Genomic DNA, 121,896 nt, shown 5'->3' on the forward strand with positions numbered 1-121,896 from the left:
CGTGACAAATATTCCAGGTACGAGTGAATTTACCCACAAGTACAGTTACTCATCTTGGAGGCGAGTCGACCTTACTGAGTGTGTACTATCTGGTTTTAACCGACAAACTACACAACCCCTTCTCATAACAAAGCTGACTCCGAGTCTTTTTTTTCACTGGAATTTGATGTTTCATCCGATGGGACTCAAAGACACACCGTCCTTTAGGCATTATACATTTATGATAGGAGATTTCGAGTTTATCTTTGTTTATCAATTTTCACAACTGACGGACAAACTGATTTGAAGATAACGAACAGTGATTATTCTCAAAAGTCCATATACATATTACAATATAAATTGTAAGCAGCGCCAACGAACTTACAGGTACACATCACATCTTTATCGAGATTTAGAAAAGATAACAATTCTAAAATCTTTTATAACTATTCCCTAATGCCTTTATAAATATATAGCAGTTCGTTGAAAAAAGATTAATAAAATATCTAAGAGAATATTTACAAATTGATAGATTTAATATTATTAATTTGAGGTTCTCTCCAAAGCTCCTTGCTTAGTTTGATAACGGGGCTGGTGGCAGTCGGAGACAATAACATGCCCAGGAAGATATTTTAATCTATATCAGTGATAAAGCTTGGCCAAACAAGGCTTACTAAAAACCATGTCTTCATACCTTCGGACTCTTGACATGGGAAACTCCTACATAAAAAGACAATTCCTATCTATTTTGTACATGCAACAGGGACTTGGTAAACAATTCATGGCGAATTCGAATTGATATTTTTAAATTTAGATTCTACTTAATCCTGACAACACTTGACTTGGGTGTAATGCAAACCTCCATCAATTTCCTGCCGAGTTGAACAATTTATTACCTGTGATATCAATGACGTGTTCATCTGATTTTGTTAGAAGTCCCAGGAATTCGAGAGATCGCCAAACCACGATGTTTTTGGTTTATTTGACAATTTTGTTTATTTCCTTTGGTCAAATCAAGGTGGGTATACTAGTTGATTGGCAAATAATTTTTTTTCTTATGGTCAAGATCGAGTAAATGAAATGAGCCTACAGATTTCTCAAATTTGAGAATTTAATTCCTTTAATGATGCTTTATAAAAATTATAGCTTGGTTGAATAAGGTGTATCGGGGCATAGCTTGTAAGTAAACAATACGAAAAATCATACTTTAAACTGTCGTTTTCATTGAACAATTAAGAAAATGCGACATGAATATTGGAGGATTTTTCTTCCATATCAGACGAATGAAAGGCATCCGTATTTCCCACAGTCTCTTAAGAAACGGTAATTTGTATGTTCTTAGCCACTTCTTAAAAATAATTTCAAATTGAATGCCGTGAAAATACTTTATTTTCTAGGGCCTATATTATTCTATTAGAGCAGTAAAGTACGGGAAAAAAAATTAAATTGATTATAAGGTCATAATAGATCTAGCACCAAAAAGACAGTCTCAGGTCATTTACTATATCTTGACCTTAACCGTGTTTCTTTTCTTTTTCAAATATTTCATTCTCACTCTCAATTATTCTTAACATTCATGACAATAACAATAAGGTAGTTTAAAATTTAATATGTTTGTTATTCTTGTTTGATGAAATATATTTTATCTCCAGCATCCCATTGTCATCACTATATTATGAGGAGATAAATATAATTACAGGCTGTGTCACAGTGTCAACCAACTGTACCATCATGCAACTGCACTTTTTCAGAGGAAAGCGTGTTTGACACGAGATCAGAAATCATGGCGGCATCCGTTGGAGCAATGTCTCCACTTCTTCTAACCGGAATCGGCTTTGCAATTTGGAAATACATCCAAAGCAAAGCTCAAGACATTCCATTTGAGCGAGCACCATCAGACATCTCTGATGATTATTACGAACAGAAGCGCGGATCAAAGGGAAGGGTTAGTCCGTTAGGGTCAGATTATAACTACGCCCGCCGTGGATCAACACCACTTTCTATTTCGGACACAGACAACGAATACTACATCTCCGAAACTCCCACCTCGGAAACACCATTGTCAGACATGAATCAAGACGAAAAATGGAGGGTACCCACCAAAGCGCAACCGCCATCAAACAATGGCCGCGTAGTTGTCGCTCCAGCCAAATCTGACTCTCTCAATGGATGGATGTTCTGAAAAAAAATTGTGACGTGTTGTTGGAATTCTTTCTTGAAGCATAATGAAAATTAATACAAATAATTATATGCTTTGTTTCCAAGTATTTAAATGAAATCAAAACATGTGAAAGTTAAATATGTGACTCTTCATTTTGACAACCCCCTTAAAGTCATATATGGCGTATTTTTGATAAGTTTTGACTAGCTAAAATTAAAAATGTCTTCCTATTTGTTTTATTTCTTTATATAAAGATAGGAATTCCTGTAAATTACACAATTTGAATCAATTGCGTTTCATAGATATTAGAAATTTAAAAAAATGATTTATTAACCGACTCCGCATTTAAATATCAGATACAGTTTTAAGTCAATTTAACTATAGAAACGTGGGGTTATTCAAGTTCAAAATCTGTGAAAATTTTAATTTGAACGTAAATAACAAATATCTTGTTCATTTACATTCAATCTCGTATTTTGGTTTTTAGCTCAGATACGCCATATATAGCTTGAAATTCAATCGTAAAATACGTATTAGAGATTTAAAAATAACATAAACCATAAATTCTATGTCAGTATTTCGTTTTCTTGCCATATGTTATATTGTGTTATATTTTGGTTTTAGTGTTTTCATAATTATATGTATTTAATAAATTTTATTTGTTCACAGATATGGCACCATAATTTGGAATCTTAATTGAATTGATTTACGAGCTTTCATGGCTTGATAGAATTAGATATTAAAGAGTCATAAAAACCCCTAGAATCTGGTATGATTAAAATAAATCATTTTTTCCCACTAATCCACTTCAGCAAATATTACGTTTTCTTACAAAACTGATTAAAGAAATTCGAGTAAGTATAACACCTTGACTCTTGATTGTTATTTATCATCGATTTACAATATTTTGTTGCATGTGAAATATATATATATATATTTCTTGAATGTGAAAGTAGGAATGAAAGAAGAATCAAATTGTTGTACTAATTTATTTCTTATTTTCTTTTTAAATTAATATAGAATAAATTAACACAGTAAATGAACATTTGTTGCTTATTCAATTTAGAAAAATGAAATAAGTTATGTAACAATAAACAACGAAAAAATAAATAAAACATGTCAATGGATAAAAAATAAATCAATTTTTCGTATTTATGCCTGATTGTGAAATATATCTGTCCTCTCAAGATATTGGTTATCGATATCTCAGAATAAAATTACTTAAAGTGAGTGATAAGGTCAGGAGATTCACGTGTATTTCGATAAAGAAAAAATACTTGGCTTTCCTAAATATTTCTTCTAGACCAAATTAGTGACATTCAATTTAAAAGCTCAGATTTCACAAGATCAAGTGAATTAAAATGCAATTTTGCGAGTTCGGTGATTGAAGAAGGTATATAAAAACATTTCAAACATTAAATAAGCAGATGGATTATAATGACATATTTCTTTCTTAATCATCGGAAATGTAATTTTTTTTAACACACTTCAACCCTATTTTTAATTTAAAGTACATTGTCAAAACACGCAAAATTACGACCGGTACCTAATTACTTCAACAATTGCTTCAATCGTGTGATATCTTTAAACTATAGTTCTGATATCCAGCGTATAACATGATTGATTGAGATCAGTTACATTTTTCAATAAAAATTTCTATACTACTACAAAATAATTATGGACTCGATTTTTTTTTATTTTGCTTCAATACTAGTAAATAGGGAGAGAATTGTAATTTGTTTTGAATATATAAACATTGTACCTGACTGAAATTTTCAAATCGGAACCGACATCATATTACAAGTTTAACTTTGTTCTTCAAAAAATCTTAAAGAGTCAGCCAGTGGATTTTTTCTTTATGATAATGCTTTAAAGCATTAGCAAACTGTAATTTTGTTGGAGAACAATGTTTTCAGCATTTATTTGTGTAGTGGATTTGCCCACTTTGACAGTTACGCCTTGATAGTTATTCCGCATGGGAGTGGAAGTTTGGGGTGCAAATGATCCAATGCATTTAGATTCTTGGAATTTGTTGGCAACTTAAGCTCAAAAACACGCAAAGTATTTATGTTAACATTCACATAGCATAATTCCATAAAAGGTCAGTAGCCGATCTTATAGATGGATCTATTTTGTGAAGAGAGATTTCCCCAATTTATTTATTCAATTTTCAAAACTTTACATCCCATTTACACTACCTTTGCTTTAGTACGTAACATCCTAAGAAGACCTGTGGTCAATTTTAAGACTTTCTATTCAGTTTAATTTTGATGACCTCTTTCTCTACTTTATCATAAGTCCCTAAAGCCTGGAACCCCCTCCCCTCCCCCGGAACCACCCGCTAATTTTGTATTACTTATATTTGTAAAAAAAAAAAATAAAAAAAAAAAAAAAAAAGGTATGAATTCTAGTACATGAAATAAAGCGAAATCTAAAAAATGTTCGATAAAGTCTCTTTCTATACTCCTCATCAACATATAAACAGTAGTGAAGAAGAATTTCATCAGTACTGTGAAACAATATATTTTAGACATGGTGTTTATCAATTGTTGATACTTAAAAACTCTAAAGAACTTTTAGAATAATTGAAATCGCAAAATTTAGCCAAAGCTATAGCATCAAAGCATATGACTTTTCAGCACTTTATATAATCATTCCTCACGAAAACTTAAAAACCGGGCTATTTGACGTCATCATGTTAGACAACTGCTTCTTTAATAAGAATGAGTCGCAAATTACTTAATTTGTCATTGGTCATCTACAAACTTACTTTACTAAAAAATAGGAAAGGTACCCGTAAGTTGATATTAAAAAGATGCTTGAGTTCTTCATAGACAATATCTTAGTCTTTAGAGACCAGGTCTTCCAACAATCTGTTAGAATTCCTTTGGATATTAATTGTGCTCCGTTATTAGCAAATCTGTGCTCTTAATTTTTCATGAAGCAGAATTTATTTTAAAAAACGTCTATATGAAAAAAAGTTTTTTGCTGCAGCCTTCAATTCGACATTTAGGTATATCGATGAAGTTTTATAAATTATTAATAATGATCATTATCATTCATACATTAATTCGATGTATTCCATTTAACTTAAAATAAAAGACGCCATATCATATGCATGCAGATTGTATGTTTCAATGTCTCCTATTTTGGTTTGTAGCCAGGAAACATTTGAAAAATATCTAACAGAATTAAGTCTTTAGGATTATCACAGGAAACTTAACGACCCATTACCGGTTTTGTTTATCTTGTATTTAATATTAAAGCCTGTCCGAAATAGTCCAGAGAACGCAAGTAGACTTTTCTGTATGAAGATGTCACAAATTGATTTTTCCGTACAGGCCTAGCTTTCTGGGGGACCTTGCTGTTATTAGTAACATGTATCTGACAATATATATCCAGGATTAGAAAATTGATCTAAGGCACAACGTCGTTAGGACAGGAGAATTCGTAATGAACATTAATTATTTTGTATATACTTTAACAATTGAACTGGCAGTTGGGTGCTATGATCAGATAAATTAATATACATGGAAATGTTTATCTGACCCAACTGATGAAAGATTGGGTACTTTATCATGATGTTATGCAATTCAAAGTGAGCTTAAGTAACTAAATTAAATTTAACGGATTTCGTTATTTATAATCTACCTTTGTGTCCATGACTTAAAGCTGTATTTGTAAATTTCTGTTGATGTATTTTAAGAAAAAAATTCGGATTGAATTATCATTAAATGCTCTGTGGAATCTATGCATGGGTTGGTAAAAGACACAGTTGCTTTACGTAGTGTTTAGTAAAGTTTTAATTTCAAAAGAAAGAAAAGATAGACAGCTTCAACGTCATTGAGCTTAAGACATGGGGAGAATTTTCATTGAAATTGATTGTTCATATCCCTAAATCACTGTGTCAATAGCTTAAAGTTGAAAATCAACAAGCGATTGTTTTAAATCCATCTAATCTAAAGAATGTATCTAGCTACTCCAACAAAGCCAAATAATTTCTTAATAAAATTGTAACTAATTGAAAATAAGTGAAGTACATTTATAGAGTTTTGTACCTTAGAATGTGTAAAGAAATTGGCTGCATGCCAAAGTATCTAAAATAACTTCTAATCCTGAGCTGGCCATAGTATTGGAAGATCGAGTTCAGGATGACATCACACTTGTATTTTCTGTGTTGTATTTTATTTACTGGATGTTATCGAAATGTCGAGGCAGTAAGTAGCAACATCTTGAAAAATTATTTAATAACATTTAATGAACATTTTTATAGATATTTTAATAAGAATTTTCTCCTTTAAAATAATTTTTTTGTCAATCTATGCTGTTTATAGATTAAACATAAATTCAGAGATAGTATATAGTGTCTTTTGTGCCAAATTTCAATCAAATAATGAAATAATATTTGATTTGAATAAAATATAGAAATAAGACACAAACGCAACAAGATATATGCTTCCAAATTGAAAACAACTCTCATTTTCATTGTGCAAACTACACCTTTGACTTGTTCTTTTAAAATTAGGAGGAACACGCTGCAATTCCTGATTTTTTAATTTGAAAATCTTAGCTTAGCCATGTTGATTGTTTGATTAAAGCTATATATGGCGTATCTAAAAAATCAAAATTCGAGATTGAGTGTAGATATATATGATATATGTTATTTATGTTCAATTAAAATTTTCACGATTTTGAACTTAGATTACCTCAAGTTTCTATATGTGGTTAAATTTACTTTAAACGTTGTCTGTTGTTTAAATGTGGAGTCAGTAAATAAATCGGTTATTATTTTAAATTTTTAATATCTTTGAAATGCGATGGATTTAGATTGTGTAATTTGTAGGAAAGTCCTCTTTATATAAAGTAACAAAACAAATAGAAAGATCTTTTTAATTTTGGTTATATATACTAGTATCACTTTAAGTGTTACTGAATAAGACAATTCTAGACATCACAGGGAAAATCAAATGTTTGTGCAAAATTATACCAGAGTATTGCAATGTCTTCTGAGTCAAAGGATTATTCAAAGCGTAAATACGTGCAATAGTTCATGAAAAATAGTCCAAACAATCTTGTGTTTTTTATTTAGTCCTGTGAGGTACCTATGTGCACATGTTTAATAGACGGAGAGCAAGTTCAAGTGGAACAAAATCTTGAAGGGAACGAAGCATTGGCGGGAACTGTTGGTGCATTAAGTTCACTGCTTGTAACCGGAAGTGCACTTGGGTTGTATGTTCTTTACCAGAAACGATGTAAGTCGCCCGAGATTTCGAGGCAGGTGTCAGATTTATCCAATAATAAGCCACCTCCTTCAGGACGAAAAGGAATGTCCCCACCACCGCCCTATCGACCGGATACCTCTGCTTCCAGAAACATATACCGGGCTGGAATGAAAGACCCCACAAGTCATCGCGTGGGGAACCGCAGCGCCACACAGCACCTGTACGATAGGATGTCAGACTGGAATTAGACATTGCATCGATTCTTTCAAAGTCGTTGATAAGAAAATAAAATATGATTTGGTATTGATGTTTCATTATTGTAAATTTTTGAATTTTCTTGGCAGTATCTGTTGAACATTTTCTTGGTTCATAATCTATATGGATGTGAATTGAAGTCTGTAAAATGGCCTGCATTCAATTAGAATTTTAAGATAAATTTTATTTTATTTTATTTTTTTTTTTTTTTTTTTTTTTTTTTTTTTTTTGCTTAACTTATGAAATATGAGCTATATAGAACAGAACATGGGGAATAAGGTAGAATTAAGAAACGCTCCACTTCTTTGATAGTAACAGTAAAATGTAATTTTTAAACAAAGTTCCAAGATACATATCTCATTTTGATTAGTTGTTTTCGAAAAATCAGAATGTTTTTTACCACTACACAAGATGAATATATGATGAAATACGTTTTAAAATTTTGTCACCCAATTCTTTGAAAATAAAAAATGAAAGAGGTACATGTATTAAAAAGAATACTTATTGCGAATACCTTTATGCATCAGATCTTTTATGTTTTAAAAAATCATAAATGTATTTACAATATTTGCAATCGCGCAAAAGTCTAATCGCAGAATCTGGCACCTTGGCAAAATAACCCAATCCAAATTTTAATTCATTCAAATGTTTCAATACATTATCATTTACTAAAGATACTACATCTATACTATTACAGCTGAAATGAAAAAAATATTTCAGCGTTTACAACCAGGCTAGTATGGTGTAGATTTATCCCTATTTGAATGATATTTATCATTATCCAGTAATCATTTAAAGCGACAAAGCATTAATATGTGTTTATGAATGAAATATTTATGAGTTAGACATATTTATATGTATATTTATCAAGCATACACAACCTTGAGAAAACAACTAAGAATACGTAAAAATTGCATAATATGAAGAAATGTTAATACAAAATTCCTCTATTCATTATTATGAATTACCATCTTTTCGTGATTCAAACTGTAAATATCATATCAAAGGACAAAGATTCCAAGTTAAGATCCGCATGAAATTGTATTTGAAATGAATTTGACAAGAATCCGGTTGATCTTTGACCAAAAAACCCAAGAGGTTCATCTGCATGTCAAAGCAAATATAGTGGATGATTATTTCGCAAAGATTGTACACCTAAAAAATTATGTGTTTGGGTTATGAATGTGAAAAAATCATCTTCCTATAGAGATATACTTCTGTATATAGTTTACGCAGCATTTACAATCCATTTTGCGGGTATCACGGAACATACTAGTAACCTTCACACGTATGGTTCTGCCACTGATTCGTGTAATAAGCAACATGCGTAAGTTAGATGTTCACATTTGCAGCTGAATCATTTGATGCGGGCATAATTTACAATTATCTTTTAACCAGAAAATAAAAAAGAGTGTTATGTATTTATCATGACCAACTTGAGTTTCAAGTTATATGATGATCGAACAAAGGTTTTTTCAAAGATATTCAGATAACATTGGATAGCTTAATCAAAACGTCAATATAAAATCAGGTGATCTTTGAATTTGTTCTAAAAATCAATCAAGAGATCCATTTTTAGGTCACCAGAGTTACCTATTGCTATCTGTTTTCGTCCATCGTCATGCACTGTTCGTCAATTGTAAACTTTTGAATATTTTCAGCTTCTTTTAAACCGATTTCAACCAAATTGGCATATAGCATCTATGGGTGAAAGGAAACAAAAAATCTGAATTTCATGGTCCCTGCAGTCGGGCCTGAGGGATGGGGGCTAAAACCACCAAAATTAGTGCTATCTTTAAAAATCTTCTTTACTCTTAGACATCAAGCATTCAAATAGGTGGCATGAATGTAATAAACATGGAACCCTTTACCAAAACTATGAAATTCATGGCCCCAGTCCCAGGGCTTTTGGAGTTAAGGTGAGTTTCTATTGATCATACAGTGATAAATTCTTCTAAAGAAACTTCTCTTCCCTTGTATATTTAGCAGTCAGACGAAGTGCATGGTAATAGGTAGGTGTCTCTTCCAAAATAGTGAAATTCATAGCTCCTGGGTCAGAAGTTCTGGTGTTAGGAAATGCATGATTTCTTTGAAAATCTTCTTTACCCCTGGGTATCTAACAGATGAATTAAGTGCATGGTGATAATAAACAAGGATTTTTCTTCCAAAATTAATGTCCCCTTGTTCAGGCCTTCTGGTGTTAGGGCGGGGCTCTATTGATTATATAATGGAAAGCATTTTTTTGAAAAAAATGTTGTTTTTTTTCTATCCCTTTGAATGTAGCAGTTAAATTAAATCTAAGGTTTAGTGAACAAGGATGCCTTTCAAAAGTTGTGAAATTCAGAGGGTCTGGGTAAGAGCTGGACTCTATTGATTGTATTGTGAAAATGCATTAATTCATTGAAAAAACTCTCTCTGCATATAGGAGGAAAACAGAGTACAATAATTATTAAAGTTGAAATGAGTAAGGGTTTTTACCAGATTTGAAAAATTCTGGACCACTGGGTTAAGCGTTCTGGTGCTGGACAGTGCTCTATAAATCTGTACATCACTGAGAGAAGTTCTTCCTCTTTGCTATTCATTTATGATAATTAATTTAATATGATGAACAAGTAATTGATAGGTTAGTTGAACAAAAGAATTATAGAGAAATTTTATATTACATAGTACAAAAGGTACTTTCATATTTTTTATGGTGATTTAGACTTGTACATAATGGATAAATACAAACTAGGTGAAAACACCGTGTCATTGTACATTAAGTTTTCTTCAAAGACCAAGAGGGTTTATATGGGAGGGAATGTGATGAGTTATCCATATGTGTTTAAGTATTTATGTGTTAATTGTTTAGCCTACATGGAGACAGTGACAAATAGCAGTTTTACTAGCACTGCCAAGTACAGGCAGGTAAATAGAACAATTTTACGATTTGTTACTGGGTACAAGATTAACCATTTTGTTGATCCCTGTTATTCATATTTATTTTTGTTTAGTTTTTTTGCTTGTTGATATAATATGATTTTATGGAATTCATTACCTCATCATTTTCAGAGTAAAGAAATAAAAAGTCGTACAACTCCCGGTTAGGGTTAAACTATACGATAAAACCAGAGACTTCAGAATGAGAAGCTCGGAAGTCTCTGGTTTTATATAACACTTTAAGCCTAACAGGAAGTTATTGTATTCCCATCTAAAGTCTTAAAATGTGGCGAGACAATTTTCGGGACATAAATGAGTTGTTTACAATAAATAGGCTAGACTAAGGACGTCTGGAATTAAATATTTGAAAAGAAAAAAAGTCTCTAGAGGCATGTCTTATTAAAGTAGGTAAATGATTATATAAATATTTATTGATCATTTTTTTAAAATTTTATTTTTTTAAATATATATATTTAGTGACTTATTTTTGATTTTTAGAAATAATGATGTGATGATAACATTTCAACTAATATGAAAAAAGTATGAAAGGTACTGATGCTTTTGAAATCTTCCCCCAATCAATCTACATGTATATTAATGAAAATGAGAAAACACAAATAATTGTTTTAATCAAAGGTGTGCTAACCACAGGTTCTTATTGCAAACAAGATCATTGTAAAGATAATAGAATTTGCGAAATGTTGACTGCAAACGACATTGCTAAAACTCTAATAACATCAACTTATTTGTCAGTAGCCTGCCTTGGTTTAGAAATTGTTCGTAGGCAAAACATCTACTGCGTATCGAATCAACATGGAGACATATTATAGACAACATATGCAGGTTATTATGGTATATAGCTACATTAATAAGACAAATTGAAAAAAAAGAAAAGTTGAAGTCATCACGTTTATTTAAAATTAAGTTTCTCTCATAAAATATCTAAATATGAAGCAGTTGTGTTTGACTCTATAACGCCTTTTATTTCAAGTTCAGTGGGATATATCCAATCAATGTATGAATGAAAATGATCATTGCACGAATAATAAAACGTCATTAATATACCGGTGTCTAAATGTAGAATTGAAGGCTCATCATAATATTTCGTCTTTACATGTAGAAGTTTTTGAAGAAATTCAGTCAATATTGCTTCATAAGAATACAAAAAACAGGCAGACTCTGTTAATAACCAACCATCCCATAAGAATTTCAATCTATTATTGGAAATAGTACATATACGCAGGTATTGTCATTGAAAAACTCAATCATCTTTTGAATATCAACTTCAGAGTACTTATGTGTAGATTAAGAATGGTGTTTAACAAAATAAATCTGCAGAGGACCAAGACAAGGGTAGTAAAAGTTGCGAGTTCCATGCCATTTAAAAGAGCATGGTTTTTTAATGGTTCCTTGAAGTTTTGAAGTATCTACAGCTGATTAACATCACTTATCGAGTACGTTGTTAAACATTACTGCCGATATTTCCCCTGCAGAGTTGTTAATATTTTCATAAGGAGTACGGATTGAGGCTTGGTAGAACATTTACTAGATCTTACTATGTATCTGTTTCTTTCATGGTATTTATAAAGTTATGGAATCCTGTACATGTAAATAGGTCTGGTTATCCAATTTGGTTGGTGAAAATATTGAAAAAATTAAAATTGAAATAATTATGATTTCAAAAAGGAACTATGGGTAAATGTTATATCACCACTTGTTATATTAAATCAATTTTTTTTATTAAATGTAATTATAAAAGTGAACTTTATAAACAAAGAAAATATTGTTACATGATTTGGCAACTGGGACAGGTACATACTGATTATGTATTCTTTATATAATTCTTCTTTTGAATCAATGAAGACAGAAAGATAGATGTTCGCATTTTGCCACTTAACCTTTAATTCGAAATTTCAACATCTCATACCTTTGTCCATTCTGACAAAGGGTCTTCCGGTAAGTCTTATTTTGTTTGTTTGTTTATTGTTCAACGTCCCTCTCGAGAATTTTTCACTCATATGGAAACGCCACCACTTGCCGGTGGAGAGCTGCAAATTTTGACCTATACTCGGCACTCAGAGCCATTGAGCAGTGAGAGATCTTTTTCGTGCCAACAAATACTGCGACACGGGACCTCAGTTTATACGGTCTCATCCGAAGGAGCGGTCTCCACGTCCCACAGTGGGATTCGAACCCGCAACGTAAGGATCAACTCCATACTCCGCGACTCTAGCCAGTAAGTCTTAAAATGTGAGAGAAAACCATAATAGAAGAGAAGCCTGAATCAACAAGCTGTTAATACGGAAGCGTAAAGGTCTCTACACCTGTTGTGATATAATTTGCATATTGTCTTATATTTTATTGTTATATCAACATATAAAGTGTTATATAACTCCTTATTTATACGTCACATATTTTGAATTGTATTTACTTGTAGATGTTTTTACATAATTTAAGGCATTTTCTTTTATTTAATTGATTTTATTGCTTTAAGTATTATCAACTTAAAACAATTTTAAGTAATTGATCAAAGCAAGATATTTCATCATATCAATTAGTAATGTCGATTTGTAAAATGAAATATATGGAGATAACGAACAGTATTCAAGCTCAAAAGTCCATTTAGCAATACAAAATAGGAGCAGAGCAAACACGGACCTCCAAAACATCAGAGGTAGGATCAGGTGCCATGGAGGAGTGAGCATCCCCTGCCGACCGGTCACACCCGCCGTGTGCTCCTTGTCATGATCGGGAAATAACGGAAAAATCCGTCGACAATTCAGTGTGTAAATAATGGCCTAACAATTAGTATGAAAAACATCAGTCAGCATTTGACTCAATGATAAATTGTATTTGCTGACAAGGTCATTGTATCGACCATAGAACTTACGAAATGATGACTTTAAACGAGACAGCTGATATTCTTGTTTCATCAACTTGTTTGTCAATAATTTACCTCGTTTTAGAAATTGTTCATACGTAGAGCATGCTCTTGCGTATCGAATCAACTGAGAGATATATACCCCGTATGCAGGTGATGAAGGTATACTGCTGCATAAGTAAGGGAAGTTGACGATTGAAAACTAAATATATAGTTATACCGATATAAATATATGAATATTTCCGAGAAAGATGTGAGAAGTTAGGGAGAGACATCAGCTGTTAGATCATTGGCATAGTCATAGGAGGCTACTGTCCCCATCACCACTTTTGAAGAATGGGAGAGACAGTGGTATCTTTGTGCCCCTCCTCCAGCTTTTATTTTTACCTGAGTATAGTATAGATCCGATAATATATCCCGAAAATTAAGAAGAATACTCGCAGTTGGATAATTATTTTTTTTCTTGTCAAATATTTTATATGGCTGACCCCCATCCGTTCCACCTTTTAACTTTGTGACTAGGCTTATGCAGATTAGCTGCAATGAAGCACAAATTATTTTACATTGTTTTAAATAATTAAAAGTTAGATCTGATGTGCTGATAGTTAAATTTTATCTGATATACATTCTTTCATGATTAACTGCTTATATTTTTTTTGAGTTCGTTGGGGGGGGGGGGTGTCAAGATTGTGGAGGTTCACGTCTATGTGGCAGATCCTATGTTTACCACAGAGTGATAAAACATCAAATATTTACAGAGACAGTGTCACTTTTATAATATTGTTTTTTCGCTTCATCCACGAATAGGACTAGTACTAAATGTATTTATGAATTGAACATTGAAACAATTGGGGGGGGGGGGGGGGGCAAGTGTCATTAATTATTTTAGTCCCCGCAATATTAATTATGCATACTTTGTAAGCACATAATTTTTATTTCAAAGAAAAATAAATGATTTTTTATTAATAAGAAAAAATAATAAATTATTACTAGACTTGCATACACATTTCACTTCTTATTAATTAGAATGATGTAAATTGATATTTGTTTGGATGGGGATAATCTAAATGATCATGCCCCTCTCATCCCCATCTTCTTCAATACGTTTTTCTTTATAATTTGACACTTTACACATGGCATATTGTGCATGTGCCGTCAATAAATCTGAGTGATATGACGTTTCATTAGAATTCCCGCGCCCGCGAAGTTAGTTGGAGAACAATAGTTTCAAAATTTTCCCCTAGAAATACTAGCATAATTATATCAATTTAACTATTATGCATATTTTTTTATTGTTGTGTGGCGAGCTAACTACATAGATATCTTTAATTCTCATGCTTAAATCAATATTTTTCAAATCAATATTTTATATAAGTCGATATACCTTCAGCAATAAAAACCATCATACAGAAAAGACGCTTTAAATTATGTTAAAATACCCACATACAATACAACATATGTTTTACGGTGTGACCTATGGCATGTCAAACGTTGCAATATTCGATCTTTTCCATTTGCATTGTATAATTTTCCATTTGTATTGTATAATTTTTATTTGTATTCTATGATTTTCTATTTGCATTGTATAATTTTTCATTTGTATTGTATAATTTTTATTTGTATTGTATAATTTTTCATTTGTATTGTATAATTTTTCATTTGTATTGTATAATTTTTATTTGTATTGTATAATTTTTCATTTGTATTGTATAATTTTTCATTTATATTGTATAATTTTTATTTGTATTGTATAATTTTTCATTTGTATTGTATAATTTTTCATATGTATTGTATAATTTTTATTTGTATTGTATAATTTTTCATTTGTATTGTATAATTTTTCATTTGTTTTGTATAATTTTTATTTGTATTCTATAATTTTTCATTTTCATTGTATAATTTCTTATTTGTATTGTAAAATTTCTTATTTGTATGCGATAATTTTTCATTTGTATTGTATCCACGGATTGTTTATTTGTTTCGTTACGAAGGATTTTATTGGTCAAGTTTCAGCCTGTATCGGGTTGAAGATGTTCCGGGTGCTCAAACAAATTGGGCTCATATCACAGGCACTTGTTTCATATACGGGACACCCCTACTTATTTTTACCACTGTGGTAAAAATAATAAGTAGGGGGTGCCCCGTATAGGAAACAAGTGCCTGCGGCTCATATGTATTTGCGTGAATGTTAGACGGTCATTGGATTCTAAAAGGAAGCGCTGGCAGATGGCAAATAATCTGTCCTAATAGAATGTTGACTGAGAAAATAAATAAATTAACCTTGAGTAGTGGTACCTACCACCCCCATCCCCCCCCCCCCCCCAAGAAACTGGGTTTTCGGTTTTGGTCGTCCCTTAGCATGCACGCAAATAGAGGAGCCGAGATTGTGTTTCTAGGGAGTGCGCGATCGGAATTGTTGGAAGGGTACTAGACTAAGTTTGTGTTGGGCACCTGAAACCTTTGTACAGGCTAGTGACCAATGACATCCTTCGTAACGAAATAAATAAACAATCCTCGGATACAATACAAATGAAAAATTATCGCATACAAATAAGAAATCATACAATACAAATAAGAAATTATACAATGCAAATGGAAAATATAGAATACAAATGAAAAATTATACAATACAAATAATTTTTTTACAATACAAATGGAAAATATAGAATACAAATAAACGTTATACAGTCCAATTGGAAAATTATAGAATCCAAATGGAAAAATATAGAACACAAATAAAAATTATACGATACAAATGGAAAATTATACAATACAAATGAAAAATTATACAATACAAATAAAAATTATACAATACAAATGGAAAGTTATACAATACAAATGGAAAAGATCGGATATTGCAACGTTTGACATGCCATAGTGACCGTTGGGGCGAGCGCAGTTGTACCATCAAAAACCTATACACAGCTCACACTTGTAACGTTGATGGATCCACCTCTTCAAACTTCAAAGCGCACGAGACACAGTCTAGACTGTGACGTCACATGACGTCGGAATTTACGGACACAGCCGAACTTCTGACTACAGGGTCTTTTGCAATCATAAATGAAATACGTTGTACAGTAGATGTAATTATTTTTTGTTTCTTTTAAGCTCGATCTATGCAAGGAATTAAAAGTAAACGTATCTCTTGGAAAGGAACAATTATTCTTGGTCTTTTGTATGTTTTGTAATAATTTCGCATGGAACCCTGGTAGCGAAGAAATTCTGGGAATGTTGCACCAGAAAATTTGCTTGACGTATGTACATTCGGAGTGGACGTGTATGTACAGATTTCATTCCGAATTTGCTCTGTTCTTACACGTTAGTCTTTTGAGCTCGCTGCGCTCGTTATAAATGAAAATAAGTCATAACAGATTATATGTTGATAGGACAATAAAATGTAAGATAAAATGTAGAGACCTTTACGCTTCTGTAATAACTCTGACTTATGTATCAAGTTTAATCCAAGAAGGGTTAAACGTAACTATCAGACTATTAGATAGAACATGTTGGTAGTAACTGTCTGCCTGACCTGATTAAAAAAAAATAAAAAATCTACACACAACGTAACGATAATTTTTCAAATTAATATTCGTTGTAGCAAATTATCTCGTAATACCGAATACGTTATTTTAGGAATGACTCTAATTCTTGGCCAAATTATTCGAGTATAACCTGGTTTGGGTCAGGGACCGCGAAGCGGATTATAAAACAGCGTAAACTGACCCAAACCAGGTTATACTCGAATAATTTGGCTAAGAATTAGAGTCATTCCTTATAATTTAATTTTAAAATCATTAAATAACTATAATGGATGTAAAATTTCGTTGCTTTTTAAATAGTTCAAATTTGCCGCTCAATAATACAACCGTAGTAACGGAAGTGATGGGAAGCGAGGGGAGGTAAAAACTGATACATAGGCCTAGGAACCTTGTTATTTGTTTAGATGTGGTAAGATCGAATTATTGTTTGAAGTTAAAGGTACATTTATTAAATCTGGAATTTTCCATGAATCCCGAGGACTGGAAATGAGAGGATTGTATGGATACAGATGATTCAGCTGGTTGTCGGGGGGGGGGGTCCCATACCAAACCAGGTTATACAGAAATAATTTGTGTTCCTTTTTGGAAATTAACCAATCAGAGGCTAGAATACAAAAAAAATTAAATTATTTCGTTATAACAAGTTAGTTATTTTATTATTTCATCTTAAGAGTTGATATCTCTTAGGAAAGCATACATCTACTAGTATGGGAAATAAACGCATGGAGTAGATAAAATGTTTTTGTAATGTGCACAATAAAGAGTTTAAGGTACAACACCATATTAATTTATTGTCTTATACATTTGATTAGTGTTCTTTATTGAAAAGATCAAAGTCAAAAATATGCTTGTTCAAGAATTTTTCAACACAGTGATAGTCATGCAACTAATGTATTAATGTGTTTGCCTAATAGTTGCTTTACTGGTTATGATAACAAGAGGGCTCAAGAATTTTTCATAATTAAACTTTAATGCGAAATGAATTCTCAGCCATTTATCATTTGTCCAAGTTAATTTCGACTGATGATAATTATTGATTAAAACTGCCATTTTCATTCCTAAATTGCTGTTAACGAGATAAATAACCGTTATAATGAGATAATTAAAGTTATAAGGAGGAGATAATTATCACGTTATAACGGAATAACTTTATCCTTACATCAAGATTAAGATATCTAACTCGTTATAACAAGAAAACTAACTCATTATAATAGCTAACTCGTTATAACTAGTGAATTTTTTTTTATTTTCTCAAAACGAAGTCTACCAAGCTTTCGTATTGTTAAACGTATTTTTTTAAATTTGAAATTTAGGATATTTTAGGTGATTATCATATTGATTTAAATCTTAAAATTTTCATGGAGTTATAAACTGACATTTTTCAGCTCAACTTTGAAATTCCAAAATACCAGATTATTTTACGTTTTGAACTTTGGAATTTTGAGCTGAAATATCAAGTCCAAACAGCCCCGTATTACATTACGCCTAAACCACATAGCATTTCTCCCCGGGGAGTAGTAGAGGGGGTAGTAGTAGGGGAGAAATAGACACTGTATAAAGTTTTCAAAACCATTAAAAATTCTAAAAATCTTAGTTATATTAGAAATTCCAATTGTAAAGTCTTATACAAATCATCAGATCATTTCATCAGATACAGTAATATAGAGGGAAATGTGATATTGGAAAGAGGTAATTTTATTTTGTTTTTAATGCGTTTGAAATCAGTCAGTAGCATTTTACTTGGCAAAGTGATTTAAGAATGAGGTTATGATTTTTAATAGGTACATACATATACCACAACAAAACACTAATTTAACTCTGTTCTAAGAGAGCTGTTGTCTCTGTCATCTGTATATAAATGGAGATAGGATTGTTAGATCTAGATTTCTGCTCAATGACCTTGTATGGTACTGACTTTCACAGTTAGATTGGAGGTGATAAGATCAATATTTTTTGACTTTCTCGTGTAAGTTCTCGATGGATCACAAATTCTTGACGAAGTCCTTGGCTTTGTTTATTTTCGTCCATTGGCTAAAAGGTATAGTAAAGCCTATCTAAGTAGTAGTTTTATGTTGAACTATAGTATTCAGGAAGCAACGACCGACCTAAATTTCTTTTAAAATGATACAACGAAATAGGGAGATAACGAGCAGAAATCAAACTCAAAAGTCAATGAATCAATACAAATCGGGAGTAGGGCAAACACGGACCTTTTAAACCATCAGAGCTGGGACTAGGTGCCAAGGAGGAGTAAGCATCCCCTTCGACCGGTCGCAACCGCCGTGTGCTCCTTGTCACGTTCGCGCATACCTTTCAGTTTGTAGATAATGGCCTAACAATTAGTATGAAAAAACGACTTAATGATAGATTGTATTTGCTGACAATGTCATTTAATCGACCATAGAACTTACGAAATGATGACTTTAAACGAGACTGTTGATATCATTGTTTCACCAGTTTGTTTTTTAATAGTTTGCCTTGTTTTAGAAATTGTTCGTAAGTCGCACAGTCATTTTGTGATAACTGCTGACAAGCCAAAGGCAAAGAACAATTGCACTATAAGTCAGAGTAAAACTAGGCATTACATTGTTTATCACATGTGCGGACCTAAAGTGGTTCGGGGTTTTCGGAGTTAAATACTTCTGAATAAAAGTAATGAAAAGAGCTTTACTGTCCCTGGGAAACACGGATCCCTCGTAAAATGGAAAGAGGAGTAATGTATCAGAAGAAAATAGACTTAGGAAAGTGTCTTATCCTGCACCCCCCCCTTCTATAAAATAGGTTTTGCAGGTTTGAGAAAGTTGACAAGTTTCTTTTTCTTGTCAACAAATTTCTGAGTATGACATTTGTTAGACATTCAGATGTATAGACGACCTTTTATCAATTAACAATAGTTACTTCTCGAGTTCAATAGTTGCTCCTCGGATAATCCTCAGGGATATTAAACATATGTCATATGTGTAGTCTTCAGATTTCCTGTTTTGGTGTAAAACCAATAGTTCTTATAAAAAATTGAAAGAATGTAAAGTTTCTATTAGAGATATATTTGAAGATTCCTTTTCTGATCCCATGTCTTCTATTTCAAAATGTTCTGTGAAAAACTGTACTGTAGCATTGTAAATGTGATGAGACTTTTTAGCCATACACAGAGACGCAAGTGTTATACATGTAGTCATTGCCATCGGTCTCAAATAAACCTTTTATACACGATGTCTTTTTTGAATCATTACTACCTTATGTAAATCGAGAGTGAAGTCTTCATCATATTCGAACTTTACTCTTCCCTTTGAAATTTTTAAATATCTACTTGAAAAGGTGAAGGAAATTCATTATTTGGATTCCTCGACATCAGAATATAGGCTCGGATCTGTGGTTATGGATATTGAAAGCATATAGGCGTTTTAAACCGCCACGTTTTACAGAAGAATATACAGTTAAAACAATCCATTTTCCCTTAAACTTCAATATGCCAACAAAGGAATTGACGCTGTTAATATAAGTAATACTCTTAATCACAAAAGGGTCCAATCTTGTATTCCACCATATTTTAAGTTGAAGAGTACATGTAGACCTTGTATTTCTTAGAAATATACATCGACTATTGCTTCCAAACTTTTGAATTACAAAACTTAAAAGAGATATCTAACATCTGAAACGTAATCCTCCAACGTGTTCATGTTCTTTTTTACCCTAAAACTATAGTCCTGCTAGACACGTTATTACTGATGACGTAAAAAGAGTTAATATTGAGGACCTTAAATCACTTATTTTAAAAGGGCCAAAGTTTAGGGAACCCGGATCTTTCAACTGGCGTCATGATTTCATAAATATTATGAATTCTGTGGAAGATAACGCCAGGCAATGGGCCAGACAAGAAAAAGAAGACCTTGACACTTTGTCAGAATGGATTAAATGTATCAGATGCATGTTAAATCTCGCATTAAGCGATTGAGGGGCAATATGAAAATATGTATGCTTCTGAGTTTAATAATTTAGAAGTGAAAAAGGAATTAGATAAATTACACGATCCGTATGTACTGGCCCCAGCTGACAAAGCAAGAAACAACATCATCTTTATTTGTAAGGCTCATTATTTTAACTGTATTTTAGAGGAACTGGGATTTAATTCTACAAGTGGTAATCCAGCTTATACCTGTGAGCCCCTTTCTAAGGAGAAATTCTTCAAAATCATATGTCAGTTTTGAATATTTATAATATTCCCAACAACCAATATTGAATTACCTTATCTATAAATCCTTACAAACAAAAACACATAGAGGGTTCCAGTAAATATTCCACTAAGCCTCATTCTTTACTCCTCACTAAAATATTAATAGCAGTGAAGGAGAAACTTCAGGAGTACTGTGCAACAATATATTTGAGAAGTGGTGTAAATCAATGTGGATGCTTAAAAATTCCAAGGAACTTTTAGAAAATTTGAAATCACAGAATTTTACCAAATTCAATAATATCAAAACTTAGGACTTTTTAACTCTTTTTACAATATCATTCTCGACGATAAATTAAAGTCCAGTCTTTTTGACATCATTGACAACTGCCTTTTTAAATAACAATGGAACTCGTAAAATTACTTACCTTGTCATTGCTCATATGCAGAATTATTTTGTTAAAAACATTCTGATTGCACACAGAAGTACTCTGAAGTTGATATTAAAAAGACGTTTGAGTTTCTGATTGACAATATCTATGTAGTTTTTAGAGACCAGGTCTTTGAACAATCTGTTGAAATTCCAATGGGAATCAATTGTGTTCTGATATTAGCAGACTTTTTTTATTCATATGAAGCAGAATTTATTCAAAATCTATACATGAGAAGAAGAAAACACTTCCTGTGGCCTTCAACTCGACATTTAGATATATCGACGACGTATTATCAATTGACAATAATTATTTCCATTCACATGTTGACACGATATAACCCAGTGAACTTGAAATAAAGATACTACAGTGTCTGATACATCTGTTTCAAATTTGAATATTTTACTAGAAAAAGAAATTGATTGTATTTATTAAAAATTAATTGTAACCTAACAAAAAGCTATATGATAAAGGTGATGACTTTAACTTTTTAATCGTCAACTTCCCTTACTTATGCAGCAATATATGTATACGAGGTATATATCTCTCAGATGATTCAATACTCAAGAGCATGCTCTACGTATGAACAATTTCTAAACAAGGTAAGTTATTGACAAACAGGTTAATGTAACAAGAATATCAACAGTCTCGTTTAAAGTCATCATTTCGCAAGTTCTATGGTCGATACAATGACCTTGTCAGCAAATACAATCTATCATTAAGTCAAATGCTGACTAACGTTTTTCATACTAATTGTTAGGCCATTATTTATATACTGAATTTTTGACGGATTTTTCCGTTACTTCCCGATCATGACAAGGAGCACACGGCGGGTGTGACTGGTAGGCAGGTTATGCTCACTCATCCATGGCTCCTGATCCAACCTCTGATGTTTCAGAGGTCCGTGTTTGCTCTGCTCCTGATTTGTATTGTTTAAATGGACTTTTGAGCTTGAATACTGTTCGTTATCTTCATATATTTCATTAGTTCCACGATAGAGCGCTCTCTCCGTGATCGGAAGGCCTCGACTGACCTATATCGATAAAAAAAGGAGCAACTGTTCCTTCGCCAAATGCTCGGCACTTTGAAGTGAAAGTTGCGGGTCCTTCGGATGAGACCTTAAAAACCGAGGCCCTGTATCACGGTAGGCGTTGGCACGATAAAAAACCCTCACTGCTCAATGGCCCTGAGTGCCGAGTAAAGTCTAAATTTGAAGCCCTTCACCGGTATATGGTGACGTCTCTATATTAGTGAAAAATTCTCGAACATGGCGTAAAACTACATACAATCAATCAATCAAGCATTAATTTCATTCATATGTCGACTCGATTTATCTAAGTGAGCTACAGAGTCTGCCACATCTGTTTTATATTTGGATGTTTTACTGACTATAGCTAGTCGACAACTGACAAACGTAAGCTTTTACATTGTCAACTTTCCTTATTTATGTAGTAATAATATTCCTCTATATATCATGCATATGGTGTTTACGCATACCAACTTATTATACCCAAGGGCATACCTTGAGTACGATCAATTTTGAACCGAGGAGGGCTACTGACAAATAAGTTGATGTTATCTGGATTTCAACAACCTCGTTAAACGTCGGCATTTGGTAAATTCTATGGTCGCTAAAATGACCTTTTTAATACAGATAATCTATCATAGGGTCGTATTTTGACTGTTTCATACCAATTGTAAGGTATTTGATTTTATACGAAAATTGACTACGAAATGTCCCGTCTACCTGATCATTACATAAGGCGAGTGTGACCGGTTGACAGGGGATACACTCTCCTCTAGGCATCTAATCCCACCCCGGGAATTTCGGGGGGGTCCGTGTTTTATGTCAACCTGGTGCTTGAAAATCAAGTGCAGGATCTAACTTCTCCCCCTCAAATATAGTATATAAATAAAATTAACACCCCCTAAATTTTAATGAATCTGGTAATATAAATACAGGAATTTTACATACAGGCCTTCAGAGAAAATGGCAGTTTTTTATATTCTTTGGTATTTTAATTTTTCTGTTTCCTTCAATTGTGTATAAAATACGTAGTGTAAAAAAATTGTGCTGTCATTGCAAGATCACTTCTAATTTCATATCATGCTAATAAGCATAGGAACCTTAGGCTAAATTAAGGGAAAATCTATTTCTTTAGAAATGTAATTATCTATGTTTTGGGGGTACGAATGTCAATTCTTACAAGACCGTTTCTACGTCTACAAAAAAAAAAAAAAAAAAAAAAAAAAAAAAAAAAAAAGAATCATATTTAGATGCATGAAATGAAAATTTTTGCATGAAAAAGTTTCGAGCTTTCAATTGCAAGATTTATTTCGAGACTTTTGAATTGAATAATGTTTTCAATAATTAGCGTTCCTGGATGTGGAGGGGATGTCCTTAAGTACATAAAATATTGTATATTTGATATGCACGTTATTCTATGTTTCATTGATGGTAGAGTCACTGCTCAAAAAAATTATACAGATGGATCCTTAGTGGGTAAAAGTATTGATTAATAGCCGTGGTTTTCTTAAGAAATAAAGGAGATAATATTAAGTGGATGTAAATATATATTTGTTAAAACTGGAAATATGACAGTACAAGATAAACACACATCTATGCTAATGCAATGAATATTTTTCAGAATGCTCTGCAGAGTGGGGACATTGGGGACACTGCAGTGAAACCTGTGGTGAAGGTATTCGGGAAAGACATATGCATGAATGTTCTCATACAGAGGAAGGGCATCATCATCACCCTGACCATTCCCATCACGAAAACTCATGTGTGGAATCTCAGAAATGTTACACGCATGATTGTCCAGGTAGAAACAATAGCCATTATAATGTAGCACTCTGATAAAACGATGTATTGTATGAGGAAATAGGTATGGTGTACGGTTGTCTTTGTTTGTTGGTACGTTTGAACAAAGCTAGTCAATAAACAACACTTTTTTTTACTCAAAAATATATACATTTGTGGTATCTCTCTATTATATAAACATGCAGAGAGCAAAACAAACTTAACACCTATATAAAGGTCAGAGGTTATTACGTGATCTAATTACACGGCGCAATAACATCTACACATAAAATGACCTGCCCTACTTAGCATGCTTTTCATCGATTCTTGTACAAACAAAATACGATACGCACATTTTTACAAAGAGAATAAACAACTACATGCTGAAGTGTTATGTCGGCTGCATAGTCTCAAAGTCTTTCCTTATTTTTTCCTGTAAACTTTAGTTTAAAGCCATATATCATGGCATATTTATGATAAGTTCATATAACCAAAATTTAAAAGATCTTTCTATTTGTTTTATTACTTTATTTAAAGATAGGACTTTTCTGTAAATTACACAATTTAATTCAATCGCGTATAAAAGATATCAAAATATCAAAATTTAAAACAGTAACCAATTTATATCCCAATCCACAAAACAACAAAGATTTGAATAATTCCGCCTTAATTTGATCGCGTGACGTATTTAGGGAGAACAACTCCGAACAGATCTGAGCTCAATATATTCCAATCAAAATACACTATTTTCTTTCTCAAAATCAGTGAAAATTTGAATTTGTGTCACTTTCTTCACGTCATATAACTGCTATGACGTCACAGCTGATAAAATTATTCAATGCTTTGACGTCTGCAGATATTAACCTTATTTAGTACACGGAGATTTACAATTTTAATCATTCCTAAATTGTTCTACTTTATGGTGATAAAGGGGCCTGGACACAGTTGCATTGTTTACAATTTTAAATTTCAATTTTATTAAAAAATAACTTAAGTTTAATGAATTGAACTCTCATGAATTCAAACTGACAACGACATTCTTCATAACATCACGTTAAGCATTTGTGTAAACAGGGCACGAACTCTTTACGTTTTACCGGGTGTGTTCAATTTGTTTACTCTGCACACATCACTGAGCACGGACTGACAATACTGGTGAGTTGGTTTTGCTTTCTCACATTTCTACTCTTGATTTTTCTAGATTATAGTTTTGATATTTTTTTCATTAATATACATGTACAACAAAATTTCTGCTTTTTAAAATAATTATAGATAAAGTTTACTTCGTGAAAGTGCAAGAGTATGTGTTAATCAAACATCCCTAAATACGTAGTTTTAATAATTTCTAGATAGAAGAAGTTTCTAAACAAGCTTTTATGACATATCGGTCCGAAATCCTCTAGCAACAGCCTCAAGTCATAATATAATACCGAAAATTTTAGGAAATATTAACTTCAAATCTATGTCCAAGCCCATTAAAACCCATAATAATAAAAACAATTTTTTTCGATGAAAGTGGAATTAAAGTAGGTGTCTCTTTCTCTAAAGAGTTGTTTCTTTTCCTTCTGAAATTGTAGTCGACGGAGGCTGGAGTAGCTGGGATCATTGGGGCCGCTGTTCTGAGACGTGTGGTCATGGAACGATGACAAGAAAAAGACTTTGTACAAATCCTGCGCCTACGCATCGTGGTGCAAGCTGTGTTGGTATATCAACAGAATCCAAGACATGTAGAAGTCATCACTCCTGTCCAAGTAAAAAGCATCTCTCTTTCTTTTTCAACATGCATAAAGTGTCCATGAATACTATCTTCCTTCCATGTTGCAAATAATATTTCAGGATACCAATATCATAATAAAGCAGCACATCAACAGCGACAAGTTTATATTAATCTTGAAAAAATTAAGGAAAAACTACACTTTATTGATTTTAGTCAAAGGAGGGTGGAGTCATTGGGAACCCTTTAGTCCGTGCTCTGTAACGTGTGGACATGAAATGGTAACAAGGACAAAACCGTGTTCAAGTCCAGCACCTGTATTGATGGTGCTAACAAGCTAAATCAAAGACAAAAAATCGTATTTCGCAATTCGAATGACATAAAAAAAAACCTCAAATCCGGTACCGTTACCAGCCTTAACAAAAAGTAGCACTTCCATTTCTGATATACGTATGTTAACTGTGGATCAATTTAAAATCAGAAGATATTCAACTATTGAACCGATTTCAATACTTTGCTTTGAAACACATACAAAATTTAGTTACAACCCGTTCGATACGTGCAAAAAATTGTTTGGACTGTATCACATCTCTAGAGAATGGAATAAACGCAAGCCCTGAGTTTATTTAATAAATTGTTTAATAAACTGTGTAACCTTAATTAGATTGGATAAATTATCAGAACATGTTTTCTTGTTCAGACTTATGACTATAACGCACGAAGGAAAACAAGACACCGATTTTGTATGAGGTATTTGGTAAATCTTGTTGAAATACAATCTTTTGAACTACCTACAGATATTTCTAAACGAAGCAAGGTTTTCTGGAAAATATGTCTGGAAGAACATTGAACGCCTACCAATTCATCAATATCAAAACATCTAGGAAAATCAAAACCGAACTGACAGAGACATTGTTATGTTTGAAGATTTATACAGCAGCATAGCTCTAGCAAGAAAATTTAAATTCGACTTTTCCTTTGATGAAACCAGACTGCAAAATTATGGACTGTTACACTTCAATTATCCCAACAAACTTGTGCTCCCTGTGGGAAAAAATATAGTAATCCTTTCCAACATTCCATCAACCACTGAGTATTTCAGGATATTTTTTTTCACGAAGTGAACAAATGTTCATTTATATGTAGAATTGACATATGTGTAATTTTGATCTGTATTTCACGTAAAAAGACAAAAGTGACCAAAAAGAATCCATTTGCCCAAGTTTATCTGGAAGCCTGTGCCTTTTTGGCTACCTCTCAAAGATGTTTTTCTCATGTATTACTGATCTTGTAAATAAGTTTGTGTGTGTTTATCTTTTCTTTTTCTTATTTTTTTAATTTTATATCTTTACATCCCTACCATAACATGAAGTAAATTGTAGTTGTAAAATCTCTTAAAAGAGAAAATGAAGATGGAATGGAACGTAAACAATGAATGTTTATACGGGGATAAACGGTTGCAATCATTGCTGAAAAAATTTAAAAACTCTTTTTCGAAGAAACTGTATTTTTTCTGCAATGTTGCAACGAAAAATAAAAATAAAAATCAAAGAAAGCATTTTATTGTTTGAAGTAAATTTGATTCTCTATTTCTTCACAATGAATGCCTTAATTCTACGTGAAAAATATATATAAGAATTATTCAGTTCCAGTTGTAAAAGCCTATTTGATTGCCTGGAAAAGATTATATAGGTTTTTATTGTGTAGTTTACGCGCATTAAACTTGGCTTTATGTTAGAAATTATAAATTTTAATGTCATTTTTGAGTAGTCTAAATCGTCTAATTATCTCTTTATGGTAGAAAATTACATCTTGAAAAGTAAATTTAAAAGATACTCATGTAATACTCGTATAATCTGGGGTAGAACACGCATCACTGCCTCAATCAAGATTCCACATGTAAAATTTGGGTAGCTTTAAAATCTATTCCTTTAACGAATTAATCTTATTAATGTTGTAAACAGACCCCATATTTATTGATTATTTTGATTAAAATGGAACCATAGCATGTGTTACTTTGTCAGTGTCATTTTCCTTTTGCATGGATGAGTGAATTTGTTTTGTTTTGATTGTAGTCGACGGAGGCTGGAGTAGCTGGGACCTTTGGAGCCGCTGTTCTGAGACGTGTGGTCATGGAACGATGACAAGAAAAAGACTTTGTACAAATCCTGCGCCTGCGCATCGTGGTGCAAGCTGTGTTGGAATATCAACTGAATCCAAGACATGTAGAAGTCATCATTCCTGTCCAAGTAAGAAGTATTTCCCTTTATTTCTTACCTGCTTCTCAACATGAATAAGGTGTTTGTGAATACAAACGTCCTTCTCTGTGGGAAATAATATTTCAAGATATCATAACAGAGAAAAGTTTATATTAATCTTGAAAAATTAAAGGAAAAACTACACTTTATTGATTTTAGTCAATGGAGGTTGGAGTCACTGGGGACCCTTTAGTCCGTGCTCTGTGACGTGTGGTCATGGAAAGGTAACAAGGACAAGAACGTGTTCAAGTCCAGCACCTGCATTTGGTGGTGCTAATTGTGTCGGTATATCTACCGATTCACATCGGTGCCAACATCGTCTTTACTGCCCAGGTAAGTAGTCTCTAAGCTCTTTAAGGTCTCGGTGTCTTTGAACCCAACATTAAGCTATAGCAAATGTATCATTTTTTTAAAAATAATGACGTCCTTGGTACAATAACGAAAAAATTTCTTGTCGTTGCTGTTGTTAACCTTATAAAGGTTATTGTCTGGAGCTTGCCTGATCTGAACCATTCATATAACAAAGAAGACAGAAACACAAAATCCTTTAAAATTATCAAGGTTCAATGAACATTTCATATAATTTATTATGGATACACAGTTTATGCCGAATAAATTTCTATAATCCAACCCTTGCCTTTAATTCTTTTCAAATATTACTGTATTTATTTTAAAAAAGTATGATTTTTTAAAACCTTTTATCGAAACGCAGTGTAAGTTTTAATCATAAGAAATTTACAAATTTTCACTTAACTATCAAACAATTTCTTAAAATATTACCATTGTTGATTAAATTATGATCTACCTCACTCCAGACAGACAGATGACTTTTGCCTCCTCCCCTTCGACGATTTAATCTGTAGCTGTCAATATGTATATTTGAAGTACAGAGAAAATCATAATACAATCACTATAAATGTCCCCGTAGAATTTTGACCCCTTGTAGATTTTATTAGGGATAAATTTTTCTTTTTGGATAAAAAAAAACAGAATGAAAAATCAAGAGGCCCATGGATCAAAATTATCACCTGAGATAAATTGATTGATTGTATGTTGTTAAACGTTCCATTCGAGATTTTTTTATTCAAATAGAGACGTCACCTATGCTGGCGAAGGGCTTCAAAATTAGACCTATACTCAGGACCATTGAGCTGTGAGGGTTCTTTATCGTGCCAACCAACTATAGTTAACTATAGCAAATCAAAGTTTTCACTATAAAAAAATCAAGTTCCAAAGTTTTCACTGTAGTAAAACAAAGTTTCAAATTTTTTATTACAGTAAATCTAAGTTTTTACTATAGTAAATCAAAGTTTCTCAGTTTTTACTTTGATACTTTAGTTAACTATAGTAAACTCTAGTTAACTATAGCTTACTTTATTTTTTTTTGTTAGGGTAAGTCCGAGAAATTTTGAAATACTATATGTTATCGCTTCCTTTGATAAATTTTACTTGCAGTCAGTTTTGCTATATTCATTGCTACTTCCTCTCTGTTTTGATTAATTATGTACAAAGAGACTGAACATTTCACTGTATAGAGTAAATGCAGTATATGTATTGTCTTGGGAGCAGTTGTTATTTCATAAATAATATGAATAACTGTTATCACCTATTTAAAATGGGTATATATTTGAATTGGTAATATCACCTTTTCGAATTGGTGATATCACATATTTAATTTGAATATGTGATATCACCTATTCGAATAGGTTATATCACCAATTCAAATCAAATAGGTTATATCACCTATTGGATAAGATGATATCACATATTAAAAAGCTGAATAGGTAATATCACTTATTCGAAGAGGTGATATTATAATCATAATGCATAATGATCATTATTGGCATTTTTCCATGATCCTCCGGTCATTTTTTACGGGGTCCATTATTCGTCTTTACACCGGTACAGTAACCGTACACACGGTAAGGCTTCCCTTATAAGTCATGCAACTTAAGTTCTAGCCTTACCATGCGACATGTACGTTTTTTAAGCCTTACAAGTCTGACTTATGAATAGAGCACTGCTCTAATTCTTATCAATACCTAGTTGACCTTTTATTCTTAGCCAATGAACACATTCACAAACGTGTCAATTTTTTTGTCACCAAACCATACACGTGGAAAGATTGAAGTGAACACAAAGTATTCCTCTTTTGAGGAAGTGTGAATGCATTGGGTGGTAAAAAATTAAAACACCCTAGTAATATATCCTCTATTTTAATGACTGAATGCACTGTTTAGGGCTGAAAGAAAAAAAAGACACGTGGAATTTATGGAAATGTTGTTTATAATCTTGTAAGTCTTGCCTTAGCGTGTGAACATTAGAGCCGTACCATCGTTCAGAATGGAACTGAGAGATAATGCTATTTAAACATTAGTTTTATAAGAGGGTTATGACCGATACACAATGTGATGATATCATTTTTATTTTTTTTTTAAAATATTTTCAAGCACATTTACAATGAACTGAGAATGGTGAAGATAACGAACAGTGATCAATCTCAAAAAATCTACAAACAATACAAATTTGTGAACAGGGCATAAAACAGGGACCCCTGGGAATTCCAGAGTTGGCATCATTTACCAAGGAGGAGTAAGCATCCGCTGTTGGCCGGTCAAATCCACCGTGAGCCTTATGTATTGATCAGGTAGACGGAGCATTCCTTAGTCAATTTAAGTATAAAAGAATGGCCTAACAATTGGTAACACATCAAGCCATCAGGCAAAACACGACTCAATGATAGATTATATTTGTTACTAGGTCAATATAACGACTCTAGAATTTACGAAATGCTTGCTTTAAACGAGGTTTTTGAAAATCCCTGTAACATCAACTTATCCGTCAGTATGCTGCCTCGGTTGAAGAACTGATCGTACTCGGCATGCTTTGGAGTATCGAATAAGTTCGGAGACGTAATCAACATTTGCAGGTGATAGTGGTAAATAACTACACAAATAAGGAAAGTTGACGATGGAAAAGCTGAAGTCATATCTAGTTTGTCATACAATTTAGTTGTTAGTTTGGCCTTATTGTTTAAAGTCACTAAAACATCCAAATAGTAAACAGATTCAGTAAGCAGACTCTCCATGTAAATGTTTTAACAACATAACTGTCTAAAGTATAGAAATATTAATACAGAAAGCACATAGAAACTCACATACAAGGCGGTGTAGCACGCTGTTCCTGCAATTCTAGGAGACATGTTCAACAGGTCGAGAGTTCAACTCAAGGTTGGGGCGGCAGTGGGTCTCCTTGAATTGTAAAAATTGACGTTTACCAGACTCTGCTAAGTCTATTAAGTCTTGTTAAATTAAATTTTAATGTTCTTATTTTTATGCTTAATATAATAGATATAAGGGTAATCTAATTAATTTGTGATGAAATGCAATTTTTTTCACGAGTATAAAATCATCCTTCAAATGTAATTGCATTTATTGCTCATAGTTGACGGAGACTGGAGTCATTGGGAAAGTTGGAGCTATTGCTCTGTAACGTGTGGTCTCGGAACAATGACAAGACAAAGAACTTGTACGCGCCCTGCGCCTATGCATGGTGGCAGTTACTGTGTTGGTATATCCACGGAATCCCACGATTGTCAAATTCGTCAGTTTTGTCCAGGTAAATATTGAAGACTTAAAACTGAGAGTAATCGGAAAATTTGATTCTCTATGTCACATGGCATCATATGGCAGCTCATGGCGAAGGTTAAGTTTCTCAAATGCACGTCTAACGCCAAGGTCAAGAAATCAAAAATGTTGGTACTCAAAAAAAAGTCTTTTCACATGGAATCCTCCCTGTAAAATATAAAAGCCCAGCGCTGATCTTTCAGAAGTTATGGCCAAGGTAAAAGTATTTCAAAAGTAAGTTAAATTCAAGGGCAAAGGGTAAAAATTATTAGTACCAAGGAAAGGTCTTTTCATAAGAAATACACCTGTAAAATATGAAAGCCCTAGCACCAGCCGTGCAAAAGTTATGGCGAAGGTTAAGATTTTCAAAAGTAGGTCAAGTTCAAAGTTCAAGCTAAAAAGGTCAAAGTTGATACGCAAGGAAATACCTTGTCACAAGGAATGCACCTGTGAAATATGAGAGCCCTAGCACTAACCGTTAAAAAGTTTTGGCCAAGGTTAAAATTTTTCAAAAGTAGGTCAAGCTCAAAGATCAAAGGGTCAAAATTGTTGGTACCCAAGGTAAGGTCTTGTCACAAGAAAAATAGAAGTATAATATGTAAGCCCTAGCTGCAACCATTCAAAACTTATAGGCAAAGTTAAAATGTTTTTTTTTTAAATTGGGTCAAACTACAAACGCTCAAAAATATTTGTACTCAAGGGGAGGACATCACAAGGACACACAAGTAAAGTATCAAAGCCCTAGCATCCACCGTTCAAAAGTTATGGACAATGTTAAAGTGGGGTAAATTTTTGCAAAAGTAGGTTAAACTCGTCAAGAGATCAAATATGTCGGTAACACCCCCCCCCCCCCAATAAGACATGTGAAATACGAAAGCCATAGCTCCAATATGGGCAAGGTTAATGTTTTTGCAGACAAACATACAGACAGACGGACAGACAGAGCAAAATCTATATGCTCCCGAATCTTCGATTACGGGTCATAAAAATACTGCTCTTCTTGTTAGAGTTATTGTTTTTTTTTTAAGTTTAATTTTGCTTTTTTAAAAATAATTCTAAGTGATCATGTAATTTTTCTTTATGTAGTTATATCTGAAATTGCAAAATTAATTTAAAATCATCTTTATCTTCTACGTGTATTTTTATTAAGTGGTTGTTATAAAGTCGAAATTCCACCCCTTGAACTAGATGAAACTATAGCGAATATTTTTATGAGCATTTATTTGGATTGCAGTCAATGGTGGATGGAGCAACTGGAGCCCCTTTAGCTACTGTTCCAATACTTGTGGGGTAGGAATAAAGTACAGAACCAGAACGTGTACAAGTCCTAGACCTCTCCACGGAGGCGCAGATTGTGTTGGCCTGTCGTCCGAGTCCCATTCCTGTAGACATCATCGTCGCTGTCCAGGTGAAAAAGAAATTGCTGAATCACTGAATTAGAAAGGGAAAAAGTGTATATGTCTAATTCATGTTTCTAGCTGCATTATGCAATTGTTATTCAACTGAACATGTTTCAAGAGATCTCGAGTTAGAACTTTATTGATGAAAAGACATATACTGTGTAAAAAAAATATTTTGGCATTTTGAAGGAATTTGAACCTTGGGGATTGAAGTGAAGTTAAATGTATAATTACATGTATGATGTAAACGTAAAGTAAATGAATGAGCCGAATACGACATTGATATAGCACTGTGTCGTAATATGATTGAAAATAATAATTAAGTTTTATTAAATGAAGTTGACGGCCAATGGAGTTCCTGGGGTCAATACAGTACATGCACTATGACTTGTGGATATGGTGAAAAAATACGATACAGATCATGTTCAAATCCAGCGCCATTACATGGCGGAAAGACGTGTTATGGGAATAGTTTAGAGACGAGCTCATGTATCATTGCACCATGTCCTGGTAAGTTTATCAGTCAAACCATATTGTTCCTTTCTACCTGAAAGATAATTGCTTCAATATTTCAAGACTAACAAAAAACACCGTATAGAAAGACAAAAGGATATTAAGATGATTTTATCGGGTATATATACGTTACGTCAATAATACTGGAATGTCTTTTATGCATGAAAATGTTTCCTGAAACAAATTAAAGGCATTTTAAAAATGTATTTGTAGTACACGACCAAAAGACCACGGTCAATGTCCTCGTAACTGATCTTTCTTATGAATAATTAAACATTCATTTAAAACTGCAGATATGCTTAAGGACATTTACTGCAACCAAAAAATGGATGCATGGATAGATACATGTGTATATTTCTGGGCTTAATTTGGTTGTAAATGATTCTTATATTAAATTCTGTACGATTTTAGTTTTTTTTTATTTTCTAATGATGTTCTAAATTCTCACCTTTTAGTCGTTCCCCTTTACAATTTTTAATCACTTGACAGAACATTCTCGAGAAATCTTGAATAAATATTAAATTTAAAAATGTGCCTTAACATTCATATTATATTAAAAAAAATAGTATAAATTTTCATGATTTTTTTTTAATAAAGTTTGTTTGTAGCAATTAACCTTAATAGATTTGTATTCCTAACCATAACTAAAAATTTTTAAAGTTGATGGCCAGTGGAGTCAGTGGAGTTTGTTTAGTCAGTGTAGCACTACATGTGGAAAAGGAACGCAGCAACGTCACAGAACATGTTCTAACCCAGCGCCATCTAACGGAGGAAAGACATGTGTTGGAGACGATAAAGAGACTGGAGGTTGTGAAATCCAACCCTGTCCAGGTAATACATGATAAAAGTCTGTGTTTTAAACATCGAATTATTTTTTAAGTTAGAAAGATAGAGTAGGTACAGATAACGAACAGTGATCGATCTCAAAAAAACCTACAAACAATATAAATCTGTAAACAGAGCATGAAATACGGACCCCTGACATTTCTAGAGGTCGGACCAGATGCCGGGGAGGAGTGAGCGAATTCCGCCGACGGGCCACACCCGCCTTGAGCCCTATTTATTGATCAGGTAGTCAGATTTAGTACAAAAACAAAAACCCAACAATTGATATGGAATATGTAAGTCAAAATACAAGCTAATGATTAGTTGTATATCATGACAAGGTCATTATACAGACCATAGAATTTACGAAATGCTGAGTTAAAGCCAGGCTATCGGAATCCCTATAACATCAACTAATTTGTCAGAACCCTGCTTCTGTTTAAAAATTTGATCGTACTCTTGAATATGGAATTGGTTGGGAGAAATAAACACCATATAACGGAATATTCCTACGTAAATATGGAAAGTTGACGATGGAAAAGCTAATGTAATATCCTATTGAAGAGAGTTTAGTTTTTAGTTGACCCTTATGGACTGCTTAACAATAATATATGTAAGGAAGATTGAATAAGACTCAAGTTTCAAAACTCTTATTGTGGTATCAATCCCTGTAGAATTAGATTTTTTTTACCATATGATTAATCGTACAAGAATTAAGTTTTCCTCTTGATATTTTCATATTTTTATCATATATGAGGTAGTTGCGTCAACACACAATTTTTATGTAACATGTGATCTGATGTTCATGACCAATTTCTTCTTTACTGAACCTTCTTTGATAAAATTTGTTTGAAATTTTAGATAAAAATCTGTATATAAATAACATATCATAATTCTGAAACTACACTTATCAATGTTAAAGTTGATGGCCAGTGGAGTCAGTGGAGTTTTTTTAGTCAGTGTAGCACTACATGCGGAAAAGGAACTCAACAACGTCACAGAACATGTTCTAACCCCGCGCCAACTAACAGAGGGAAGACATGTGTTGGAGACGATAAAGAAACTGGAGGATGTGAAATCCAACCCTGTCCAGGTAATACATTATAAAAGTCTGTACTTTCGTTTTGAGAATAGAAGGTTAAAGTAGGTGAAGATATCAAACAGTGATCGATCTCAATATGAAAATCTCAATTTTTCCTCTTGATATTTTCATATTTTTATCATATATGAGGTAGTTGCGTCAACACACAATTTTTATGTAACATATGAGCTGATGTTCATGACCATTTTTCTAAATACTGAACTTTTCTATTTAAATTTTGTTTGAAATTTTAGATGCAAATCTGTATATAAATGACATATCACAAGTCTTAAACTAAACTTATACATGAAAATGTTAAAGTTGATGGCCAGTGGAGTCAGTGGAGTTTGTTTAGTCAGTGTAGCACTACATGCGGAAAAGGAACTCAACAACGTCACAGAACATGTTCTAACCCAGCGCCAACTAACAGAGGGAAGACATGTGTTGGAGACGATAAAGAGACTGGAGGTTGTGAAATCCAACCCTGTCCAGGTAATACATGATAAAAGTCTATGCTTTCGGTTTGAGGTTAGAAAGGTAAAGTAGGTGAAGATAACGAACAGTGATCGATCTCAAAAAACCTACAAACAATACAAATCTGTGAACAGGGCATGAAACACGGACCCCTGGAAATTCCAGAGGTTGGATTATATGCTTAGTAGAAAAGAGCATCTCCTGTTGATCGGTCACATCCACCGTGATCCCTATGTATTAATCAGAAAAATGAAATAATCGTAGTCAGATAAAGTACAAAAACAAAGGTCTCTGAATTAGTATGAAATATCCCTAGTTAACTATAGTGATAACTTTGACACTATGAAAACTTTGATTTACTATAGTGATAACTTTGACACTATGAAAACTTTGATTTACTATAGTGATAACTTTGACACTTTGATTTACTATAGTGATAACTATGAAAACTTTGATTAACTATAGTGATCACTATGAAAACTTTGGTTTACTATGGTGAAAACTATGATTTACTATAATAACTTTGAAAACTTTGATTTACTATAGTGATAGCTATGACACTATAGTGATCACTTTGAGAACTTTGATTTACTATAGTGATCACTATGAAACTATAGTGATCACTTTGAAAACTTTGATTTACTATAGTGATAACTTGGACACTTTGATTTTCTATAGTTAACTATAGTACACTATAGTTAACTATAGTAAATTTTGACAAAATACAAACCAATGATGAGTTGTATATGATGACAAAGTCATCATAACAATTGTAGAATTAACAAAATACTGCCTTTAAACGAGGCTGTTGAACCACTGTAACATCAACTTATTTTTCAGAAGCCTGCCTCTGTTTAAAAATTGATCGTACTCTTGAGTATGAATTTGTTGGGAGAAATAAGCACCATATGTTGTCGATAAGGGAATATTCCTAAATAAATAAGGAAAGTTGACGATGGAAAACCCGATATAATTTCCTATGGAAGAGAGTTTAGTTGTTAAGTGACCCTTTATTGTTTTACTATAATGTAAGAAAGATTGAATAAGAGCCAAGTTCCAAAACTCTAGTTGTGTCTTCAATCCCTGTAGAGTTAGATCTTTTCACCATCAAAGTGATTTTGGTTAAATGTTTTTAATTAAAAGTATAATTAATATCTGTGCTTATTAATTGACAATATTAATTAGATTACTGTCAACCGGCATTTTTTTCGATGCTGCAAACCCTCATCATTGCGAAAATCACTAAACATATTCGCCATTTACCTCAAATTGAGTTTTTTTTAATATAGAAAAAAACATAAAGTCTGTTCAAATTGTTATACGATTTATCGTACAAGAATTAAGTTTTCTCCCTTATAATTTCATATTTCTATTATATACATCTATAAGGTAGCTGCGTCAACACACTAAAAATGTATGTCATGCACATCTGATTTGATGTCCATGGCCATTTTTCTAAATACTGAACTTTCTTATTTAAATTTTGCATGAAATTTTAGATTCAAATCTGTATATAAATGACATATCACAAGTCTTAAACTAAACTTATCAATGTTAAAGTTGATGGCCAGTGGAGTCAGTGGAGTTTGTTTAGTCAGTGTAGCACTACATGCGGAAAAGGAACTCAACAACGTCACAGAACATGTTCTAACCCAGCGCCATCTAACAGAGGGAAGACATGTGTTGGAGACGATAAAGAGACTGGAAGTTGTGAAATCCAACCCTGCCCAGGTAATACATGATAAAAGTTTGTACTTTCGTTTTGAGGTTAGAAAGATAAAGTAGGTGCAGATAACGAAAGTGATCGATCTCAAAAAACCTACATACAATACAAATCTGTGAACAGGGCATGAAACACGATCCCTGGAAATTCCAGAGGTTGGATTGTATGCTTAGTAGAAAAGAGCATCTCCTGTTGATCGGTCACATTCGCCATGAGCCCTATGTATTAATCAGAAAAATGAAATAATCGTAGTCAGATAAAGTACAAAAACAAGTTCGAAATATGTCAGACGAAACACAAAATATGAGCCAATGATGAGTTGTCGTATATGATGACAAAGTCATTATAACTACCGTTGAATTAACAAAATGCTGCATTCAAACGAGGCTGTCGGAATCCTTGTAACATCAACTTATTTGTCAGAAGCCTGCCTCTGTTTAAAAATTGATCGTACTCTTGAGTTAGTTAGGAGAAATGAACACCATATGCAGGTGATAGCGGGTTTTTACTCCATCAATTGGGAAAGTTGGCGATGGAAGAGCTGATGTAATCTCCTATGGAAGAGAGTTTAGTTGTTAGTTGACCCTTATGGATTGATCAGCTATAATGTAAGAGAGATTGAAGAAGAGACAAGTTCCAAAACTCTAGTTGTGTCTTCAATCCCTGTAGAGTTAGATCTTTTCACCATCAAAGTGATTTAAGGGGAAATGTTCTTAATTAAAAGTATAATTAATATCTGTGCTTGTTAAGTGATTAATATTAATTAGAATACTGTCAACCGTCATTTTTTTCGATGCTGCAAACCCTCATCATTGCAAAAATCATTAAACATATTCGCCAAATTTCCCTCAAATTGAGTTTTTTTTAATATAGAAAAAAACATAAAGTCTGTTCAAAGTTTTATATGATTTATCGTACAAGAATTAAGTTTTCTCCCTGATAATTTCATATTTTTATCATATACATGTATAAGGTAGTTGCGTCAACACACTAAAAATTTATGTCACATGTGATCTGATGTTCATGGCCATTTTCTTCGATACTGAAATTTCTTATTTAAAATTTGTTTTAAATGTAAGATGCAACTCTTTATATAAATCACATAATAATTCTTAAATTAAACTTATACATGGAATTGTTAAAGTTAATGGCCAGTGGAGTCAGTGGAGTTTGTTTAGTCAGTGTAGCACTACATGCGGAAGAGGAACTCAACAACGTCACAGAACATGTTCTAACCCAGCGCCATCTAACGGAGGGAAGACATGTGTTGGAGACGATAAAGAGACTGGAAGTTGTGAAATCCAACCCTGTCCAGGTAATACATGATAAAAATCGTTCCATAAAGAAAGTGAATATTAGGCATTTTATTTTAAGCTAAGGTAATTATTCAATGTCAATCAACACTTTGGTTTTATAATTATATCAGAATGTTAACATTTAAACATTCCTCAAAGCAAAAACTAAATAGATTTCTATTAATGTTACCTGGAAATCACAAGTCAAACTGTATACTATTGTAACGTGTACTGTAAACTAGGTTTTGGTTGCATGAAAGAAAGTATTCATGAATCACTCATCATACAGGTATTAGCTTCAAACAATGAATATTTGGTCCGTATTTTTGTTGTTACATCAATAAAGTATTTATACAAGTATATTTAAAAAAAAATGTTAACTGTTAGAAAAAATCTGGATGAAAACGTGCTTTTCAAAACTTATTTTGAATTTTCTTAGATTGATAACTAGGCAGTTATGAATTAAATATGTATATAACAAACAGTGATATATGATATGAATGTGATATGATATGAATGTGATATGATATGAATGTGATATGATATGAATGTGATATGATATGAATGTGATATGATATGAATGTGATATGATATGAATGTGATATGAATATAACAAACAGTAATCAAGCTCAAAAACCCATTAAAAAATATGTAAATTATGAGCAGAGCATACATGGACCTTTAAAAACATCAGAGGTTGGATTAAGTGCCATGGAGGAGAAAGATTCCTATGTCGACCGGTTATACTTGTTCCTTGTTATGATCGGGTAAACGGGAAAGCCCGTAGACAATTCAGTGTAAGAATAATGATCTAACAATTTTTATTAAGATCGTCAGTCAACATTCGACTCATCGATTGATTGTATTTGCTATAAAGATCTTGAAATCTTGAAAAATATTGGCCTTAAAAGAGACTGCTGTTATCCTTATATTATTAACTTATTTGTCAACAGTTTGCCTTGTTTTAGTAAGAGTTCCTATGTAGAACATGATCATGCTTATCAAATCAACTGCGAAACATGAACTCCATATGCAGGTGACGGTGGTATATTGCTTTATAAATAAGAGAAGTTGACGCTAGAAAAGATTTATTTAAGTTTTATTTTTCACGTTTATCAAAAGTTTAATTGTCAGTTTGCCATCAATGTCTTCAGTACAATATTCAAATCTGAAACAGATGTGTCAGGCGCCGTGAAGTCTTTTGAGTTTAAAGGGATATAGCAATCCAACGTAGGAATGTAAATGAATACTGTTAATTGATGAAGCGTCGTCGATATTTCTAAATGTCAATTTGAAGGCCACAACAAGAGATGTCTTCTTTTCATGTAGAAGATAAATATTACCATAGGTTGATTTGCACAAAATGTTTTTATAAGCCACTGATGAAAAATTCAATAATTTACGATTTCGAGAAATAAATTTAAAAAGTAATTAAATCTGAACGATTTTGACGGTTGATTACTTGTAAGTTTGTAATTCTGTATGCGTTTCAGTAACGACAATAAGTTGGGTAACTCCTAATCATGGTTTCCACCTGGTGACGATATGAAAGCGGAAAGGCAGAAGTGAGTACGTGTAAAAATTGAATACAAATAACAGAAGTACAAAAACTTGTTTTTAACATTAGGGATACTTTCATTCATGATACTATAGTACTACATTAGAACAATCCACATTATTCTTCTGATAAAAATTGCTATTTCTCATTAAATTTACATACTTCGTGTTTCGTTTTGCAAAAATTGTCGCACAAACAACAACAGATTTGCACCATGAAAGCATAAAATCGTTTTTTTTTTATTGATTACAATATCATAAAACTTTTCTTTTCAGAGAAAAGGATAATCAATGAATGGAAATGAATGCTGTTAATAATCTTTATGAAAAGGAGAATAAAGGCCTTATATAACATTTTCAATGTTGTTCCTGTAAAAAAAATTTCTCAGATATTATAAAAAATATCATAAACAAAGATAATATGAAATACGTTTGTGGCAATAAAAAGAATATTATATAGTCTATGAATAGTCCCTATATAATCTATACAAACGCAAACAGTTCATAATAATACATATTCACTTGATTTGAAGCCCCATTCACCAGAGGGTCAGTGCGCGTGCAGCATCATTGTGACGTCACAATCAATATTTTGAACAACGTTGAAAACAATGGTTACAACGGTCGGAGCCAGCTGTATATCTGAGCAGGAAATGTTGTTAGACAAGTCTATCGCAGGATCATTTTCCAAACATTTCGATGTCTTACACACAGCGAAAGGAAAGCTATAGTTATGTTATAAGTTGTAATCTTTACATTTTTAAAAAAAAATTGTTTACGACAGACGTTAGGTTAATGAAAATGCAAACGTCATGCAGCCTTCAATGTCTTATTCATACAAATCCTGACTATATAATAAAACAATTATGGACTCTTTTGGCGGTGAATATGATTTGTTATTCACCAGAAAAATATTAATATTGATGGAGGTGAAGCGAATTTTTCTGGTGAATAACAAACCATATTCACCACCAAAAGAGTCCATAATAGTTGTATATTATATTTTTTGGCTCATTATATCGCTAAACTTGTACTGAAACGTAGCTTTCCATTTCACCGAAACGCCACTACTTCCCTCAACTGAGGACTACTTCTAAAATCAGAGTTACTTTCTGGGACTACTCCCTCATTAATATTCATTAATAAATATATACATTTGTGATATCTCTCTATTATATAAACATGCAGAGAGCAAATATCTTCATACCTGTATGAAGTTTTTCGAAGGTCATAGGTCATTAAGTGACCTAATCACACAGCGCAGTAATATCTACATAAAAAGACTTACATGGCATGTTTTTCATGCACAAAAATGTACAAAATACGCAAGTAAAATAATAATCATTTTATTTACAATGTAAACGAGTATTTAATACAGTTATTGATCGATTTTACATACAGAATAGAAAACTACATGTTATAAGTTTCATGTCTGAGCTGCATAGTCTCAACGTTTACCCTTATTTTTCTCGTAGACCTCTGAATGCTATAATTTTTTTTCATTAAACTTTACTCACAATAAATCTGAAAATCTGTTGAAAAACATCAATGTAATGCAATCACGCCACAAACAGCTGACAAACACTGCACTTCGGAAGTTCGGTAGGCACACCTCCATCATCGAGATCGTTGTGACGTTGTCTTAACAATCTCAGCTGTCGCCAGTGTCTCCATGTCAACATCATAAATTAATAAATATGCCTGACTGAAATCGTAGATTTTATGTTTTTGATCAAAGTTTGTACTTGATTTCAAGTTATCTGGTTCGGATTAGTGTCTCCATCCATCCCTTTACACCCGAATTCCTCCAACTTTTTATTATCAAACATCGGACGTGTTTCTTGTGTTTTTTTAACATCGAATATGGGTTCTCATGAATAAAAAATTCCCAGACACCAATATGCTCACTATAATTGATCACAAGTACCCTTCAAAACAGAATCCTTTGCCAGATGAATTTGAAGTGTAACCGCTTTTCAAGCCGATTTACACCTAGCGTAATTTGTCAAAATCTACGACGTACAGTTAGTGCAATATTTATATTCGATAACATTCGATTGTCCGTCTCAAATGTATATATAAGTAATAAATAACAAGTTTAAAAACTTCAATGGGAATTGAAGTGGGTTGGTACGTTATCAAATCTTCCGAGAAGGCCTTCGGCCTTCACAGGATTTGATCACGTGACCGACCCACTTCAATTCCCATTGAAGTTTTTAAACTTGTTATTTATTTCTTAATTTAAACCGATTAAAATGCTCAGTGAGGGAGTGTTCAAGGAATCTCGAGTCTGTGACGTAATGTTATTAGCAATGTAATTATGACGTCAAAATATTTCGACATGCAATGTCAAAATAATACTGGAATTACTTAAGAAATGAATTTTATTTTTGAAGATTCATGAGGACATGGACTACGACGCTTCACGCCGGTATATTTCATGAAGCGCGTTAGCGCTTCATGATAAATATGCCGGCGTAAAGGGTTGTAGTTCATGTACCTCATGAATCTTCAAAAATTAAATTCATTTTTATATTTAAATTATTTTTCTGATGATTTGCAACAATTAACGCCATTCCTTTGTCATGTTAAAAGCAAAACAGTTTGCACTATAGTTTTGACGTCAAGTGCGGTATTCTGACGTAACAATGGAGATATTCATGCCCATTCATGGTAGTTCATGAGAAAATGAACTGTACTCTATTTTGTAAAGAATCATAGGGGAATTTTATTGGAAATGTAAATATAGCAAAATGACGAGCATTTAAATATCTGAGAAAGTATTTTTATTTTTTTTTTTTTTATTTTTACTTATTTGTTTTTTATTTTCCTCAATATTGATGTATCACATATCAAACAAAATGTTCATGTATTTGTGTTCATTTGAATGCCTTAATATTTTCTATAAAAAAAAAATGTTTGTTTATAAATCTCTTTTGATTGTTTAGGTATAATCAAACAATTATGCAATGATACTCGGGAAATAGCAAACCTATGGTTCCCCTCGGTAGGAAACTATTTGCCTCGGGGAACCATAAATTTTCTATTTCACTCATACCCGTTCCATAATTGTATATTATAATATTAAATTTATACACTAGAATTTGGTCAGAAACTTGGTAAACTTAGTGTTTCAATGATTCTGACCAGGAATGATAAGTTCGCTGAATTATTACATTGGAACCTGAACTAGAACGGAGCAAGGTCATCTTGTTTTTTCACTGAAAAATTGAACAAGGATGGAAAACATGGTTCAAAACAGAAACATAGGAATAACTCACTTGTATTTGAATGGACAAAGAGAAAGCAAGAACGTATTAATAATTATTAACACTGGATGATGAATGGGAACTAAGTGACCCCGTATTGGAATGGTCAAAGAGAAAGCAAGAACGTATCAAAGAAATTGGAGCAAGGAAGGAAGAACTCTATGACTTGTATCATTACATTTGAAACAGATACAGAGTATTCAATAATCTGTTATCAAAAGACAAAGGATTCTCTGTGTATTGTATTATTTCCCGCTCCGGATCAAGAACAACTCACTCTATCACCTGCGTTATCAAACTGAAACCGGATCAGGAACAGAGTTCTGTATGACCTGTTTTATGACACAACAACTGGATCAAGATTACAGTTCTCAATGCCCAGAGTGACTGACTTGAATAAAACAAAACCCACCTGCGTAAATACAGGTGGAAAATCTTATCACAATGAACTTGATTCTACAGACAAGGCTTTTAATTCAAATTCTATTACATCTTTCAGGTAAAAATACTTTTATTGGCTTGCTCCATTAAATATTACTGCCAAAATAGTTTCTAATTAATTATATACTAAAATGTGTTTTTCATTCCACAGTCATAGAATATATTTTCGGAGCCTTATCGGAAAGATTTCTCGAACAGGCAATAGGTATGACACTCTTATGGTACACAAGTACAAGTAAGAAAGACGGATTTTTATCAGGATAATTCTACAGTGCAATTGGCAGTGAATCCGAAAAATACCTAAACCTTTATGTCTTTAACATGTAGAATGTCATGATAAGCTTGGTCGCGACTGTTTCAAATACAGAGATGACCAGTGTGTTGGGAAGTACAGTATGTGGGCGAGGGAGCACTGTGCACTTAGGTGTGGATACTGCCCACGTTAGTACATATAGTTCTATTACAAGATTTAAGCGTCGAAAAATTTGAGCATGGTAGTACTTTAAACCAATTAAACCAGAATAATTTGTTGTTTATTATTTTATTTAATCCTAATAAAAATTTTTACTATAGTTAACGATAGTTTACTATCGTTAACTATAGTTTACTATAGTATCCAAGTTTGGACTAAAGTAAATCGAAGGTTTTTCCTAAAGTTATTTTACTATAGATTTCAAATTGTTATATTTTATATATTCTTCAATTCAAACAAGCATTTAAAAAAAAAGATTTAAATGGTTATATTACTAGTACTTGAATATTCACCTTATATTTCCACATTTTACATCATTGATATTTAACTTAAGAGATTTCGAGCTTCGAAATCTCAAAAAAGTTTTAGAGTAAAGTTTCATAGAAAATCAGTGTATCAAAGTATTAACTGCAGTTAACTTTAGTATATTTTTGTAAAGGAAAGTATAGTATTAATTTCACCTGGTCTTAAACTTATTTGTTTTTTTTTAAAGAAAAATTACCATGTGTCGATCAAATAACATACTGTGACGAATATGAGGAGAGATTTTGCAGTGATGAGAAGTACGGGGAATATATGAGGGAAAAGTGTAGAAGGACCTGTGATTTATGCAGAGGTAGGTCTAATCAACTATGTTAATGATAGTATGATATGATGAAACACAATAATACCAATACAGAAAAAAACTAATGAAATACCAGCAAGTAACAGACTATTATTGTGTTTACAATAAAGGGATTGTCTTGGGAAATCACTGTTCCTGAAACTCTGTAGTACCCGAAAATGTCAGAATGTTTTACAATTTTTAGGCTGGTTTTTTTTTTATATTTCTATATTTTTCAGTTCCAACAGAGTACTTAACATCATCAGCAACTGTGTCTACAACTGACAGTTCGTAAATTAATTCATTTTAAAATAATAAGATAAACTATGTATCTACAGAATGTGTTAGATGTAAATTGGAACAGCAGATACAGAATATACAACTTTTTTCCAAATTTAGTAAAAATATATATGAAACACATATGGCTAAAAACGTATTTTATCCTCCCTCTGAAAAAAATAATGACGATGTTGCTATAACTCATTTCCTGTACAATTGAGTTTCGAGCTGGTGTTTTGACCACGCCCCCTCTGGATCTTGTTGGTACTACGAGGACGCTCAGTGTACAGGAATTTACGAGTCATGGGCCAGGAAATACTGCCCACACCGCTGTGGTTATTGTCCTGGTAACTACAAGGGCTGATCCTAAAAGTAATGTCACAACTGCAAAACTTTATATTATTCTTGGACCCTGTATCTCTATCTCTTTTCACTGATATATATATATATATATATATATATATATATATATATATATATATATATATATATATATATATATATATATGTCAACAGAGGCGAAGCCGAGGTTGACAATGGTTTTCGAAAGGTGGAAATTTTCAATGTTATACTCAACTACATGCAATATTTATTATATTAAACCGAATTTTTTTTTACAAATACATATTATAGTGAAACTTGCGCGAATGAATTCTGTGCAGACAATATTTTTTGGAATATCACCCGTCGTCAAGCTATGTTAACTGTTGCTATGTTCGAGGGCGTGGCTTCATTATTCAGCGGGTAACAGTGTTTTTTTTAACAAATGTTTCTCGACGAATCAGATTCAACTACCGGTAATTTACATGAAAGTATAATTAGAAATTCGCCTTGTCCCTTCCAAAAGGTTAAAAAGACATGAAAGAACAAAGCAAATAAAAACAAAACATCTAGCACTACAACTGCGCTACTAAATCCTATTTATATACACTTTTACATTTTGAATTTTTAGAGTTCGCTTTGAGATTTTTATCAAATTTTCTAAACTGTTCTACTTAATTTCCATATTCATTTTGCCGTTCAATTTCTTCTGTACTAAACTGAAAGTTTTGTCTCGCGGCATTTGACGAAACCTAATCTAGTGTTTATCTCTCTGTCATAAGTCGCCCGTGTGGTGCAGTGGTTAAAGCCTTTGTTCTAAAATCGCGGAGTAAGGAGATGATCCTTACGTCGCATTTTCGAATCCCACTGCGGAATGTGGAGACCGGTCCTTTGGAAGATAAAGGAAGGTCCCATGTCGCAGCAGGTGCTAGCACGAAAAAGATCCCTTAATACTCAAAGGCCTTAAGTGCGAGTACAGGTCTCGATTTACAGCCCTCCACGAACAAGTGGTGGCGTCCTGAGCAAACAAACAAACATAATTTAAAAAGTATTACTTATAAAAATGAATTGTGTGGCAACAGTCAAGACGAATAGAAGTATAAGTATTTAAAAAGATATATTTATGACTTTCATTTACTAGAATTATTATAGCGGTTCTGTGTTTACTTTTGGATCCACCCTTGTATATCAATTACTTTTTAAATGAGAGTTCATCTGTTATAAATACTGAAAATATCAAATTATGAAATTAGAATTCCATGAAATGATTTTGAATCATATCAAGATTTACTGTCCAAAGCTTGTCTTTTATCAGTATGTTTAGATTTGATTTAAAGTTACATTTTCCCTTCAAAAGTTGATTTCAAAGACAACAATCATTTCTTGTATATGTCCTGGAATAAACTATACAAACTAGATGTAGGAGCTGTTTGAGATTAATTTTTTACAAATCAAGACTACAATACTAACATTTTTTTTTCTCTCTGCATAATGCATAATGACACGAATCAAAAAATCTTCTGTCACCTCGATAGGTTCATTGCCTCCCTGTGAAGACATCATTTCCTACTGTGGATCCTTCGGCCAGTCTCTATGTACTGACTCGACCTATGCAGCTTATATGAGACAGAATTGCAGGAAGACGTGCAACCTCTGTTCATGTAAGGATACGAAATAGTTCATACTCTAGTGTTCCTTTTGTTTAGAACAACTTAATTTCTTCACTTGCTTGGAGAACTCTTTGCAATTATTAATAATGATAGGATATTAAAAGTTTTTTTTAAAAAAATGGAAAAAAAAAAGTAATGATGTGGATTTTTTAGATTAACTTAAATCTTAAATCTATTTTTTAGATCCAGGAGAAAAACTGACACCGAATAGTTTTCTTACCACTTCTGCCTCACCCATTGTCATTACGGACGGGAAAATCCCACCAACTCTCCGTCAATCATAATCAATACACAATTTACCTATACAAGTTATTGTTAGGGAATATTGAAATCATAACATTTGATAATTTACATGGCATTGCATTTTTTTAACATGCTACGATAATTGCAACAAACTAATTTGGTTCACAATGTGCCTTATGTATTATTTGTAAGACATGGTTGTAAAGTAAACTTTTTATTGTGTTGTCCATTATAAAGTTTTTTTTAAAAGTCTTTTTGTTATAAAAAAGAATGAACAGTTTTTCAGTCTTATTGGATGGTTAAAACAAACAGAATTGAAAGTATCGGTTTGAATGTGTCCATGAGGGAATATACAATTATGTTAAAACATTTTATAATAATAATACAAAAAAATTAAGAATAAAATTTTTTATTTAAAGAAAGGTACCAAATTAGTGCTACCACTTTTCTTCCAAAGACCTTTGAATTAAATATTTTCTTGTAGATCTAAATCCAAAACACAATCTCAGCAGAGCATACACTTCATTCCGTATTTTGAATCCAAGCATAATACATGTTTATTTTCATAAAATAATTTTACGCAGTTTAACCACTCAACATCACAAGTTGCCGTTAATATATCACTCAAAACGTAAATTAACAAGAGGCCCAGGGGCCACATCGCTCACCTGAGCACTCTGGCTAGGAAAAAGCATAAATCAGTTCAGTCTTGAAAAGTTTAAATATAAAAGTGGTTGAGGGGGGGGGGTGATTTGAACTAACTGGAATCTATACTTCGTAGGGATGCTTTTGAATTAATATGACCTCAAAAACCAGCAATAATTGTATAATATAATAAAATATATTCAAGAGGCCCATGGGCCACATTGCTCAATAAAACAAATTACACTGTACATGTTTTGAAAATTAAAAATAAATTGCTTTGAATTAATTCCGGACCTCTACTAAAAATGTTCGGTTTGTTTGGTGTAAACTGGTGGGGGTAAATGTAAAAGGGAAAATTGTCGCAATTCAGGATCTCTTAGTGTTTTGAAATGTTTTAGAACTGTTTATTGGATCATAGGAATAATAATCAATAATATAGGCAAAAATTACAAAAGTTGAAGTTATTTAAAAATGTTTGAGTGGATTAACTGTAAAGATAACATTATTTGGAGAGAATAGTCATTTTTTTCAAAATCAGGAATTAGATCTAGTTAATGTTCGTTCTGGTGAAGTCATTTAGTTTTTTAAAACCATAAGGGCGGAATGATTTCAGTCTATGGATCCAGAACTTTTCTTTGCTTTTCTCTGAGCATCTGTCAACCTTGGGTTATGGCCAATAAACACGACTATCACGTCCTTCCATTTGTAACCATCAAGGTTTAAATGTTCCCCTACTGGTTCATTGATATGAAATACGGAGAACAGTATTTTAGCCCAAAGTCCATTTAAACATTACAAATCGAGAGCAGAGCAAACACGGACCTTGCAACACTATCAAAGGTGGGATCCAGTGCCATGAAGGAGTGAGCATCCCCTGCCGACCGGTCAACCTGCCCTGTGCTCCTTGTCATAATCTGGAAAACGATAGTAATGGCCTAACAATAAGTATGAAAAACGTCAATCAGTATTTGACTTAATGATAGGTTGTATTGCTAACAAGGTCATTGTATCGACCTTAAAACTTTCAAAATGATGACTTCAAACGAAATTATTGATACCCTTGTATCATCAATTTGTTTGTCAGTAGTTTTCCTCATTTTAGAAATTGTTCATACGCAGAACATGCTCTTGCGTATCGAATCAACTGGGAGACAAAAACCCCATACGCAGGTGATAAGGATGCATTGCTACATAAATAAGGAAAGTTGGCGATTGAAAAATTGAATCATCACGTTTATCTTAAAATTTGTTATTAGGGTACTACTAAAGTCTTTTTCTAGTAAAATATCCAAATATGAAACATATGTGTCTGACTCTGTGGTATCTTTTATTTCAAGCTCACTGGGATATATCGAGTCGATATATGCATGAAAGTAACTACAGTTGCGTAATAATACGTCGTCGATATATCTAAATGTTGAGCTAAAGGCCACAGCAAGTGTTTTCTTCTCATGTAGAAGTTATAGAATACATTCTGCTTTATATGAATACAAAAATAGGTCGGTTTATAAGGGGGCGCAATTAATACCCATATGAATTTCAACAGATTGTTGGAAGAACTGATCTCAAAAACTACATAAATATTGTGAATCAGAAACCCAAGCATCTTTTTAAAATCAACTCCAGAGTCCTTGTGTGTACAATCAGAATGTTTTTTAACAAAATAATTTTGAAAATGACCAACGACAAGGTAAGTATATTAACGAGTTCCATTTCTATTGAAAAAGCAGCTGTCTTTGATGTAAAAAAGCCCGTACTTTAATTTTTCATGGGGAATAGTTGTATAAAGTGTTGAAAAGTCGTACTTCTTGATGTTATTGATTTTGTTAAAAAGTTTGTGATTGCAAATTTACTAAAAGTTCCTTGGAGTTTTTAAGTATCCATATCTGATTTACACCACTTCTAGTATAAATTGTTGTGCAGTACTCCTGAAGTTTTTCCTTCACTGCTGTAAATATTTCAGTGAGGAGTAAAGAAAGAGGCTTTGTAGAACATGCACTCGAACCCTTTATAGTATCTTTGTTTGTAAGGATTTTTATGGAGTTTCGGAATCCAGTATAGGTATGGTAATTCAAATTCATTTTGATTGCTGGGAAATCTAAAATATTTCAAACTGACAAATGATTTTGAAAAATTTCCTCCTTAGAAAAGGAGCTATGGGTATAATTTGGACTACCACTTGCAGAATTAAATCCTAGTTCATCTAAAATACACTTCAAATAATAAGCCTTACAAACAAAGGCAATGTTGTTACCTGCTTTGTCAGCGGGGACCAGTACATACTGATCGTGTTATCTATCTTATTCTTGTTTCACTTCTGATTGTTGAAGACAGAAGGAAAGATTGTTTTCATATTGCCCCTCAATTGCTTAATGCGCAATTTCAACATCCATATGATACATTTAATCCATTCTGACAAAGTGTCAAGGTCTTCTTTTTCAGATTTGCCCATCGTCTGGCGTATACTTCTCCTGCATTCATAATGTTTATGAAATCATGACGCCAGTTGAAAGATTGGAGTTCCCTAAACTTTGGCCCTCCTATAATAAGTTATTTAAGGTCCTCATTATTAACTATATTTACGTTACCAGTAATGACGTGCTCAGCAGGACAATAGTTGTAGGGTGAAGAAGAATGAACACGTTGGAGGATTATGTTTCAGATGCTCGATATCTAGGCACTGTAGAATTTTCTTTTTATAATTAAAAAATTTGGAAGCAATTGTCAATGTCTATTTGTAAGAAATACAAGGCGTGGACTTCAACTTAAAATATGTTGGAAAAAAAAGAATGGACCTTTTTGTGATTAAGAATATTACTTATGTTAACTGCGTCAATTCCTTTATTGATATATTGAAGGTTAAGGAACAATCGGGTTGTTTGAACGGTATTTTCTTCCGCGAATCGTGGCGGTTTAAAGAGCCTATGATTTGCAATATTCATAATCACAGATAGATGATTTTCATGGTCATTATTGATTCTTCTGCTGAGATCCCCCGTTTCCCCAAACATACTGCTTTTTACACATCTTGCAGCTGATGAAATATATGCGATTGTCCGACAGGACATTTTCCCTTATAATTTTCTGTAATTGGGCTGTTAAAACTGTCTGTGTTAAAGATGTGCTTACAGAGAAGATATCTTCTGTCAGAACCAGTAAGGTTATGAGTTGTCCATCCTTGTTCTTACTACCATAGGTGGCAGGGGATAGTTTCGTACTAAAGACCCGGTCAAATTTCTTAAAAAATTGAGATATCCCCTGTTTGATGTGATATTTTATGTAGAAAAATGATTAGAATAATTATGGGACACATTTGCAGTGTAGCAGAGTGCTTGCTGAAAAAAATGATGTGCAACATGTAGGTGTCACTATGATGCTTATCATATACAGAGTTGTAAATGCGAAACTAAGACACGTGGTCAGTTGCAGAGGAAATTCAGCTGAAAAGCAGTAGGCCTTAGAAGAAGGTGTGTATCTCAGAGGGAAGGTGAATGACCCCATATCAATTGGTGAATTTTTATTAGGGCTTGCATTGATTTACAGACTACTGGGTGTTTTATCCTGCTCGCTCGGGCCTGGGGGTGGGTTGTATGGGTGTGAATGAGGCCCAAATCTTGGAAAAACAAGCCAAAATTTGGGGAGTCCCCAGGTGCATTTTTGGTACATGTGCACTCTAATACGCAGATTACATGTAATTTGTTGACATAATTTGTGAGCCATGGGCATATGAAGTGTAATTAATTAGCCCCTGGAAAACTGTCCCCATGTACATGTTTTTATGGATCGCATGTATATGTGTACCCCCTCGGCACATGTTTGGCATTAAAAAAACTATCCCCTGCTACCTTCAAGAAAACACCAATTTTCAGAAATATGTAATTTAGTCTAATTCTTCTCTAAATAAGTTTATTGATGCATGCCATTTTCAAAACTCACCATATTTCTTTCATTTGACTCTTATTCATTTAGGTAGAGAGACCTAAACACAAGGGGGGTAAACCTTTTCCAGTACACATTTTCAAAGAGTTTGAAGCATCAGCATAACAAATCTTAACAGAGTAAGGCAATTTTTTTCTGAGAAAAATTTATTTGCTTGAAAATAATAGTTTGGGCACTGTCACATATATTTTATCAAATTTTGATGCAATTATTTAGTAGTAATTAAAATTAAAGGGGCTTAATTATTGCGATATCACTGAAATTACATAAATTTACTCTTTTTTACATGTATTTCACTAAATATCATTATTTAGAAAAAAGAATGAGTCAGTATGCAAAAATATCAGTTCACAGAACCACATTTATTGAAAGAATTGCTGTACTTTAATTTTTTTTTCAAAATAGACCCATTTTACTATTGATGATTACATAAAAAAAATACCCCCTCCCCTTCATTTTCCCCCTCATTTGTCTTCTATAATGTGATAGAACTTAAACTTTTCATTATTTTCATATAGATTATATATATTTCTTTAAATTAGAACAAAACAAATGGTCTTTTTGCATATTTAATGGACAAAATATCAAAAATATGTACATTTTCATGTAATTATTGGATTCTACTAAGCACCTGAAATTTACTCACAAATGCCAAGTAAGGACAGGATGATCACTTTAAATATTCAGGGGAATCAAATGCATGTATTTGATCATTCAGATATGTTGAAATTGAATGAAATATACTCAGAAAAAAGGACAGTCAGGAAAATCAGATTTCCACAGTATATTTTCAATAGAATCAGGTAATGGTTGGAGGGGTAGGGTAGATAACTGCAATTTCCAGGACACTTCTTCTTGAACCTTTGATGCAGGAGGGGTTTTTTGTATATTACAATAAATATCCTGAAAAATAAATTAGGTTTTCTTTTTGCAAACAAGCTGTAGATGTATAAATTCAAGCAATTAAGAGGTAAAATGGGATTTCTCAAAACATCAAAAATAGGAGAGTATGTGTTACATGTGAATACATTTCATCAAGGCATGCAATTCTTATTGAGTTTTTTTATATGTAGCTGCATTTGAAATTGATCAAAGTTACCATTAAACACTGTTTTGATAAGAAATAGTTTCTTTTGGATTGTAGGAGTTGGTCATTTTTGAAGTAACACAAAGAATATGGGGTTAAGGTGGTTGACCGACAATTGGTGGGGTCACTTATTTGCCTCTAACTTTTTTATTTTTCATTGAAATAAGACATATTTAGTATATTTATACTCAGAATTGATTGCACTTTCTAAATATGGAAAGTTATTTTAATTGAAAAGCAAACTTTGAAAGTTAAAGGTGGCAGGGGATAGTTTCGTACTAAAGACCCGGTCAAATTTCTTAAAAAATTGAGATATCCCCTGTTTGATGTGATATTTTATGTAGAAAAATGATTAGAATAATTATGGGACACATTTGCAGTGTAGCAGAGTGCTTGCTGAAAAAAATGATGTGCAACATGTAGGTGTCACTATGATGCTTATCATATACAGAGTTGTAAATGCGAAACTAAGACACGTGGTCAGTTGCAGAGGAAATTCAGCTGAAAAGCAGTAGGCCTTAGAAGAAGGTGTGTATCTCAGAGGGAAGGTGAATGACCCCATATCAATTGGTGAATTTTTATTAGGGCTTGCATTGATTTACAGACTACTGGGTGTTTTATCCTGCTCGCTCGGGCCTGGGGGTGGGTTGTATGGGTGTGAATGAGGCCCAAATCTTGGAAAAACAAGCCAAAATTTGGGGAGTCCCCAGGTGCATTTTTGGTACATGTGCACTCTAATACGCAGATTACATGTAATTTGTTGACATAATTTGTGAGCCATGGGCATATGAAGTGTAATTAATTAGCCCCTGGAAAACTGTCCCCATGTACATGTTTTTATGGATCGCATGTATATGTGTACCCCCTCGGCACATGTTTGGCATTAAAAAAACTATCCCCTGCTACCATATCCTTCAAGTTCTTTGGGCGGCTGTAGGTAGCCAATCGAGGTTCCCTGAATCAAATTATGGTATTCTAATTCTTCACAATGTACGGGAGTATCGGTAATTCGTGAATCAAAGTAGCTGACCTAAGATTACACCTTAACATTAGGGGTGATAAGGCATTCCCTATCTAATACACGTTCTCTATGGATTACAAACTATTCCCAAAGTTCTTGACTCTGCTAATTCACATCCACTGGCCGAAAGGTACTCTGTTTTATATAGTCCTGTCCATTAAGAATAATTATAATAAGTATTTTGTCAAGTGACATATTTATTTCTTTATTTATTTAAACACAAACGGTGCATATACATTTATATCTATCTATATCTACAAGTACAAATAAAGGTGTACACAGTCAACGACAACATTTAAAACTGAAAAGTGTGGGGAAAAGTCAGTTTGAACCGAGAAAGTTTCGATTACTATGTTATCCTATTGACAAACCTTCTTTGAACCAAAATCAAATTGTTGTGAATATATTTCACTAACAAAAACTCAACTAGGACACTACCTGAGGTTCAAATTAGCTGTGCTGACTAAAGTCTGTATTCTTAAATAAACCAACACTCATCAAAGATTTAGTTTCATACACATATGTTTTATATACATTACAGTCAAATTTGTTCAAATCATTGCACCTTCGAGTACGGATGCAAAAATTATTGGAGTTCCAAGATTTGCAAATTATTATCACGAAGAAGAGGACTGGTATTAAGAAATTATTAAAACCGAATTCCCGGAACAATGTTGGCGTCACATTATGGTTCTGTGTTTTACAATTCTATCGAAATTCTACTAAAGATTTTAAACTTTCATCAAGAATATGAAACCTTCATTTTCTCAAAGTGCATGTGCATTCAATTTTTTGTTGAAGGTTTCAAAGATGCATTGAGAAATGCACTGGGACATGATTTCTTTAAAAGAACAGCATTACTATATTTCATTACATAAAATCTGAATGCATGAGTTTGACATGAAGAACCAAGTTTGCCCAATTTGAAAAGAGCAACAGACAGATCACATCAAAAGATTCAATGTGTTTATAATAGGAAAACTGAGAAGATACTTCAGCTTAGTTAAGTTTCATTACAGATTAATTAGTCTCTAATAGTAGTGCGACTAAAATGAGCATTATTATCCTTTTTTTTTTTTGGAAAATGTAACTATGAATGACAGGAATCTAGAAAACGAAACGATGATCTATATATAGTCAAAGCACAGGCATAAAACATTTCAGCAAACTGTTTTTGTTTTCAGAATGTTCGTCAGAGTGGCTTGCATGGGGGCCTTGCAGTGTTACCTGTGGAGAAGGTGTTCATACAAGACATATGCACAATTGTCATTTTGTTCAACAGCTTCACTGTGTGCAGACATTAAAGTGTCATATGCAGGGATGTCCTGGTATATAAATTATTATATTTTATCAGACATAAAAGTGTCATATGCAGGGATATCCTGGTATATTAATTATTATATTTTATCAATTAAAGGAAAGACGCTCTGCGGGAATAACATAGTTTAACAAATATATTCCACAATCGTTCTACTGGTTTCAAATAACGTTAATTTGGAATTGAACAGGAAATTCGTATCTTAATATACCTTTTCTTTTCTAAGAGAAGAATAACTCGCTTTTCTTTAAAATTGGAGTCTGATTATATTTCTTAATTCAGCTTTCATTCAGAAAATTTTAAGAGATGGCATTTGAAGTCATGTGGTCAACTACTTTGTTGAAACTTCCATTTATATTAATTTTAAAATAAATTAAGAATTTCATAGAATCATTACCAAACACATGCATGTGTTTGGTAATGATTCTATAAAATACAACCATTATTCTATACATCAAACTGATGCAACATGTAGTTAACTACGTATTTCAATGATTCAAACATGATAAATGAGAGATGAGAGGTTTTTTCAATAACTGTGACTATTCTTTATTGTAATATGCATCGATATGAAATACTAATAAAAATGATTATTCTTTAATCTCAACACTAAGCACTTACGAATATCCCCTGGAAAAAAAATAGTTATGTAACCTATGCAAATAATTCTTATAGATGTCAATGGGGGATGGAGTCACTGGTACTGGAGTCCTTGTTCTGCTACATGTGGGAAAGGAATTATAACAAGAACTCGAACTTGTACACATCCTTCACCAGGAGACAATGGTGCTTACTGCGTCGGTCCTTCGTTGCAGACTTATGAATGCAGTGGTCAACACTGCCCAGGTAATATAAACTAGATATACTTTTACTACAAACAAATGTATATACTGTAAACAACTAATCTATTTTCAGCGCTTATTTGTTTTGCTTTTTTGTCCACAAAATCTTCAAAGTAATTCATGCTTCACATATTTACTAAATATATATAGCTTGAATAATATACAGTTAAAAACAGATCTGAAATTAAAAACTCAATATTATTCAGAGAAGGTGAACAATCATCAGTAAAATCAATTAATATTGCATAAATAGACAAACACTCAAATAATAATTTCACAATCAAGGACCATAAATTGGTAGTAAAGATATATCAATATTCTCGTCTCGTAATGATAACATCTTCAAATATTCTGTCATATACTTCTGATAGCCTGCTACAGTGTAGTAAGTAAAATGTGTGAACTATTTTAAAAAATGTCTGAATGGTTTATCTCTTCTATGAATAAGGTGGAATGATGAAATAGTGGTCAAAGTAATACATGTTGATAGTAAAAAATTATATTTTTAACGCTTTTTAATAAACCGCTTCGAAGTTTATAAAGCGTAAACTGCCCCAACTAAGGTTATACAGTATAACTTGGGCAGGTATTAAATTCATTCTTTCCATGAAAAAAAAATATTGTGATGTTGATGATCCTTTATATTACTTGTTTATGAAAAATTACATTACTTTGTAATGGATGAATAACATTTTCAAAGTGCACGGTACATGGGGCAGTTGGAGTCATTACAGTCAATGTTCAGTAACTTGTGGTGGAGGGACACAGATTCGAACACGTACATGTACTCACCGACATGTGCATGGTGAAGTCTCCTGTCTAGGATTGGCTAATGAAACTCGAAAATGTTCCGAACAACATTGTCCAGGTTGGAATTTTCATTTTAATTTTATGTTACCTTAAAATACTTCCTCAGAAATATTCCTCGTTTGTTTTATGTAAGGTGTAAAAGTTGTATGTATTAAGAACTCAAAAAATTGCTTATAGTTCCGGAATTTGGAACGAAGTCGATTTAAAAGATTTGCCAATATGGAGACATGGTGAGATTATATACGCCTATTTGAATAAGAATTTATTCATTTATTATTAGTTTTTCATATTTATCATCCCTCAAATTGTTAAACACACCAAGATATACTTACTTTTACTGTTAATTGTTGTGGTGTGTAGAGTGTTTTTTCCGGTGTTCATTTGACATATATAATCAAATCTATGTAATGCTTAAATTCTATGCTATGGTGGCGCCTCCTGTCCAGGTCCTTGGATCATAAAACTTCGTTACGCTTGATGTTGATGACGTTTAATATTACGCTTTAATAGCGCAATGGAAGCATTGACATATCGCTTCTTAAAGTGATACTAGCATGACTGGTGCCCTATCGCTATCTCTTTGTACTTGAAATATGAGTAAAAACTCAAAGACTACTTGTAATTAAACCAATGAACAAAAAGGGCACTTTTGGTTTATGTATAATAAAATTTGTCAATTACTCAAACCAGTCCTAAACGCATTTCCGTGCATTACGATGAAGCAAAACGAATTACACGTCAATAACGTGCAATGGACAAATATGTTGAGTCTCCTAAATGTTGCGTAAAATATCATTTAACTGAGTAAATTTATCAATCGGACATTCATTCTGAACGTTTGGGTTAGCACATTATTGACACATAATTAATTGTATAATCGAAAAAAAATAGACTTTAACCCCTCGAAAAACGACAGGATCCACTTCGCAGAAAAGCAAATCAACCTCGCACTTTCTGCTTGGTTGCCATACTTTTCTGATGCGTCGATATATCTACGGAAGAACCTACTGATCATGAAAGAACCATACCTGTATAATACAACGATCTTGCACTTTATATATTCAGTAGCTTATATCATATTCCATTAATTAATACAAAATATAACAAGCTTTATAAAATGATATGCTTCCAGACTTAAACTTAATATGATTTTAAGGAATATAGCGTTAACGTTTAGATTTTCATACCGTGGTCAATGGTGGATGGAGCCATTGGAGTCGTTATGGTCATTGTTCGGTTACGTGTGGGATAGGAGTTAAATCAAGAAATAGAACATGCTCAAATCCTACACCAGCAAAAGGTGGCGCAACGTGTGTTGGTCATTCCTTCGAAACTCAAAGATGCCGTTACCAATACTGTGAAGGTAAGTAAAAAGTCAATTGTTTATTACATGAAGTATCTATTCATATCGGTATATTTTTCAGATTTCAATTAAGGATATTTCCTCTTCAGCCAGAAATGATAACTCTTAAAAATTATTTAATTGAAAAAGTCTAAAAATGAAGCTTGAAATTGAAATCTTTATGCATTTCAATATGATTGAAGGTTTTTATGTGTAAGATATGGACTTGTAAAAAAATTGACATTTGTACCCCCATAAAAGTACAAAAATAAATACATTTTAGACGTGTCGAATTTTCTTTGATCTAGTCTTAGATACCAATGCTAATTAGCATGATATAAAATTAGAAGTGATCTGCGATGTTATGTTTTGCAATGATAGCACAAACTTTTTATTTAAATTTTTCGGATTCCCAACGTTTCGGCATGAGCATTACTGAAGAGACATAATTTGTCGAAATGTGCATCTGGTGCATTAGAATTTGTATCGTATAAGATTTACATTATGACCCCTGGATCGAGGCCTCTGATGGTGGACTGTTAGTCCCCGAGGGTCTCGACAGCCCAGTAGCTAAGTACATCGGTAGTAGCTTGAAAATATGGATCTGTATTTAATTGCTGTGGTTAAATTTAGAAACTTATTTCAAAATTAAGGATTATCTCCCTCATGCATGGCTCTGATCCTTCGACGTATTTGGCTCAAGTCTTTGGCACCCCCATTTTTACAGCTCCTCAATTTTTTTTTAATTTAAATATTTTGGATTCCCTACGTTTCCGTATGAGCATCACTGAAGAGACATAATTTGTCGAAATGTGCATCTGGTGCATCAAAATGGGTACCGTATAAGATTTACAATATAACAGTTTCAGTTAATTAGTTGGAGAACGAACTATAATACCGTAAAAGCAGAAAACTCAATTTTCTCTAAATACTGGTTACCTATATGTTTTATCCTAAAATATATTTGTTGTCCAATTTTCAACTAGAAAAAATATCTAGTGCTTTTATTCGCATTTCCGGAAAATATATTTGAGATATGATAATTTTCCCTAGATAATATGATTAAATAAAGTGAGGAATTTTCAAGAAATAGCATTGGTAAATACACATTACATTCTGAATTTAAGGACATTTTTATGAGCATTTTCAATCACTTAACTGCTGATTTTCAGGAACTGAGGATCTAACTACCTTAATTAGATATTTATAATGAAAAAGTTCCTTAAATGCTTTACGAAAGAGTAACGATTATACATCCTGGGACCAAGATAAGTAAATAATACAGATCAAATGTTTTACTTATGAAAGAATATCTTTTCAAAAATATTCCACTCTAGAGCAAAAGGACAGTAGTGAGCAAATTGCTCTTTTAACACCCTCATGCAGAAAAGATTTTAAGGCTTCATGCACCTCTGGGTAGGGAGAAGCAATAATAAGTGTATGCAATTATTCAAAGGAAATGTTAACGTTTTCATATATATTATATAAGTGTTTTTATATTCTTATGAAGGAGTATTTATTTAAATATTTCTACATGAAAAGAAGAGGTCTCATGCAGTGACCTTCTATTCGATATTCACCGTTCACGTAGCTCAGTCGGTAGAGCGCTCGCTCCGTGATCGGGAGGTCGTGAGTTCGAATCTCGGCCACGGCTGACCTAAGTCGATAAAAAATGGGTAGCAACTGTTCCTTTGCCATGCTCTCGTCTCTTTGAAGTGAAAGTTGCGGGTCCTTCGGGTGAGACTTAAAAAACCGAGGCCCCGTGTCACGGCAGGCGTTGGCACGATAAAGATCCCTCACTGCTCAATGGCCCTGAGTGCCGAGTAAAGTTCAAAACTTGAAGCCCTTCACCGGTATATGGTGACGTCTCTATATGAGTGAAAAATTCTCGAATGGGACGTAAAACAACGTACAATCAATCAATCATCAATCTATTCGATATTAAGGTATATCAACTACGTTTTATTTATTTATAATATTCATCTTTATCGAGGTTGATTCGATATACTCGAAATAAAAAGCATCATGGAGTCTGACAGATCTGTTTCATATTTGGATCTTTTTCTATAGAAAACATTGATAGAAAACACTAAAGATTACGAAAAACATGATAAATACAACTTAAATAGTGCATGGCCGTAGGAACCGGGGGGGGGCACAGGGGGGCTGTGCCCCCCCCCCAGTAATTTTGCCGATATATAGATTACTATAGAAAACATAACTACTATATGCTTGTGCCCCCTCAATAAAAACGTCTGATGACCTTTTTTTTTTTTTTTTTTTTTTTTTTTTTTTTAATTTGCTTGTCAAGGATTTTTGGTAGTTGATAGTGCCCCCTCAACTGAAAATGTATGGCTGTGCCCCCCCCCCCCCCAAACTGAAATTGCTTCCTACGGACCTGCTAGTGTAAATTTCCCTTTTGTAGCTATATATCATTATCATCTACATATGGAGTTTATGTCTCCGAGTTGATTCGATACGCAAGAGCATGTTCTTCGTACGAACAATTTCTATAACGAGGAAAGATACTTACAAATAAGTTGATGATGGAAGATACAAGGATTTCAACAATTTCGTTTAATGTCAACATTTCGCAAATTCTGTGGTCGATACATTGACCTTGTTTGCAAATACAATCTAGATCGAATGTTGACTGACGTCTTTCATAAAAATTGTTAGGGTTTTATTTTAGCACTGAATTGTCTACGGATATTTACGTTTACCCCATTATGACAATGGGCACATGGCGGGTGTAAGTGGTTATCAGGAGATACTTGCTCCTCATGGCACCTGATCCCATCTCTGTTTAAAGAGGTCCATGTTTGCCCTGCTCACGATAAGTATTGTTTAATTGGACTTTTGAGGATGATTACTGTTCGTTATCTTCAGATTTCATTTCTCAAATAATTTATGGAACAATCGTCAGTCTCACAAGGATTAGTTTGATTTTTCCAATCATTTCCCAGCGTCAAATTGAATATACTAAGGAGTGCATAAGAATTAATATTAAAAAAAAACAGAAATTGCCTCAAACATTACCGAGAGGTACGTGGATATAAGATTTAGAAAAGTTATTATTATCATTTTTAAAAGTCATTTTCACGTTTGATAGTTGATGGAGGCTGGAACAGGTGGAGTGCTTTTGGTCATTGCTCAGTGACATGTGGAACAGGAAATAAAACCAGAACAAGGACATGCTCACATCCATTTCCTGCACATGGCGGGGCTAATTGTCAAGGTGTTAACTCTGAGGTTCAAAGCTGCACTGAACAACCTTGTCCAGGTAACCTTTTTGAATATTTTCTTCAGCTATACTGAATTATAAGATAAAAATCTCTTTGATAAATACATCTTATTTAAAAAAAAAACAGAGAAAGAAACAGAGTTTTAAAAAAAACAGAATAACTAAAAACGGCCGTAGTGTATAGTGGTAGGGCGCTGGATTCATGGTCAGGAGGTCCCGGTTTCAATCTCTTTCACGGTGCAGAGTTAAACCTAAGACATAAAATATAGGTAGCAACTGTTCCATGCGCCTGGCATTAGAAGTGAAAGTCAAGGGTGTTTTGGAAATGACACTAAAACGTAGGTCTCGTATCACTGTAGGCGTTGTCAAAATAAAGACCCACTGCTCAATGGCCCTGAGTGTCGAGTATAGGTCTAATATAAATGTGAAGCATGGTGACGCCTCATAGTGAGTGAAAATTCTGGCTAGGTTGGTAAAACAGCAAGCAAGCAATCGGAATAAATAAGATGGTTGTTCATTAATGGAAATAGTAATGATAAATATTCAACATGTTTCAATGAATTCACCACAGAATGGACAAGATAATATAAAGAAGCAAGGCATCAAATCGGCTGATATGCTGGATCTATGCTTTGTGATGATACCGATAATTTGTTCCTTGATTTAACGGAACATCATGAGATCACTTGGCGGCGTGATGGACATCACAATAATTGAGAAGTTTCGGGGGAAACTATCAAACTATTGTCATTTGAAGCTGTAGGATATTTAAAACAAAATTTTCTGGATGTACCTCTGTTTCTTTTCAATTTTTAAGTACTTAATATCATAAAACTTATATTATACACAACCTTTCTGGGGAATATTTCTTGTAAAAACATTGTAAAACTATAGATTCATATCTTAAGAAAAATGAAAAAAAAATGAAGACGTATTAATAATAACAAACGTAAGTCGATAAACCACAGACACCTGACGAATTGACGATGTAAACAGCTTCTGAGAATTTTATTAGACAAAAAACGTATCAAAAATATATGAATTCCTAGTCTACCTTACTTATATTCCGATATCTGATATAATTTTGTTAATTTGTAAAGTTTTAATTTGTCCTTTACGGTATATAGAAATACATAGTAATTCTTAGTAGAAAGGTGATATACTTCTTTACTACTTCTCTGACAATGTGATTTTGCTCAATATAGCGTTAACCTTTAGTTCTTCATACGGTGGTTAATGGTGGATGGAGCCATTGGAGCCGTTTTGGCGAGTGTTCTACTTCGTGTGGGACAGGAATAAGGTCAAGAACTAGAACATGCACACATCCTTCACCCGCTTACGGTGGCACAATATGTGAGGGTCCTTCCACCGAAACTCAAAGATGCCATTTTAACCATTGTCCAGGTAAAAGCAATTCTAGAGTTGTTAAGATGACCTATCTACCTATTCGATAAATGGTGTAAAGGTATGAATTTTTCAGAAGTTGATTAACTAGATATTAGATATATGAAAAGTTTCTTGATTTTTTTTTACGAAATAGTAATGAATCGAAATTTGCGAACCATGATAAAGAAACAAAGTCCCATATTTTACCCTCAAAGAATTAAAAGCAACAGGGATTAATAGGCATGGTATTATCGCCCTTAGGCAATCTAACTTGTATAAACATGCATCCTGAAGTAGCAAAAGGACACAATAAGCATATAAAAATTTACATATAGATAAAGGGTATAATAGAATTTTGAGATATGTTAAAAGGAAGAGTACTTTTAAATTATATATTCAAGTTACTGAAATTCAAATGTGATTTCGTCATGACCCAAATGATAATAATTAATCAGGAAGAAAATCTTCTTAAATCAAGGAACAATCAAGCTCTCTTATGGAGTTAAGTTTGATTTTTCTAACCATTACTTAGGATAACATTGAATGCATAGTATTTCAATAAGGAATGCATAAGGATTGTCTCCAAATTGCTACACAATACTAGGATGAATTAAGGTTAAGAGAAGTTATTAATAAAAAAAGTCATTTTCTATGTTTGAACAGTTGATGGAGGCTGGAGCAGATGGAGTACTTTAAGTGATTGTTCAGTGACGTGTGGACCTGGACATAAGACCAGAACGAGGGCATGCTCACATCCATTTCCTGCACATGGCGGGGCAAATTGTCTAGGTGTGAACTCTGAGGTTCAAAACTGCACTGAAAAGCTATGTCCAGGTAACCTTTCTATATACATGTACTTTGCTTTAGCATTGCTGATTTATAAAATATAAATCTCTTTTGATAAAGAAAACTTAACAGAATGAAGAAGATATTTGTTTATCAATGGATAAACAACTAATATTCCATTTGATTTCATTGTATTCAACAGGACGAATAATCATAACATGCATGATATATCAACGTAGCTATAACAAATGTTACTGATGATTGTAAATTACTTCGGCAATCTGTACACCATACACATCATGTTTTAACAGTTAATGGCTCCTGGAGTGTTTGGAGTGCATTTAGTCAATGTTCACGTACGTGTGGCTATGGACTGAAAACCAGAAGGAGGACTTGCTCAAACCCTGCGCCTGCGCATGGAGGTGCTTACTGTCCGGGATTGAGAGTTGACTCCAGCATCTGCTCGGAACAATTATGTCCGGGTACGATATTTTCTTTGATGACCACCTGTGTCAATATGTATGTAAATATCAAGGTGTGTGTATACAGGTACGTCCTCCCATCCTATTGTCTGTCACGTGGTGGGAAAAAGGAAGAGAAAACATTAAGTACATGTCTATTGATGAAAGTTATTACAAACGTATTTTTTTAAATCCCCGAAAAATATGATCTTTATAATAAAACTCAATTTTTCTACATCACATTCCAGTTCTGGATACATGTACCATAATTATCGTGCTGAATTACTCTTTGCTGCAGATGACAACTACAAAACGTCAAGTGAAATAAACCATGCGCGACATTTATGTTGTACGTACATATAATGATGGCCGTTCAAAAATCACATGGATTTGTACCAAAGAAAAAAACATTTGTCGACAAAAAAAAAAAAAAAAAAAAAAAAAAACAACAACAACAAAACACTGAAAAGTCTTACATATTACTTGACTTATAATATCATCAAAATTTCGTTTTCAAAATATTAATTGATATCAATTATCATGATGTTATGGCAGAGTTAGCATAAAATATCCGACATCACGGGCTTCATGAAATATCCTCAAGGTATTCACCATTGTGTTTGTTACATGATCCACTCATCAGAAGCATCCTTACCAACTAATCCAAAGAACTGCGAACGATAGTGTTGTTCTCCCGCCTACCTCAAAGTCAATTTTCAGAAGTTAATACATTTGAATGATTTTTCATACCTATATAGATATTTATATGAATTTTTATAAAACATTACTTCTTTGGGAAAACAAAGAGATATAACTCTATAATTTTGGTAAAACTTGTGTTTTTCACTATAGAAATCAACGGAAAATATTTTTAAAACATCCCCCCTCCCCGTCAAACAAAAATTCCATACCAAAGCTTTTTGTGTTTCACGGGGGGGAATATATGTTTACAGACAAAAAACCCACAAAAACGCTTATTTTTTCAACAATTTCAAAGGGGTTTACAACTAAAACATTGTATTTTATTAATAATATATGTTTAATTTTATATGAGTAAAACATAAGAAAAGATTTAAGGAACGGTTATTCATATCCAAGAATATTTTAAAATGTGGTGATGCTTTAAAGCCCGATTTCAATGAAAAATATCGTCTACCCCCCCTTATTTAAAGAGCTGGAATTAGGGGTAAATAAGTATTTAACACTGGTATGAAAATTATCAGTCAATTACCATTGAACTGTTCTTTGCATTCAACAAAGATTTTATTGCCAAATTGCCATTGGTATTGAATTAAATGGGTGTAAAATGTAGGCGGGAATCGAAAGTTAGCGTGCGTAGTTCTTTGGATATTATCTGAAAAGGTCCACAGGTATTTCTGCTCGCATTCTTATCTGTCGGGACCACGTTTTGTCCGTGATCTTCTTTTGTCTCCTTCACGGAATGTCTTTACGGATGTCCTCCCGTCAGAAAATCTCTTATGCTATTTCTAAACAGAAATGTTCGCCATGCCACTGGTTTAATACCCGTTTCATCAAGCACATCTCTGGTCTGTGTTTGCATTTTTCCTGACCATACGCAAATTGTTAAAAGAATGCCGCTCCGTCAAATCACTTGACATCATTTTCTCAGTTCTTTTTAGAGGGACCACATCGCAGAAAATTACAATACTTCCGTTCAAATATGACGCAAAAGATTTAAATCCATAATTTGTAACAATACAAAGAATCTGCAGTGAAAATTGTCGAATTTAATTTTGATTATAGTATGAATGAATAAAAGTTGATTCTATAAGTTCATTTCTCAGAATTGTTCTTTTGATATGCATACCAACATCACCAATATCAAAATAGCAATATTTTCAGGTTATATCCATTAATTTTAAAAATGATACGAAAATTTTATTGGAATCTTAAGCTTAAGGGAAAAGGTTTCTATAAATATTTCAAATTGCCATTTGATGTTATAAAAGCATGTGTGTCCGCAAAATTTTGAAACAAACCTTATTTGATAATAAAAGTCCATTTTCATTTTCTAGTCAATGGAGGATGGAGTAAATGGAGTAGTTTTAGCAATTGCTCAACGTCATGTGGAAGGGGAACGATGACAAGAACTAGAACGTGTTCGAACCCTTCACCTGCACACAATGGCGCAGATTGTGTAGGTCATTCAATCGAGTCTCATGCATGCAATGATCACTTGTGTCCGGGTAAGGAATGATCTATCTTTTGTTAATAAATACTTTATTTAAAAATTAAAAATATAAAAATATTATATTTTAAAATAATTTATCAATATTGGTTTAAAAATAATGCATCCAGCTGTCAATCATAAAAACCTGCAAATTGTTTAAACATTGACTCTAGTGGATTTAAATTAATTTTATCCAATAATTGTTATCAAGAGAAATAGTATTTTAAAAGCAACATTTGACATATAGATAAAACATAATTTACATGTACAAAGTGGATGGAGAATGGAGCAGTTGGAGTACATTCAGTCAATGTACAGCATCTTGTGGCGGAGGGACACAAGTTCGAACACGTACATGTACTCATCCAAGACCTTTACATGGTGGGGCCACATGTACAGGTTTTGCGAATGAAACACAGAAATGCTCAGAAAACAGTTGTCCAGGTGAAAACTAACATAATGAAATAATCTTAAAAGATGATACAATTGTTCAGATATTTAAATGATGCATGTAGTTGTTTATTTAATTTTTTTACAGGTGAATCCTGTGAAAACATGCATACATTTTGAAAAAAAAAATGAGCTACATTAAAACTGTATATATAATAATAAAAATAATAAAATGTCCATTTTCATTTTCTAGTCAATGGAGGATGGAGTAAATGGAGTAGTTTTAGCAATTGCTCAACGTCATGTGGAAGGGGAACGATGACAAGAACTAGAACGTGTTCGAACCCTTCACCTGCACACAATGGCGCAGATTGTGTAGGTCATTCAACCGAGTCTCATGCATGCAATGATCACTTGTGTCCAGGTAAGAAATAAATCATCCATTGTTAAAATAATATATCAATATTGGATGTGAAAACATTTGAATATATAGACGATATTCAATGTTTTGTAGTTGGATATGGAATTTATTTCACGAGTGGGACAGGATTTTCAATATTTTCACGAGTACGAAGCACGAGTGAAAATATCAAAAATCCTGTCTCACGAGTGAAAAAAATTCTATATCCAACTACAAAACATTGAATTTTCTGTTTATTACATTTTCTTTGATTTTTCTTTTTGCCTCTCTCTTTTCTTAACACAGTGTCATAGGGTGTGGCGTCATAGCTGTAGCAGTTAAGAAGTCATAGCTTGGCAGTTGTGAGATTGAAAACATTGTAACAGATTTTAGCAACATATTTCGGAATAAATTGGCAGTTTTAATCTCTGTCAAGATGGTTTAGTTTCTATCTCAATCTTGTTACAGGCCAAAAATTATATTTTACTTACTTCGATATCCTTTCCCACTGTGACAGAATATCACTTTGGTATCCTTTCACACTGTGAGAGGATATCACTTTTATTCAATGAATAAATCACAGTATTTCACTGTTGAAAATGTAATAAACATGAATATTTCATTGCAAACTATTACAATTTAGGAAAAGATTTTTTCCAAAAATTATAGAACAGTTTTTTTTATTTATTCTTTTAGGGAGTGTTATGGCAATTTTGGAAATTTATATTCAAAACCAATAAATTATACTGAGTAGGAAAAATTTATTTCATATAATGATGAAATTTGGCTTATACTTAATGCAAAGTGGATGGAGGATGGAGCAGTTGGAATACATTCAGTCAATGTACATTATCTTGTGGCGGAGGGACACAGATTCGAACACGTACATGTACTCATCCAAGACCTTTACATGGTGGGGCTAATTGTAAAGGTTCCGCTAATGAAACACAAAAATGCTCAGAAAACGGTTGTCCAGGTAAAAGGAGATTTATTTGATATTACCTTATTTAGAAATGATGAGAACGTGTATTTATATTTTTTCATAGCTTTGAATCCAGATGTTAACATTTTCATAAATTATGACAAGAAAAATAATGCATGAGTTATATTAAACTATTAAATCTTACAGTTCATTTTTTTTTAACTATTTGAAAGGTTGATTACTGATTTTATCAAATTAAGCATAGTACAGTCGAAAATTTAAAAATATCTTAAAAAGTCCTTTGGTTATACATTTTATAATGAATATTTGACACTTCAAAATATAACTTTAAATAAACAACTACATTTATTGCCTTTCGTTTTAGGTTTTGAAAGACCAAAACAATCGAATTTGCTATCCACAGCTTCAAAACAAAAACCTAGAGAAACTAAACTAGAGACATTATGAGATATTATTGTGAATTTATTTAACGCAATTGTGAGACATAACTTCACAAACATACCCACAATATAGTGTTCCCAGAAATTATTGAGAATTTTTCATGATACATTTATCTAAAATTTTTGATTAATAACATACAATATGATTTAATGTTACAATTTTTATTTACTGACAATACCCCGTACTTTCTAAAGATACATGCAGTTTTCATGGATAGCCTCCCGTTTGTGTTATTTACATCCTGTTGTCTGCTGATGCTATTGAAATAGAAAGCCTATTTAAGCTGTGTATTATAGTAAGGGATTGTAAAATCTGGTGATATTTCTGAAATGCCGAGAATTTTGCCGTCTACTATGTATTGTGTGGTACAAAATATTAAAAAAAGAAGAGTAATTCGGTTAAGGAAAACTGTTTGTAAGCCTCGTAATCTAACATCCACAACTCAAAGAAAGCTCGGATATATGCTCATAAAGAAAATACAAAATGTAGAAAAATGGGGTTTCATTCTCAGTTCTACCGGCCCTTTCCCTCTGCCGAATCCTTTCCATTTTTCAATATTTTTCCCACGTGAAACAATAGTAGATAGTTGCATACTCAGTCTTTCAGAAGTATCGCTAGTTTTGCAATTCTATCATAATAAACCTCTTCAAAAGGATTTTTTTCGAAGGTAAGAAAAAGAAAAAGAACTTAAGAAAATGGTAAGTTCTTCATAAAAATTACACATACATTGTAATATAAGAAAGTAACAATTATTGTCATTTGACCATAAAAACTGATTTCAAATTTAAATATTTTATTTTTGAAATATTTGGGGGAAAAACATTTCACTAAAAAATTCTCAATAATTTCTTGAAACACTATAAAAGTACAGTTGTTAACTTATTAACCTAAATTTAAAATATACATGTTTGGTCAATATATGGGTATGCTTGATCTACATGTACAATGTTACAAGAATATAACGCGTAGTTTACAGGTTTACCCCATGATGAATGTATAAGGAATGTATATCAATGTTTAGGAACAGAGGTGGACTTCAACTAACGAATAACATGATTTTTATTTAGATAATTTGTGCAATTTACTCTATCATGTGAGCAATTTACGTAAGAGTTTAAATATAAATAAATAATATTTCTGTTTCCTTTGAGTGAATGGTCAATGGAGTACATGGGGTCAATATAGTGCATGTACCAAAACATGTGGAAATGGCTCTAAAACAAGGCAAAGGTTATGTTCGAGTCCGGCTCCACTAAATGGTGGAAACCCTTGTTATGGCAATAATTCAGAGACTGATCAATGTAACAACATACTATGTCCTGGTAATTTGATCCATATCGCTAATGTGAGGATTTCTGAATTTCCTGAAAGTATTAATTGCATCATTATCAGTATTTAAGTATAAAAAAAGTAACGAAAATTTTGAATTCCTTGAGCAATATGATTTTAACATATGCTTACCTGGGTTATTGATCTCTGACTAAAAGATTTTTTAAAAGTCGTAGAAGTAAAAGAAAAAGATTTCAGAATCTTGAAATCAATGTTCTCGAAATTATTTATAGTGGATGGTGGTTGGAGTACTTGGACTGATTACAGGAGTTGTTCTGTAACATGTGGCGTAGGAATACAAAAAAGGGAGAGAACCTGTACAGAACCTACACCTGCACATGGTGGTACAGATTGTGTTGGGCAATCAACAGAAGTACAAAATTGTACCAAAATTGATTGCCCAGGTACGTTAAATTTTATAAAGTTTTCTTTCACTTTCATGGACGCTCCCTTCACTTGCGTCCACAGCATAAGCCAAAATTTGTCATCACATTAGTCATGTGTTAGTCGAAACGTCTGAAAAGAGCTAAAAATAATCAATTAAATATAACTTGTAAACAGCCACAGTTTTTGTCTTAACATGTATAATTATGTTTAATTAGATTTCTAAAATTTAAAAAATATCAATTTTAAGTGAACGGTCATTGGAGCGAGTGGAGTTTATTTAGTGAGTGTAGCAAAACGTGTGGAAAAGGGTCTCAAAGACGTCAAAGGACTTGTACAAACCCAGCGCCGTCTAATGGCGGATTGGTCTGTGTCGGAGATGGTCACGAAACTGTAGATTGTGAAATAAAAGCATGTCCAGGTAATATAGAAAGAAAAAAAGAAAAGAAACGTTTATTTGCTTTATTTATACTGAATTAACTTTCTATTTTTTTTTCTTTTTTTAATAGTAATCATGTGCTATACTTTTAAACTTGCCAAAACCAATCGGCCTTTTCTTCTCAAAAGGCGATCCAAAAATAATTTTGTCACGCAGATCTTCTGTTATTATATATACATTTTAGATTTATTTCATAGATTAAACACAAGCACTTTCATTTTACATTAATTTTTAAACGTAAATAACAGAAAATGCAGGAAATTTTAGTGAATGAGTTTTCTTTTTTGACATTCTTGCTACGTCCTGTTTGTGATTCTAAATTTCTTTTCTTTGCAGTGACTTTAAATTGGGTAACACTGCCAACTAATCAATTGGTAACGCTTGGAAAACGGGTAAGCTGACTTTAGTAGGTATATCAATGAAATAGAAATCACATATGAATGAAAATTGTGTTGCGTCATGATATTAAGATAGAATCAATAGTTTTATTACTTGTAAATTCTGAAAAAAAATGTGTACTAGTATAGATGCATTGATTGATAACATGGGAATAACGTACAATAACACGTAGTAATTTACAAGTTGATGTGAAGATTGATTGATTGCATGTCCATTCGAGAATTTTTCACTCATATAGAGATGTCAAATATGCCGGTGAAGGGCTTCAAATTTAGACCTATAGTCGGCACTCAGGGCCATTGAGCAGGGTCATTGAGGGCTCTTTATCGTGCCAACGCCTACCGTGACACGGGACCTCGATTTTTAAGGTCTCGTCCGAAGGACCCGTCACTTTCACTTCTAGTGCCGGGTGCTTGGTGAAAGAACAGTCACTACATGTACCTATGTTTACGTTTTAAGTTTGACGCGGCGCGGCGAACGAGAATCGAACCCGGGCCTCCCAATCAAGAAGCGAGCGTCCTACTAATAGGCTACCGTGACCGGTTGTTATGTGAAAAAAAAAGAAACAAGAAAACTTTTGTTTACTATTTATTGTGAACTTTCACAGAAATAAAGACTAGAAATAAAAATTTTGTTACAGTAAAATGTTATTTTCTTAATCAAGATGGTGAAAACAAAAACAAAACGAAATTGTTTTCTAGAAATGAAATTTGTCTAATTGTGGTAAAATGATAGATGATAGTTTCTTACTCATTTTCTAAAGTTTATTCAGCATTGACTTTGATTTCGATTTTTGAGGAAATATGATATTGAACATTTTATTTTCAGGGAAAAAGAAATATACGTCATTAGAATGGAAAGTCAGACGTCTTTTCTAACAAGGGAATAAAGAAATTTAATATTTTCAATAGATTGTTTTCACTGAAATAATTCAAAGGCGGTTAAACATGAAATCTGATTTATGTTTTGACGATTTCCCATGTACAATTTTCATATGACAGTGAATAAACATTGTTTTAAAAAACAATTTGCCAACTGCGAATCACTATTACCAAAGATTTGTCACATCTAACAGAAATCTCACTAAGTAAGTGGTAGTCAAAACATGTACTTAACCAGTTTAAAATACGTCGTATCTAAATCATAAAATCCCTGCCATATTGACTTTGGTATCTTAAAATGATTCGTTCTATTAAAAGAGCAGACATACACCATTATACACCTTTATAAAATAAAACTATAACCATATACACATCCACAAATGTATTCGTGACAAGAAATATATAAAAAATGTATTGCACAACAGATGGACAACGACAATAAATTAGTATTTTAAAAAAGAAAGACATTTCCGAAGAGTATGTTTTTTAAAAAGGGTAGGGGGAGTTAAAAGAAAATTGATTTTCTGCCGGTGTAGTAAAGCACAGAATCCCCTTTTGCAGAAATTTGTATTCTGTTGAGCTCCACTTCTTTTTTATCTAGTCAAGATGCTAACTTATACTTGTAGAATGTTGCTGTAAGAAAAAAAAATAAATTATTATTTCTATTATTACCTTATTATTATCTTAGCAATTTGCCCATTTTCTTCTTTTTCTTCAATCAGAAATTCATATTGAGTTGTATCATATAGAAGAAATAAATTACCCTTTTCAAAGTGACCCACAAATTGCGCGGCAATGTTACAAAGGAACGTTGTGTAGTTTTAGCTAAAAACATCAAAAATATATTGATACAAAGGAGATTATAAATGATTCCTTATTAAGTCAACTTGGAACAACCATGATTAGCTTAACACGACCAAGATCACATCTTGGGATGGTCATGAATAAGACCAATAAAATAATTACATTAAACATATGGGGGTGGCTTGAAATACAAATTAACCCAAGATTTTAACACTCGAAACGATAGAAAACTTAGGGAACAAACATGATGATGGAGTCCTAGATGGCAACAATATTTTCCCTGTCCAAGCAGGCTATCTTAGAAGTTAAAAGTGTTGTGATCATTGACACAAAACCAATAACAGTACATGCATATATAGCAGCAACAAAACGTTTTACTTGAACACTGTCATGTAAATGTATATATAACTTTTGTCAATTTTTCCAAACCGGTACTTCATTGTATTTTTTCCCGTTCTTTTTCCTCGCATTTTTTTAAAAATGTTTGTTTAATTAATGTTATGCAGTGTATTTACCTTGACCTTGCTGTAGGGAGAGGGCTAAAATAGGCTATGCTGCTGCCTAATCCCATTCACTTTATGTGAATGAAATTATGTGTAAATAAAAAAAAAAACAAATAGCAGACCCTAGTGGAAAGTTAGGACAATATGGATGTCCGCAGATTCCCGAACATATTTGAAAATCTTAAAGACAAGCAACGTAGAAAATTACTCTGACACTTCCATAACTTGATAAAGTAGATCGTCCAATTTTTGTGTTGCAAAAATCATCCATTCATTATGCGTATTCCTCAAGTAAAATTTTTAGATCTGCCCCTGTCATATCCAAAAATTACCGTTCAATTCAAATTCTGTACAAAAAAAATTCAATTATCATTAGAGAGCATATTAGATACCTGGACATGGGTGTCCGTTACACGTGGTCGTTTCCACTGAAGCGCCGAGACAAAACTGCCCACCATTTGCAGGAATAGGGTTACTACAGGTCCTGTATCTAATCCGAATTCCTCCACCGCAAGATTTCGAGCACCCCAGCATTTCTTTCCAGCTACTCCAACCGCCATCGACTGAAATAAGTAATTAAATATACCGAATTTAGTTTCCTAGCATTTGCAATTGCAAGCTACAGATTTTAATAAAAACTGGTAATGTTTCTGCTATTCAGCCTTACCTTGAATTTTATCACACGGAATGATGTTGCAGTCTTGACTTTCAATCTGTTTATCTAGACATTTATTGGTTTTAGTAACTATTCCTGTACAGTTAATTTGACGAGTTCTTGACTGAGTTCCTTGTCCACAGGTACTAGAGCACTGACTAAACTCTGACCAAGTTGTCCATTCAGGTGTCTCGTCTATTGCAAGAAAATTGTAGTATATATGAAATGGCATTAATATATCATTAATAAACCCCAACAAAATTTACTATAGTTAATTATGCATGTAGTTTACTATAGTTAGCTATAGAGAATACTTAAATACTTTGATTTATTATGAAATTTTACCCTAGAACTTTTTTTTAGATTCAGGGCCTTAATACACGTAATGTACTATGGGGTAATCAAAAAGTTCAAGGACTGATGCGATAAAATTAATACTTTATAGGCTGTGCTTACAAACTTTATAAGGAATATAAAACAACAAAATCCCGAGAAGTGGAAATTTTTAGCTTGATTAGTTGATAATGAACCTATTAATCGTCAAACAAAATGGACATTACATGATCACCAGGCGCTGTCGCCGTTTTTTATGATGTTTGAAACGACATTGCTTCTCTATGTGAGCTCCTTCTGTTTCAATACACTTTCTTGAAGAGATACCCCAGTGTAAATACTGATTGAAACTCATCTCGTTAATATATGGCTTTAAATTTTATGAACAGTCGATTTCAAAACATAATATTCTAAATTGGACAAAGATCCTCAGTTGACGAGCAGCTTTATCCGCCATTGGAGTTCAATTTCTACCACACGCGGGCAAAGTTACTCTTGACTTAACTGACTTGGAACATTCGGACCGCGAATTAGCATGAAAAATATCTCTCCTCTCTTTGAATCTTGTGTGCCGTTGTAAATAGGTTATCTGGACTAATTTTGCCTCTCTCCAGCCTGTTCTTACATTTCTAAAATCTATGTGAATTATTAGTCCCCTACCGGTGAAACCGGAGGGGACTATAGGTTTCCTCTGAGTCTGTCCGTCCGTCTGTTCGTCTGTCTGTCTGTTAGTCTGTCCCACTTGGTTTTCCGCACTTTTTCCTAAACGCTTGCAGATATTGAGCTGATTTTTGGTATGTGAGTGTATCTTGATGAGTTACAGATCAAGTTTGCATTTCGTTCCGCTTCATTAAATTTTGACGGAATTACGGCCTTTTCAATTTTTACGGGTTTTCTGCAATTTTCTTCTGAACGCTTGTAGATAATGAGCTGATTTTTGGTATGTGGCTTTACCTTGATTAGTTATAGATCAAGTTTGCATTTCGTCCCGCTTCATTAATTTTTGACGGAATTATGGTTTTTTCAATTCTTAACGGGAACCAGATTACACTTGCCGGTAGGGGACTAGTATTGCTAATGCAATACTCTCAGAATGCTTGTTTTTTAAAGTGGAACTATAGATTTCCAGTATCATTTTTGAATCACTTAGCTTTTCTTTTAAACTTACAATTAGACCTTTAGAAAAATGACAATATGAGGTAAAAATTTATGATAAACGTGATGACCTCAACTTTTCTATTTTCAACTTCCCTTATTTAGCAATATATATGAAGCAATATACCATTGTCACCTGCATATGGAGTTTATGTCTCCAGGTTTATTTGATACGCAAGAGCATGCTCTGCGTACGAACAATTTGCCAAATATTAATGAAAAAAGAATATCAACAGTCTTGTTTAAAGTCAACATTTCGCAAATTGGTGGATACAATGACTTTGACAGCAAACACAATCTATCATTAAGTCGAATGTTGATTGACGTTTTTCATATAAAATAATAGGTCATTATTTTCACACTGAATTGTTTACGGATTTTTCCGTTTTCCCGATCATGACAAGGAGCATATGGCTGATGTGATCGGTCTACAAGGGATGCTTACTCCGCCATAGCACCTGATCCCATCCCTGATGTTTTTAGAGGTCCGCGTTTCCTCTGCTCCAAATATGTATTGTTTCAATGGACTTTTCAGTTTGATATATTGGTATTAGGATATCTTCAAAAATATTTTAAATAATTCAGCATCTGCTTACCTCTACAAGGCTTTTCAAAGCATTCAATTTGTTCACTAGCAGGACCTGGGCAGAAGGAACCACCATCTGTTGGTTCTGGATCGCTGCAGGTTCTTGTTCTTAAACGAGAGCCTTTCCCACAAACACTTGTGCATCTACCGAACGATGACCATTGAGACCAGCTACCACTGCCTTGTTAGTATAAAAATTACAAGTAAATTAAGTATAATGGACGGAAACACTAATCAGAGTCACTCAATTCTTACTACTGATATTCGAATCTCCTTTAAAACCTTATCCAGCCATTGAATCTTCTAACTTGAGGAAACTTAAATCTACAGTACTTGATAATTTTACTAATCACAAATACTGGTTTGCTATTTATTGGAGGAAAATTTCAACCCGTTCGTTCCTTTGAAAAACCTTTAATGTCTTTGTAGAACTCCCTTTCAAAAATATTACTCAAATCAAACTAACATTACATAAAGAAACTTCAAAGTCCCTATAATGATCATTTTACTTTGCAATTCGTATATTTCCCAAAAAGTGACTTTATCTCATTTGAAATCTTTCCCATTATTTATTTTTACCATTCCGTAAGAAAATCTTGCCCCTTTTTGAACTAAACTGTCATTCCAGTATGGAAAAGATTTAGTTTCTATAGCTACACGTATAAAACAAGAGAACTAAAATGTTAAAACCTGTAGAAATGTCACAGATGTGCTTGTATGCCATTCAGATGAAAGATTGCATCTTAAGCTTTTACATCCTGATGAATTGAAAATTAAAGAAAAAAGACATTTCAGTTTACAATAAAATTTACTACAGTAAAAAAGAAATAAAACGTTTCCTTTCATATGTTTGTATACATAATTCTGTTGTACGGCTGTATAACTTGAAAGAAAGAGTGAAGCAAAAATACTTACGAGATGCTACCAAAACAAAATTGTACAAAATGAAAGTGACGAAAATCAGATGCATAATTGCTTCTAATATCAATGTTGGCAGAAGTATTGAAATGAAGCAATGTGAACAGACTTCTGTATTTATAGGATCTCCAACACTTGCCCAATACTAACATTTTTCTTTCACGAGGACTCCTTTCTTTGATCATGAGGTACATTCAAATAACACTAGTAAAATTAGATAAAAGTAAAGTGGTCTATCAAAACTTAGTAACAGGGGTCGTTTTGTCAAAGATGCAGCAATTGCACTAAGTGCACTCCAGATTTTGATTAAAAAGATGATTCCAATGATTTCAGTCAACTATGCTCTTTTGAAATATATTGATTTAATTTTTGTTCAAAGTAGACCCTGTCGGGTCATCTTAGTTTAGTTTGAGTACCGGGGGGTGCTTACATATAAAAAATAGCCTCATTGCTATATTTACAAACCAAAATATATCATCAATTCATATACCAATATGCATGCAAGTACAAATATAATTGTTTATTCGTTTACAAAAAGGCAAAATAAATTACGACAGAATATTTTAATTTTGATATACACCTATGAAAACAGACCCATTCCAGGAGCAAGGCTATAAAACCTCTTTATGTCAAGGTAGTGAACCAGCTTCAGACATTTTCAGCATAATATTACAAAATCTAGGTCCGTCTACTGATCTGCTTCGAACAAGGTCGATCATCATTATATTCTTTCACCTTATTGAGAATAAGGAAGAACTCATCACCTCGTTTGTACACTTTTTTATTTGTGCATTCTGGATTATGAAGTCAAGACATATGTAGTTGAGATAAACAAATCTTAACTTTTTTAATGATGTTCAAGAACAACGCATTGATTCTGATTTCTTAGCATGTAAAGAGGCTACATGAAGTTAAAAACTTGAGAAAATTTTGTTTTTTCTCAATTTTCAGAGATTTATTCCAAATTTGAAAGAATTTTCAAAAGACTTTCTTTAACAATTGAAACTCAAAATACTTTACAAAAACTTATTTCTATCTCCTCTATTTTTTTTTTTTTTTTTTTTGATAAGTTTAGTCCGGGAGGGGGTACACCCCCTCCTCTGAGTCCGCACCTCGTAGCTGACATTTGTGAATTAAATTTCATTTGGAAAACTATCAATCACTCTCTTTGAAATCCAGAGCCAGGAAAAAACTTAAAATAGAGCTTCAATGATTTTAAAGGAAAAAATATTTACGAAAAGTATTTATGAAATTGGAAAACATTTTTTTTAATGAAGCAATTTTTAAAATTCTAAATTTTTAATTTTTCACGTTTATATGGCCTCTATTCGTGTTGAAAATCAGAATTTCATAACCTAAAAGAATTTATATGTTTATTTTACATCTACCAATGGAGAAGTATTATATAACCTTTACCATAAAGGGTACTTTCTAATGTTTTAAAATCTAGTTTGAAAAAAAAAATTAAAAAGTAGAGGGAAAACACATCAATATCAAACAAGGAAAGATTTACAATTGTGAGTCACTGAAGAATGGAGACACCTTCTTGGGTTCAATTCGGACAAATAGCGACACTGATATTAACACGGAACAAATGCACTAAAGATTATGATATTTATCTAAGGAGTGCGCAATCAACAAGCAACGCCCTTATACATTACACCAATCACAGGAAGACGTCATCTTTTCTGAATTTAAAAGACTGCAAAAATTTAATATTTTTTTTTTACAGAACAGAGCCACTTTGAATTTTCTGTAATACAACAGCACTCCTACCCTACAAATAATTGTAAAGTGTATATAAATTCATGATATAAATAATTATGATTTTTTTTTTTATTTATATATTTTTTATTTATTTATTTGTTTGGATTTTTTTTTTGTTTGTTTGTTTGTGAATGTTATTGGTGTGTAGATCAAAGACTTGGACATAGTAATATATTTTTCAAGAAATATACTATTACCTCACGTCTGTATGATTCAGTTACACACCAATAACACTCACAAAACATTTAAAAAATCCTTAAATATAAATTGCTGACACACAACAGATTATGTTCTGTATCACTGTAATATATTTTGACATTTTCTTATATTCAGTGTATAATACAACTTGACGTTGTCAGTGTATACTTGTTTTGTTTGGTCATGCTCTCATGAGATAAGCGACCTGTTCTGGAGGTCATTACATTTTATTATGAATACAGCAATAATTCTCTTGTTTTATACGTTTGTTTTGGACGTTAGAGGAACAAGTATGTACATTTTTCTACTCAGTGTGTTCCCTATGTTGTATGTGTATGACTTATTGTGAGACATCGTCTTCAGTACTTTGGTGCTGTAAACATGATTTTTTTTCTTCGGGTCTTAATATTGGTAAAGGTTGAGTGCAAATTTCTATAATAAAGTAAGAAAGTACGGAAGCCCGTTGAGGCCAGTTCAAAGAAAGAAATATTTTTTATTGCGTTAAAACGCAATAAAAAATATTTCTTTTTTCTGAACTGGCCCCAACGGGCTTCCGTAAAGATTACTGCCGAGAGTATAAGTATTTAACTACTATATAACGTAATCAACCATTGTGATGCAAATAGTTCTGAGATTTGAAGGAAAAAATTAAGTGAAATAACACGAAAATAGACCTTCATTATCAACAGATTTAAGTTATCAAAAGACCGATCTTTACCAGATTTTGAGGGACAAGTATCTACAGAGAATGATAGGGTGTCGATCTGTGTTCGCGTTAGACATGTATTGACACAATTCATGAAATTAATGAACAAAATATCAGTAACACTGCAAGGACTTTATCTTAAATAAAATTTACTTTGATGGTACGTCTGAAATATTCATGAATATCCTGGAGTGAAATTGGTAAAATGGCAATGGGGAATTTGAAATAGTCAAATGTTGTGCTTTGTTGACATTTTCAAAGTTCAAACAATCATTCTCATTGAAATAAACTTATGAAAATACGTACAATTGAATCATGCGCAATGACGTGGAATAATTTTCGTTTGAATGGAACGTTTGGGTCTTAACGAACGACAATTGTTACATAATGACACGCCCATTTCTTTAGAATTAAGTAACCAATGTTCGTCGCAATGTCTAAAAATATCCCATTCTCTGAGACTAGCAACACGAGGGATTTTTTGAGGTTTGGGGGAGAAGGAGAGTATGAGACTCCCCGTTTCTGTAAAACTCACGTATTGCAATGAAAATGTACATACCGGTAATTACATGCATTTGTTACGCCCCTACAAGTTACCACAACACGTGCATCAATCGAACGCGTGTTACCCGGTGTTTATTTTTAGACAGTCAATTTTATTGGCTATTGTAATGAAGCATGTGAAAAACTGTACGACAATCGAGGGCACTCTCTATCTCTCAGTGCAGACTGGCGTTTCCCCGCCCACACAATAAACCGTTGAAATGAGCATGCCATTATATGTAACAACCAATGTTCAAAAGAAAGCTCAAAACGTTTCATTCCAGCGGAAAATTTTACCACTTCCAATGCGCACTATTGTAAAATGAATCTCTGAAAAAGAAAGTTGATTTAAAAGGTTATTCTCGAAAGTGTGGTCAACTTCAAGTTCTCTTATGGAATTGTTTTTAACTATATAAAAACCAAAGTATCCTAGTAAAATCACCATTCTTTTTTACATGATTCTTTAAAAATTAATTAATTTTAAATCCACTGCTATAAAAGAGAGGATGCCTCTACAGCTTCTGTATCTTTAAGATTATCATACATTATTTGTCTGTATTTGAATAGGGTCTGAAATGTACAAATTGTAATATAGTGATCTTTGTTAATAGTACCTGAGAAAGTTTTTAAAATGTCTAACTCCAGAAATTCTTGTTTGTTTTCCTTCACAGAGGTACTATCATGCTCAAGTGGATTACACCAAAAATGTAACATTTCTTCAAACAGCAATGCAACTATGCACTGCGAATGCGTTCCAAGTGAGATGTAAATCATTTTGAGAAAGTCTGCAGCTTCATATCTTGCAGTTCTTAACAATGAATTAACTTGTCCAAACATCCTTCATCTCTTTCATACATGATTGACCCTTGTTACAGTAACTGCTGACTGGACTCCTTGGGGTTTCTGGTCACCCTGCAGCGTTACATGTGGAGAGGGTAATCACACGAGACACCGAAGCTGCGTAGGTACACGTGGAGCTACATGCCAGGGATACTCCACAGATGTACAGGCGTGTACAGAAATGAAGGTGTGCCCAGGTGTGTACAGAAATAAGGGTGTGTCCTTGTGTGTACAGAAATAGTGCTGTGCCAAGGTGTTTACAGAAAATAAGGGTTTTGTGTACAGAAATAAAGGTTTGTCCAGGTATGTACATCAATGAAGGTGTATCAAGTTGTGTTCAGAAATAAGGTGTTGAGTACGGAAATAAAGGTAAGCCCAGGTATGTACAAGAAATAAAGATGTGGCCAGGTGGTGATGGTTTTTTGAACTTGATTTAAGTTGTTTCTTAAAAAGTTTTGAAATTTGCTATCAATAATGAATTCATGAAGCATATGTTATCTGCAAAGAAAATCAGGACAATAAAATAATTAACTACAAGTACGTACATGAAAGCAATTTCTGAATAAATTATAAATGTTTTTGCTACATTTATTTTGCTATCAAGGAATATGGAATAATTGGGGTGCATATACAACTTGCACCACTTCCTGTGGTGGTGGACTTCAAATAAGATATCGGAATTGTTCCGCAGTAAATGGATCTTTTTGTATCGGAGATTCCATTCAGTCATCCTCCTGCAATACGCAAAAGTGCCCTGATCCTGGTAAATATTTGTCTTGGTCAACATTCCTATAATTTGTTAGAAAAAAATTTAATGATTCGGTCGTATTCTATCTTTGAAATGATCCCTTTCTTAATTCTTTTTTTTTTAAGTTGATGGTAGTTGGACGGCATGGACTAGCTTTGGGGCCTGTAGTGTAACGTGCGGTACTGGAATCAAGACAAAAACAAGAACATGTACCAATCCAGTACCAACTAATGGTGGGAACACATGTTCTGGACATGACGAGCAGGCTGAAATATGTCACGAAAAACATTGTGCAGGCAAGTGTTCCTGTTTTTAATCTATAAGAATGTTTTAAATTTCGAAACATATTTTTAGATTTTTTTACTATTGTAATATGATTGTTACCATTTCGTTTTCTTTCAATTGATTGAACAGAGATTTATTAACATCTAACTTCAAACTAGTTCATTATACAGTTAACTTTCTGAAATGAAATGCAAGCAAATAATACAATGCTGATCTTATAAAAATACATGAAAAAAGTAATCATAACACTCACTCTTAACTAGAATTGATTGAATTCTTTGTATTTAAAGTTGACGGAAATTGGTCAGGATGGGGAAGCTACTCACTTTGTGATGTCACGTGTGGTACTGGTTGGAAATTAAGAAGGAGGAACTGTACCAACCCACCGCCGAGTGGGGGTGGTGGGGACTGTGTGGGACTAAATGAGGAAGGGATCCTGTGTTTTAATAAACCGTGTCCTAGTACTGAATTTACTTCATAATATTTTTTATTCTCTACAGATTTTCTACAATAAATTATAAAAGAACACATTTAAATAACTTTTTTATAAATCATTGTCACTGAGAAAACGACACCATGGTACCAAATTACATACGTTTATTTAAGTTGATGGTGCTTGGAGTATGTGGTCTAGTTACAGCACTTGTAGTGTGTCCTGTGGCGGGGGAAACAAACAAAGAAATCGGACGTGTAATAGCCCTGTGCCATCTAACGGTGGTCAAGATTGTACTGGAAATTCAACGATGTCTGAAGCATGCAACATCTCACCTTGTCCAGGCAAAAAAAATTCGTTATTATTAAAGAGTAGATAGAGTTTTTGATGCTTTAGGGAGTAATAGTAAGGGGTATGTTCAAATGATTCAAAACTAATTATATCATAGCTCTTTCAACACCAAGCACCTTATAATAAAAGATGGTTCCATGAGATAAGATTTTTAGATACTTTAATAACAAGTCAAGGTAGGAGCGCAGCTTATAATAAAGTACTTTTATAAAATAGTTATATCTGATGTATCAACTTTAAAATAAACATTGTTTGGTACACACACAAACCACAAAAATGATAAACCATTTTATAGGTTGGGGTTCTTGGGGACCATATACTGTGTGCTCCAAGCCTTGTGGAGCTGGTAGCAAGTACAGGTTCAGAGAATGCAGAGGCCAGAACACACCATTTTGTGACGGTCTTAATTACCAATATGCATCTTGTAATCTTGAGGCATGTTCAGGTAAAAAATTTACGTCTCGTTGAATGTAATTGAAACCAGTTTTAAAAATTCCTGGTATTTTATTAATTTCATTGTTGAAAGAAAGGAATGACTTCTTTTTATACACATAAAAAGAATGCCTAACAAAAATTTTATATGAACAAACTAAAAAATAAAATGTGTTTGTGAAACACTGATGTCCAAGTATGACAGTTGAAGGCCAAAGTTAGTTTTTCAAATGTATTTCAAACCCCAAGGTCAAGGGTTCAAAAGTGTTAATATACCCAAATAAAGGTTTTATCACAAGGAATACACATGTTAAATATAATAGCCCCAGTACCAATCATTCAGAAAATATGGCCAGGGTTAAAGCTTTTCAAAAAGCAAATCACAATCCATGGTCAGTGTCATGAGGTCTGAAAATAATGGTACAAAGGAAAGGTCTCATCACAAGGAATGCATAATGAAATATGACAGCCCTAGCCCACCATTCAAAATGTATGGGCAAGGTTAAACTTTTGCGGACAAACAGACCAAAAACCATTTGCTACATATGATACATAGCGGGTTCCAGTAAATGTTCAACCAAGCCTCTTTCTTTACTCCTCACTATGATATTAAAAGTAGTGAAGGGGAAACTTCAAGAGTACTGTGCAACAAGAATATCAGCAGTCTCGTTTAAAGTCATCATTTCGTAAGTTCTATGGTTGATACAATGACCTTGTCAGCAAATACAATTTATCATTGAGTCAAATGCTGACTGATGTTTTGCATTCCAATTGTTAGGCCATTATTTACACACTGATTTGTCGACGGATTTTTCCGTTATTTCCCGATCATGACAAGGAGCACACGGCGGGTGTGACAGGTCGGCAGGGGATGCTCACTCCTCCATGGCACCTGATCCCACCTCTGATGTTTTGGAGGTCCGTGTTTGCTCTGCACCTATTTTGTAATGTTTAATGGACTTTTGAGCTTGAATACTGTTCGTTATCTCCATATATTTTATGCTCCCGAATCTTCGATTACCGGGGAATAAATATGATTTTATTTTTCATTTTCATTAAACATGCTTTGGGAGACATTAATTGTGACATGTAATTTATGGAAATTATTTGAAGATTGAATACTAATCAGTGTGATGCCATATTTTACTCAACTATTTTGCCTGTTGACCTAAATAACTTACATGTAGGCATAACTATTTCATGTCAATTTAAACAACAGATAAAAAAAATAACTTCCATCTCGGAAGCAGATTTATTTTTGCTAGAAAGTATTATACACTACTTGAAAATCTTTCCCCATCTAAGAGTATGTTATAGAGTTAGTTTCATATTCATGTTTTGTCATGATACATGTACTTACAGTTTTGTTAATAATTAATATTATGGTATTCATTCTTATTTTACAGACAGTTTTGGATAACAGCTGATATCGTATCAACTTTATGGACACTAAATTAGAAATATTTGTTTTATTCACACTCTGAGTCAGATGGTAGCTTTGTTTATTTCTTTAAATATGTTTATTGTTATATATTTCTTAAACCTAACATAAAAAAATAAAATAAATACAATTATTCAATCACAAAGGTAAACAAGGGCATCGCAAAGTAATATGAATTATTACTTATTTATTATATAATGGTATTTTGGTCTATGATAATTAGAGCTATAAAAAATAATATTATGCATCCTCAATCTTCACAGAGATCTAAAAAAAAATAAATACAAAATCAAGGGGAAGTGTGAATGTGTGAGAGAATGTGAGCAAAAAAAATTAAATTTGTAACTTGATATGTCACTCTTTGAAATTAAAAAAACCCCCACAAAATCAAGAAATAATATATCACAAGACATGAATTCGAATCTACTACATGTACTTGTACTTTGTATATCATAAATGATATGTTTCACAGTCCATCTTCCAAAAATCTTTCTACTTCTTCTGTATCATTTGCTTCTTTGCTTCTACAAGAAGGAGTTTTGTTATAATAAAATGTTCAAACGTTCACAGAGCACAGAATTTTGTGACTTCTTTTCTGTGAAAATTTTTTTTATAAAATACTAGTAAAACTAGTAATACGAACAGAGGAGGGCGCCTAATGTCTTCTTCACTGACATCTTCTACTTGCTGCAGGAGTTTTATCATTCTGGTCTCTGGGAGTTTTAGTGAAAGAAGTCCAACACAGAAGGTCAAAGAACCAAAGAGCAGGAAAGGTAACACCTTCCCAAACGTCCCATCCGCCTGATACAAATATCAATTTATAAAGCAGTTTATGCTGTGAAAATTGCATGACTGAAATTATACACATGAATACAGAGCCAGTTTTTTTTAAATTTTTATGACTTTGATCGAGATTGATAAAAAATACAAAATTATGATTCCTGTCTAAAGTTCTTGATTATAAATTATTACCAGAAAAAACATGTACGGAGATGTAATGCTTCCAAGTCTTGATCCAGCTCCAGAAAGACCAAGACTTAAACTCCGGACCACAGTCGGAAACATTTCTCCAGTATATATATAGATCTCCCCAAATCCTGCTGATATTCCAAACTTTCCAATCATAGCAAAGGTGATCATAAGCCAATTATAAGCTGAAAAAAAATTTGACATTTAGTTAGCTTTGAATATAATTAATCTACTTTTTAAATTTAAAAAACAACATCTTCGTTAAAGGATGTTCAAAATGATTCATTTTCCAACACGTTTTTCCCTTACTTTGAAGAACGACATGTACCGGACAAAATGTAGAGTGTTATGTTTCAAGATGCCCAGGATCTGGGATGTCACCGGAACATTTTGCTTTTTAGTCGGCAAACAACCAATTAAGTTTGTTTGTACCATATGTTCATTATCACTTTGCCTGAAGCTTGTCTTGCGACGATATTATATATATGCATTTTAAATATATGATCAAGTTAGCTGAGTCCAAGGGACTGAGGGTTAGGAGCAAAAAATCTGATTTTAAAGTTTACTGCCGTTATGAACACATTTTGCTTGTTGAATAGCAAGAAATAAATAAAATTGTCAAAGTTACACTTTATCATTTAATTTTAAGTACAATGTCTTTTCACAATGTATCTGTGACCTTAACCTCAAACTAGGTACTAAGCCTTGGACCCATAGGATATGAGCTTAACAATTTTTTAGGAGGTTTGTTTGCTTGTAAAAAGACTTTCAAAGGTATAATTTTTTGATAAAGTGAGCCCCATCCTGAAGCCCTAATACAGAGGCCACGATTTCCACAATTTCTGTAGAAGACTCATCATAATCATGGAAACAGTTTGACTGCTAGATGACCAGAAGCATGGGCATGTCTATAACTTGGGGGAGCAGCAAACACGTGTAGTACTTTGGAAGTCTGATCCCAATAAAATTAAGAATTTTTAAGACGTTTTCTTAGAAGTCTACACCTCTTTAGTAACAAACAACTAAGAAAAGTCTAAATATTTAAATTACTCCATAAAATACATGAAATGTTAAATTTAAAAAGAAGTTTGAATCATAGAGAAAGCCTTCAAATATATCAAGATACATACATGCACTTCTTTGGTCAACAAAATCATTTCAAGTGACAGTTCAAATAATTATGAAGGTGATAAGTCTTACATTCATCCAACAAAAGTATTGGTATCAGTGTGAGGAAACAAGCCACAGAACTACCAAAAAGGACAACAAGATGCATAGGCTTTCTTCCTGTTTTGTCCAGAAGAAAGCACATTGAGTATCCAAGTATTTCAGCTGTGATTGAAAGTGCAGTGTTTGCGTACAAATTTCCACCAAACTTTCCTAGATTTACAGTAAGACCGTAGTATATAAAGGCAATGGCAAACCTGTTTAAAAGATGACAAGAATTCAATAACATAAAATGGTAACCAATTCTATTAAATGGATTGCACATTGTTTGGAAAGTGAAAAATGTAACTAATATTTACTTCATCGAAGTTAACCCCCACCTCTAACTTGTCTCTGATGCCTGTGATATCAAATGAACACTGATATCGATATTATGAAGAAAACGATAAGTATATATCTTTTTTTTTTTCTTTTATTCTTTTTTTTACCAAAATCAAAAACATTAAAACGTACGACTTTTCAACAGTTTATACAACCATTCCCGACAATAAATCAAGCCCACCCTTTTTGACATCACTGACAGCTGTTTTTTTTTCTATAACAAGAGGCCCAAGGGCCTTAACGGTTACCTGAGTATAATACAACAATTTAGAAGTTAAATACACTGATAGATGAAGCTTTGTTGCCCTAAAGCAAGAGAAGTAGGAAGATCAGGATCAACAAAATAATAAGTCTAGTATTCACTATCAACTCATAAATTAAGTTTTAATCTGTCCCCGACTTAACACTATCACCATGCAGACTATTAACAAACTATTAGTGCTTCTGTACTATTTGTAACCCATATTAAGACCTCTAGCATTGACCTCTCTTATGGTCTTTGAAGAACTTTTAATAAGTTAAGTTATTTTTGTCTCATTTTTATTTATCTATTACTTACAGGTCTACCTGATTATTAAAACTAAGAAAGTACTTTTTGAATTATATTATAAACATTCTTGCATAATTATCTTATTCTATTAACCTTTCAAATACATTATTTACAGTGATTAATTATCAAAGGTGAATGGGAAAGGGGAATAACTTCTCTCAGTAGAATACAAATTAATAGAGCCCTGCCCAGGACCAGAATGCTAGACAAATGGTCCAGATGTTCAAAAATCTGGTAGAAATACGCTTACTTATATCATTTAAACTTTTACTCAGTTTTCTTCCGATATGCCCAGAAGCAGAGAAGAATTTCACAGGTACAATGCATTTTCACTACAGATTCAACAAAACCTTACCCTAACACCAGAACCCAAGACCAAGGGTCAAGAAATTTACAAATTTGGAAGAGTTACCCTCATCATCATAACTATGGACTTCAAAGAATTAACACTTTTCCACTATATATTATCAAAAGCCCCCCCCCCTCGTTATGCCAGAACCCCTGACCCTACAGGGATTTATCAGCCTATTTTGGGAAACGCCATTTTTGGGGTATTGGGAAAAATTATCGGCTTTTTGATGAAATTGGGAAAAATTAAAAATGTTGCTTAAATCAAGTATTCGGTGTAATTCATTTAATATTTCAGCATGAACTCTAATTTGGGCAATTGCAACCAAACAGACAATTATATATGATCCAACTTCATACAAGATCAATCATGAATAACAGACTAATAAAGTAAAATTGACTTCAATGAGTATAAAGTGTTTATACAACTTAGGGTAGTACATGTGTGTATGAGATTCCAATTTAGGTCAATACAGAATCTGTTTCTGGAAAATATAAACCTCCTGCAAGTATATATTTTCTCAAAGTCCTCATTTAATATGTACTAATGCATTGAAAATATATTTTTCTATTTGAAATAATGCCTACAGTCCTTACCATTCACTCGTATATCAATTGAGTATGTAGAAATAACTTAACAAATCTATATAATTACACAATATCACCATTTTCAGAAAAACGGAGGAAATTCGGATTAAAAGTTGGCGATGTTTTTACAGTGTTTTTAAACATGTGTCATGACTGTAGCTTTGCTAAATGACTTAAACAGATGAAAATTACAGACAATCTGACAATTTTCCTTGTGTTTTTCCAAGATAATTAAATATAAAAGCATTGTTCACCAATTGGGAAAAATACTGCCAAATTGGGAAAAACTGAACTCATTTTCAGTTGGGAATGGGGCCGAATTTCGGCCCCTGAGAAGGTACTGATAAATCCCTGCCCTAGGACCACAAGATTTAAAAATTCTGTTCGAAGCTCCCATTTTCATCATAGCTAAGCAATTTATTTATCAGCTCAACACTAAGGAGCAGACAGGATTAATTAATGATTAATTAATAAAATTAATGCTTCTTTTACTATATAATCAATAGAGCCCCTCCCCCTTCCCCAAGAACCCCAAAAACTGAGGCCATATATTTAAAAATTTTGGAAGAGGCATCCTTGCCTATCATAATCATGCACTTAGTTTGTTTAAATAATCTCCAGTAGCAGAGAAGAAGATTTTCAAAGAATCAATGCATTTTCACTATATAATCAGTAGAGCCCCGTCCTAACACCATAACCCCTGACCCTGGGGCCATCAAATTCACAATTTTTGAAAATGCATCCTTATGCATCATAACCATGCACTTTGTTTAAATAATCTCCAGTAGCAGAGAAGAAGATTTTCAAAGAATCAATGCATTTTCACTATATAATCAATAGAGCCCCGCCCTAACACCAGAACCCCTGACCCTGCATGGAGCCATGAAATTCACAATTTTTGAAAATGCATCCTTATGCATCATAACCATGCACTTAGTTTGTTTAAATAATACCCAGGAGCAGAGAAGAAGATTTTCAAAGAATTAATGCATTTTCACTATATAATCAATAGAGCCCCGCCTTAACATCAGAACCCCTGACCCAGGGGCCATGGCTTTCACAATTCTGGAAGAGGCCCACCTCATCATCATAACTATGTACTTAGTTTATCACCTTAATGCCCAGGAGCAGAGGAGAAGATTTTCAAAGAATTAATGCATTTTCACTATATAGTCAATAGAGCCCCGCCTAACACCAGAACCCCTGACCCTGGGGCCATGAAATTCACAATTTTGGAAGAGGCACTCTTGCTCTTCATAACTATGTACTTAGTTACTTTATTTAATACCCAGGAGCAGAGAAGAAGATTTTCAAAGAAATAATGCACTCTCACAATATGATCTATATAGCCCCACCCTGGGGCCAGAACCCCTGACCCTGGAGCCATGAATTTCACAATTATGGAAGAGACACTCTTGCTCATCATAACTATGTACTTAGTTACTTTATTCAATACCCAGGAGCAGAGAAGAAAATTTTCAAAGAATTAATGCATTTTCACTATATAATCAATAGAGCCCCACCCTAACACCAGAACCTCTGACCCTGGGGCCATGAATTTCACAATTTTGGTAGAGGGCTCAATGCTTATTACAATGATGCCAACAGTTTGACTGCTTGATGTCCTGGAGTAAAGAAGAAGATTTTTAAAGATTGCATTATTTTTGGAGGTTTTAGTCCCACCCCTCAGGCCCCAGGGGGCAGGGACCATGAAATTCACAATTTTTGTTCCCCTTCACCCATAGATGCTATATGCCAAATTTGGTTGAAATTGGTTAAGCGGTTTCAGAGAAGAAGCTAAAAATGTTCAAATGTCAACACACGACGCACGCCGACGGACGAGAACGGATAGCAATAGGTCACCTGAGTGACTCAGGTGACCTAAAAAATGGAACTCGTATATTTTCTTATCTTGGCATTTGTCATTTGCAAAATCAGTTGGTTAAAAAACATTTTGATTGTACACACAAGTACTCTGAGGTTGACATTAAAAGGTGCTTGAATTTCTGATTGATAATACATATGTATATATGTAGAGACCAGGTCATCAAACAATCTGTCGGAATGTCCATGGGTACCAAATGTGCCCCATTATTAGTAGACCTAATTTTGTATTCATATGAAGCAAAATTTTTATAAAATCCTATACATGAGAAGAAGAAAACGCTTGCTTTGGCCTTCAACTCGACATTTACATATATCGACGACGTATTATCAATTAACAATAGTTACTTTCATTCATATGTCGACTCGATATATCTCAGTGAGTTTGAAATAAAAGATATCACAGAATCTGACACACCTGTTTCATATTTGGATATTTCACTAGAAAAAACGGTATGGACAACTAACAATCAAGCTTTATGATAAACGTGATGACTTCAACATTTTTATCGTCGACTTCCCTTACTTATGAAGTAATATATCCTTATCACCTGCATATGGGGTTTATGTCTCTCAGTTGATTCGATACGTAAGTACATGCTAAACTGATAAAACAAGAATATCAACAGTCTCGTTTAAAGTCATCATTTGGAAAGTTCCTTGCTCGATACAATGACTTTGTTAGCCAATACAGTCTATCAGTATGTCATGCTGAATGACATTTTTCATACTAATTGTTAGGTCATTATTTACACACTGAATTGTCTACGGATTTTTTCAGTTTTTCTCGATCATGACAAAAGAAACACACGGCGGGTGTGACCGGTCGGCAGGGGATGCTCACTTCTCCATGGCACCTGATCCCACATCTCATTTGTAGAGGTCCATGTTTGCTCTGCTCATTTGTATTGCTTGAAAGGACTTTCGAGCTTGAATACTGTTCGTTATCTCCATATTTCATTTCTCTTCTTTTTGCTTTCGTTTTTTATTCTTTTTTGGGATTTTGATTTGAATTCTTTTCTATCCTTTTTGACATACAGTGTTGTACATATTTATATAAATAAATATGAAACATCAATCCTTGACTACTCTCCAAGAAAGGTATGGAAAACTGGGTAAAGTTCTATTGACAAAGTGCTTTATGTGTAGGTTAACGCGAGCTCGAAAATAAAGCGTCTATTCACCCCTACCTAATATTCAATGTCGAAATCTGAAGAAGTCACATACGAGAGTTGATCCAAAAGTTATGTCAAACTGCTTTAAAATCTTTAATAATCGAATGTTATCAACAAAATTTAACATCCAAATACAAATACCCTTATCTTTTTCAACTATTAATGGGGGGAAATAGTATTATAAAGATACAAAAGTTGCATAAAATACCAATTTAAATTGAAGTTAACAGATGGACAAATGCTTGGAAGAAGAGAGCCTTTTACATCACTTCCTCTCGAATCTGCCGCTTGTACGCACAGCAGAATGAATATATGGAAAGTCAAAATAATTTTTTGAAAAAGCTCAAAACTAGACATTCTAGCACAAGGTGAGAGTGTTCATGAAATAAATCGTATATGTGAAAGAATTAAAATATTTATGGTTGATCTGAAAACAAGTGCGTAACGACGTCGGTAACCTTCTTGTACTGCGGCGATAGACAGACATAAAGTGTTTATTTTAACTTAACAATTTTTAAAGCATTTCATACATTTGTCTGAAATTTTAAAGCAATGGTAAAAAAGAGATAGAGGTATAAATATGCTAGTATAGAATTTTGTGGATACATTTTTATTTTTAAAGATTTTATGGCGGTTATAACTTTATTTTGGATCAACTTGCCGATTCTTATTTGTGCTGTTTGTGTTTGTCTTAGGTTTAGAAATTGAACCTTGTAAATAATTGCCATCTATAACTTTAACGAAAGAAATACCTCTTCTTTTCTATTATCAGAGGTTTTTTCCCATTTTTTGAAAGTTCTGAAAACTGTTTTCTTCCATACTAGGGGGGGGGGGGGGTCCTAGAGGGCTTGTACCCCTCTCCCTCCTGGTCTCCTCTCTGGACTATTGGGTAGCATAGTGTAAAGTGAATTTTAGATCCTTCGCCGGAAATTTTGCCTCACTTAAATCAAGGGATATGATGTTTCACTGTACACTACTTACCAGTTTGCTGTAACTATGAGCCAACGAATGACCAGTTTTCGGGATGTAATGAGTATCTTCAGGATGTTAACGATTCCTTTATCGCCATCTTTTTCAACATTGACTTTCAACAAGTTGATATCTTCATCAAGTGGAGTATTGTTGATCTTTGCCGCGTTCTGCAAGATTTTCATTGCCTCCTCGTGTCTTCCACGAGATAACAACCACCTTGGAGATTCTGGAAATATTCTTGGCCTAGAAATATTAATTCTTTGGCAACATATAAAACATTTTTTTATGAAAATACATGTACTCCATTACACGTCAACTCGATAGCAAGCATCAAGACCTTGTAAATCAAACGATCCATTCAATTTATCACATTATTTGCAATAATTTACAAAAATAGGACCATGAAAATTTGACCTTCAAACATCAAGTCCGAGCTCTTTTCTGCCATCAAAACAAATTTTAAAGCTGATCAATGTTATCAAATTTATAATTGACATAACTAAACTTAGAACCCCCCCCCCCCATAAAGTTGAGATCACCAGAGTTCAAATGAATCTATGTCTACGTAGCGGAATGATATTCAATGAAACTCTTTTTATATGGCTTCCATAACATTTGATTAGAATTAGAATACTTGTGAGAACGTCGTTGCAGGGGGTAATAATTTCATGTTTTAATAGTAGTGTTCCTTCATTAAATACAACGTAACTCACGTTAAATATAAAAGTCAGTTTTAGACAATTAATCCCATAACTCAAGTAAAATTATAATACCACCAGTAGATGAGGGGTATTGCCATTGGAATAGCAACTGTTAACTGTAGCCATCTCCAATCTCTGATAAAATAAGCAATCAGCACCAGGATATAGGCTCCCACACAGAAAACTAGAACTATGACCGTACCGGATATCAGACGTAACTGTGGTGTTACAAACTCCAACCCTGACGAGAAGAAAAAAAATTGTATAAGTTCACCACTTTCAAAAACGCTTTTATTTCTACACTCAAGAAAGGATATATGTTTCTTGATTTAAAGAAAAATTAAATATTTTCTTTACTTTTTATATAATATTTCTTTTTTCAAATTTCAATTTTATCCTGTCTTTACCATATATCTTCAAAATTTCGCTATGAAAATCACTAAAATTAGTGTTTATCTTTTTCTGATATTCATCTGGTGTTTCTTCTACTAACTAGTATATATTTCCAAATCTGGCATTATGAAACTCACTATAGAATGCATGGTTGTGAAATTTACGAAAGAAGTCTTATCCATATTTTTATTTTATTCATCTGATATTTCTAGTTGTGAAACTCACGAAAGAAAGCCAGGCATAGTATCATGTGGATCAAAAAGTTGAAAATCTCTTTACATATACGCAAATTTCTCACACATAGTCTATAAAATAGTATGAAGAATCATGACGAGTAATTTCAGCTTTGTTTTGTTCTGTTTTGTTTTCTTGGTTTGTTTTTAGAATTAAGATAGTGTAATATGAAAAAGAAAACTAACGATAACATTCATTTAATTTCAAATCCAGATTATTTACGGAAATCGAAATAACATCTTGACTTCCGTTTTTATGACACAATGTCCTCCCGCTTTTCAGTGAACCTTAATAGGCTTGTTAAAGGAACTGAGGGCAGACAGACAAGCAAAACATTCCTAATACTAGTATATCATAATAATGAACATGCTATTGCGGGGGAATCTAAACTTTCATTAATCTTGCTTACCCATTATAAAAACGGTACGATAAATGGTAGAAGCACAGAATCCGTCAAGGAAGCGGAGGGCTGCAAACATGTAGACAGACGTGGAAAACGGCATGGTGATATTTGTGATGAACATAAACGTCAAACATATACAGCACTCTAGTCGTCGTCCAATTCTGTAGAATACCAGAAGTCTCTGATGAGACTGTATTTTTACTGACTTTTACTTTTTATAAAGAGAAAAACTTCATCTGGATGTGAAACACTTTTTTCAGTTTAACATGTACAGAATCATGCATTCCGATGTTTTCAAATCTGTACAAAGTTTTGTTGAAATAAAATTAAAACAGCAGACGATTATCATATAGTCTTTTTCAGTAGTTATAACACCAATGAGAAAAGCATTATGAACCTTAGTTTGGTACATTTGTAATTTTACAAAGAAAATACATTTGTACTTTATAAAGAAATCAGACCAGAGCTATGGGAGGCTTTCTTTTATAAAAGGATACCACACATTATTCTAGTTCTATCAACCATTTTAAACCTGTTCATCAAAATTTAAACTATTATAGAGCAAGATGTATCAATAATTGTATATCTGTGTTTCAAGCTGCATTGAAATCAGAACAAATCCGTAGAAGTTGTAACGTTTTGAAAGAATTTCTCAGAAATGTCTATTTTCAGTAACCAGGTATCAAAGTGAAACCGAGCCATTTTTTTTTTTTAGGAAAAGCAACATTTTGAAAAATTTTCACTGAAATCCCTCAACTCAACACCGTTTGCCGAAATCAAAAGCAAATACACAGATTGATATATATTATTGTAGCTTACTTGTATACCAAGTCTTATTGAAATCAAACCAACACAGCGGGAGGAGATTTTGAAAATAAAGTCACCGAATTTTTAATTTTTTTTAATGTTTAATTTTTTTAACATAGTCACACCTTCATCGAAATCAAAAAACAGAAAACAGCAGTGTACTTCTGCACCTTAATGAAAACGGGCCAGAATTTGGGAGAGGTCGCATTTTGCAATTGAAAAAAAAAACAGAGACGGACGACGGACATTTTCCCATTGCAAAAACTCTTCTGGTCTTTGATAGTAGAGCTACTTTGAGAGTTAGTACAAGGAACACAGTGTTTTGTGAATTTGAAAAATGAACTGCTAAATGATCAATTAGACAATTAAAAACCCAATTCATCTTACCTTTGTTGACAAGGTACAAGCCTTATGTTATAAGTTTATATTTAATCACAAAGAAATCTGAAATTAAGAAGAAAAATGCTAAATAAAGATACCCCCCCCTTTCCCTGATGTAACAAAATAATTCAAGCTCATTTTGTGTCTGTCCTGCCTGAGAATAATGATTTTTTCTATATTCTTGTACATTAAGTTTTTTCTTGAAAGGAATTAAAGGTTGTATTGTGTGTATTAGACAAAATCTTTGTGAGTGTCTTTCAGCTTTGACATTTATTTGTCGCTTTTAAATCTGAATTGTATATATCCCTTCCAGTACTTTTTGAAAATTGGTACATGTAAAAAAAAAAAAAAAAAAAAAAAAAAAAAAAAAAGCTTCCGTAACGTAATTTCCCTCTCTCATTCATTAAATGATACTGTCATCCTTTCACTTTATTCCTGATTAAAAATTCATCCGTTATAGATAGATAAGAAATAATAACATGAGAAACAATGAGAAGGTGGTTAAATAAAAACATCAGCAATTTTTGGATGATGTGATATATTTTAGATATGAAATACTTCAAGAGTCTATAATTAAAATATCTAGTTGATTGTTTTAAATCATTGTAAATTCATTTGAATTTAATATCGTGGTTCTGTGAACCTTTATCTGCTGATATTCAGTTGCCTGAAGTGTGCATGTACCAAATTACGACAGAGTGTTTTGTTTTGCAAAGAGGTTATATTTTACCAATTTACGATCAATGTAAATATAAGTATAGAATACGTTCATCGTGTAATAACGCACGTTATTCAATTTGTAAGCACGGCCATTCGTATTATGACACGATGAACGCCAAAAATTTGCAATTCAATACTTTAATATACAGTGAAAAAGGAAAAAAGGTATTTTATACATGTGTACGCGTCAGATGCCTATTCTTTTATTGTAACATGTACATTCTGATGTAACAAAGATATAGAAAATATTCAATGCGATGTATTTACTTTTGAATAACCTTCGATCCGTTATCATATCTACGATGTTTCCTGTACAGTCTACTTCCTTGAATCATTCTTTTTTTTTCAAAATGTCATACTTTATCTTTTCTTCATTTATCTCCTTTTGCATAATAGTTTTAAGATACTTACACATCTCCAACAATGGACAGGAGAACCGTTGACGCAGCATATCCAATGAAATACGTCGTCATGGCGTGAGGGCGGAGCATAGTTCTGTCACATACCAAGTTAAACTGCAAGGGGGGAAATATAGCAATGTTATTGTTATCTTGATGTGATTCTTAAAGTAGCCAAGGAATTTAACCATTGAAATTACCCGAGACTTGAGCTTAAATTATAAAATAAAGCCACAAACATGGAAAAAAAATCAAAATTATAGAAACAACCGATTATAATAACAAGTAGTTTATACACATCAAATATTAAATTTGTATTTCAATTATTTATATAATGACTTCCTAGTTTTAGTATCTATTTCAGTATTTAGCTTCCTCTATAGCAAGTACATGTACATGCAATTAGTGTATGAATACTAGGATCTGCAGGAAAAAAAGAAAATTTAAAAAAGGAAAATTGATTCAAATAAAAAGTTTATATATTAGAAGAATTATAATGGGGGAAATATGATTAAAAGTTATCAAAAATTTATTTTTAAAAAAGTAAATAGATATAGATGTATTTGGATATGTCTACATAAATGGACAGTAATGGCAAAACACTCTTACAGAACTGTTTCTATTAGAGTTCAATTTTCCATTAACTTCCATGAAATATTGAGTAGATGTTTAACGCAGCAAATTAGCAGTGTTTGTATCTCAAAGACAATAACACAAAAGGTATTCCTATTGTTCATTACACGGTTATTGATATAGGTTTAAGATATGATTAAAAAACATATTTTGAACTATTGAACCTGTATATTTTCTGGAAAAAAATCTTGCTTAATAACGTACTCAAATAATAAAATTTAATTGTGAAAGTCTGGAATTGCAAACAAATCATCCAAAATTATATACAGATGCATTGGCTTTTGTTTTTTCATGATGCATTGTTATATATTTCATGAATTTATATTATGAATGAATCTTACACTATATTGTGGTTGATGTACAACTCAAGATTGCTTACAGTAGGTCCGAATTTAAAGGATCAACTTGGAAATATTTCTACTGTTTCTAAAGGTTAATGAACATTTTCCATTTTAATCTATCCGTCATTCGTGTACTAATGAGGGTTTTCCATTCAAAGGCATTATGCCAATGAGTGTGAATTCAAAACTAATGACCAGCAAATTGATTTTTTTTTTTTTTAAAAAGTTTCAACTTGCCATTACTCAATAAAACATCATATTGTATATACATGTACATTCTATTTAAAATATCCGAAGTTACAATGAAATTTGACAAATGCTTAAAAAAGCTTCAGAATTTTTATTTGTAGAACTTCATTTGAAAAAAGAAATATGACTGCATTCTAAAATACTTTCTGAAATACATAATCAAAAGAAATTGCATTTTTTTTTTTATCTTTCAGACTTGTTCCAGGGATATAAAGGATTACATCTAAACCTTGGGTTTCTCCTCTTGTATATGTGAAAAAAGGATTTTTAATTTGCTATTTTACATTAATTGTGTCAATTTTCGTCTGAAAAGTTTGATATGAAAGAATATATGTAATAAATCCTTCAAAAATTATATTTTTGTCAATTTAGTCTATTCTTCAAAACTAACCGAAAAACAGAGGTTTTTCAGGTAAAGGTATACATGTATATCATAGGACATTTTACCTCATAGGACAAACACTGTCAGCAATTGAGGTCAACCAGAAATATTCTACTCATCAATTTTAGCCTATATTTATTCTATTATGATCACTGATAAATCTAACATTTTTGTTACACTCCTGACCAAGAGCATCTGAGACTTAAAAGTGGTGATTCAGTAAAGCCAAAGTGCAATTATCTGAATTTTATTACAATTTTTTCAGTGTTGTTTTTAAAATTTCTTTAAAAATTAAAAGAAAAGATAAAATCACATAGATCTGCATTGATGAAATTGAAAATGGGACATAAGAAATATGAAGATAACGAACAGTACTCAAGCTCAAAGTCCATTTAAAAAATACAAATCGAGAGCAGAGCAACACGGATCTCCAAAAACATCAGTTGGGGGATCGAGTGCTATGAAGGAGAAAGCATTCCCTGCCGACCGGTCACACTCGCTGTGTGCTCCTTGTCATGATTGGATAAACGGAAAAATCCGTAGAAATTTCAGTGTGTAAGTAATGGCTTAGCAATTAGTATGAACAACGTCAGTCAGCATTTGACATAATGATAGATTGTATTTGCTGATAAGGTCATTGTGTCTATCATAGAACTTGCGAAATGATGACTTCAAACGAGACTGTTGATATCCTTTTCCATCAATTTGTTGGTTAATAGCTTGCCTTGTTTCAAAAATTGATCGCATATAAAGCATGCTCTTACGTATCGAATCAACTGGGAGACATAAACCCCATATGCAAGTGATAAGGGCATATTGCTACACTACATGTAATAAGGGAAGTTGACGATAGAAAAGTTGAAGTCATCACGTTTACTATAAAGTTTTGTTGTTAGGTTACCATTACGAGATATCAACATCCATCTGATACTTTTAATCTATTCTGACAAAGTGTCAATGTCTTCTTTTTTTATATTTCTCCCATCGTCTGGCGTAATCTTTCACAGAATTCAAGCCAAGCGCTCGGCACTAAAAGTGAAAGTAACGGTTCTTTCAGATTAAACCTTAAAAACCGACGTCCCGTGTCACGGTAGTCGGTGTCACGATAAAGAACCCTCACTGTTCAATGGCCCTGATGGCCAAGTATAAGTCTAAATTTGAAGCCCTTCACCGGAATACGGTGACGTCTCTATATGAGTGAACAATTCTCGAATGGGACGTCTAACAACATACAATCAATCAATCAATCCACAGAATTCATAAATTAATATTTATGAAATTATGATGCAAACATTGGGGTTTCCTATATTTTGGCCTTTTTATAATAAGTGATTTAAGGTACTCAGATTTCTGTAATAAAACTTTAATTAATTTAGAATTTAATTATTCAAATATATGTTTATTGATCAAACAATACTTAATAGTATGAAGAGGAGTCATTGAACTTGAATCTTTAAGAAAACGTGTTGCACTCCTGACTGTGGAAATATGGATCTGAAACACAGACAGATCTTGTAAATGATAGATTTATTTGATAAAAATGTTCCTTTTGATTTTATTTTCCAAAAAAGAAAGCAAAACATTATATACTGATTAAAGTTTTTCCAGGTTGGAGAGCAAAACAACATATGTTGCACTCCTGACACTAATGGCATAAATGTGTATCCACAGATTTTTGGCCATTCTCATTAATGTTGCTTGTGATTCATATAACATTTTAAGCCTACAAATGATATATCGGTTATTGTTATACGCTTTCAAAAATGTTTTGACTTGATTGTCAGTTTCCTTAAATTCAATATTTTTTGGCATCATTACATTTTATCTGTTGCACTCATGACATGGCATAACATATTTTTCAGCATCAACCGTGATCATAACTTGGTCAAGCAAAAGTTACTACAGTCTAATTTTAAAGTTCAATATATTGAACTTAATCAAAAATTCTTTATTTCCAATATAAACCATTATTATTTATTTAACAGATCTTTAAAAAAAAAATACAGAAATTTCAGAATGTCATAAAATGGTGTTGCACGCCTGATATTTTTAGCATCATTTTTGGGCATAACTTTTTTTTTGTTTCTTTAGATATCAATGAGATTTGGCAGGCATTTAGCCAGTATCAAAAGACATGCTGAGCTATGGACATTTATTCACGTAGCGTTAAATTTTAATGCAGGTTGATAATTATGTGTCTGGCCATTTTTTTTAAAATTCACCCATAATTCCCATTGAATTTGCGCTTATCTCTGCTCGTCTTTGTAAGTACTCGGTTGGCATGTGCATCAGGTTTGCACGAGCTATCAGACATGTGCCTGAAGCATCGTATTGAAAATTTCTATCTATTTGTATCAAAATATTTCTGAACATAAGTTTTCATCACAGGAAGTTAACTAAAGATAGAATTATTGACCGCATTTTCATGTTTTATTGTCTAGATCCACTCTCCCTTTGTGTTAGTTTTCAGAGCGGTGCATACTTGTTACTTAGGTTTGGTTGGAAGCGATAGGTAATTTATCATACTTAAGAGCCTCTGTTCCTTAATATTTGTTTCCATAATTCGAACACCTGGCATCCGTTAATATACGGCATCTCTCGGCTTCTGGGCTTCAATTTACCTAAGAATAATTACACCTTTTGGAAGTAAATGCCTAAAGTCATTTTGCATCACGTGTTGTAACTTTGTTGAGTTCTGGCAGTAAATCTCCTATGACTGGTAAGGGGATACATACACATACAATGAGAAGATGACACCCAACCCGTTGGTGTGACAACTGCTTTAATTGTACCATTTTTCTCAAGCCGCTGTTTCTCGGCCTTGAAGGCTATTAAGCGCAATGAAATATTCTACCAAGTGGAGCCGATTTGTAGGTGAAAATTTCCAAATATTCCCCTCCAAAAAAAACTGTTTTCTCGAAATATATTTTGACAGCTCCAGCTTCCGTTCAAGGGTATGCATAAATTGAGGTCTGACCCCAAAGTTTGGCCTCAAATAAGCAGCTTGTCTTGATAGGCCTTCATGGATTCGATAGTATTATTTTGTGAAATATATGATCTTTCTGTTCTATCTTATTTTATAACCAAGTAGTGAAATCAATCAGATAATCATTAGGATTATTTTCAGTGAGTTAATTGGGAGAGAAGCACAGATCATAGTACTTCCCTGTCATTGCGCCATATTGTTGCTGTTCTTTGTGGTAAATTTCTCTGTTCCTACTTAGTATGTTCTGCTTCTTTGACGTACTGGTTTTCGTGCTCATTTGACAAAGTATCAATCTATATTTGGATAAATGCATTCCTTAGCCACTTCAGACACCATGTTTGTGCCCTTTGGTCCATAGAACACTTTAGGTACATGTATATATGTATACATTTACAAAAACATACTAGACTAGTAACTTCATCAAATATGCTTCAAACCGTAGAGCATGATAAGAAATACCCAGTTCCAAATATTTCTTCTATTGCTGGATTTCCTAAATCTCTTTCCATAACTACCCTTTAGGATAACACGCATCTGCCATTTATGTTCCAATGCTTCAATTCCTTCTTAGAATAATTCACTGGGCTTAATTTCGCACTATTCCCCAAAAGTCTCCATGATGTCACTTGAAATGACGTCTACGGAGTGAATGTTATACATTGGGAGGAGATAATGATAGATGAGGATCAGGTCACTGGTACATAAAAATGAGCAAGAAATTCGAAAAGACCTGCCTCTTGTATGTACCGTAATCTTACATTGTCTTGCTGGAGTTGCGCTCCTTTCATTTTGATATCCCTTGACGATTCTTCAAATAGATTCCCGCAAACACTTCAGATCACTAGATACTCACAGTTAAAGTTTGACGACGGGGCAAGAAATCATGCTTTTACAGTGGTTATGACCTTTTTCACTGATGACTGTCCGTTGAATATCTGGGGGTTCTTTGCTCTTTTATTTCGGAATCAAAGTGGTGCATCCATTTTAAAAACAAACAACTCATTGCTGCCTTGACAAAGTATAGGTCTTCTGGGTTTTTTTTGGTGCCATTTCTTACTGTTAACGTTTCCTTAAGATTATGAAAACACCCTCTACTAACAGATATCTTCAACATCTTTGAAATGGTATATATTGTTTCTCCTAATTTATCACAAAATCATGAACATTCCCAGTTCTTTTTCAGCATCTGCAAAGTCCCTCAAGGTCAGCAAGGCGCTCCTCGTCCTGTGCTCTGTTGAAACTCTGCACCTAAAACTTACCTTGAATATGAATGAACACGCCCTGTACTCCCCATCTTTACAATGTCAAGATTTGTGATATCGTTCCTCTTGACAAACCCTTGACAAAAGTTGCTATTTAAGGATGTGTTCTGCTGATATAATTTGCATGAAACTTTTCACTTTTGGCACTTTCATTCGATGTTTTCATTATTTGAAACAAAATACAAAATAGAAAAATATGAGTTAGTGAGCATATTTTTGAGATACAAGGCAGGGATGGGGTAATCGTAATCGAGTAATCGTAATCGATTGTAATGATTACTTTTTTTCAAGTAATCAACAGTATTCTGTAATCGAAGAGATTTTCGATTACTTGTAATCGTAATTTAATCGATTACGGCTAAAATTTTCAATGTAATTATAATTACTTTTTCGATTACTTTCGATTATTTAATACATAAATGGATGTTATTTTGGAGAATTATTTCCAGTCAGTCACACATAAATATCAAATTTAAACCACCTAGTGTAATGTTTGGATTTCCTAACTTTTATTATCATAAGTTTAATAATGTTCTCAATAAAATTTGCATTATAGACCTTCTGGTCTAGTATTAAATAATTCAGGAGTGTATTTCAACCATTTATTAATAAAATATACAGATTTTTTGTGTGCATTTTACATTTGACCCACTGTCCTCTTGCTGCATGTCCTTTTTCATATTTAAGATGTTGAAAAACTTTGTCTTGTAATAGAAAATTATAAATAGCAAAAACAGATTTAAGTGCTGTATTTAATATAAATAATTTGGTAAATAAACTACATTGTACTCAGAAAAAAAGAAAATGGAAATACTTATCATATCTGAAAATGTTTAAACAACTTCAAACTTTTGTTTTAGTAACTTTAAAATTTGCAAAATCATTCTCATGTTTTCGTTCAAAATTGTAAGGTTGCTTTTACATTAGTGACAGGTTATAAGTGGCTGTAAGAGAGGGACTAAGTGTCACTGTGTTTGCTTATTTTGGCTAATTAATTGACTGAGACATCCCTATTTGCAGATAATAAGGTATAAACTGTGAACTACCTAGTGTTTAACTTTTACAATTGATAGTTCCATTGAAGACAAACAATATTACTAAAACAATTAATAGCTCTCAAAACACTTATTTCAATACAGAATGAAATTGTGCTATTAGTTTAATTACTTGAAGACACATTTAATTTACAACTTTATTACTAAGAGTTCTAATTTACTTTCTTTCTTTTTTTTAAAAAGACATGTACAGGAATGTTTAATGTGTACTGTCAACATATGGGCAGCCCAAATACTTCTAATGAAGTAATTCACAATAAAATATTAAGTAATTTTTGCAACAATTCAATAAGTATGGAGGTTCAGATCCAAGGTTGAAAGGAATAATTAATTCCGTGGCATATTTTATTGTAGGAATCATGTCTCCACTTTCCATGGTAGAGAATCCTTCATTTAGGCATTTAGTGAGAATGTTAGCCAGAATAAAACCTTAAAAGAATCTGCACTGAAACTTGCAGGAACACATTCAAACTTCAGTGGATATCATCAACATTTACCATTTAAATATTGCTTTGATATTTGAAGGGATAAAAACTTAAAAGTAATCGATTATTAATCGATTACATCTTCCAAAGTAATCGATTACAATCGATTACAGGACAAAAATGAGTGTAATCGATTAATAATCGATTACACAAAATTCCTCTAAGTAATCGATTATTAATCGATTACATTTTTCAGTAATCGTGCCCATCCCTGATACAAGGCATTGAAACTATGTCGGGAAACTAAACTTCTTGGGATTTTTTTATAGACAATGAATGGAAAACACCATTCTCTGAAAAACATACGATCAGGAATTAAACTTTTTCTTAATATTTTTTAGAAGAATATCAAAACTACAAAGAAACAAAATGCGAATAAATAATAGGGGGTTAGTGGGCAAAAAAATTATGCATATTTTGATTGATAAATTTTAATACCACAGGAGTTCCGTAAAAAAGACTGACACCTAAGCATAATCAGCAGAATACATCCTTTAAAGTTGGACTTGTGGTTACACATGACGTAATGGTCAATTATAAACCAACCAATGAGAATACATGTACATCTTTCAAATCCATCGTTTTCAAATGGCTCAAAGTCAAAGAATATCTTTTGTGATTGGAAGGAGAAGGATCTTCAAAAAATTATTCTCCGATATTTTATTTGAGATTACTACAAGTAGTCACATATCCTAAATTATTGCCAATTTTCATTTCTAGATCACCTGAGCTGAAAGCTCAGCTGAGCTTTCCTGATCACCCGTTGTCCGGCGTCCGTCTGTCCGTCCGTCTTTAAACTTTCTCTGTAAACTTTTCGCATATTCAAGTTATCCTCAAGAACCACATGGCCAATTTTATCCAAAGTTAGTACAAAGCATCTCTGGGTAAAGGGGATTCTAAATTATTAAAATGAAAGGCCAAGCCCCCAGCCAAGGATAGTAAACAACAAAAGGCAAAAAATAGGGTGGGATCATTAAAAAAGCTTCTTCTCAAGAACCACTGGACCAGACAAGCTAAAACTTTTAAGTAAGCATCCTCAGGTAAAGTAGATTCTAAATTGTTCAAATTATGGCCCCCGGGGGTATTGTGGGGCCACAATAGGGAATCAAATTCTTACATTGAAATATATCGGAAAAGTATTTAAAAGCCTTCTCAAGAACAGCTGGACCAGAAAAACTTAAACTTACGTGGAAGCTTCCCTGGGAGTAGGGTGGGGCCACAAAAGGGAATCAAAGTTTTACAATGAAATATATAAGAAAAATCTTTTAAAATCTTCTTCTCAAGAACCACTTTGCCAGAAAAGCTTAAAATGATGTGGAAGCTTCCAAAGGTACATGTATTGCAAAATCTAAATTCTTCAAAACATGTCCTCTGGGTGTAGGGTGGGGCCACAATACGAAAACTATTTAAAAATCTTCTTCTCCAGAACCACAAGAAAAGCTAAAACTTAGGTGGAAGCTTCCTAAGGTACTGTAGATTCTTAATTATTAAGATCATGCCTCCGGGGATGGAGGGTGGCCACAATAGGGAATCAAAGTTGTATATTGAAATATATAGGAAATATCTACTTTTCAAGAACCACTGGACCAGAAAAGTTGAAATTTAGATGAAAGCTTCCTTGGTTCGTGTAGATTGTAAATTGTTCAAACCATGGTTTCCGTAGGTAGGGAGGGGCCACAATAGGAAATTGAAGTTTAACGTTGAAACATATCGAAAAACTATTTCAAAATCAAGAACAGCTGGACCAGAAAAGCTGAAATTTTTGTGGAAGGTAGTGTAGATTATAAATTTTTCAGATCATGGTCCAAGGGGGTGTGGTGGGGCTACAATAGGGAATCAAAGTTTGACATTGAAATATATAGGAAAAATCTTTAGATCTTTACTCAAGAACAACAGTATGAGAAGAGATTCAACCTAGGTGAAAACTTACTGAGGTAGTGAAGATTGTAATTTTCTTCAGATCATGGTCCCCATAATTGGGAAGGATGGGGCCACAATAAGGATTATAAAGGAAAATTCTTTAAAACTCTTTTTCTCAAGAACAGCAAAGCCAGAATGAATCATATAAATGTGGAAGCATCAACTGGTAGTGTAGATTCATTTTTGTTCAAATCACCGCCCCTGTGTATAGAGATGGGCCACAAAAGGTATCAAAATTTCACATAAGAATACATATTTATTGGGAGAGAATTCTGATGCAGAACAGCAGGGCCAAAGTGACTCAGGTGAGCGTTGTGGCCCATAGGCCTCTTGTAAAGACAAGTTATTTGTTTACAAAACTTACCTACTATAAAGGCTGTTTTCTAATGGTTCCCAGTCCTTAATAGGGAACAAATGAACTAGCAGCTTTCTAGCCCGGATTTTAAATAGTGACTTTTGTCAAGGGTTTGTGTAGAGGAACGATATCACAAAATCTTGACATAGCGAAGATGTATATTGTCCTTCAATATTCAAATATACAAAAAAGTTCTAATTTTGAGAATTCTGCAATTTGGTAGGTATTCTTAGATGTAAGCAGTTGGTACCTTCTGACAGACTATTTTGATTTTAAGATTATAATGTACATACGAACAAAACAAATGATATTAAATATATAAAATGTACATGTACATGTAACATTTCTGCGCCTCCACTAGTTTCAGTTTGTTTTACAACAACCTATATATAAAACATTTTGTGTACGTGAATGCCTGTTTAATTGTTCTCTCGGTTTACAATTTAATATATTGATTGGGGGGTTTGATTACCTGTGAGACAATAGTGTTGGAAAATGTTGAAATGTCGAAGACCCATTCTGTGCAAGTTCCTATCGTCCCGTTCCTTATGATTTCACATTCTTTGTATTTACCATCAGAGGTTGTGGGTATAGATGAATTTATAATACTCTTGTGGTATTCATTTTGTACAGCAAACGTGTCATTTTGCCAGTCTGGAAGTTTACACCTGCAAATTATTGCTAAATATTAATATATTAGAAAGTACTTCATGATTATGAAGTAAGTCAATAATCTAAAATGTGCCAAATTTAGAAAATGCTATACAATATACATTTATTGACTTGATTCGAGTACAACATGCGTTTTGTCGGAACCAAGAATCAGTTTTGTTCGATGGGGTCGACAAAACGCATTTTGCCCGAGAACACAGTCAATAAATGTTTGTTATTCCTTTAACGTTTTTTTTTATTTTGTCACATCTTGAGCTGGCTTCCATTGTCGCGATAATTGATAAGATATAGCTGATCCCGCCTACATCGTGACGTAAAAAACGCCATAGCGGTCCAGTACCTCATTGACAGGTCCAATCCAACATTTTTTTTTCACTGCTGAGAAAAACATTGGAAATGTTAGACTTCTGTAAGTATAGATTTATATAGGAAACAATTTTTAAAGGTAGGCTGTGTAATAGTGTCGCACTACCCTTTGATATGAATTACAACTAATGTGTACAATTTTCTTGTAACTTATTCTATTTCTCTTTTTTTGAAGCATTAAGACATGATTCATGATAACACTGATATTGCTGATATCAAAAGAATATCCGAATCAGATCCTCTAGAAGAGTTCTTTTATCATTGTGTTTGATGAGTACAGAAGCAATTAATTGTTTTACACGTTCTTCACTGGATACTCCCTGTTTCTATTTATTTAGGTTTGCTATGCTTATCCAAGGCTGGAAAATTATATAGCTTATAACTATATCAATTACACAATAGGAGATTAGTCTCTTATTAAGGAACATTTAAATGAACGTATATACCAAATACTAGTATACAATATGTATCGAATGCATCAAAGTCCTTAAAAAACTCGAGAAACCTGTGTTTGTCTTTAAAAATGTAGTTTACATGAATTGCAACGGAATGTAAAGGTTAATAAATTAAGGGAAGAACTTAATAACAATATCATAAAAAAGGGAAATTTTGCTGAAGACTAGACTAAAGGATGAATAACATAAACAATCTTTTTTCTCCCAAATTAAGATTTTTTTGCTAAAATGGGTGCCTCTCTCACTTAAGAAGTGATATTTGTTTAGTTAAATAGATTAATGTTTGGCCAAGCCACATACAATGTAATTTAAAGCAATATGAGCTGCATTTTTGAGAATTTAATTTTGCTGTTAAAATGTGTTATTATGATAAATTTGTATATAATTCAAACTTTTTGATCAATTAGACAGAAATAAAGTATCAAATTGTTTCAGAATAAAGGATTCTGTACAATCAAATATATAGTATTATATGAAAAATCAATATTGTACAGGACGACAATAATGTCATTTTGCTTCAAACAAAGCTTATAAATAGCTCTTCCATCGCAAATATGAACAACAGATGTTTATAAAAGTTCTTTTTTTCTGTCATTGAACTACAATTTTGCAACAAAAATTTCTAACATCAAAGTTGAAGCTCACATTGCTTTAAAAGGTGAGAAATGCAACTTTACAGTTGCATAAAAAGAGAACAGGCGAAGTTTAATCGAGGTGAGGCAAACGACGAGAAAAGAGTTGCAAGCCTTCTCTCTTTTTATGTATCAGTCGAAAACGATATAGGGCAAAGTTTTTTTTCAGGCCGCAAAATAAAATTGTAAATGTATTACACAAATAATGAATTACCAACTTTAAAGTTGGAAAAGCCATTGATTAATAATACTACCAACCAAATCAAAAGAAGAAAACACATAGGCAATAAACCTTGGTTTGATGTCAAATGCACGGAGTTACGTAAAACTTACTTAAGAAAGAGCTAGGTTCACTTTATGCATAAAATGGCCCTGACCTTAAATCAATTAATTGACTATCACCCTCTGTCCCATTTCATATATCAAAATAAAGTAGAGACTTAGTGCTTTCATTTCATATAACAAAATTTCTTTTTGAGAATCCAGGTATTGGAAAACAGGCTTTGAGAACATGCAGTATTCTTGAATTTTGCAGAAAAAATGCGTATTTGACTACCTTCAGCAATAAATTAAAATATGAGCACAGCCCACAATCCAAAAATTAAAACATGTTTTGTGATCTTCAGTAACAGATCTTTCATTATGTAATTGCATATTTTGGATCAGAGGTTGTGCTCTATATGAAATATTGAAAAATACCTCAACTTTTGGCCATTTTTAAGGGAATTTACAGGATATGGGAAATATGACGCATTTTATGACCTCATAATGCATTGACTAGAGAGAAAATTACATCAAGTTCAATAGATATACGATCACCAAGGGTTCAGGTTATAAATATTGCATTTTCAACCAAAACTGAGCAGTTTCGATTTTTCAGAAATTCTGAGGGCCAAAAAATGCCCTAAGTGGCTCTTGCTCTTTAAAGGTGTTTAATAGCTCACGGACTCATTTTTACAGAAATGTACTGGTCACCTCTAAGAGAAATTATAAAAGGTATGAAAGAAAAGTTAAAAGAGAATATTTTCGTTACCAAGGAGACTAAATGGAATACATAAGGAAGAAAAATCCAAAAGAATTCTATCGCATTTTCCGCAAAAAGAAAGGAAGCGTGTCACATGGACCGGATCTCTCGGAATTTTATAACCACTTTAAAGAAGTGTCCTCAAATCAACATTCAATGCATGCCAGTAGTGACACTCGGTGTCCTCAGAAATAGACAATTCTGCATATCCTGAATTGAACAGCCCAATAACCGCAGAGGAGATAACTCGTGTTATCAAACGTTTGAAAAAAGAAAAATCTCCGGGAATTGACAATCTATTAAATGAATATTTTATTGAGTATAATGATATTCTCATCGTATATCTTGTGGATTTATTTAGCATTGTTTTTACATCAGGCGTTTCTCCCAATAGCTGGTCAGAAGGTATCATTACTCCAATTTTCAAAAAGGGAAATATAAATGACTGTAATAATTATAGAGGGATCACACATGTAAGTTGTCTGTCGAAAATTTTTACTTCCTTACTCAATGAGAGATTGAGTACCTGGTCACATCAATGACGCACAATTTGGTTTTAAAGCCGGTCATAGCACAAGAGATGCTATTTTTGTTCTGCATTGGTTAATCAGCCGTGCTATTGCCAAAGGGAAAAAATTATTTTGCTGTTTTGTAGACTATGAAAAGGCATTTGATAAAATTGATCGAAATATTATGTTATCTAAATTAGCAAAAAGTGGTATTGATTGTCAGATGTTGAATATTATTAAATCCTTGTATTCTAATATAAAATCTTGTGTACGACACAGAAATCATTTTCCAATTTTTTGGTTGCCGAGAGGGCCTGATGCAGGGTGAATCTCTATTTCCATTTTTGTTTTCTCTGTATGTTAATGATTTTGAAATGGAATTTATAGAAAATATGTGTATCCCCGTAGAAATAAGGGATATTGCTATGTTTTTGATAATGTATACAGATGACACTGTACTTTTCTCAGAGACAGAACAAGGTTTACAAGATATGCTTAATTGTTTAGAGCAATATACAACAAAGTGGAAACTTAAGGTTAACGTCGATACAACTAAAATTGTGGCATTTAGAAAAGGTGGTAGATTGAAGAAAAATTACTGTTGGAAATATGACAACAAAATGATTGATATTGTTGAAAATTTTAATTACTCAGGAATTACTTTGAATTATAACGGTAAATTTCATAAAACACAAAGTGTATTAGCAGCTCAATGTAGAAAGAATCTAAGTAGTTTGATAACAAAAATGAAACCAATGTATTTGAATGTAAGCACTAAATTGTCATTGTTTGATACATATATTGGTAGTATAGCAAATTATGGTTGCGAAGTTTGGGGGTTTCACCCAGCAGGAGAATTAGAAAGTATCCACTCAAATTTTTGTTAAAAAAAAAGTACGAAGTGTTAAAAAAAAGCACTGTCTCTATGATGGTTTATTTTGAATTATGACGGAAACCCTTACAATGGAACAGAAAAATTAGACTGCTGAAGTATTGGTTAAAGTTAAAAAATAGTTATAATTGAATTTTAAGAAATATATACATGTACCAAGAAATGTAAGATGTGTGTGAATCAAATACTTTTCCTTGTTGGCTGTCACATATAAAAGAACTTGTTGATACTTTAGGCTTTGGTTATATATGGAACTGTAAAGACTATCAAAATGAAAAACTTTTTTGGTTTGAGGTGAAACAAAGATTGGATGACATGTTCATACAAGAGGCACGAAGTAATTTTGAAGCTTCTCCTAAGTGTATTTTGTATAAGTATTTAAGCGATAGTTTTAATTTACAATTATATTTAACAAAACCAATATCACAAAAATATATACAACATATCAGTCAATATCGTATATCTTCTCACCAACTAGAGATAGAACGAGGAAGATTATTTAATATTCCTAGAATAGAAAGATTGTGCAAATTTTGTTCAATGTCACAGGTTGAAGACGAGTATCATTTTATTCTGGTTTGTCCGGGGTTTTTTTTCGATGTTAGAAAAGAGTATATTAAGAAATATTATCACCAAAAACCATCTACCTTAAAACTTGTTCAATTGTTGTCAACAAAAAATGTAACAGAGTTATGTAACCTAGGAAAATATCTTTATAAATGTACAAGATTGAGAGCAGAAGTTAACTCACATTGATATAACGAGATTATCCTCACTATTACTATTACCAAATGTATACTATGGTGCTTTTGTCTGCTTTATAGACTAATTTAAATTATGGCGCTTTTGTCTGCTTTATGGACTAATTTATATTATGGCGCTTTTGTCTGCTTTGTGAACTAAGAATGAATAGTATGTAAGATCCTTTACTATTATCCTGCTTTACTTAATGTAAAAAACGATAATGAAATGGCTATATATATATATATATATATATATATATATATATATATATATATATATATATATATATATATATATACACACACACACATTGTACAAACTGATTTATGTATATACTTTAAACCTATCAACTGTATGGTTCTTGGTAATAAACAATACAAATATCAACTTTAAAGTTGGAATTACCAGCTTAAAAAAAATTCGTGGCACTAACGGGTGAATTAAAAAAAAATGACCACCAAACTGAATTTTTTTGGCAAAACTCAACTACTTATAACATATTTTTCACTTATATCATCATATTGCAAATGCATTCTAGTTTAAAATCCTGAAGTGGCAATAGAATAGACAATTCGATTAAAAAGTTTCAGAATTTTTATTAGTAAAATTTCTTTTGAAAAAAGAAAATATCATTACACCTTAAAAGATTTTCTAAAATACATAATCACAAGAAGTCATAGATTTTTTTTGCTTCAAAATGGTAAAAGGGGTATAAATGATTAAATCTAGACCTTGAATGAGTATCTTCTCTTGTACATGTGACAAAAAAATTGGCTTTTTGATTGTTATTTTACATTATTTTTTCAATTCTGGTTTGAAAAGTTTAATATGAAAAAAATATGAAGCAATAAAATTCCCAAAATTCACTATTTTGTCCGTTCAAGTCATTTTTTTAAATCTAAGCCAAAAAAGAATTGCTATATACGATTTCTCTTGCAAAAAATACTAGATTTTGAAGAGACCCTATGTTACACTATTGTGTTGCACTCCTGACATCTGATACGTATTTTATTTAACATTGTTTTAAAAATTATAACACACAATAACCCATTCTTACTTTGTAAATCAATTTGTCGTGTTGAAATTTTTCATCGTTTACAGCAGGTTTTTCATATTTTGAAGACCTTAAAACATGATTATTTGAAAAATGTAATATATATAAATTGTATCCAAAATATATGTGAAATGATGAAAACTATTCCCTGAATTGACCGTAAAATTTCTGTAATTTGTTGATAGACATAGTGTTTTGAACATCAAATAGTATCAAGCATTTTTTTTTCAACTTATTTTTTAGTAAAGATAGTTGAAAAGCATTGGTAAGTATGAAGCAGTATTGTTGCACTCCTGACTGTAGTAAAATTTAAAATTAAAACCATATAACACAAAAACTCATAAAGTGTTGGCAACATCAAGTGGTAATGAAATTGTGCGATACTTATAGTCCAATACTTCATAATTAAAACAGATGAAAGTATTTAAAATTCACATTTTATCTGGAATTATACCCTATTTTATGCCAAAAAACTAGCTTAAATGTATATTTAGAAGATAAAATATATTTTAAAGCATATTTTCCTTTAGAAGACAAACACAGTAACCCACCAGTAAAATTCTACTCATCATTTTTTCTTTATTTTTATTCTTATTGGATGATTTATAATTCTAACATATTTGTTTCACTCCTGACCAAAAGCATTGGGGCCTTTAAAGTAGAATTGTGAAGTGAAAATTACATAAGAACTTGTTCTGTTGTTTCAGTGAAGTTGTTGAGGAATTACTTGAATTTTATGACAATGTTTTAGTGTGTTTATTTTTAACGTTCATTAAAAAAAATCACAAAAAGATAAAAACACATCTGAATTGATAAAATTGAAAAAGGAAGGATTTTAATAATAAAACTGTTAATAATTTAGTATTAAATTAAACAAAAAGATCATTATTAATTAATGAATACTTCTAAGCATGAATAGAAGTCTTTTAGTCACACAACTTGAATCTTTAAAAAATGTGTTGCACTCCTGACCATAGAAATATGGATCTGAAGCACAAACAGATCCTGTAATTGATAAATCTATTTGATAAAAATGTTCTTTGTGTCTTTATTTTCCAAAATAAAGATCAGAAAATCATATAATGATAATAGTTTTTTATGCTTGGGAGCAAAACATCAAATGTTGCACTCCTGACATTTTTGGGTATGCACATATACTTGACTCTCGTTAATGCTGCTTGTGATTTATATAACATTTTTAAGTTTTAAAATGTATATCAGTTATTGTTTTACACTTCCTAAATTCTTTTTTGTCTTAATTTTCTTTCAGAATTTTACAATTGATGTTTTTTTGGCAACACTACATTTTTTTCTATTGCACTCCTGACATGGTATAACATTTTTTTAAACATCAGCCATGACCACAACTTGATTAAACAAAAGTTATGACAGTCCACATTTAAAGCTCAATACTTTGAATATTATCAGGAAAGTCTTTATTTTCAACATGAAGCATTATTTTTTATTTCACAGATCTCCAAAAAATATTGAAATTTCAAAATGTCACAAAAAGGTGTTGCACTCCTGACAATTTTAGCAACATTTTTTGACATAACTTTTTTGTTAATTGAGATATCAACGAGATATTTGGCAGGTATTTAGACACTATCTAAAGACATATGCTGAGACATAGAAATCTCTTTTCATTGCCTGTATTTTTAGTGTGGGTTGATAAATATGTGTTTGGTCATTTTTTTTAATTCACCCTAATGCGCTTCTTTATCATGGTAATGTTGTAATGTATAAATAGAATTTTGGTAGCGAAAAAATGGAACCGAACACTCCACCCCACCCCCCACCCCCCGAAATAAAATTTTGTAATTTGAACACCCCCCCCAACACAAACAAAGAGACACCTCTCCCCTTATTTTCGCTGTTAAAGTTTTTTTTTCCAGGTGTCTTTTTTTTCTGGCTGCCCCCCCCCCCTTTTTCAAAAAAGATACTACGTGCATGTGAAATAAAGTTCAAATCAAATTACACTGAGGTTCTTCGACCCACTGTTAACTTTGGCTTTAATAACGCTAATGATTTTTCTAAAAGAAATCCAAATTATATTTAAAATGCAAGCAATTTCAGCATGTCTTGCGGGGCAAAATTTGACAGAAGTATTAAATTCTTTTTACTTTACAATTTCATTAAAAAAAAATTATTCATTCCAGTGAGAGTTATCTCTTTTGTCAGAGGGTTAATGAACCTTAAAAGCTAGAGAAAATTGGCAATTTAATAACGGGAAAACACGATTCTGTTCTCACTATGACTATTCAGGATATATATCTACATCTGTTAAGTTTATTAACCTGAACTTTGAAAAAAAAAACCTTTTTTTTAAATAAAGCAAACGGACACACATTTGAAATGGAGACTTAATGTAAATGCTCATTTAGTACAATAATGTCACACGAGGAGGAGAAAAAAAACATAGCGTTCCAAAATTATGTTCAATTTTATACATTTTGTTCAAGTAAAAGCTAAAATTTGATCCGATATTTCGGATGCAAAGACGAATAATGACCCCGTAGAGAAATGACCACCAGTCATTTCTCGACGTCGAAAAATGACCCTCAGCCGTAGGAAGTGTAATTTTTTGAGGAAAAAAACCCTAGGGGTCAGTAGCCTGCACGTGCAGCTTATAAGAAATTGAACCCATGTGAAAAATGAAAAGGGGAAAACCCAAAATTCGTTGACCATTGAATTGACGAGTCGCCGCTTTAATACACGAAAATTCCCAGGACTGGAGTTACAACTGAACAAAAATTACCGATTATCAATTAATTGATAATCTCTGAAGATTTGAAAACTTTTACATCCAGTCGGTAAGTAGCTTTCGTCATTTTTTTTTCATTTTTTTTTTTTATTTATTTATTTTTTTTTTATTTTTTTTTTTTTGAGGATTTCCCATCGAGGTATCGAAAGTCGTCTGTTAAAGTTGCCAACTTTGTTCTCTTTCAGTTTCAGAGAGCGTGGATTTTTAAAAGGTTAGCTTTAGGTTATAATTTGGATTTTTCAATTATAATACTTTGTGAATATGTCATAGAAAAATATTTTATTTAAAAAGAAATCGAAGAACTCTTGGGGTATGGAACACGGGGGAGAGGGGGGAGGGGTCTTTTATCTAAGCACCTGTGGTCGAAATATTTAGATAATAATCTGGCAATAAATTATCATCAATAAATTATAGTTAAGTAACACAAAATTGATTGGAAATTACGCAGAAGAAAAAAGGGAGTTGCAAATGATTACCGGTTTTATGAAAAAAAAATAAGGGAAAAAATTCTATGAGGGAAATACAGCAAAATAAAATAAATCATATAAAAAACAATGAATATGTATTTGATTAATTAAAATACATAATTTCACATCATCTTTGAATCCTCTTAGTTTGTAAAATATATACATGAACACGATTTCACAATTTAACATTTTTTGCATAAGGAATATTGATATTACGAAATAACAATAGATTTAGAGATACAGGATGTTGCGGGTCTATACTAGATATACAATTAAAAAGAATATTTCTTTGCTCAATATAACATGGACACTTAAAGAAAAAATGATATGCATTTTCAGTATATGAAAAGCACAGTTGTCACATTTGGAACTTTCACTTATAAAATCTTTCTGTAAATCAGCATTTAAATTACTAGTATTATTTCTTAATTAACAGTGAATAATATTTTGATTACGATTAACATGATTAAAAAGCTTATTGGGAGTTCTACAATAAGCCTTTTTAATGGCTTTAATGAAAGAAACTCGAGTTGGTAGATTTCTAATATGATATGGTAGATTATTCCATGATTTAATTGTACATGGGAAATAACTATTCATATAAATTATATGAATAGTTATTTTTTATGGTCTTTATTTTATCCTTCAAGCTAGAACCACATCATATATAATATGACGTGCATGGTAGGGATAAAAAAGACCTTCGTTATTTCTTAATGAATATGAGGTATGGGGTGAAATACAAGGTCTTAGGAGATCTTGGAGATATTGTGGTGCTATCCCATACACTATCTTGTAAAATAATATTAATTTATGTATTTCCTTCTGTCAGATAATGCATTCCACCCCAGTTCATCATATAAAAGTGTTCTTGATGAATTCACTCTCATTCCTGTAATAATTCTTGCAGCGGTGATTTGAACTTCTTCTAATAAAGATGATTCCCTTTCATTACAAATATCCCAAACAATATCAACATATTCTAAAACTGGTCTAATAATTGACATATATGTTTTTATTAAAGCATATCGACAAAGAGAGTGTTTTAGCATTCGTAAAACATTTAAACGTTGACATGCTTTTTCATATATGATTTGTATGTGAGATTTCCAGTTGGCATCACACTGAAAGTTTAATCCTAAATGTGTGTGATTGTTTGAAGGTTAATCATTGGACCATTTTCACCAAATTTAACGTTGGGATGGGAGATATTTTTTTCTAGAAAAATTTACATTCACTGTTTTCTTGGGGTCAAAATCAACTATCCATTGTTTTGACCACTGATCCAACTTCCCTAAGTCATTTGTCATGAGTTTGCAGCACTGACTATATCATTATCAACAATTATGTAGAATGATGTATCGTCAGCAAATAATCGTACATTGTGAAGACATATCATTAATATATGATAGGATCAAGAAGTTACCTAAAACAGATCCTTGAGGGACACCTGAACTAGTTGATCCAAGAGTTGAAGTATAACCATCAAGGACCATCCTTTGTTTTCTATTTATTAAGTGATTTTTAACCCAGTTGATAATTTGATCCGATATTTCAAATTCCCTTAATTTAAATATGATTCCTTCATGCCAAAACCTATCAAAGGCTTTAGATATATCACAAAACACAAATTTTACATTCCTGCCTTTATCAAGAATGGATATGATAGTATTATAGATTTCCACCAACTGGTTAGTGGTTGAATCACCTATTCAAAAGGCAGACTAGAACTTATATAGTATATTTTCAATTATATAGTTGTGTAGATGCTTAACAATATTTTTTCTAATAATTTGCCAAAACAGATGTTACTGACATCGGTCTATAGTTATTGGCATCATCTGCATTTCCTTTATTTTTATTAACAGATGTAACTTGGGCAATTTTCCAAATGTTAGGAAGTGTTCCATTGCTTAGTGACAAATTAAATAATTTTGTCAGAGGCTTATGGATTGTTTGTGCAACATGCTTTAAAATTCTAGGTGAAACACCATCAGGACCTGATGGCTTACATATATTTTAAATGATTTGTAACTGATCTAATACTTCGTTATCTGTAATTCTAAATGTTTCCATATTGTCTAAAGGTGGACCTGGACCCTGGGGTGGTAAATCAGGTTTATTATGAATGCAGGAAATATCTGTAAAGAATTTGTTTAAGGCATTAGCCTTGTCTATAGGATGAAATAATGTTTGACCATGCATGCCTAGCAGTTAAGTTGTTGGTGAAAGATTCCTTTGACCATGCAGGAAAGTCTAACCCCTTTCACAATGCTTTCTTACATTTTACTATATAACTTACTATGGATCTACAATTAAGTAGCCTAGTATTGCCATTGTCGCCGTACACAAAAGAGTGAGATTCCTGATTCCTCAGTTCTTACAACTTCCAGTCGATCAAAAGTTTGTATGAAATAAATCTCCAACAGATTGTCACATACGTTTTAAAGGACGTAACAGATATCATTCCGAGATTTCATATTTTGTAAATGATCTAAAAATTATTTTCTTTTGGCATGTCAACAGTGCGACATCATCAATTTACGCGCCGTCGAAGCATTTTTGTTGAAATCATTCATAGTTTCACAAGGGTTGTCTCAAAGTCTTGTCAAAAATTTCTCAAAAACAAAAATTGTATATTAAGATAAATAGAACATCTATAACTATGTGATTTGATATTTGCTTTATCCAACTCGTTGAAGCGGTATATATATTCCCTCGGCAAGCCTCGCGAATATACTCCATTTCAACGAGTTGGATAAAGCAAAATATAGATATTATCTATATAGACACTATAGTACATATATTTGTCTATATCTATATCTTTAAAATGAGGTAAGAAACCTGATGGAAGATATGTAGGACACATTAAATTTGTTATTTGAAAAAATATGAAAAAAATGAGTGACTAGATTTTTTTCAGTTCCTTCCCCTCCTGTAATATAACATGTAGAAATCTTAAGAAAAATTGTGGCACTGTTTCAAAGGATGACACACTTCTCTTTGTATCACTTGAAAAGATAACATTTCAAAATGAGATCAAAATCAATGCTATCAGGTCGGTAACAAATACATATTTAATTTGATTCGAAAGGTATTATTTCTAAAAATGCTTTTTAGTGGGATCAAACATCTGCCTTTTAACTCAAGCTCAACTGTATTATTATTATCATTAAACATCAAAATGATGAAAATATTTACGTACCTGTATGACTGGTCTCCCAGAAAAAATACAATAATGGGGGTGCTGAAAGAATTGAAAAGGACGGGAAAGAAAAGCACAACATAAAGACGAAAATGAAATTTTCCAAAGTTGCCAAATTTCTTAATCAGATCGTCGTAATCCATTCTTATGTTTTCTTTTTTCTCTGTCTACACCTTTGTCAAGCGGACTGCTGCGTTCAAATGATACTTCATCACCGAGTCAAACGCACTGAGTCTAACGCAACATTACGGATTACGGCATCAGTATAAAAGGTGAAAAGGTTTGATTGATTGTATGCTGATTTACGTGCCGTTCGAGAATTTTTCACTCATATAGAGACGTCACCATATACCGGTGAAGATCTTCAAATTTAGACCTTTACTCGACACTCAGGGCCATTGAGCAGTAAGGGTTCTTTATCGTGCCAACGCCTACCGTGACACGGGGCCTCGGTTTTTAAGGTCTCATCCGAAGGACCCGCAGCATTCACTTCAAAGTGCCGAGCGCTTGGCGAAGGAACACCTATTTTTTTTATCGACTTATGTCAGTCGCGACCGTGATTTGAACACAAGACCTTCCGATCACGGAGCGAGCGCTCTACCGACTGAATTACCATGACGGCGTCAAGGTTTAAAAAAAACAGAAAAGAAAAGAAAGTAAAAATTGGTGAAAAGGTCCTTGTTTTCTGGTGATTGTAGATGAAAAAAAAGACTAAAAGAAACAAAACAGTGTACATTGTTTATGACAAACCTATTCAATCATAACCCTGACGCTCTAAATACAAATGTACAATCTTTATTTTAGGAATATTCATGGACAGTCAGGCTATCCTCCTCCTTTGTCTTAATATTTTTTTTATTTTTAACATACTAGTAATCAATTGCTTTTAATGACTTCATGTTTCGTGATTACATCCGAAAAGGTGTGTTCTAATTTCTCAAAGCTAATCTTACGTTTGATTCACAAGAAATACAGTTTGGCTTGTGGTGCGATTTTGAGTTCTATGTGGGGAACAGCCATGTCTATAAATGGATTCAGTTTGGTCCTTAGCATGTACACTGATTCCGATACCGTGCTCCCAGCTGTTGCGTTTGATTCGGTGTATGTAAACACCCTGTTTATACATGAACGGTGGCGTTGTAATTAAATTGCCATTTTATTTATGTACGAGTGGAGTCGACAAAATAGGCAGTCAAAGATGACCGAGCACTTAAAATTAATTTTTTTTTTTTCGAAAAAAGCAATGCAAAGATGAATGTTTTCTTTACCTTCTGGTTTCTTCCGGTGGTGGATTTTAAAGCGACCTAAATTAATTTGAATTTACCGATTTACGCCTGGATAATATAGGAATCTTAATGTTGTCGTTTGAGATTATTTTGTATAATACTATTCTGCAGGAAAATGATTTGCATTATTTTTTAAAATGATGCTTTTATTTATGCAAACATTAAACTATATCCATTTTCTTCACAGTTGAATTGTGCATAATTGCTTTTATCTGAATAACATCGAAAGCTTTTAAAAGTTTCTGATTGTCCTAAGAAAAATAAGTACTTAGTTCTCAACAAAACCTTGACATCATCCACTTCCCTTTTTAGTGTCAACTTTGTCTCAATTTTATGACAGTGTCTTTAAGCTATATATGGCGTATCTGAGCTAAAAAAATAAAAACACGAGATTGAGTGTAGATATATGATATTTACGTTCTTCATGACTTTTCATCGATTTTGAACTTGAATAACCTCATATTTCCATAGTTAGACTTATTTTAAACTGTCTGTTAATTAAATGCAGAGTCGGTAAATAAATCGGTGATTGTTTTAAATTTCTAATATCTTTGAAACGTATGGTGGCATATTTATGCCATC

General features: G+C 32.8%; 5 protein-coding genes across 5 annotated transcripts in view; 4 read left to right on the forward strand and 1 right to left on the reverse strand.

The window, feature by feature from the left end:
• Positions 1–2,299, forward strand: part of LOC133182492 (uncharacterized) — a 3,573-nt gene extending 1,274 nt beyond the window's left edge. Inside the window, exon 2 of the mRNA XM_061317337.1 lies at positions 1,679–2,299. Coding sequence (XP_061173321.1) covers positions 1,679–2,161 — 483 coding nt within the window. The 3' untranslated portion in view covers positions 2,162–2,299. The remainder of the gene's footprint in view (positions 1–1,678) is intronic.
• A 3,916-nt stretch (positions 2,300–6,215) lies between these two features.
• LOC133183415 (uncharacterized) lies at positions 6,216–7,611 on the forward strand. The gene is made up of 2 exons (XM_061318378.1): positions 6,216–6,357; positions 7,230–7,611. Exons 1-2 carry the CDS (start codon positions 6,292–6,294, stop codon positions 7,608–7,610), a joined length of 447 nt encoding a protein of 148 aa, XP_061174362.1. The 5' UTR covers positions 6,216–6,291; the 3' UTR covers position 7,611.
• Positions 7,612–33,749: 26,138 nt separating this feature from the next.
• LOC133182493 (uncharacterized) lies at positions 33,750–46,259 on the forward strand. Its single transcript, XM_061317338.1, has 11 exons — positions 33,750–33,872; positions 34,536–34,706; positions 35,623–35,793; positions 36,103–36,273; positions 37,816–37,986; positions 39,123–39,293; positions 41,364–41,379; positions 44,868–44,981; positions 45,506–45,628; positions 45,856–45,903; positions 46,117–46,259. The coding sequence occupies exons 2-11, from the start codon at positions 34,539–34,541 to the stop codon at positions 46,257–46,259; spliced, it is 1,296 nt and encodes a 431-aa protein (XP_061173322.1). The 5' UTR covers positions 33,750–33,872; positions 34,536–34,538.
• Positions 46,260–56,795: 10,536 nt separating this feature from the next.
• LOC133182494 (SCO-spondin-like) lies at positions 56,796–85,484 on the forward strand. The gene is made up of 17 exons (XM_061317339.1): positions 56,796–56,985; positions 57,682–57,849; positions 58,969–59,154; positions 62,246–62,416; positions 64,427–64,597; positions 64,861–65,031; positions 67,047–67,217; positions 67,475–67,645; positions 67,845–68,015; positions 68,797–68,967; positions 70,527–70,697; positions 70,938–71,108; positions 71,339–71,509; positions 82,689–82,859; positions 83,139–83,309; positions 83,455–83,574; positions 85,471–85,484. Exons 1-17 carry the CDS (start codon positions 56,796–56,798, stop codon positions 85,482–85,484), a joined length of 2,730 nt encoding a protein of 909 aa, XP_061173323.1.
• Positions 85,485–85,710: 226 nt separating this feature from the next.
• LOC133181957 (organic cation transporter protein-like) lies at positions 85,711–120,191 on the reverse strand. The gene is made up of 10 exons (XM_061316619.1): positions 120,029–120,191; positions 107,717–107,912; positions 97,590–97,693; positions 95,277–95,431; positions 94,313–94,481; positions 93,549–93,782; positions 87,675–87,898; positions 86,478–86,659; positions 86,149–86,306; positions 85,711–86,029 (listed from the first exon to the last, which is right to left on the reverse strand). The coding sequence occupies exons 1-10, from the start codon at positions 120,169–120,171 to the stop codon at positions 85,972–85,974; spliced, it is 1,623 nt and encodes a 540-aa protein (XP_061172603.1). The 5' UTR covers positions 120,172–120,191; the 3' UTR covers positions 85,711–85,971.
• Between the last annotated feature and the right edge of the window lie 1,705 nt (positions 120,192–121,896).

This window comes from Saccostrea echinata, unplaced genomic scaffold (genome assembly GCF_033153115.1).
Source record: "Saccostrea echinata isolate AGI-Se365-2 ecotype Australia unplaced genomic scaffold, CSIRO_AGI_Sech_v1 ptg000009l, whole genome shotgun sequence".
NCBI lineage: Eukaryota > Metazoa > Mollusca > Bivalvia > Ostreida > Ostreidae > Saccostrea > Saccostrea echinata.

Bases quoted from the DNA above. Each gene is read 5' to 3' on its own strand.
- LOC133183415 (XM_061318378.1), top strand. From the start codon at position 6,292: ATGACATCACACTTGTATTTTCTGTGTTGTATTTTATTTACTGGATGT. The intron at 6,358-7,229 runs GTAAGTAGCAAC...TTTTTTATTTAG, and splicing joins GTTATCGAAATGTCGAGGCA to TCCTGTGAGGTACCTATGTG.
- LOC133182493 (XM_061317338.1), top strand. From the start codon at position 34,539: ATGGCCAGTGGAGTCAGTGGAGTTTGTTTAGTCAGTGTAGCACTACAT. The intron at 35,794-36,102 runs GTAATACATTAT...AAAATGTTAAAG, and splicing joins TGAAATCCAACCCTGTCCAG to TTGATGGCCAGTGGAGTCAG. The intron at 45,904-46,116 runs GTTCGTAAATTA...TGTACAATTGAG, and splicing joins AACTGTGTCTACAACTGACA to TTTCGAGCTGGTGTTTTGAC.
- LOC133182494 (XM_061317339.1), top strand. From the start codon at position 56,796: ATGCAAATAATTCTTATAGATGTCAATGGGGGATGGAGTCACTGGTAC. The intron at 65,032-67,046 runs GTACGATATTTT...TTCATTTTCTAG, and splicing joins CTCGGAACAATTATGTCCGG to TCAATGGAGGATGGAGTAAA. The intron at 68,016-68,796 runs GTAAGAAATAAA...CTTAATGCAAAG, and splicing joins CAATGATCACTTGTGTCCAG to TGGATGGAGGATGGAGCAGT.
- LOC133181957 (XM_061316619.1), bottom strand. From the start codon at position 120,171: ATGGATTACGACGATCTGATTAAGAAATTTGGCAACTTTGGAAAATTT. The intron at 86,307-86,477 runs GTAATAATTTAT...TATTTGTATCAG, and splicing joins CTCCGTACATGTTTTTTCTG to GCGGATGGGACGTTTGGGAA. The intron at 86,030-86,148 runs GTTCGTATTACT...TCCTTCTTGTAG, and splicing joins GACATTAGGCGCCCTCCTCT to AAGCAAAGAAGCAAATGATA.